The 121,896-nt window shown below is 43.3% G+C and overlaps 4 protein-coding genes, 1 non-coding gene and 1 pseudogene across 10 annotated transcripts; 4 read left to right on the plus strand and 2 right to left on the minus strand.

Annotated features, from left to right (window-relative positions):
• The first annotated feature begins 42,711 nt into the window (after positions 1-42,711).
• Positions 42,712-54,813, plus strand: ZBTB8A (zinc finger and BTB domain containing 8A). Its single transcript, XM_008156995.3, has 4 exons — positions 42,712-42,798; positions 46,537-47,360; positions 52,282-52,451; positions 54,121-54,813. The coding sequence occupies exons 2-4, from the start codon at positions 46,538-46,540 to the stop codon at positions 54,451-54,453; spliced, it is 1,326 nt and encodes a 441-aa protein (XP_008155217.2). The 5' UTR covers positions 42,712-42,798; position 46,537; the 3' UTR covers positions 54,454-54,813.
• Positions 54,814-61,295: 6,482 nt separating this feature from the next.
• ZBTB8OS (zinc finger and BTB domain containing 8 opposite strand) lies at positions 61,296-77,128 on the minus strand. 3 transcript variants are annotated; one of them, XM_008156996.3, is made up of 7 exons: positions 76,609-77,123; positions 70,821-70,845; positions 70,186-70,307; positions 69,883-69,965; positions 68,311-68,363; positions 65,918-65,954; positions 61,296-62,475 (listed from the first exon to the last, which is right to left on the minus strand). In XM_008156996.3, the coding sequence occupies exons 1-7, from the start codon at positions 76,739-76,741 to the stop codon at positions 62,389-62,391; spliced, it is 540 nt and encodes a 179-aa protein (XP_008155218.1). In that variant the 5' UTR covers positions 76,742-77,123; the 3' UTR covers positions 61,296-62,388. The 3 variants fall into 3 exon arrangements, with proteins under 3 accessions (XP_008155218.1, XP_054576557.1, XP_027989165.1); XM_054720582.1 differs by having other exon boundaries at positions 76,605-76,751; XM_028133364.2 differs by lacking the exon at positions 68,311-68,363 and having other exon boundaries at positions 62,301-62,475; positions 76,609-77,128.
• A 227-nt stretch (positions 77,129-77,355) lies between these two features.
• Positions 77,356-105,036, plus strand: RBBP4 (RB binding protein 4, chromatin remodeling factor). 2 transcript variants are annotated; one of them, XM_028133360.2, is made up of 13 exons: positions 77,356-77,519; positions 78,066-78,213; positions 82,079-82,224; positions 90,916-91,089; positions 91,642-91,757; positions 91,871-92,031; positions 92,158-92,284; positions 92,420-92,497; positions 97,395-97,471; positions 97,585-97,642; positions 97,730-97,840; positions 100,488-100,567; positions 104,721-105,036. In XM_028133360.2, exons 1-12 carry the CDS (start codon positions 77,504-77,506, stop codon positions 100,551-100,553), a joined length of 1,278 nt encoding a protein of 425 aa, XP_027989161.1. In that variant the 5' UTR covers positions 77,356-77,503; the 3' UTR covers positions 100,554-100,567; positions 104,721-105,036. The 2 variants fall into 2 exon arrangements, with proteins under 2 accessions (XP_027989161.1, XP_008155213.1); XM_008156991.3 differs by lacking the exon at positions 104,721-105,036 and having other exon boundaries at positions 100,488-101,452.
• On the plus strand, positions 79,023-79,129 carry LOC114228206 (U6 spliceosomal RNA). Its single transcript, XR_003614319.2, has one exon. It is a non-coding gene; the product is annotated as a U6 spliceosomal RNA (small nuclear RNA).
• On the minus strand, positions 101,489-116,278 carry SYNC (syncoilin, intermediate filament protein). Of its 3 annotated transcripts, XM_028133357.2 has the most exons (5): positions 116,189-116,278; positions 110,319-111,651; positions 104,602-104,726; positions 104,355-104,431; positions 102,875-102,938 (listed from the first exon to the last, which is right to left on the minus strand). In XM_028133357.2, exons 1-5 carry the CDS (start codon positions 116,239-116,241, stop codon positions 102,928-102,930), a joined length of 1,599 nt encoding a protein of 532 aa, XP_027989158.2. In that variant the 5' UTR covers positions 116,242-116,278; the 3' UTR covers positions 102,875-102,927. The 3 variants fall into 3 exon arrangements, with proteins under 3 accessions (XP_027989160.2, XP_027989158.2, XP_027989156.2); XM_028133359.2 differs by lacking the exon at positions 104,355-104,431 and having other exon boundaries at positions 101,489-102,938; XM_028133355.2 differs by lacking the exon at positions 102,875-102,938 and having other exon boundaries at positions 104,308-104,431.
• Positions 109,953-110,066, plus strand: LOC114228207 (U6 spliceosomal RNA; annotated as a pseudogene).
• Positions 116,279-121,896: the final 5,618 nt, after the last annotated feature.

Here is a 121,896-nt window from a genome sequence, read left to right on the forward strand (position 1 = left end):
AATATATTTTTAAAAAATCTATAGGATATAGCCCTGGCAGGCCTGCCTCAGTGGTTAGAGCATCAGCCTGGGCAATGAAGGGTCTTGGGTTCGATTTCCAGTCAAAGGCATGTACCTGGGTTGCAGGTTCGCTTCCCGCCCCAGGTTGGGTGCCTGCGGGAGGCAGCCAGCCTATGTATCTTTCTTTCATTGATGTTACTCCCCCTCCTTCCCTTCCTCCCTTTTTCCCTCCCTTCCACTCTCTCTGAAAAGCAATGGAAAAAATATCCTCGGGTGAGGATTAACAGAAAAAGAAAGAAAAAATGGTCTTTTACCACAGATAGTTTCAAAATTATTGTTCTAGATCAAGAGGTGCAAATTGGAACTTATTTAGGACCAGAAACATTTTTTCTTAAACCTAAAATGAAAATATTAGCTGTTGTTTTAATAGAGGGATCTTAGCGAAAGGCAAACCTAAATGGATGTGTAGAAGCTATACTTTGCAAGGAGTTATGTTTGATTGCTTTTCTCTCTCTGTTTAAAGTATTTTTGATATTTTAAAAGACTTTTCTACCTCACAATTTCACTTCTCTGCCTAGTTTATCTGGTAGAGCAAGGAGCCTCTTCAGTGATCCCATGACCTATTCATATTACTGGGTGCAAAGTAAAAAAATTTACATTAGAGATTTCATTGTAAGACAGTGATTCTCACCTGGGGGTGATTTTGCCACCCAGAGGAGATTTGGCGATGTCTGGAGACATTCTTAATTGTTACAACTGGGGCGGGGAGCTGCTAGCATCTAGTGGGTAGAGGAAAGGATGCTGCTAAACATCCTACAACTTATAGGATGGCCTCTTACAACAAAGAATTATCTAGCCCAGCATGTTAAGAGTTCAAGGTTAAGAAACCCCACTAAAAAGTAAGATTTTAAAAAATGACTTTGAATGAGTGAACTTAATTTTGTGTTATATTTTAAGCTACGCTACCTTTGACCTTCTTAATATAAATAGACTCTTCCCTGGCCGGTGTGGCTCAGTTGGTTGGAACATCGTCCTGTACACTGAGAGGTCACGGGTTCAATTGCCCGTTAGGGCACATACCCAGGTTGTGGGTTCAGTCCTCTGTCAGGGTGCGTGTGGGATGCAACCGATTGAGGTTTCTCTCTCTCTTTCCTTTCTGTCTCTAAAACTCAATAAAAACATGTCTTATTGATTTTTTTAGTTTAAAAAATATTAATAAACGCTTATGCTCCCACAAGTTTTGGAAAATAGTGGATTAGCAAAATGTGGAGTGGAGGCCAAATTATTCACAACTTGCCCATAACCTGATTAGGTCTGTGATATGGGAACTTAGAAATTCTGACTGAGATTCATACCCCCAGAATTGCTCTAGGCTTTTGTCATTTTATTAAAATTTAAAGTAGCAGAATCACTGGAAGGAAAGCGGAACATGAAGCTTAATATTTAAGTGACTCTCTTTTTCCATAATATTTTAGATTGTTGCATTCCTGTTTGGCTGTCTAGAGTTTGTGTGTTGACATTCATGGTAACTAAGATCACTGAATCCTGTCACTTTTAAAGGAGATCTTTGTCTGGACTATCAGATCACAAACTGTCTTGTTTTAAATTTATGTTCACATTTGGTGATCAGTATTTATAATCTGCACAGTGTCTTTGAGGTGTAATTTGTGTTGTTGGTGATATTTTTATAATAAGTAAATTCACAGTTGGGTCCAACACAGACTATTTGTGATTTAGGTTGTATTCTGACATCTTTCTGCCCAAGTTCACAAAGGATACTTTTATCCTACATCAGATATATTGCATGATGGGAACAGGATTTTTACTTCGGATGAAATTTAAAAATGGCATCCTTGGAAAGTTTTTCTCTCGGGGGAAGGGGTCAGGCTTTCATAGCAAGGGTTGGGGAGGAATGTAAATAAGACCTATAATTGTAATAAATTAAGAAATGACATAGAGCATCATGACTTCTGGTCATTTGGCAGGAAGATGCCATTCTGGTGTAAATATTTTGGTAGCCGTTAGACTTTGAGTATTCCTTAAGAAAATGACTGACCCTAGTGGCCTGCAGAATGCTGTGGCATTGAGTATTCTGGTGGTTCAGAATGCTGTGATGGTTTTTTGTTATTGTTGTTAATTGATGTTGCGACAAACCCCATAGAAAGGCAACAGGTAAGGCTCCATGTGCTGATTCTGAGGGCACTGGGGGAGACTGGAGCAGCTTTTGGTCAACTGAATTCACACTGCTGCATTTGGACTTCTAGGTTTTTATTGTGTGTCTCTTGTGCATTGACAATGGAGTTATCTCTGTGAGGGGCAAAGGGTTGGGTGGGTGAGAAATCCTATTATACTCTGTTTTGAGTATTACCACTGTACTTCCTGGTGTTGTTCTTTTATAGCTTGTCTTGTGCTTTCACGTGATCACACTATCTTCTAACCCAAAAAAAGGAGCACTTTATTCAGTTGCTTCTGAAGGGCAGTGTTTTTATTCATTTTTATTCAGTATTTCCACAACATACCTTATTACTATGTTCCTCAAACCTGTCATGATAGTGCTGAAAATTTGAATTCTTTTCTTCAAATAATGCTTCTGTAGAGACAAATGGGAAAAAAAATATTTGGCAGGAATAGTTTGGTTGGTTTCTAACATGTCCTAATTTTAAATCACGCCTTTGTGATCACATGATGTAGAACCTTCCTAAGTTAAGGAGGACCTTGAGCAGAGGTAGACTCTCCAGGTAGATACTTTTACTACTGCCAATTCTTCATTGACAACTGTGATTTTTGGGAGCAATTTTTAGGTTCATCACTTGAGTTTTGAACAAGGAGACGACCCACATCAGGCAAGTACGGGAGTTATCCTGGCTAAAAAGCTTCTTAGCCCACGGGAGCAAGTATCTTTTCTAACAACTCCACAGCCATAGCTTCTAGGGGCCCGAAAGACACATGTTTATTCCAAGAATCACTGTTCTTAGGGAAGCCCAGGGCTGTGGCTTCCTATCAGGTACTTATAGTTCTCCCAGTCTGAATGCAATTTACCAGTTAGGGGTCATTTCTACCATAGGTAATGTTCCTAGCAATATAGTTGACATACTACTCTTCAGTAGATTGTCAGGGGAACAGAGCTAGGAAGTTAACCAGAGGTCAAATTCTCACACTGAAGGAGAAAAGGTTCTGTTAATCCTTTACCAAACAGTATGCTAAGCAATTGCACAATAGATAGTCCATCTAGTTCCTATAAAATATAACCAGGGGAATTTCCTATTAAAATATAGCCAACACCGCCCTGCTGGCGTGGCTCAGTGGTTGAGCATTGACCTATGAACCAGGAGGTCACGGTTCCATTCCTAATCAGGGCACTTTCCCGGGTTTCGGGCTTGATCCCCAGTGTGGGGCGTGCAGGAGGCAGCCAATCAATGATTCTCTCTCATCATTGATGTTTATATTGCCCTTTCCCTTCCTCTCTGAAATCAATAAAAATATAAAAATAAAATATAGCCAACACCAACTAACTTTTCCTCTCTTGAAGAGAGTTTATTCTATGTGCTTAGCTGCTTGTGATTAATACACTGTTTGCAAATTTTGCTGAGATATGTGTAAGAGTTGAATAAATAGTCAAAATGTTCCTGTCAAAATGTCATGTATCCTTTGGTGCTACTCCTAGTAGGCAGGTGTAATATGACATAATAAAGGGACATTAAAGGAAATTTCTGGGGATCCCATCAGTCACACTTCGAGGGGAACCGATGTCCACCTCGCAACCATCAAACACTAGGCTCTTGTTAATGGTGCCTCTTATTACCATGTCATGTGGCACTACTTTTGCCTGCTTCTGTTGCTCTTTGACAGGTCGATAAGTGAGGATGGTAGGTTATTTATTCAACAGTTATACAACTATTTATGTAGTCCTTACTATGGGTCAGGCACTAGGGCACATCAATGAACAAGCAAAATCTCTGCCCGAAAAGAACTTGCAGTGAGTAATCAGGAAGACTAGCGATTAAGCAACACAGTTTTGGGCGTGACAATAGGGGCAAGGACAGGGTGCCCCGGGAGTGCTTGGGTGGAGCACCGAGCCCAGTTTTAGGGCCTCAGAGAAGGCTTGCTTACCTAAGCCACTGCTATTGTATCTTTCCCATCCAGGAAACTTCTAGCTTTGGGATATAATTTATAAACAATTTAAGCAGTGGTTTTGAACATTAACAGTGTTTAAGTTACTTGTTTCATTTAGGTATGTAAAACCACTATAAACACTTTAGAATATCCCCGTCTTTAGGAAATATGCATCAGATGCCATGGTTTTCTTATTAAAAAGAAATAAGCAAGCAGCAGCAGCAGATAACTTTGCATTATGTAATCCAATGTAATAAGATAGAACAAAGGCATTGTTACTGTGACAGGCGTGGAGGAACCCCACTGCGTCTGGATTGAGTCTTGACTGGCCAGGTAAACTAGTTAATAGCCAGAAACCAGGATAGATACAGGACAGGGCCATTGAGTGAAGGATTGAGAAATAGAAGGGACAGTAGAGATAGTAGTCCAATTCCATTTTACGGAGAGATGAAATGCCTGGTTCCTAGTTCCCACACCTCTCGCTGGGATCAGACATCAGGTCCTGCCAGGCCAGTGCTGATAACAAACATGTTTGGACAAGCAGCAAAGAGCATCTGTGGATAGCATTTGTTTCCTTGGGATGCCCATCAGACTGAAACCAGAGAAAAGGAAAATGCTGTTTTAGCCGCATGCAGCTTTGTGTGATCATGGCCTGCATTCTTGTAGTGCTTAGACAGGGAGGGCGCAACCACATGTTGAGCAGGAGGGAGTTCATCTGATTTCTTTGCCAATAATATCCACACATATTGGAAGCAACATAAACCACCATCAACACACACACACACACACACACACACACAGCACATCAAAGTCTTTATTGTCTATTTAATACATATCGTGTATTTGATTTTCATATACTCATTTTGTAAAAACTTTCAAAATAAAAAAAATGCACATTATTTTGAAATTACTTTTGCCAACCTCTGTAACTGATTTTTGAAATATAAATGGGGCATGATTCAGGGAAGTTGACAAGGACATTCTTATTTGAAACAAACAAACAAAAAACCCCAACATACATATATTTAAGTCAGTAACCCACATAATATTATGATATTAAGTGAAAATACATTTTAGGTACTTCTTGATTCAGTAAATTTTAATAAATCTGCAAAAGGTAATTTTATGTAAAGGTCTGAGATAATATATAACAGTTATTTGTGAAACAGATTAGCCACTTTATGATCTAAAAATACCTGGAAGCAGTATTACTGGTTGTTAATAAAATATTTATCAAGTTTGGGATTAAAATGAATGCAAATCATCTTTAATTTGGTTAAATAAACCTTGAGGATAGACAGGAACTAGTCTCAAACTAGGTTTTTGTTTTGGTTTATATAAATCGGATCGAGACAGCCTAATGACAAATTTAGTATAGGAACAGCCTCCGCCAGGTTCCAGAAAAGGCTTCTGTTCCTTCATTGCTTGTTTTGTTTTCAGGAACAAATGTAATTTAACTATTTCCTGTACCTTCCAGAATTTTTAAATTGACCTAAATTAGATCATTGCAAATTTTTAATGGCTAAGGTCAAAATGGTTAAAACAGTATCTTTAGAATGAATGAAACAAATTGAGATTTGATCCCCTCACATAGGTGAGTTAATAATTCTTCATAATTTAAATTTAGTTAACTGTTTTCCTCAGTATAATTATTTTACATGAATTTCTAATGAGGAATTTTACAAATAAGATGTTAGTTAAAGAAACAAATAAAAAAGCAAGCTATTAGCCCTAACCGGTTTGGCTCAGTGGATGGAGCATCGGCCTGTGGACTGGAAGGTCCCAGGTTCGATTCCAGTCAAGGGCATGTACCTTGGTTGCGGGCACATCCCCAGTAGGAGGTGTGCAGGAGGCAGCTGATCGATGTTTCTCTCTCATCGATGTTTCTAACTCTCTATCCCTCTCCCTTCCTCTCTGTAAAAAATCAATAAAATATATTTTTAAAAAGAAAGCTATTAAATAGAGCTCCAAACAAAAGAAGCTCCCATCAAACATCTTTTCCCACCTGTCTGTCCAATAGTGCTAGGACCAATTACTTCCTTATAGGAGATGGTTTCTGGGCAGAGTATTCCAAGCCAGAAGGTTTTAGGTTCTATAAAAGAAGACTGACCAATGTTGGATGAATGGACAATCATTCCTGGAATGCAATATAGGCAAAAAACTAATGGCAGACAACACAAAAACGAGAAAAGACACAACCATGTAAACTCTGAGTTCTGTAGTCACACCGTCACACACTTTACAATAACTCTTAGAAGAAATACAGTAACTGACTTTATCTTTGGCTGCCAAGTTTCCAAGTGGATTAGGTCCTCTCACAAAGGCACTTGTCAAAACGGCCATCAAAAAAAGAGATGAGCCTGGCCTGTGCGGCTCAGTGGTTGGGCATGGACTTGTGAACCAGGAGGTCACGGTTCACATGCTGGGGTTGTGGGCTTGGTTCCCAGTCGGGGGGTGGGGGAGGCGGGTGGGGAGCAGCTAATCAATGATTCTCATCATTGATGTTTCTATCTCTCCCTCTCCTTCCTCTCTGAAGTCAATAAAAATATTTAAAAAAAAAACATGAAGTTGGAAGTGATCCTAGGAGACCATTAAATCAATAGCAACTGATAACCTTTTTTAAAGAGTGAGAAACTTTTCCGTTTTTTAGAACTGGGTTGGTCTTTATGCTAAAGTGACTCTGTACCAAATCTGTTTATATGGTTCAATGTTTTCCAGGTTGTATGTTGCTTTGCTATTTTTACTTTTTATATATAAAGAACTGAAAATAAGAGAATAAAGTAATAAATTAGTGGATATAATCTATATATTCTATACCTGACTTCTCATTTCTATTGTCTTGGTATTCCATTTTTAATATAAATCTTTAAGACATGTGTGTGTGTGTGTGTGTGTGTATATATATATATGTATATATATGTATATATTTATATATTTTAAAGAATATATTTTTTTTTAAAGAAGAGTTTATTGATTTTTAGAGAGAGAGGAAGGAAGAGGAGAGAAACATCAATGTGAGAGCATAAACATCAATCAGCTGCCTCCTGCACACCCCCTACCAGGGATCAAGCCCACAACTCAGGCATGTGCCTTGACTGGGAATTGAACCAACAACCTTTCGGTGCATGGGATGACGCCCAACCAACTGAGCCACACTAGCCAGGGCAACACATGTGCATAATAGTTCATGTTTAGCCCAGCCGGCGTGGCTCAGTTGGTTGAGTGTCGACCTATGAACCAGGAGGTCACGGTTAGATTCCCGGTCAGGTCACATGCCCGGGTTGCGGGCTCGATCCCCAGTGGGGGGTATGCAGGAGGCAGCGAATCAATGATTCTCTCTCATCATTGATGTTTCTATCTCTCCCTCTCCCTTCCTCTCTGAAATTAATAAAAATGTATAAAAAAATAGTTTTTGGTTAATTTTTTATTGTTGACAGTACTACAGATGTCTCTCATTTTCTCCCTTTTTGCCCCCCTTGACCCAACCCTCACCCTACCCCAGGCCTTCCCCATACTATTGTCTGTGTCCATGGGTTATGCATATATGTTCTTGGGTTAATCTCTTCCTGCCCCTCTTCCCGCCCCTCCAGATCTGTTATTCTGTTCCATGAATCTATATCCCTCTGGCCCTATTTTGTTCTGTTCATCAGTTTATTTTGTTCATTAGATTCCACAACATATGTGCATATTTTTGTTTCAAAAATTTTTTTGGCTTAAACAACAGTTTCATATATATATATGTATATATATATATATATATATATATATGTACACACACACACACACATATATATATATCTACACACATATATACACATGTGTATATATATAAAAATATATAATTTTTTTTCTTAAGAGAGATGGGAAGGAAGAGAGAGAGAGAGAGAGAGAGAGAGAGAGAGAGAGAGAGACATCAATAGGTTGCTTCCTGTAGGCACTCCAACTGGGGACTGAGCCTGCAATGTGGATATGTGCCCTGACTGGGAATTGAACCTGCTACCTTCCAGTGTACAGGGTGATGCTCCAACCAACTGAGCCACACCAGCCAGGGCTCAAATATTGATCTTTTGAAGACAGGAAGTTGGTTCGGTTTTAGCAATATATTGATATACTTTTACATTTTGAAAAAATGTTGAGGTTGGTTTCATTTAAGATTGGCTGGGCTCACTTCCGGTTCTTGAGAAAAGCATTTATAGCCCATAGACTTTGTTGTTGTTGTTAATCCTCACCCAAGGATAGTTTTTCCATTGAGTTTTAGAGAGTGAAAGGGATGGAGGGAGGGAGGGAGAGAGAGAAACATTGGTATGCGAGAGACACATGGATTGGTTGTCTCTGGCACACACCCCAACCAGAGCCGGGGATCGAACCTGCAACACAGGTACTCGCCTTGGACTGGGAATCGAACCCGAGACCCTTTGGTGCCCAGGCTGATGCTCCAACTACTGAGCCACTCTGGCTGGGCTATAATCTATAGATTTTTAAAAGATTACCTATAATAATATAGAACTGCTAACACTAAACACTAAACACACTTTCATTAACATCATTTATTAAGAGAAAAATAAAAGTACTATCTAAAATAGGTTGGGCCAAATCTTCTTGCTGCCTGTTTTTTGCAATTAAAGTTTTTTGTTTTTGTTTTTAAAATATATTTTATTGATCTTTACAGAGAGGAAGGGAGAGGAATAGAGAGTTAGAAATATCAATGAGAGAGAAACATCGATCAGCTGCCTCTTGCACACCCCCTACTGGGGATGTACCTGCAACCAAGGTACATGCCTTGACTGGAATCGAACCTGGGATCCTTCAGTCCACAGGCAGACGCTCTATCCACTGAGCCAAACCAATTAGGGCACACTTAACGTTTTATTGGAATACAGGCACACCAATTCCTTTTCATATTGTATATGCCAGCTTTTGCACTACAATGTCGTTGTGACAGACACCTTTCCTCTGCAAAGCCCAAAACAGTTACTATTTGCAATAGGTGCTTTCCATAGTTTGCCCACCAGTGATCTACAATGTTGGTGGGGACCAGAGAAGTGTTACTATTTACCTAGGGACGCTGGAGGTGGGATAGGTCGAACCAATTTAAACCAACCTAGCATGTATGGACCAATCTGGGAGCATCACTACAGTTTAAACATGTCTGGTCTGCATGAGGGTCAGTGGAGGGGCAAAGCTGATCTGTACCAGATTTTTAGGAGAACGTTGCTAGATATTTCTGGCCAAGAGAGAGAAAAGATGGTCACTTGGCTCGGCTCCAAATAAACGTGCCTGAGCCTTCACTGTGAGAGCTACGGGCAGACATTAAAGGGACATGATCCAAAATCTCGGTGAGATGCTGGGAGCTCCATGGACATCACTGCTTTGAACACCTGTCGAAAGCACGAAGCGGAGTGGGAGGGCAGGAGCACTGGCGGCCCTGCACTTCAGTCTGCACATCCTCGGTGTATTCCTCGCATGGCTGTCGCTCGGAGGCAGTAGCGAGAGGGGAAATCCAGCTGGATGGGCTCTAATAGTGAGCACTGGAGGCAGGTGGGATTTCAGCTTCTCCAGGCACCACGAACTCAACCGCCAAGCGCCAGTCTTCCTCAGGGCACTTTCAGCATCAAGCTTAAGACAACAGTTCCCACCGTGTGGTCCCAGGACCAGCAGCTTCAAGCATCATCATGGGGGGCGGGGGGGAGGTGAGTGGGGGGGGAGTTGGGGGGGTTCTAATGCAAATAAAGTTTGAGAGCAGTTTTAAAAAGATTTGTTTCAAGATTAAATGAAGTGATTTTTTTTTTTTTTTATGAGGGTCCTAGGAGAGGAAATCAGCACATCTCCCGAAATGAGAACAAATGAGAAGGTAAGGAGTGAGACTGTCCCCTGGCCCTCATGGTCTCTGTCCTTGCCTGGCTCTCTCTCTGCCTGGGTGAAACTCCCCAGTCACTCTCAGAAGCCTGGCTTGTTTCTGCCCATTCATTAGCTGTAAATGGTTGGCCCAGCCTTGATGTGACCACTGCTCTGTCCTTTGGTTAAAAACCTCCAAGAATAGAGTGTTGGCCTGTGGACTGAAAGGTCCTGGGTTTGATTCCGGTCACAAGGGCTCAATCCCCATTAGGGAGTGTGCTGGAGGCAGCAGATCAATGATTCTCTCTCATCACTGATTTTTTTCCCCTCTCTCTCTCTCCCTCTTCCTTCCTCTCAAATATATTAAAACAAACAAACAAAAAATTCCAAGGAAAACACCTCAGTTTTCACTCAGCAAAAACTGGGTTCTCTTGAGTCACATGGTACCTTGGGTCAGGCAGTGAGGGGGCTCTGGATGGTAGGGGTTGGGATATGTCATTTGGAAGTTGGGGCTGGGTGGCCGTAAGGGGAACTGATCCCCTGAGAAGGGGCAGTAGAGAGGGCGGGAATATTGACCTACATGTCTCCTATATCAAGAAAATCAAGGCAGACAGGAACATTTTCAGGTGTTCCCAGAATCAGTGGGGAAAAAACTGCTGATAGTTGTAGGGTTTCCCATTAGTAAGGGAGCAAAAGTCTATTTAGTTATATACCCCAAAGAATTGAAAATGAAAACAGATGTTCAAATAAAAACTTGTATACAAGTGCAAACATGCATAGCAGCATTATTCACAATAGCCAAAAGGTGGAAACACCCAAATGTCCATCATTTTGATGAATGGATAAAACAAAATGTGGTATATGCACACAGTGAAGTATTATTCATTCATTAGAAGGAATGAAGTTCTGATGCTATATGATGATGACCTTTGAAAATATTATGCTAGGTGAGAGGACATCATATTGTATAATTCCATTTATATAACACTAGAGGCCAGGTGCACGAGATTTGTGCACTTGGGGGTGGGGGATCCCTCAGCTTGGCCTGCACCCTCTTGCAGTCTGGGAGTCCTCAGGGGACGACCGAATGACAGCTTAGGCCCGGGAGCAGGCCTAAGCCAGCAGTTGGACATCCTTAGCCCTGCTGCGGAGGGAGGAGAGGCTTCCCGCCATCGCTGCTGAGCTCGTCAGCTGTGAGCCTGGCTTCTGGCTGATGGATGCTCCCCCTGTGGGAGTGCACTGACCCCCTGTGGGAGCTCCTGCACTGAGCGTCTGCCCCCTGGTGGTCAGTGCATGACATAGTGACTGGTTGTTCCACCATTCGGTCAATTTGCATATTAGCGTTTTATTATATAGGCTATCCAGGATACATAAAGCCTTGGAGACACAATAAGGTTGGCAGGGACTGGGCAGGGAGGAGGGATGACTGCTAATGGGTGCAGGTTTCTCTTCCAGGAGATGGAAAAGTTGCAGAACTACATAGTGGTGATGGATGCGCCACACAAGGAAAGTAATACCACCGAATTGTCCTTTACATGGATACATTCTGTTATATGTATTTTAACGCAATTTTTTAAATAATTTTTTTTTCACTCAATCTTGTTTCGGGGATTCCCGTGTGTATTCGCTAGAGGAGCGGAGAGCGAAGGCGCGGGCGGCGGGGGCGCTCGGGGCGCGGTGCCCAGACGTTCCCGGCCGGGCGAGCGGCGGGAGGCGCAGAGGCGAGCGGGCGCCATTTGCAGCCCCGGGCGCGGGGGCGGCGCCGGCTCCGAGGGCCGGAGGCCGCTACAAAGGCGGCGCGGGCAGCCGGCGGCGGAGGACGCGGCCCCGGGGAGAGGCGGGCGGGCCGGGGCGCACTGGCTCCGGACCCCTCGCCCACCCGGCCATCCGGCGCGCCCGGGAGGGGCTGCGAGACAAAGGGCGCGCCGTCGCCGCCCGCCTCGCCTCCCGCCCCCGGCGGCGCGGGTGCAGGCGGGAAGGCGCGCGGAGCCCCCTGGTGGCGGCGGGAGGCGGCGCAGGCTGGTGCCGGGAGCGCCTGGAGCCCACGGGCCTGGCGGGCTCCGGAGGGTTGGGGGCCGGCCGGCTCGGTCTGCGCGGGGAGTGGCGGGCGGCCGGGGGCTGGGCCCGCTCATTGGTACAATCTCCCTCCATTTGGTTTTGTGTTTCTAATCTTGATAAGGTCCAGGTCACGCACTTCAGGCAGACACTCGGGAAGCGAGGCCGCAGTTGCAGCCAGTCAAGGTGTCTCATTGCTGATGTTCCCTCTGAGCCTTGATTAAGGTGCTGTCTGCCACCCTTCCCCACAGTCCGGTTACACTTTTCCTTTTGTAATGATGAAGTATTCGATGGAGGTACTTTAAAACTACATAAACCACCTGCTTCTCAGCAAACCTTTTACGATTTGATTCACGTATGTTTTATGTCATCTGGACTCATAGTCATTGTAATATGTTGCTATCATTTATTGTAATGATCAAATTGTCCCAATTTGGCCAGTGGAAGCTCATTTAAGCCAGCTTTTGAGTCCATTTGACATGCCCCTACGGTCACTTGAATACTTCCTTCCTTTCTTGCACAAGATGTCGCAGGCTCTACTTGTACTTGATCCCTGTGCCAGCCCTGGAATCATACTTCTCCAAGGAGCATTGGTTCTTTTCATTTATTTTATTTTCGTAATCCACACCCGAGGATATGTCTACTGATTTTTAGAGAGAGAGAGAGCGGGACATCTATGTGAGAAAGAAACATTGATCTCTTGCCTCCCATATGGTGCCCCAACCAGGGATAGGACCCCCAATCTACATACGTGCTGTGGCTGAAAAGGGGCCGCATGCTGATCTGACTCGGGGAAGGCCTGCATGGCAGCCTTGCATTCTCAGAGACCTAAAGTAACCACAAAGGATGGTCTGAAATTAAAACTTTTAAAACTAAAAAGCAGTTTACGGTGGGTTGTGATGTCCTAGGTCAGTATCTTCCCTGACAAAGGTCAGTCGTTACCTTAACTGAGCCTGTCTGTTGTCCTTTTGCACCTAGGATAACATATCGTTGGAATGTCAAAGTAATTTTCCTTTATCTGGACCCCCTCAACGCACAGGCACCACTCTACGGAGACCACAAATCAGCTCATTGTTACTGAGTCAATTGTTGACTGTTAACTACCTTTCACCCACTTAAGTAAAAGATGTGTCTATCATTTTACTTCTTTTCCGACCCCAGAGGTTCCTCACCTCCAGCACTTTGCTTCCTCCCACTTCCCTAATCTATCATCAGTGGATTTCATGTAACCCACTTACGTCTCCCCATTTGATTGTAATGTATAAAACAAGGTGCAAAACTGACATCCTCCGGAGCATTATCTCAATCCTTTGAGATTCTGCTTCCCAGCATTTGTTGACAGTTTGGCTCAAATAAACTCACAAAAATTCTTCACAGGTTTGAATGTTTCTTATCTTCACAGTGCCCTGACCAGAAGTTGAAACTGCAGCGTCCGGGACAGGAAGGAGTTCCAACCAACTGAGCAGCTGGTGGGGCAAACCTTGGTTCTTTTTAGTGGAGAGCAGTCATGTAGAAACCAAAATCCGGAAGCGAGGTGTGCTCATTGCTTTTGCGGTGTTGCTGCTTTCATGAACTCTCCATGGACATTGTTCATAGATCGATGGCTATAAGGGTAAATAGAATGGCAGAGTTATATCTAGATACGGACATATAGAAATAACTCCAGGTTCAATCCAATACCACAGGAGTCATTCAAATTTTCCCCCTCTTCATGATTTTTGGTAAATGTGAACACTACCACATTTATTCTTTCAAAATGTTTTTATTTCTATCATTAAAGTAAAATATTACCATCAATAACTTTGGAAACTACCAAAAAGGGAATAACATTGACCATAATCTCAGCACAGCAATACAATTATATATATATATATATATATATATATATATATTTTTTTTTTTTTAAATATATTTTATTGATTTTTTACAGAGAGGAAGAGAGAGGGATAGAGAGTTAGAAACATCGATGAGAGAGAAACATCGATCAGCTGCGTCTTGCACACCCCCTACTGGGATGTGCCCGCAACCAAGGTACATGCACTTGACCGGAATCGAATCTGGGACCCTTCAGTCCGCAGGCCGACGCTCTATCCACTGAGCCAAACCGGTTTCGGCAATACAATTATATTTTATAGATTTAGTTCCAGCCTTTTGTTTACGTGTAGATCTCCTTTTTTTGAGTTATAAAAAATCATGCTGGCCCTGGCTGGTTTGGCTCAGTGTATAGAGCGTCGGCCTGTGGGTTCAAGGGTCCTGGGTTCGATTCCCGTCAAGGGCACATGCCCTGGTTGTGGGCTCGGTCCCTGGTGGGTGGCGTGCAGGAGGCAGCCAATCAATGATTCGTTCTCATCACTGATGTTTCTATCTCTCTCTTCCTCTCCCTTCCTCTCTGAAATCAATAAAAACACATTTAAAAAAAAATCATGCTGTACACATGTTGTAGTGTAAGCCCCATCTTACAAAGGACGCCTCAAAAAAAGTCGAATTATGGAGTCATTTATTAAAGGCCGGCGGCATACGAGGGGCTAAATCTCCAAATCTCGCAGCCCCGAACAGCTTGCCACCTCTGGCTTATATTGGCAGAATATCACAAAGGTATCGATTACATTTTGGGTCTGGAATGAGGAACCTGTTTCGCGAAAAGCATTTTTACAGAAGTGAAACTGAGCAAGTTCGTTATCTAAAGTATCGATGAATCACTGAATCGACAGAAACACATTATCTGGGACCACCTGGACAATTTAGAATAATTGTGCTGTCCAGATTCTGGGATCACTGAGTCAACAGGAATGCACTATCTGTAGCTACTGAGGCAATTTAGGAAAATTGAACTGTCTTGGGTCCCAGGAATGTGCTTCGATGACCAGTGAGATCACAATCAATGGGATATTCAAACCATCATCAATGGAGTATTGAGATAGTATACATAAGTTCAGAAAATCAAAATAACTTTCCATTGTTTTATCAAACAAATAAGTACAGAACCCAAACAGCAGTTTCTACTACCATACTTCACACAATTCAGTACCCCGTTTTCTTCTTCAATTTTGTAGGGGTAGGCCACAGACCAAACTGGGCCTACCGCTAATTTTTGTTCATGAACTAAAGTTGGTTTTTAAATTTTAAATGGTTAAATAAAATCAAAAGGGGAATAATTTTTGGTGATGTGAAAATTATATGAACTTCAAATTTAAGTGTCCATAAATTACATTTCATTGGAACACAGTAATACATATATATATATATATATATATATATATATATGTATATATATAGATATATATACATATATATATACACATATACATATATATAGATATATATATATATATATGTATATATATATATATAGTATATGGCTGTTTTTTGCTAAAACAACAAAGTTGAATAGTTGTAAAAGAAACTGTATTGCCTGCAAAGCATGAGTGCTTTTTGGTCATTTACAGAAAAGGTGTGTCAACCTCTGAAATATTATATCTGAATCACGCTGTTCAATTGGCTGCTAACTCTGTCCTTTGAAATGTTATGGAAGTGACAGCAATAATACTTAGCACATTGTAGGTGCTTAATAAAGGAATTTCTTCCAAATCATTCAGGAAGGGAAGGGGCTAGGAGGGAAAAGAGGAAGAGGGATAGTGATTTTTAGACATGTCTGTTTTCAGGCATCTGCTGAGTTTGTTATTCCCAACCCGTGGAAAAGATGTCTTCTCACCAGTCATTAAGAAGAAAGATGTCTTTCATAAATCTTTCATGGCTAAAACAGCTTCTTAAGTGTCCTTTTAAAAAGTTATTTGGGGCCAAAATAATTTTGTCACTACCAAATTAGCAATACATCTAATTTTAGCTTAGCTTTGCAGAAGCTTTGGTGAATTTTTTAAATGGTTCTATAATAAACATGGGAAGATGGAGGGGGGCGGGGGAGCTGTTGCCCCCCCAGCCCTGTGGGCTAAGCAGGAATAAATGCTGAGACACCTTCTATTTAGATCTCTTTAGCCAAAGAACAGTCATGAGTCTACTATTTTTATGATTTATGTCTGCAGTCTCCCCTAGAGTCTGGGTGGGCTTGTGCTGTGCCCTGTAAATTACTGTGGAGGCGATGTTGTGATGTCTGAGGCTAGGGAAGGCCATGCACCTTCCACTTGGGTTTGCTCCACATGGAACTCAACCACCGTGTGGTGAAGAGCCAAGCACACGGAGCGGCTGTGTCTGTGCTCTGCCGGGCAGTTCCCGTTGAGCCCAGCCCTGGCCTGCGGGGATCGGGCCAAAACCGGCAATCCAATATCTCCCAAGGGGTCCTGGACTGTGAGAGGGCGCAGGCCAGGCTGAGGGACCCCACCAGTGCATGAATCTGTGCACCGGGCCTCTAGTATTTCTATAAATGCATCCAAACTGGCATCAACTGCAAAGGTGACCTTGCCCTCTTACTTGCACCTTCTGGATTACTCTCTAAAAATGCCATTCCCTGCACTAACCAGTTTGGCTCGGTGGATAGAGCGTCGGCCTGCGGACTGAAGGCTCCCAGGTTCGATTCCAGTCAAGGGCATGTACGTTGGTTGCGGGCACATCCCCAGTGGGGAGTGTGCAGGAGGCAGCTGATCGATGTTTCTCTCTCATCAATGTTTCTAACTCTCTATCCCTCTCCCTTCCTCTCTGTAAAAAATCAATAAAATATAGTTTTAAAAAAAATAAAAATGCCATTCCCTTTCATGTTGCATTTTCTTCTGTTTTCTTATCTCTTCCTCACTCTACACACCCATCTACACTTCTCCAACCTGGTGAAAACTTACATTTTTTAAACCCAAATTTCAGTGGACTTCCTTTCCCCAAATCCCTGCTTCTTTTTAAAAATATATATTTTATTGATTTTTTACAGAGAGGAAGGGAGAGGGACAGAGAGCCAGAAACATCGATGAGAGAGAAACACCGACCAGCTGCCTCCTGCACACCCCCCACCGGGTTCGTGCCCACAACCAAGGTACACGCCCCCGACCGGAATCGAACCTGGGACCCCTCAGTCCGCAGACCGACACTCTATCCATTGAGCCAAACCGGTTTCGACCCAAATCCCTGCTTCTTGAGGGCAGGAGCCACACCTTAGGTTTTGCATAGTGGCCCCTCAACACTGTTCTTTCTTCTAATCTTCACTGAGGATCTTTAAGTGCTGGGGATACTGGGGTGAATGAGCCCCGCCCCCGTCTATCTTATGATCTGGTGGGAATGACTGACAAATCAAAGAGGCACGTTAATACAGTTTGCTAAATTTCAAAGCACTGTGCTATGGGGAAGCCAACTTTTCCTGCCCAACCTCTGAGGTAGTCCGTTCCCGTTTTCCTTGCAGAGATCACTGTGGAACTCAGCATATTAGGTCGTGTGCCTACTTAGCCTCCACCAGCCCTGGGTTTGAGTTTTATTGGGGCGTTTAAGTGGAAGTCACTGGGAAAGCGACCACAGAAGTTACACACCACCTCTTCCCCCCTGTACTAGTATGATAATGTGGGTGCCTCTCCAGCAAGCTTGTCACTGGGTGAAAACTCCCCAGCAGGCTCCTCCCTTGGAAACCCCTGCCTGCACCCCTCTAAAGAAACGACTCTCCCACATTAGCAATCCTGGGGGCCTTGTCTGTGGGCCAACAGCCTCATCTGCCAATCTGCTCAAGGCCTGGGCCATGCAACAATGAACACAGAAGGCAGTTGTCTCCAGCTCCGGAGCCCCGGATTTGGCACTTCTAACATTATTCTCAATTTTGCTTTCAGAAGCGGGGAGGAACTATAGGATGAGGCTGTAAGGCTAATTGCATATACTTTATTTCTAACTCCTCAGGATGAAAAGATATTTCTGAAGAAGGGAGGAAGTGGGAAGTGGTGTTGGTGGTTGGCAAGGATTAATCCAGCTCCTCTATCATTTACAGAATGATTGGTGTTTAAACACCTACTCTTTTAAAATGCAAATAAAATTGCAGAAATTTAAAAATCATTCTTAACTTGTTATGAAGCATTATAGCAAACTAATCAGAATGACACCCTGAGTTAGGGAATGAGCGTTTTGATTATGATTGGGAGGAAGGGAAGAAAATTATGGATTGTGGGAGGGCTTGAAAGAGGCAGCAGGATAGGTAAACTATAAAGATAAATTTGTCACCCAGCCAGCATGGCTCAGTGGTTGAGCATCAGCCTATGAACCAGAAGGTCACAGGTTCAATTCCTGGTCAGAGCACATGCCTGGGTTGTGGGCACAATCCCCATTGTGGGATATGCAGGAGGAAGCTGATCAATGAGTCTCATTATTATTATTATTATTATATATTCTTATAATTAAATAAATCTTTATTGTTCAGATTATTACAATTGTTTCTCCTTTTTCCCCCCATATCTCCCCACCACCCGGTTCTCACCCCCCCTCTGTTCTTACCTCCCCCCCTGTCCTTATCCATAGGTGTATGATTTTTGTCCAGTCTCTTCCCATACTCCCCACACAGACACCCCTTTCCCCCTGAGAATTATCAATCCACTCCCATTCTATGCCTCTGATTCTATTATGTTCACCAGTTTATTCTGTTCCTCAGATTTTTAATTCACTTGACTTTTAGATTCACTTGTTGATAGATATGTATTTGTTGTTCATAATTTTTATCTTTACTTTTTTCTTCTTTTTTCTCTTTTTAAAGAATACCTTTCAGCATTTCATATAATACTGGTTTGGTGGTGATGACTCCTTTAGCTTTTTCTTATCTGTGAAGCTCTTTATCTGCCCTTCAATTCTGAATGATAACTTTGCTGGGTAGAGTAGTCTTGGTTGTAGGTTCTTGCTATTCATCACTTTGAATATTTCTTGCCACTCCCGTCTGGCCTGCATAGTTTCTGTTGAGAAATCAGCTGATAATCGTATGGGTGCTCCCTTGTAGGTAACTAACTGTTTTTCTCTTGCTACTTTTAATATCCTCTCTTTGTCTTTTGCTCTTGGCATTTTAATTATGTTGTGTCTTGGTGTGGTCCTCCTTGGATTCCTTTTGTTTGGGGTTCTGTGTGCTTCCTGGACTTGTAAGTCTATTTCTTTCATCAGGTGGGGGAAGTTTTCTGTCATTATTTCTTCAAATAGGTTTTTAGCGTCTTGCTCTCTCTCTTCTTCTGGGACCCCCATAATTCTGATGTTGGTACGCTTGAAGTTGTCCCAGAGGCTTCTTACACTATCTTCAACTTTCTGAATTCTCTTCTCTTCTTGCTTCCCTGGAGGAGTATCCCTTTGCCTCTTTGTATTCCAAATCTTTGAGTTGATTCTTGCATTCCTCTAGTCTGCTGTTGGGTCTCTGTATAATATTTTTTATTTCAGTCAGTGTATGTTTAATTTCTAGTTGGTCCTTTTTCATATCCTCGAGGGTCTCATTAAATTTATCGGCCTTTTCCATGACATTCTTGAAAAACCTTATAACCGTGGTTTTGAACTCTATGTCCATTCATTTGTTCTCCTCCATTTCTTTTGTTTGGGATCTGTTTCCTTGCCTCCTCATTTTCGCTGCTTCCTGAGTTGGTTGGGTAGCTTTGTATACTAGGTGTCCTATTGGTTCAACGGGTCAGCCTCCCAGTTACCTGAGGTGGACACTCTTGGTGTACCCCTTTGTGGACTGTGTGTACAGCCTTGTTGTAGTTAAGTCTTGGTTGTTGTTGGTGTCACTGGGAGGAATTGACCTCCAGGCCAATTGGCTGTGAGGACCCGCTGTGTCTATAATGGAAGAATTGCTGTGCTGGAGACACGTTTATGGGACAGGACTTGTTCCAGTAGGACTTTGGTGCTCACTGAGTCTGCCTCTTGAATGTGTCCCTTATGAGAGTGGTTGAAATCTGGTGTCGTCTCACACCGGCCACTAGATACACTAATGTCTGGATCTCCAATGGGGTGCAGGTCAGCTACTGTCTGAGGCCCCCCAGCAGGAGCTACAGCAAGAACTACAGTTTTCTCCTCTTTGCTTGGGCGGTTTTGGAACAGTCTGACTGGAGCTGCAGTTAATTTGGTTAAGCTGCCACAGAACAGGCCATTTATATGCAAAAGCCACTGTGTGGAGCCTGGGCGGATTTGTAGAATGTGCGGGGCGGGGTGGGGCGGGGTCTCAGGGCATCACTAGGCTAGGGCATGGCAAACGGCGATGGCTGCCGTCAGCCGTCTTTGCCTTTCCATGTTTCCAAGTCCCCGCGTCCCACGCTCCAGCGCAGTAAACAATGATTGCTGGGCGCACCTCTGCAAAAAAGTCACTCTCACTTTCTGACCAGATGGCTGAGAGTCCAGCTTCTCCCCGTAGGCGTCTGGGTCCCCCGCGTGTCCCCAGAAACTGGAGTTCAGAGTGATCGGGAGTTTGTCTCCCTGCGGGTTGAAGAAAAGCTGCGCGCCCAGTCGCCCACCACCAGCCCGATTCACGCGCCTCCGTACCTCAGCTTTACAATGTTTGTGCTCCTTTCTCTTCTTAGTTGTAAATCTTCCACTCAGTCAGCTTTCCCGTGGTTCTGGGTGGTAGACGTTTTGTCTTTTAGTTGTATTTTTGAAATTGTTGTGCGAGGCGGCAGTTTAGTTATTTAACTTTGCCACCATCTTGGTTCCTCTCCGATAAAACTGAATTCAAGTCTCATTATTGATGCTTCTATCTCTCTCCCTCTCCCTTCCTCTCTGAAGTCAATAAAAAATATATTGGGGAAAAAAAAGGATAAATTTGTCTATTTGTGAGTTTTATTTGAATCCTTGCATCAGCTGAATAGATTGTAACTGTGTGTTTTTGTGGGGTTTTTTGTAACTGGTTTTTAAGAATTTAGCCCAGCCTGGCCAGTGTGGCTCAGTGGCCAGTAAGTCAGGGTTGGATTCCCGGTAGGGGGCATGCAGGAGGCAGCCGATCAATGATTCTCTCTCATCATTGATGTTTCTATCTCTCTCTCCCTCTCCCTTCCTCTCTGTAATTAATAAAAATATATATATATATTTTAAAAAGACTTTAATTGTTGACCTACTTGTAGGTGATAAACAAATCTCCTCAGGGAAAAAAAAAAAGACTTTTCCCTCCTCTCAATTCTCATAGTGTTTTAGCTAGCAATATTTTTCCAGTGCCCACTACTTGTCAGATCCTTTGCTAGGTTCTAGAGCTTCTCAATCTTTTGCATTTAGCACATTTCATCTTATAATACGGATGAGTAAAAGTTCATGATTTCATGAATTTAAAAATACCCCACATACATCTACACAATGGAATACTACGCTGCAGTAAAAAAGGAGTTCTTACCATTTGCAACAACATGAATGGAGATGGAGAGCATTATGCTAAGTGAAATAAGCCAGGCAGAGAAAGATAAATATCACATGATCTCACTCATTTGTGGAATATAATGAACAACATAAACTGATGAGCAAAAATAGATCCAGAGACAGAGAAACATCAATCAGAACGTCAAACCTCAGGGAAGGTAGGGGACAGTGGGGGTAAGGAGGAGAGATCAAACAAAGGACTTATATGCATGCATATAAGCCTAATAAATGGATACAGACAACAGGGGGGTGGGGCATGAATGGGAGGTGGGGGGTAATGGGGGAATAAGGACACATATGCAATACCTTAATCAATAAAGAAATTTTAAAAAAAATAAAAATACCCCACAAGTAGTGCTAGCTTTTCTCCCACTGTTTGGGGAGATACCTCTGCAGGGATGGAGTCTTATTTGAACAAAGAAGTTCTTTGAAAATATTCTAAAAAAAAAAAAAAGAAAGAAAGAAGGTATCCCAGTATCTTTGTGTGTGTGTGTGTTTTTTTAAAATCATCACCTGAAGATACGTTTATTTATTCTAAAGAGAGAGGGAGAGAGAAACATTGATGTGGGAGGTAAACATCAATCTGTTGTCTCCAGTACAGTCCCTACTGTTCCCCAGGGTATGGAACCCATAACCTGGATATGCACCCTGACCAGGAATCGAACCGCAACCTTTTAGTATATGGGACGACACTCCAAACATTGCTCCAACCATCTCAGCTAGCTGGCCAGAGCTCCAGTCATCTTCGTAGCACTAGTATCGAGCTAAGTGCCTGGTGTATAAGAGGTGCTTAATGAATGTTTGTTGACTGACTAACAGAGCTCCCCAGGCTCACCACCACAGAGCTGAGAAGGGTGATGAGGCAGACAAGGAGAGATGTGCTACTGAGTTCCCTCTTCTTGAGGGAACTTGCTGACAGCTTCCAACTGTCAGCTGCTTCAGCTTTCTAATAGCCTGGCCAAACCATGGGACTTCTCCATCAGGCAATGCTTGCTCCAGAGATTCCCAACGGGCTGGCAGAAATCTTGTCACCGACCTCTTTTCTCAATCCTGCTTCCTCTCCCTTTTCTTCGTAGGACTTAGTCCCCATTAGTCCTTTTATATTCCCAACTCTATCTCAGCATCTGCTTCATAATAAACCAAACTAGGCAACAGGACAGGGAAATGCACTCTGTCTCCAGAGAGGCATTGAAAATCACATAGCAGTGGGTGGTGATGTATAATCCTCTCAGAGTGAAGGAAGGTAATAGTTGGAAAGGCTAATACAAGCATGTCAAACTCGAGGCCCGAGAGCTGCATGTGGCCCACAAGGAATATTTTTGTGGCCCAGCCAATATAACAGTATGTAAGAAATGTTTTAATAAAAATTTCATAACTTAATTTTTACAATATCCTGTTATACATAACTAGAGGCCTGGTGCATGGATTTGTGAACATTGAAAGGAAATTAATTAGAAGAAATATTTTAGAGGCCAGGGAGGGACCGTGGGAAGTTGGCTCCAGGGCATGTCTGGCCTGTCTGGCCCAGTCCCAATCGGCCGGACCTCAGCAGCAAGCTAACCTACCAGTTGGAGCATCTGCCCCTGGTGGTCAGTGTGCATTATAGTGACTGGTCGAATGGTCAAATGAACGGTCGGACACCTAGCATATTAGGTTTTTATTATATAGGATTATTAATAATGAACTACAACATTCACTAATGACTCATTACTATAACAGTGTTGCATTCATTTCCCTTACGCGCCTTATGTGCAAGCGCACCATTTCTCTCCACTAATACTAGCAGAGGATATTTTAGCAGCCGATTGCCACGTCATTAGTCTTGTCCTGAGTTGTTTGGTGTGCACAACAGAATTTCGCTTTTGGAGAACAAGAAAAATGGTCTATTTGCATTATGCTTACGAATTTGTGTAGTTATTCAGTGTCTGGTAAGTTACTGTTCAAGAAAAAATATTTCCCTAACTGGTTTGGCTCAGTAGATAAAGCGTCGGCCTGTGGACTGAAGGGTCCCAGGTTCAATTCTGGTCAGGGGCATGTACCTTGGTTGCGGGCACATCCCCAGTAGGGGGTGTGCAGGAGGCAGCTGATCAATGTTTCTCTCTCATCAATGTTTCTAACTCTCTATCCCTTTCCCTTCCTCTGTGTAAAAAATCAATAAAATATATTTTTTTAAAAGAAAAAAATATTAATTTTTATTAAAATGTTCTATTATTTTATGTTAACGATTACTCATTTATTTCAGCCCTTTGTATTCAGCATGTCTCTATCGAAATAAACCTACATTTCTTTTTCTTTTGCATATGGTTTCTTTTTTTTAATAAATCTTTATTGTTCAGATTATTACAATTGTTCCTCTTTTTCCCTCCCATAGCTCCCCTCCACCTGGTTCCCACCCCACCCTCTGCCCTTACCCGCCCCCACTGTCCTCATCCATAGGTGTATGATTTTTGTCCAGTCTCTTCCCGCACCCCCACACCCCTTTCCCCTTGAGAATTGTCACTCCACTCCCTTTCTATGCCCCTGATTCTATTATATTCACCAGTTTATTCTGTTCATCAGATTTTTTATTCACTTGATTTTTAGATTCACTTGTTGATAGATATGTATTTGTTGTTCATAATTTTTATCTTTACCTTTTTCTTCTTCTTCCTCTTCTTAAAGAATACCTTTCAGCATTTCATATAATACTGGTTTGGTGGTGATGAACTCCTTTAGCTTTTTCTTATCTGTGAAGTTCTTTATCTGTCCTTCAATTCTGAATGATAGCTTTGCTGGGTAGAGTAATCTTGGTTGTAGATTCTTGCTTTTCATCACTGTGAATATTTCTTGCCACTCCCGTCTGGCCTGCATAGTTTCTGTTGAGAAATCAGCTGACAGTCGTATGAGTGCTCCCTTGTAGGTAACTAACTGTTTTTCTCTTGCTGCTTTTAATATTCTCTCTTTGTCCTTTGCTCTTGGCATTTTAATTCTGATGTGTCTTGGTGTGGTCCTCCTTGGATTCCTTTTGTTTGGGGTTCTGTGTGCTTCCTGGACTTGTAAGTCTATTTCTTTCACCAGGTGGGGGAAGTTTTCTGTCATTATTTCTTCAAATAGGTTTTCAGTATCTTGCTCTCTCTCTTCTTCTGGCACCCTCATAATTCTGATGTTGGTACGCTTGAAGTTGTCCCAGAGGCTCCTTACACTATCTTCATATTTTTGGATTCTTTTTTCTTTATGCTTTTCCTGTTGGGTGTTTTTTGCTTCTTTGTATTTCAAATCTTTGACTTGATTCTTGCGATTCTCTAGTCTGCTGTTGGATCTCTGTATATTATTCTTTATTTCAGTCAGTGTATGCTTAATTTCTAGTTGGTCCTTTTTCATGTCCTCAAGGGTCTCACTAAATTTATAGGCCTTTTCTAGAAAATTCTTGTAAAACCTTATAACCGTGGTTTTGAACTCTATATCCAGTAGTTTGCTTTCCTCCATTTCTTTCATTTGTCACCTATTCCTTTGTCTCCACATTTAGGCTCCTTCCCTGTGTTGATAGAGTGGCTTTGTGTGCTAGGTGTCCTATAGGGCCCAGTGGCTCAGCCTCCCCAGTTACCTGAGGTGGACACTCTTGGTGCACCCCTTTGTGGGCTGTGTGCACAGTCTTGTTGTAGGTAAGCCTTGATTATTGTTGCTATCACTGGGAGGAATTGACCTCCAGGCCAATTGGCTGTGAGGATCAACTGTGTCTATGATGGGAGAACTTCTGTGCTGGAGACACCCTTATGAGACAAGACTTGCTTCAGTGCGGCTTTGGTGCTCACTGAGTCTGCCCCCTGAGTGTATCCCTTATGGATCTGAGGAGTTGTAATCTGAATGGTCCCACTCTGACCCCTGGGTACACTGGCTCTTGGATCTCCAAGGAGGTGCTAATTTAACCTCTGCCTGAGGCCACTCAGCAGGAGCTACAGAGAGATCTGCAGATTCCTCTTCTTTGTTTGGGTTTTGGAGGTGCCCAGATGATGCCCAACTGTGAAGCAATGCAAGCTGCTGTGGGGCCTTGGGCCTTCTTTCTGGGTCTATCGAAAGAAGACGTTCTGGGTCTCTCTGACCCAGTTGCAGTTAGTTAGGTAAGTTTAATTTTCAAAGGACCAGGCCATTCATATGCAAAAGCCTCTGTGCACAGCTTGGATGGTGCGGAGTCTCAGGGTGGAGCAAACAGCAATGGCTTCCTGTCAGCCCTGCCCTAAGAGGCCCCCCGCAGGGCCTCAGTGTCCCGGGTAATCACTGCAAGTACCTCTGAGAGAAAGCCGCCCTCGAGTTTTGCCCGCTGCCAGACAGTCCAGTTTCTCCCCGTATGAGTCTGGGTCCCCAGAGTCTCGCCCGGAACTGGAGTTCAGAGCAGTCAGGAGCTTTTGTCTCCCTCCCGATTGAGAAAGCCAGCCATGTACTCAGTTGCCAGCCCTCTCTGCGTGTGTGCCTCCATACCTCTGCCTTCCACAGCTCCTGTGAGTCTCAGTGTGCTTTTCTCTTTCCTTCTAGTTGTAGAATTTCCACTCAGCCAGCCTTCCTATGGTTCTGGATGATGTCTATTTTGTCTTTTAATTATAGTTTTGAAATTGTTGTGTGAGACAGCAGTTTAGGTGTTTACCTATGCCGCCATCTTGGTTTCTCCACCAAACCTACATTTCTATAAAAATTGAAGCTTTTGTTTTTTTGTGGCCCACATAAACTTAAACCTTGTTTATTTGGCCTGTGTTAGCCTTTGAGTCTGATATGCTTGGGCTAATACAATATACCACCCTGAATCAATACTCTTTCCCAGAATGCATTAGGATGCTACTAGACAAGATGTGGTTCAAGGACTGATTTCCCTGGTCTATGATAAGTACACAAAGTGAAACTAGGCATTTCAGAAGTTTTACACAATAAATAGGCCTGCAACAGATTGGGAACAAAAGCAACCTGTTTTTTCACCAGTTTGAGAAATACTGTATTCAGACAGAGTAGCCAATACCTCAGGGAACACGAGTTCATGGGCCAAATACAACCGACATGAGAAAAACAATAAACTAAATTACACACACACACACACACACACACACACACACACCACTTACATATATAATTTAAGAATTATTGGAATAGAAGGATCAAAAATTTAAAATAAGAATGATAAATATACTTAGAGGAAAGATTATCCTATCTAATAAAGAGGGAATATGCAAATTGACCACCACACTGTCACAAAGATGGCAGTACCCACAGCAGAGGTGAGGTTTCCATAACACAAGATGGCTGCATCCACAGGGGAGGCCGAGTTCCCTAACAAGCCTTAACGAGCAATCAGCAGGGACCTGAGGCTGTGAGGCGCCAGGCTGGGGGACCTCAGGCTGCGCCCTCTGCCCAGCAGGGCTTGACGGGGGACCTCTGGCCATGCCCCCACCCAGCAGGGCTTGACGGGGGACCTCAGGCCACGCCCCTCGCCCCAGTGCCGGGCCAGGGTACCTGAGGCCACGCCAGGGTACCTGAGGCCATGCCCCCCACCACAGCACCAGGCCGGGGGACCTGAGGGTGCGCTGGGGGACCTGAGGCTGCACCCCCCACCCAGCGTGTGCCGGGGGACCTGAGGCTGCACACCCCCCGGCACCCAGTGGGGCTTGATGGAGGACCTGAGGATGCACCTCCTGCCCAGCAGGGCTTGACGGAGTTGGGGCTGGCCGGGTCTGGATCTCTCCCAATGAGGGTGGGGCAGGCCGGGTCTGGGTCTTGCGTGATTTCAAGGCACGCGTGGATGGGTGAGGACTTGACTCTGGGTCCCATGGCACACCCCAGACTCTGACAGGAGGAAGGTTTTCATATACATTTTACTAATTTTCTTTCACCTCTGACATTTCTATTATAGAGAAAGGGCAAGTAGCAATATTAAAATATTTCCTCTAATTAATTCCCTTTCTTTATTGATTTTTTTTTTTTTTTTTTACAGAGAGGAAGGGAGAGTTAGAAACATCGATGAGATAAACATTGATCAGCTGCCTCCTGCACACCCCCTTACTGGGGATGTGCCTGCAACCAAGGTACATGCCCTTGACCAGAATCAAACCTGGGACCCTTCAGTCCACAGGCCAATGCTCTATCCACTGAGCCAAACGGGTTATGTAATTCCCTTTTAATGTGCACAAATTTTGTGCACCAGGCCACTAGTCTATAATAATAAAAGCATAATATGCAAATCGACCAAACTGAACAGCAGAATGACTGTCTGGACGACCTTCTGGATGACCTTCCGGATGCACTGGTGCCAGGCCAGCCAAGGCGAGTGTGATGCGATTGGTCAGGGGGCCTCGCCATCACCCCACAATTGCCCCGCAGAGGGAGTCCCAGGCCACCCTCTGCAAGGCGATCAATGGGGGGGCTCTGCGATTGATCGCCTCAAAGAGGGAGGCCCAGGCCACCCTCTGTGTGGGGATTGATTGTGGAGACCCAGCTGGGTGGCGTGGCCTCCCTCTGCGGGAGATCGATTGGAACTCAGAGCCCTGGGATCGATCGCCCCATAGAGAGAGGCCCAGGCCACCTGGCTGGCAGTGCTGCGGCAGGTGGGCATGGCCTCCATTTGTGGGGCAATCAATCTGGGGCCCCATAATTGATTGCCCCACAGAAGGAGGCCCAGGCCACCGGCCAGCGACGCTGTAGTGGATGTGCGGGGCAGGCCAGATCGCCCCTCAGAGGGAGGCCCAGGTCAGCCAAGCAATGGCACCCCACTCCTGTCGCCTGCAGAGGGAGGCAACCTGTGGCGGGAGTGGGGAGAGGCAGTGCAGCACAGACGGCAAGCAGTGGCAGGGGCAGGGGCGGGGCTAGCTGCCAGAGCAGGGGGTGGGGTGGGGGGGAAAGCCCTGATAGGCCCTAATTGCCAGCCAGGCCTAGGAGGGGTCCCAGATTGCGAGAGGGCACAGGCCAGGCTGAGGGCCACCCCCTCAGTGCATGAATTTTGTGCACTGAGCCTCTAGTACTAATAATATGAGACAATGAGAAATCACTTAAAGAAAAAGCCATGAAGAAATATTAGACTTGAAAATGTAATAGTTTCCGTGCACGGGACGACTCCCAACCAGCTGAGCCACCCTGGCCAGGGCTAAGTTATCTATTTCTGTGTAACAAATTACCCCACAAAATAATGGCTTAAAACAAAAAACATTCATTACTTCTCAAGATTTCTGAGGGTCAGGAGGAATTTGGGAGCATCTAGCTGGTTGATTCTGGCTTGGGGTTTCTCCTAAGATTTCAGTCAAGCTGTTAGCTGGGGGATGCAGTCAGCTGAAGGCTTGTCTTGGGCTGGAATATACATTTCAAGATGGCTCACTCACCTGGCTGCTGGCAGAAAGCCTCAGTTCATCTCTTCAGGGCTGTCTGAGTGTCTCCCAGAACAACTGATCCAAGACAGAGAGAGAACAAGCAGGAAGCTGCTGTGCCTTTTTATCACCAAGACTCTGAAATCACATACTATCATTTCTGCTTTTAATATGTGTATATATTAAAAGCAGAAATTATATATATATATATATATATATATATATATATATATATATATGATTTATATATATATAAAAATATATTGTTTTATTGATTTCAGATCCCCTATTGGGGATCGAGCCCGCAACCTGGGCATGTGCCCTTGACCAGAATCAAACCCGGGACCCTTCAGTCCACAGGTTGGTGTTCTATCTACTGAACCAAACCAGCGAGAGCTTTATTCTATTCTTAAAAGTAAGTCACCAAGTCCAACTCACACTCATTAGGATCAACCTCTTAAAGGGAGCAGAGTCAAAGAATATGTAGGCATTTAACCCCCCCAAAAAAACTATTCAGGGTCTTCTCTTTGCCCTCCAGTTTCAATGGGGACAATTATCACTTTTCCTACCTGATGACTGTTGCTCTATTTGAGATTTTAATCTCCTCCCTGAATTTATAAAAACTCAGCCATTATTAATTATTCCTCCTTTATACTAGTATTCAGTATCTCTCATCTTTATGCTCTCCCTCAGCATTTAAACATTTTTCCTGTAGTAGTTTTAAAACTTGACCCCAGCCCTAACCGTTTGGCTCGGTGGATAGAGCGTCGGCCTGCGGACTCAAGGGTCCCGGGTTCGATTCTGGTCAAGGGCATATACCTTGGTTGCGGGCACATACCCAGTAGGGGGTGTGCAGGAGGCAGCTGATTGATGTTTCTCTCTCATGGATGTTTCTAACTCTTTATCCCTCTCCCTTCCTCTCTGTAAAAAATCAATAAAAACAAACAAACAAACAAACAAAAAAAAACTTGACCCCAAATTCTCTGACATTCTTTCCATTAAAAGGTAGCAGCTATGTCCCCTTCTGCTTGAATCTTGGTAGGCTTGTGATTACTTTACACAATGGAGTATGGCAAATGAGGCAGTGCAACTTCTGTGGAGGGGTACAAAAGATCATGCAGCTCCTTCCCAGTTCTCTTGAAATACCACCTCTTGCAGACACTCCCTCCTCAGAATCCAGCTACCATACTACAAGAAACCCAAGCCACATGGAGAGGCCATGTGTAGGTGCTCCAGGTGACAGTCACAGCTGAGCCCATTTTTCAAGTGACCCCACCCTTGGTATCAGATCTGAGAGTGAAGAAGCCGGTAGATGATCCCAGTTCTCAGCAGTTCGAGCCACTCCCCAGCCATTTGAGTCTTTCCAGACATTGTGGAACAGAGATCAGTCCTCCCTGCTGTGGCTTGTCAAATTCTTGACCCTTGGGATCCATGAGCAAAATAAAATAGTTTTTGTGTTATGCCATTAAGATTGGGTAGGTTTGTTACCCAACAGTAATGGAAACATCCCCTTTACAACCAAATCTCTCAAAAGAGTTATCTGTTCTCATCATTTCTATTTCTTCATCCTCCACTTATTCCTCGAATCTGAACTTTGCTCCCTTCTCTCAGGCTTAATAACGGTCTGTGAAATAAATGATCTCCAAGTTTCTAAATCTAATAGACATTTTTCTATTAGACTGCTAAGAGAATGATTTAACACTATTGTCCAATTCTTCCTTCTTTTTTAAAAAATGTATTTTTATTGATTTTAGAGAGGAAGGGAGAGGGAGAGAGAGATAGAAACATCAATGATGAGAGAGAATAATTGATTGGCTGCCTCCTGCACGCCCCCTACTGGGGATCAAGCCTCAACCCCGGTATGTGCCCTTGACGGGGAGATTGAATGCGGGACCCTTCAGTCCACAGGCCCATGCTCTATCCACTGAGCCAAACCTGCTAGGGCCAATTCTTCCTTCTTGAATACTCTCTTCTAGTTTCTACAACACCCCACTGTCCCAGGTCTTTTCCTCTGTCTCTAACCACTTCTCAGTCTTATTTCCAATTTCACCTTCCTCTTTCCAGCCACTAGATGATGAAGTTGCTCAAGGTTGGGTCCAAGCCTTCTCTTCTCACTTTATATTCTCTCTCTCCATATCCATGGTTTTAATTCTCATTTATACGACATTGATGGCAACATTTTATCTCAAACAATTTGATCTATTAAGCTATAGGCCATAAGAAGTTCAGGTGCCTTCTTAACATTTTGTACCATTCAGGGCTCTTGGCTGAATAGGGACTGGCCTTGGCTGATTTAAGCAGAAATGGATGAATTAAACGTTCACAGAATCACAGCAAGAGCAGCGCACAGGGGTTAGAGCCTACGCTAAGCAGGCAGAGACAATAGCCAAGTCATGCCACAGAACTGGCCTGGTGAGGACACCAACACTGCTCTCCGCACACAGACATGGCGGCTGGCACCACTGCCAGCACTAGCACTGGACAGTGAATGCTGTCACTAGCAGCGGCACTGCCACTACAGCACCTAAAGATACTATCTTGCTGCAACCATCACCACTGCCAGAAAAGATTCTTTGGGGTTCCTGCTTCTTGGTGTCTTAGCGCTCTCTTCAAAGTCCCTGGTGGGTACATCTGATTATCAAATGTAGACCTTGCCCTAGCCGGTTTGGGTCAGTGGATAGAGTGTTGATCTGCAGACTGATGAGTCGCAGGTTCGATTCCGGTCAAGGGCACATGCCTGGGTTACGGGCTCAATTCCCTGTGGGGGTGTGCAGGAGGCAGGCCGATCAATGATTCTCTCTCATCATTGATGTTTCTATCTCTCTCCCACTCCCTTCCTCTCTGAAATCAATAAAATCAATAAAATATATTTTAAAAAATGTAGATCTTGACTATACTCCTAACTTAGCAAGAGATTCTAGGAAAGCAAGTCACTGACATTCCCGGTTCTTTGCGGAAGGCAGATTCTACCTCCTGCCAATTAATCCTAACGGAAGAAATTCTCCAAATGTATCAATGAGTTTCAGAAGCTGGGACTGGGAAGGTGAGGAAAAAACCCTCCACTATTTCCTCCTGGCAACAAAAAGTTTATCACTGATCTTAAGTGCTCTCTTGAGGAACAAATTTGTAGAACTCTTTTGCATGTTTTAAATAACAAAGGCTAAGATAAAACCTTTTGCTATAACAATGGCCAGGTCTTTCTGGGAGAATTCTCAATGCTGATGCTGGCAGAGTAACTTGAGGACATCCAACACTCCTGATACCTCGTGATTTTCAAACCTGTTCCCATTTACCTTCCTGGTTTTCTTCGTTTCTTTTGTTGTTTTTCTTTTCTCTTTATCTTTCTGAATGTGAGGAAATGCGACTACATAGCAAAACACCCTTACAGTAATACAGAAGGAATATTTAGAAATATTCTGGCCTGCCTTAGCTGGTGTGGCTCAGCCGACTGAAGAGTCCCAGGTTCGATTCCGGTTGCGGGCCCGATCCCCAGTGGGGGGCGTGCAGGAGGCAGCCAATCAATGATTCTCTCTCATCATTGATGTTTCTATCTCTCTCTCCCTTTCTCTTCCTCTCTAAAATCAATTAAAAAATAAATTTCTGACCCTGACCAGTTTGGCTCAGTGGACAGAGTGTCGGCTTGCAGACTGTAAGGGTCCCTGGTTCGATTCCGGTTAAGGGCACATGCCCAGGTTGCGGGCTCGATCCCTGGTGGGGAGCGTGCCGGAGGCAGCCATTGATGTTTCTCTCATCATCGATATTTCTATCTCTCTCTCCCTCTCTGAAATCAGTAAAAATATATTAAAAAAAAAGAAATATTCAGAATATTTGGATTATCATAGAGCAGTATGATCCTCAAAGTACATAACTAATGGTTGATGAAACCAAAGGAATAAACTTTGTCCAACAGGACAATGTATGACACTGGACAGGAATCTATAAAAACACACACAACTAAATGTTTTAAAAATGTGAGTCTTCTTTTCACGTTTACTACATCACAGTACTTTTCAGTACCTGACCCCAGCATAGAGAACTAGAAAACTAATTTATAGAACTAATGTTTCTGTAGCAATAGTGAAAATTTACTGATTTAAGATTTTAGCAAATATATAACCTGTTTGTACCTCTAAATTTTAGGGACATAAATATGTCAGAAGAAAGACTTGATGTACAATGAATTTTTGTATTTGAAAACACAAAACCTACTATTTTTCCTATTTTTTTCTGAATTTAACCAAGAATTACTTTCTCTTCCCTCAGCCTGTCTGGGTTTTTCCTCTTTGAATAAATCGCTTGTGATCTGTAGAGGTTTAGAAAAGGTTTTCCTCGACTAAAACAAGTGCTTCAATAAAGGAAGAATTCTGTGGAAATCGCTTACAGTTGACATTGCTAAACTTAAGTACAATCATGTCACATGTACTTACACAGTAATTGTGGACACGCCTAAGTCCCTCCCACTTTCCTAAACCAAATTCCCCAGATCCTAGAAATCCAGCCCTTCTGCCCTCCGGAGGCGCCTTTCCCCACGTAAAATACAATTTTAAATTTCAGCTCCTGACTAAAGGATGATTCGTAGCCAACTGCTAGGGAACCTGGGCACCCCAGTGCCTCTGGAGGGTGCGCGGGGCGTAGGCCAGGGTAGGGGGAGTGGGCGAAGCTGCTGGTTGGTGCCTGAAATCTGTGCGTTGCCCCTTTAATTGTGTCCTTAGCCCTCGGGCGTTTCTGTCCAACGCCCACGTCAGCAAATACCTTTTGTTTCTCTCACGTTGGGGCTACATGTTTCAGGGCGCCAAGGAACGGCTTCGAAAGGGGGCATTTCCCCTGCGGAGGACCAGCAATCTGCCCCCAGCCCGCGCGCACGGCCCGCCGGTGCGCCGCGGCCCGCGGTAAGAGGCTGCGGGCGGCGCGGGCGGCGGGCGGGCGGGGCGTCGGGGCTCCCGGGACCGGCTCGCGAGCATCGTACGGGCGGAGACGCGGGCGGCGGCGCTGCGGGCTCCGACCACCCGGGCGGCGGCGGCCGGGGCGGCCCGGAGCGCGGTGCCCAGACGTCCCCGGGCGGGCGAGCGGCGGGAGGCGCAGAGGCGAGCGGGCGCCATTTGCAGCCCCGGGCGCAGCGGCGGCGGCGCGCCGGCTCCGAGGGGCTGGAGACGGTCACAAAGGCGGCGCGGGCAGCCGGCGGCGGAGGACGCGGCCGCGGGGCGGTGGCCCGCGGGGAGAGGCGGGCGGCGCCGGGGCGCACCGGCTCCCGGACCCCGCGCCCGCCCGGCCTCGCCCGCCTCGCCCGGCCAGCCCATCCTGCGCGCCCGGGAGGGGCTGCGGGACAATGGCCGCGCCGTCGCCGCCCGCGCCCGCTTCACCGCCCCCGCGGAACGCAGGGTTCGCCTCGCCTCGGGCCGGTGGCGGCGCGGTAAAGGCGGGAAGGCGCGCGGAGCCTCCTGGCGGCGGCGGAAAGGCGGCGCGGGGACGATGCCGGGCGTGTCTGGAGCCGTCGGGCGCCGCGGGCTCCCGGAGGTTCGGGGCCGGCCGGGCTCGTGCCGGTCGCCGGGTGACGGGCGGGCGGCGTGGAGCCCGGGCTTCCCCGGGGCCCCGCGCACTTGCTTCCCCAGGAAGGCGGCAAGCTGGGCAGTAGCCCGAGCTCTTCCGTGCATCCTCCATCCTTTGGTTTTTACGTCCTGCGACAGATCCAGGCTCGGAACCGCAGGCGCCGAACAAATACTGGGTTCTGGTCCTTGTTTTCTGACGGGACCGCACACACGCACCTTCTGCTGCCACTTTCGTAAGCGAGCGCTTTAGCCTCAGCTCCTTCAGATGTCCTCGTGCCAGTAGCCAAAGGCCACCTCTCTCAAAAGGCGGAGTTTTAAAAAATGAGATGATAATGGATCTGTAGCATGGTAATAGTTGACGTTTATGGATCAAGTTGTGTTTGGAAGCGGTAGGTTGTTACTTCTGTTCTTAAGAAACGTTTATACTCGCTGAACCGGAGTGAAACGCGGAGCTTCCCCTCCAAGCCAGGCGGTGACCGACGGCAGCCTCGCGGCGCCCTTTGCTCCCGTTCTTGCCCTTCCTTTCCTCCTAACGCCACCTCCAGCCTTCCTTCTGGAAAGACAGTCAGCCACAGCGCTCTCCTCTCCGGTCTAAAAACCTTAGCCGATCCTTATCAGAAAAAAAAGTTCAAAATCCTCCGCGGGAGAAACAATTGCCAAATTTTCTCTCCAGTCCCATCTCAGAGCCTCAGTTATGGGGGGGTTTGTGGGACCCCAAGAGCTCAAGAGCCCTTCCCTGATAACGAGGGATCTCCTCTCTTTATTCCTGGGAAACTGCTGGGCCTCACCTATGGTAAAAGGGAAGTGAGACTCTCACCCGCCACCCTGTCCAAATGGGCGCATGTGGATCAGGCTGTGTCACTGGGCGGCATCATGAGCTCTGGGCTCCTCCTCGGTTATGTCAGCTTCAGGCGCCAAGAAAGAGGGCACCCTGTCAGATCTCATCTCCTGGACTTGAAATCACCAGCCCTTCTGATGGTAATGACTTGGGGCCGGCAAAGAAACTTTGTAAGATAGGGTAACACTTAGTCATTTTAGATCATTTACATTGTGTTTTCAAGATGCAGAATTTCCCTCTAAATAGGCTTAACCCTTTCAGTGACATAATTTTATGTGTAGAATAAAAGATTTTATCTAAGTGTATTTGATTCCCCTTGAGGGGATTTTTTGACACTTTTTTTGTTCAAAATCGGTCAGTGGCTCCTCATTTTACTCAGATTAAAAGTCGAAGCCCCACCCTGGCCAGTGTGGCTCAGGTGGTTGAGTGTCCTCAGGTGCCTCAAAAGGTCGATGGTTGAATTCCTGGTCAAGGCACATGCCCAGGTTTTGGGTTTGATCCCCCACATGGGGTTCCTGCGGGATGCTACCAATCCATGTTTCTCTCTCACACTGATGTTTCTCTTTCTCTCTCTAAAATCATTAAAAACATATTTTTAAAAAAGTCAAAGCCCTGCCCTAGCCGGTTTGGCTCAGTGGATAGAGTGTTGGCCTATGGACCAAAGAGTCCCCGGTTCGATTCCAGTCAAAGGCATGTACCTTGCCGAAACCGGTTTGGCTCAGTGGATAGAGCATCGGCCTGCGGACTCAAGGGTCCCAGGTTCGATTCCGGTCAGGGGCCTGTACCTTGGTTGCGGGCACATCCCCAGTAGGGGGTGTGCAAGGAGGCAGCTGATCGATGTTTCTCTCTCATCGATGTTTCTAACTCTCTATCCCTCTCTCTTCCTCTCTGTAAAAAATCAATAAAATATATTAAAAAAAAAAAAAGGCATGTACCTTGTTGCAGGCTCCTCCCCATAACCAAGGGCCCAGGTCAGGGTTCCTGCAGGAGGCAGCCAGTCTATGTGTTTCTCTCACATTGATGTTTCTCTCTCTTCCACTCTCCCTAAAAAAATCAATGGAAAAATATCCTCTGGTGAGGATTAACAAAACAAACAAACAAAGTCACAGTCCCCCAGATCTTTGAGAAGGCCCTCCAGGAACTCCTGCCTGCCTCCCAGTCTGCCCTTCCTTTTTCTGACTCAGTCTCTCACTGCTCTCCACAGCCCTCCTTGTCTGCTCCGCCCAGAGCCTCTGTACTTGCTATTCCATCTGCCTGGAGTACTTGCCCCCTAGATACCTACATACTCTCACTTTTTTTGGAATTAACTTAAATGCCATTGTATCAATGAAACTTTCTCAACTATGGTTTTGATTCCTTTTTTCCCCCTTGAAATATGTTTTTATTGATTTCAGAGAGAGGAAGGGAGAAGGATAGAAACATCAATGATGAGAATCATCCATCCCCTGCCTCCTGCATGCCCCCCACTGGGGATCAAGCCCGAAACCCCCGCATGTGCCCTGACTGGGAATCGAACCCTGACCTCCTGGTTCATGGGTCGACACTAAACCACAGAGCCACACACCAGCCAGGTGCTGTTTCAACTTTTATTGTCTATCTACTGAATTAAGAAAAATTTAAATTTATTACCAATTTCTCTGATTTAATCACATATTTGAAAATAAACCTCTCGATAACTTATGGCCCTGGCTGGTATGGCTTGGTTGGTTGGCGTGTTATCCTGTGGTGCACCAATGGGTCTGGGTTCAATTTCCAGTCGGGGCACGTAACCAGGTTTTGGGGTTCGATCCCTGGGCGTGTGTGGGAGGCAGCTGATATGTTTGTCTCTTGTATTTGTTTCTCTCTCTCCCTCTCCCTTCCTCTCTCTCTAGAATAAATAAAAAACAACATATCCTCCGATGAGGATTAGGGAAAGGAAAAAGAAAGAGTACTATTCTGAACGCAGTTTGTGTTAATGCCCTATAGATGTAAATGTTGTCAAGTTATAACTGATCCCAATTTATAGGACAATTACTATTTTCTTGGAAAGCTTCCTGTTTCTTCTCCTTCTTTGTCTCCACTGTCTTAGTTCAGTGCTTCACCATTTCTTGCTTTGATATTTGCATTTAGCCTTTAAATTGGCCTCCCTGGCTCTTCCTCTCTATCATTTTTCTTGCTCCATGCTATCTCAAGTTTTCTTAGGGGTATGTAAATTGAATCATAATAACAATAGTATCTACTTTTTTTTTTTAAAGGAGTGACTTTTAAAATATATATATTTTTTATTGATTTCACAGAGGAAGGGAAAAGGAGAGAGAGAGAGAAACATCAATGATGCGAGAGAGTCGTTGATGGGCTGCCTTCTGCATGCTCCCCACTGGGGATCGAGCCCACAGCCCAGGCATGTGCTTTTGACCGGAATTGAACCTGGGACCCTTTAGTCCGCAGGCCAACGCTCTATCCCCTGAGCCAAACCAGCTAGGGCGCCAATTCTGTTCTTTACTGTACTTTGTATTGTGTGTTCACCACCCCAAGTCAAGCTTACAACACCATTTATCCTCCTATACCCTCTTCTGCCTCCCCCACTCCCCTTTCCCTCTGGTAATCACCATACTGTTGTCTGTGTATATGAGGGTATTTTTTTAAAAACATATTTTATTGATTTTTTACAGAGAGGAAGAGAGAGGGATAGAGAGTTAGAAACATAGATGAGAGAGAAACATCGATCAGCTCTATCCAATGAGCCAAACCGGTTTCGGCTGAGGGTATTTTTTTAAAAACATATTTTGATAGTTTAAAAACAACAACAACACATTTTATTGATTTTTTACAGAGAGGAAGAGAGAGGGATAGAGAGTTAGAAACATAGATGAGAGAGAAACATCGATCAGCTCTATCCAATGAGCCAAACCGGTTTCGGCTGAGGGTATTTTTTTAAAAACATATTTTGATAGTTTAAAAAACAACAACACATTTTATTGATTTTTTACAGAGAGGAAGGGAGAGGGATAGAGAGTTAGAAACAGATGAGAGAGAAACATCAATCAACTGCCTTCTGCACACTCCCTACTGGATATGTGCCTGCAACCAAGGTACATGCCCTTGACCGGACTCGAACCTGGGACCCTTGAGTCCGCAGGCTGATGCTCTATCCACCGAGCCAAACCAGCTAGGGCTATATGAGGGTATTTTTGTTTTTATTTTCTTTTTTATTAACCCTCACCTGAGGATATTTTTCCATTGATTTTTTTAGGGAGAGTGGAAGAGAGAGGGAAAGACAGAGAGAAACATCGATGTGAGAGAAACACATTGATTGGTTGCCTCTTGCATGAGCCCCAACCAGGGCCCTGGCTCGGGAGGAGCCTGCAACCCAGGTACTTGCCCTTGCACAGGAGCTGGTCTGTGAGGCCGGCCGGGACCCTTTGGTCCACAGGCTGACGCTCTACCTACTGAGCAAAACCAGCTAGGGCGAGGTTATTTATTTGTTTATCCTCCTATATAATAAAAGCCTAATATGCAAATTGTCCCTTCGGGTGGTCGTTTGACCGGGAGTTCGACCGCTTGCTATGACGTGCGCTGACCACCAGGGGACGGCACGGAACATGGTGGGCATCGGCAACACGGTGCTGGCAGCGGGTGGCAGTGGAGGCGGTGCTGCCGGCCCCAATGGGCCCCGTGGCAGGATGGTGGACCAGGTGAGCAGGCGGCGCCAGGTCAAGGCGGGTGTGAGCGGGGGCCCGATTGCCCTGCCGATCGCCCTGCAGATGGTGACCAGCAGCTGGTAGGCCCTGATCACCTGGATCAGGGCTGGACCCTGGGCTGGGACAGGGAACTGGGGGTGGGTGGCAGTGACCAACCTCCCGTGGTGTCTGGGCGGGGGCTGCGACCTCTCACCGGCTACCTGAGGGCAGGGGTGACAGGGACAGAGGTGCGGTGAGAATGCGGTGTGTCCGCTGAGCTCGCTCTCACTCCCCCTGCTACCCTCCCCTGGGACACCAGGGCTCCTGTGCCGGGGAAGCCTCTGTGCTCAGGTGCCGGGTGCCCGTGAGGAGCCCGCCCCGCACCTGCGTGGCCTCTTCCAGGTGAGCCGGGCCGCAGCCGCCAGGACTGGTCAGGGTCCCTGTGGGTTTGCACAGGAGCCGGTCTGTGAGGCCGGCCGGGAGAGAGTGCACTGCCCGCTTGGCTTCCGTGTGGCGCTGCTGGGTGGCCCAGAGGCTCATGCTGCACCCTGGCCCGTGGCGTCTGGCCATGCTCACGGCATATGCCCTGACCAGGAATGGAACTGTGACCTCCTGGTTCATAGGTTGACATTCAACCACTGAGCCATGCTGGCTGGGCAGTAATTTTAGTTTTTAGAGAGTTTTTATGAGTTTTTTTGAGCCAAACATGACGTATGCCAGGGATCAAGATCTCAGATGCTCCAAAGAATAACAGTTTTGCAGCTTCTTTTATGCATTTGAAATTAAGGAGGTAGGAAAAAGTATGGCAGGGATTGGATTACCACAAGTTTTTTTTTTGTGTGTGTGTTTTTTTTTAATTTCAGAGGAAGGGAGAGAGAGAAGCATCAATGATGAGAGAGAATCATTGATCAGCTGCCTCCTGCGTGTCCCCTACTGGGGATCAAGCCCACACCTGGGAATGTGTCCTGACCAGGAATTGAACCCTGACCTCCTGGTTCATGGGTCAACACTCAACCACTGAGCCACACAGGCCAGGCAGGGTTTTTTTCCCCAGTTAAAAAATATTTTTTTAATTGATTTTAGAGAGGAAGAGAGAGAGAGAGAACATCAATGATGAGAGAGAATAATTGATCGGCTGCCTCCTATATGCCCCCCACTGGGGATTGAGCCTACAACCCAGGCATGTGCCCTGACCAGGAATCCTGGTTCATAGGTGGACCCTCAAGCACTGAGCCGCACCAGCCGGGCTCCATTTTTAATTTTCTGAGGTTACTCCATATGGCTTTCCACAGTGGCTGCACCAATCTGCATTCTTACCAACAGTGCACGGGGGTTCCCTTTTCTCCACACCCTTGCCAACACTTGTTTGTTTATTGATGAAAGCCATTCTAAAAGGTGTGAGGTGATATCTCATTGTGGTTTTAATTTGTATTTCCCTGGTGATTAGTGACGTTGAGCGTCTTTTCATGTATCTATTGGCCATCTGTATGTTTTCTTCGCAGAAGTGTCTATTCTGGTCCTTTGCCCATTTTTTGATTGGTTTGTTTGATTTTCTGGTGTTGAATTTTGTAAGTTCTTTATAAATTTTAGATATTAATCCTTTATCATATGTATCATTGGCACATATGTTCTCCCATTCAGTAGGTTACCTTTTCATTTAAAAAATATATATTTTATTGATTTTTTTACAGAGAGGAAGGGAGAGGGATAGAGAGTTAGAACTATCGATGAGAGAGAAACATCGATCAGCTGCCTCCTGCACATCCCCTATTGGGGATGTGCCTGCAACCAAGGCACATGCCCTTCAGTCTGCAGGCCAATGGTCTATTCACTGAGCCAAACTGGTTAGGGCTACCTTTTCATTTTGTTGATGGTTTCCTTTGCTGTGAAAAAACCTTTTTAGTTGATGTATCAAAAATTTTTTATAAACCTCTAGGTCAGCAGTGTTTTGAATGGTTTAAGTTGCCAGAATTCAGACCTCCTCAAGAGTGGGTAGTTGATGCATATGTTTTCTTCATCTTCTTTTTTAAAATATTTTTATTGATTTCAGAGAGGAAGGGAGAGAGAAAGAGAGAGAGAAACATCAATGATGAGAGAGAATCATTGATTGGATGCCTCCTGTACCGCCCCCTACTCAGGATTGAGCCTGCAACCCAGGCATGTGCCCTTGACAGGAATCAAACCTGGGACCCTACAGTTCACAGGCTGACACTCTACCCACTGAGCCAAACCAGGTCGGGCTTCTTCTTTTTTTTTAAATATGTTTTTATTGATGTTTAAAGAGCGTGGAAAGGAGAGGGATAGAGAGATAAAAACATCGACGAGAGAGAAACATCATCAATCAGCTACCTCCTGCACGCCCCCACTGGGGATTGAGCTCACAACCTGGGCTCATGCCAGACCGGGAAGTGAACCAGCGGCCTCTTTAAAAAAAAAAAAAAAAATAAAATATAAATATATATATATATATATATATTTTTTCTTATTGATTTTAGAGAGGAAGGGAGAGTATGATAGAAACATCAATGGTGAGAGAGAATCATTGCTAGGCTGCCTCCTGCATGCCCCCTACTGGGGATTGAGTCCGAAACCCAGGCATGTGCCCTGACCTCCTGGTTCATAGGTCGATGCTCAACCACTGAGCCATCCCACCAGGCAGTCAAAATTATTTTGGTGGTAATTCTTAGCTTAATTGATTAGTTTAAAAAGCATAAAATTCATTTTCCCACTGTCTATGGACATAAGCCTTAACACTCTATATTAACAAAATTAATGGTCAATGAAAATAGTGGGATAGATTTTGTTGTTGGTGGTAATTAAAAAGGTTTGGAATATAGTAGAAAACTGAAGTTTTTTATAGCAAGACTTGTTGCAGCTGCTGATAAAAATTGTGGTATATTATATGCCCTAGCCGGTTTGGCTCAGTGGATAGAGTGTTGGTCTGCAGACTAAAGGGTCCCCGGGTTTGATTCTGATCAAGGGCATATACTTCGGTTGCGGGCTCCATCCCCAGTAGGGGGCGTGCAGGAGGCAGCCAATCAATGGTTCTCTCTCATCATTGACTTTCTATTTCTCTCTCCCTCTCCCTTCCTCTCGGAAATCAATAAAAAAATATTTTTTAAAAAACATACTTTAACTCTTAAAAAAATTGTGGTATACGCTGGTGGAATCTGGCAAGTCAGATTAAGATTTATGAAAGATTTGGGTGACTGCAGTGGGGCTTTCTGAACATATGTAGTAGGATTCTTTCCCCCACTTCTCTCTTAACCTTACAGTTTTTAAGTAATGTTGAATTTTTCAAGTTGAGTCTTGAATGCTATTCTGTTTGTCTTTTTTGCAAATCATATGGCTGCCACTTGTAGGAAAGGCATAATAGGACATATGTTGCTGTCTTGGTATCTCATCTGCTGGCCTGTCTTTTTTTTTTTTAATGTATTTTATTGATTTTTCACAGAGAGGAAGGGAGAGGAATAGAGAGTTAGAAACATCGATGAGAGAGAAACATCGATCAGCTGCCTCCTGCACACCCCCCACTGGAGATGTGCCCGCAACCAAGGTACATGCCCTTGACTGGACTCAAACCTGGGACCCTTCAGTCCACAGGCCGACACTCTATCCGCTGAGCCAAACCATTCAGGGCTGGCCTGTCTTTGACTAGCTGTTGTCTTAAGTTTATTTTATTGTCAAAGTTAAAAAGTATGTTTGCTTTCAATTTACCATAATATATTTTTAATATTGGAAATCTCTTCTTACAGATTTAAATACTAAGGTTCAGGTAATAAGTTATTTCTTTATTTATTTTTCAATTTTTTTTATTAAGGTATTATATGTGTACATATCTTACCATTGCCACCCCCCACCCCAAGTTATTTCTTTATTTATACATTTCCACTCACGAATAATCTGTGCCAGATTATCTGTTTTTACATGCAAAAAATGATAACTGATAAATGCTTACATGTAATTTATTTAAATAAATATTTATTATGTATCCTAGCAGATGTTTATGTCTTTTATTACAAAAATACATTATAAATAATCATTTTCTCTCTACAGGATAATCCTTCCTTCACACACACTGTGACTTGGAACCTTCCCATTTTTACTCTGCTCAGTTGACGTAGCAGGGTTTTAGAGCAGCATTTATAAATTTCCAGGTATGAAAAATTTTGATATTATACCTAACTTAAATACATAGATTAAAAAGTATAACTTTGTAATTGTAGATTTTATGTATCCGAAAGGGGATTTATTGCTTGAAAATTCACTGTATAAAACATTCAACATTTGGATCTTCTTGGCCAGTTCTCCCTGTTCACCTATTGCTTAAATTTTAATTCATTGCCTCTGTTGTATCTTCTGTTCCATCTTAATCAAAGACTCATATTACATAGGGCCAGAGATTATCTAGACCAATCCCCTCAATTTGCAGAGAAGGAAATTAAGCCTAGAAAGGTAAAGTTACTTCTCATGACATATAGCTAATGCAGTGATAGAACTATTGTCAGCACTCTGATCTCCCAGCACCCCCTTTCCACCTCACCCCCCACCCCCCAGTGCCGCAGTGGTATAGTTCAGTAGTTACAGGCTGCAACTTTGGAGTCACTGTCTGGGTTAATACCCTTTTCTGTAAAATGGGGATAGTCACCCACTTAATACCTAGTTTGTGTGGGGACTAGAGGAGACAATACCTATTGATACTGTTATTGCCTGTGGCCCTTTTATTTTTCCTCGTTTTGACCCCTTCACTGCTTCTTGAGACTCCCCACCGTGGGCAAGGTGTTACAGTGTTCTGATTCTCCCTGCAGTGCTATCTGTAACACTGGCTTCTTCCCCATCCTGCTCTGCAGTCACGGGCAGTCCACCAGGTTCTCATCTCTGCCCGTGTTTCCTCTGAGCCCCTTCATCTCTATTTGCAGACATCTCCTACATCTCTATCTTCAAGTCTGGCTTCTCCTCTGGACTTCAGCATTTTCGGGCCATCTTTACCTGATTTTCCACTCTCCTCAAACACAGTGTACTTACAGCCAAGGTCATTGCCTCTTAACCCGTTTTCCCCTCTTGACTTTCTGATTTCTGTTAGTGATACAACCAAAGACCTAGGCTTTAAAAATCACTGTGTCTCTCTAGCCTTCCACAGCCAGTCAGCCATTAAGACCTATAGATTTACTAGTAGCCCGTTTGCACGAAGATTCGTGCAATAGACCTTCATTCACCTGGCTGCCTGCACCAGTTTTCTGCCGGCACCAGGGACCCAGGCCTTGGCTGTGGCCACCGCCTTCTACCTTCTTTCAGGGTCCCGGTGCTGGCAGAAAACTGGTGCAGGTGAAAACTGCACCCCAGCGTCCCTGTGACCCGATCGCAGGAGCGAGCCGACCCCCCAGGTCGGCTCGCTCCTGCGATCAGAGCACGCACCCGGCTGGCGCCCAAGGCCCAGAAAGCCCCGGGCGGCTTCCCGGGCCTTGGGCCCCGCCCGCACCCCAGCATCCCTGCAACCCGATCGCAGGAGCGGGTTCGGCTGGCTCCTGTGATAGGAGCAGGTGCTTCCCTTCAACGGTTTCCTGGTGGGCGTGGTTGATGGGCGTGACTTGGTTGGTGGGCGTGGCTTGGGCGTAGTGAAGGTGCGGTCAATTTGCATATTTGTCTATTATAAGGTAAGATTTCCCATTCAAGTCTTTCGCAACTTTTCCTTCCTTTCCATTCCTGCTGTCACAGTCAGTTCTGGATCTGCCAAGGAAGTGCCACTTCTATCAGAGACGGAAAGTCCAAAGGGTGGGAAGGCTACTGCAGTCCAGAATCACCCCAGCCCTGCAGCCACTACACCAACAGCCAGCAGTTGCTGCATTTCCACTGCCTGAAGCAGGACATTTCTTTTCCTTTTACTAATTTTCTATCAGTTCCTTCTATTGATAGAATCTCACAGGAAGCCAGCTGCAAGGAAGGAAGCCTGGGAAATATTGTTTGCAGAATTCCAATAGTAGTGAGTAGAGTAGAGCATGAAGGATGTAGAGCTGAGAGACAGCAGGCAAATGACCAACATAGTCCACCATTTTGGCTACTTGGCATCCATACACCGCTCTTCCCATATTTAAAATTCTAAACAAGTTGACTAGTTTGCCTTACAGTATGCAGCTTTCCTTCATACAAAGACTCATGCTCTTCCCAAAATGGATGATATTAATTCTTCTTTTAGGTCAGTCACAATCTAACTTAATGGAACCATGCAGTGTTTCCCTGGTGCAGGCGTTCCCATCTTGGGAGCTCCTAGTAAGACCTCAGCAGGGAGAGGAAGCAAAAATTCTGTAAGTGGGTTATTAAAGGTAAAAGTGAAAGGAGGAACCACCACTTTTTTTTTCTAGAAGTGAGTATTCTATCTATGGGAGATATAGCATCATATTACGATGGTGTTTAGAAGCACCAGTGGTACATTAGTAACACTTCATCCATTTGGATAGCACCTCAGTCTCTCACGGTGTCACCTGCCAGATGGGGCCAGGATGGAATTTTCAGTTGGTTATTCCACCATTTTATCAGGCAAGCTGCTTCTGGGTGATGGAGTACGTGGCAAGCTCCATGGTGACTAGGGAAAGAGGCCAGCCCGCATCCACAGCACAGGTCTTCTTGTCTGCCTGGTTTCTGAGAGCTCCTCAGCAGCTAGTACCCTTTATTCAGCATTCACACAAGACACTAAAACCTCTTACCCTGTGCCCATTCCAACAGGTATATCCATCTACCTTTTCTTCATATGCCTTTCAGTGACTGATGCTTATATATGGTTCTTTCTAAATCCTTGAGCATTTGATCAACTGGTTAGGCATTGTCCATGAATCAGGATAAAATCCATACCTGTGTCTATCTCTTTGTCCAGGCCAAGTGGACAACCAGATGCCCAATGGGGATATTTCCCTTCCCATTGCCTTTCAGGGACATTCCTGATTGGAGTCATGATGTTTCAGCCATCCACTTCCAGCTGGTGCCAGCATACTGTGCAGAACCTCTACATGAGGCCTTAACTCTTTCTTCCTCAGTCAGCTAGTTGTAGGGAACTCACCATGGGGCCATATGTGTGAGTTGAGGAAGTACTGGGAGTACTAGTAGGTGTGTGGAAACTGTGCCAGCTGCTCACAAACTTATTTGTGAATTAAGGACCTGTCCAGTCTAATGTTGTACATAACACTTCCTCTTGATGATGGAGTGCTGCTGCACGTGCCCACATGTATAATTTGGTACATTAGTAACACTCATGTTAGGCAACTCAGGCATGGCCACTTGGTGTTCCATGGTCAGCATCAAGCTCTAAGAGAGCCTGGTAGTGTTGGAAAAGCTCTTTTTCAAAAGGGCAATAGCTGGAGGGGTGTGGTGATTAATTTTTTGTGACAACTCAACTGGCCTGCAGTGTATAGGGGAGCTGGAATTGCAAATCAAGCTACCTGGCTCTATTGTCCATGCTTATAACTATAAGCTTGTCTATATCAACTTTTATCTCTTTGACTATTTAAAAAATTTTCTTTTTAATTGATTTCAAAGAGGAAGGGAGAGGGAGAGAGAGAGAGAGAGAAACATCAATGATGAGAGAGAATCACTGATCGGCTGCCTCGTGCACACCCCATACTGGGGATCGAACTTGCAACCCGGGCATCCGGGAATCAAACCATGACCTCCTGGTTCGTAGGTCTATGCTCAACCACTGAGCCACACGGGCCGGGCATCTTTGACCATTTTTAACATGCAGTGTAGTCTGAAACCTATATTCTTTGTGTCTGGAGATTGGATTCTTTAAGAAGGAAGTGGTTTTCATGGAAAAAAGATAGGGGTTTCTGATTGTAATTTTAGTTGACTCTTAGAAAAACAATGTGATTTTGTGTTTGTTAACCACATGTGTCTTCTCTCTTCAGAATGGAGATCTCCTCCCATCAGTCTCAACTCTTGCAACAACTGAATGAGCAGCGCCGGCAGGACGTGTTTTGTGATTGCAGTATTCTCGTAGAAGGGAAGGTCTTCAAAGCACATCGAAATGTGTTATTTGCTAGTAGTGGCTACTTTAAAATGCTTCTTTCTCAGAATTCAAAGGAGACAAGCCAGCCGACCACAGCCACGTTCCAGGCTTTCTCCCCTGACACTTTTACAGTTATCCTAGACTTCGTCTATTCCGGCAAACTCTCTCTGACTGGTCAGAATGTCATAGAAGTGATGTCGGCTGCCAGCTTCCTTCAGATGACTGATGTCATTAGTGTATGTAAGACCTTTATTAAATCTTCGTTAGACATTAGTGAGAAAGAAAAAGATCGCTATTTCAGTCTCTCCGATAAAGATGCCAATTCTAATGGTGTAGAACGTTCCTCTTTTTATAGTGGTGGCTGGCAAGAAGGAAGCAGCTCTCCACGTTCTCACCTAAGCCCAGATCAAGGAACAGGTGTGATAAGCGGGAAACCTTGGAATAAGTATAATTACCATCCAACTTCCCAAAGGAATACTCAGCAACCTTTGGCCAAGCATGAACCAAGGAAAGATTCCATTAAAAAGCCCAGACATTTGAGATTGTCACAGCCTTCTGAAATTGCTCATTATAAGTCAAGCAAGCGAGAAGCACGAACATCTGATTCTTCCAGCCACATTTCCCAATCTGAAGAGCAAGCACAAATTGATGCTGAAATGGACTCTCCTGCTGTTGGCTATCAGTACGGTCAAGGCTCTGATGTCACATCAAGAAGTTTCCCAGGTACCCAAAAAGAGAATCGGTCCCCTCACTCAGGTTCCAATTCTATAAAAATCAAGCCTATCGCAACATACTCTTTCTTTTAGGTGTTATAGGCAGTTGAACTAAGTGAATTTTAAAATACATATATTTTTATTGATCTCAGAGAGGAAGGGAGAGAGAGAGAGAAACATCAATAATGCGAGAGAACCATTGATTGGCTGCCTCCTGCATTCCCCTACTGGGGATCGCTGAGGCACGCTGGCCAGGCTACCCCTAACCTCTCTTTATTATTTTTAAGCAAATCTCAGACATCATATGTTTTAATCTGTAAATATTTCAGAATGTAATCCTAAAATATAGAATAAAAAAACCCCACATTCCAGTACCAATATTATACCTAAACAAAGTTAACCAATTCTTTTTTTTTTTTAAAATATATTTCATTGATTTTTTACAGAGAGGAAGGGAGAGGGATAGAGAGTTAGAAACATCGATGGGAGAGAAACATTGATCAGCTGTCTCCTACACACCTCCTACTGGGGATGTGCTCGCAACCAAGGTACATGCCCCCGACCGGAATCGAACCTGGGACCCTTTAGTCCGCAGGCCGACGCTCTTTCCACTCAGCCAAACTGGTTAGGGCAGATAATATATTTTTAAATAAAAGCAACATGGTTGATTTTTACTAATCACATTTTCCTGTAGGACTCTAACAGGAAAATGTATGAAATTGTATTATCATATTGCAGAGCTTACTGAAAATCCTGCTGAGTTCTAACCATTGACCAAGGCAAGCAAATAGCACAGGAAAATAGGAAATCTTGTATTTTTGAAACAGCAATAGAGTCCCCTTGGCCAGGTAGCTAGTTGGTTAGAACATTATCCGGATATGTAAGGTTGGGGGTTTGATCCCAGGTCAGGGCACATACAAGAATCAGCCAATGAATACATAAATAATGGAACAAGCCGGTGTTTTACTCTCTCTCAAATCATTAAATAATAAATAAATAAATACATAAATAAATAAATAAATAAATAAAACAGCCATAAAGCCATGCTTTTTTTTTTTTTTCTCCTTACCCAAGGATATTTTTACATTGATTTTTAGAGAGTGGAAGAGAGAGGGAAAGATAGAAATATTGATGTGAGAGAAACATATCAATTGGTTGCCTCCTACATGTGCCCTGACCAGGGCCCCGGCCAAGGAGGAGCCTGCAACCCATCTAAAGTACGACGTGCCCTTGACCAGAATCAAACCCTGGATTCTTTGGTCCGCAGATGATGCTTTATCCACTGAGCCAAACTGGCTAGGGCAGTGGTCGGCCAACTGCGGCTCAAGAGCCACATGCGGCTCTTTGGCCCCTTGAGTGTGGCTCTTCCACAAAATATCACGGCCTGGGCGAGTCTATTTTGAAGAAGTGGCGTTAGAAGAAGTTTAAGTTTAAAAAATTTGGCTCTCGAGGAATTTCAATCGTGTACTGTTGATATTTGGCTCTGTTGACTAATGAGTTTGCCGACCACTGGGCTAGGGCAAGCCATGCTTTCTTTATTTGGGCTCAGCCCTTTTATAATTCTAGGTTATTTAAATCTAACTTCAGTAAAGAACAGTTGAATTAATAGCTATTAAGTTGAGGTTTGCTTCTTGTCAGAACTAACATGTTGAATACATGACATTTAAAATAAAAAATTAGCCTGGCCAGCATGGCTCAGTGGTTGAACATTGACCTATGAACCAGGAGGTCACAGTTCGATTCCAGGTCAGGGCCCATGTCCAGATTGCAGGCTCAATCCCCAGTGTGGGGCGTGCAGGATGCAGCTGATAAATCATTCTCTCTCTCTCATCGTTCATGTTTCTATCTCTCTCTTCCTCTCTGAAATCAATAAAAACATTTTTTTTTTTTTAAAAAAAGGACAAGATAGAGAACAGTTCCATAACCACAGGATCACTCATGCTGCCTTTAAAAAAACACACAAAAAACAGCCCTCACCGGTTTGGCTCAGTGGATAGGGCATCGGCCTGTGGACTGAGGGGACCCTGGTTTGATTCCAGTCAAGAGCACGTGCCTGGGTTGTAGGCTCGATTCCCAATAGGGTGTGTGCAGGAGGCAGCCGATCAATGATTAGTGATTCTCATCATTGATGTTTCTATCTCCCTTCCTCTCTGAAATCAATAAAAGTATATTATAAAAATAAACAAAAACATAGCCCTGAGTGAGGATTCAAAAATAATAATAATAGCCCTGGTCGGTTTGGCTCACTGGACAGAATGTTGGCCTGTGGACTGAAGGGGCCCTGGTTTGATTCCAGGCAAGACACGTACCTCGGTTGCAGTCTCCATCTCTGGCCCTGATCAGGCCATATGGGAGGCACCCAATTGATGTATCTCCCTACAGTGTTTCTCTCTGTCTCTCCCCTTCCTTTCACTCTCTCTGAAAATCATTGGAAAAATATCCTTGGTTAAGGATTAACAATAATAATAATAAAAAAATAAGAGAGTTTTATGGTACATTCCAGAATTCAAAACAAAGATCATGAAAGTTTTTCAACTTTATTTTATTACTATTTTTTTAATCTTTATTGTTCAGATTATTACAATTGTTCCTCTTTTCGCCCCCCCATAGCTCCCCTCCACCCGGTTCCCACCCCACCCTCTCCCACCCTCTGCCCTTATCCCCCCGCCACTGTCCTTATCCGTAGGTATATGATTTTTGTCCAGTCTCTTCCTGCACCCCCACACCCTTTTCCCCCCAAGAATTGTCAGTCCACTCCCTTTCTATGCCCCTGATTCTATTATATTCGCCAGTTTATTCTGTTCATCAGATTTTTTATTCACTTGATTTTTAGATTCACTTGTTGATAGATAAGTATTTGTTGTTCATAATTTTTATCTTTACCTTTTTCTTCTTCCTCTTCTTAAAGAATACCTTTCAGCATTTCATATAATACTGGTTTGGCGGTGATGAATTCCTTTAGCTTTTTCTTATCTGTGAAGCTCTTTATCTTCCCTTCAATTCTGAATGATAGCTTTGCTGGGTAGAGTAATCTTGGTTGTAGGTTCTTGTTATTCATCACTTTGAATATTTCTTGCCACTCTCTTCTGGCCTGCATAGTTTCTGTTGAGAAATCAGCTGACAATCATATGGGTGCTCCCTTGTAGGTAATTAACTGTTTTTCTCTTGCTGCTTTTAATATTCTCTCTTGTCTTTTGCTCTTGGCATTTTAATTCTGATGTGTCTTGGTGAGGTCCTCTTTGGATTCCTTTTGTTTGGGTTTTCTGTGCTTCCTGGACTTGTAAGTCTATTTCTTTCACCAGGTGGGGGAAGTTTTCAGTCATTATTTCTTCAAATAGGTTTTCAGTATCTTGCTCTCTCTCTTCTTCTGGCACCCCCATAATTCAGATGTTGGTACGCTTGAAGTTGTCCCAGAGGCTCCTTACACTATCTTCATATTTTTGGATTCTTTTTTCTTTTTGCTTTTCCTGTTGGGTGTTTTTTGCTTCTTTGTATTTCAAATCTTTGACTTGATTCTTGTGATCCTCTAGTCTGCTGTTGGATCTCTGTATATTATTTTTTATTTCAGTCAGTGTATGCTTAATTTCTAGTTGGTCCTTTTTCATATCCTCAAGGGTCTCACTAAATTTATCGGCCTTTTCTAGAAAATTCTTGAAAAACCTTATAACTGTGGTTTTGAACTCTATATCCAGTCGTTTGCTTTCCTCCATTTCTTTCATTTGTGATCTGTTTCTTTGTCTCCGCATTTAGGCTGCTTCCCTGAGTTGATAGAGTGGCTTTGTGTGCTAGGTGTCCTATAGGGCCCAGTGGCTCAGCCTCCCCAGTTACCTGAGGTGGACACTCTTGGTGCACCCCTTTGTTGGCTGTGTGCACAGTCTTGTGGTAGTTAAGCCTTGATTGTTGTTGGTATCACTGGGAGGAATTGACCTCCAGGCCAGTTGGAGGATTAGCTGTGTCTATGCTGGGAGAACTTCTGTGCTGGAGACACCCTTATGAGACAGGACTTGCAAAAGCCTCTGTGCTCAGCTTGGATGGGGCGGAGTCTCAGGGCAGAGCAGACAGCCTTGGTTTCCCATCAGCCCTGCCCTAATAGGCCCCTGTGTCTCAGTGTCCCACGGTAATCGCTGCAAGCACCTCTGAGAGAAAGCCACCCTCGAGTTCCGCCCGTTGCCATACAGTCCAGTTTCTTCCCTTATGAGTCTGGGTCCCCAGAGTCTCGCTTGGAACTAGAGTTCAGAGCAGTCGGGAGCTTGTGTCTCCCTGCGGCTTTAAAAAGACAGCCGCATACTCAGTTGCCAGCCCTCTCTGCACGTACCTCCGTACCTTTGCCTTTACTTCCGCAGCTCCTCTGAGTCTCAGTGTGCTTTTCTCTTTCCTTCTAGCTGTAGAATTCCCACTCAGCCAGCCTTCCTGTGGTTCTGGATGATGTCCGTTTTGTCTTTTAGTTGTAGTTTTGAAGTTATTGTGCGAGGCATCAGTTCAGGTGTTTACCTATGCCGCCATCTTGATTTCTCTCCAGTTTTTCAACTTTAAAAGTTCTACAAGTGTATGAAAAATAAAGGCAAGGGGAATAAAAAATTGTAAGTAAAACAAGTTACTTAAAAGCTTCAATATTAAATATTTTTACTTTTGGATTATATCTACAGTTTTAAAATCCAGTACTATCTTTGTACATTCAATAGCTATTGACTCTATGACATTTAATAAGAAGGTAAGTGTGACAGTCTAAATTTACCAGACTGTAAATATATCAAATACTGAATACTGAAGTTATAGTTCTGTACTTATTGTTACATCAACAATCAAGTCTTCATTTCTTTCTCTTTCTACTTTTTCAAGATTGGACTCACTAAGTCTTTCTGGATATTTTTGTGTGATTAGAATTGTTATTATGAACTTTCCAATGATTTAATCAAACTGTCCCCTGACAGATGATTTGCCCAGGATGAGATTCAAGTGCCCATACTGCACACACGTGGTGAAGCGGAAAGCCGACCTAAAGCGCCACCTTCGTTGTCATACAGGAGAACGGCCCTACCCATGTCAAGCTTGTGGGAAGAGATTTAGCAGGCTAGACCACCTCAGTAGCCATTTTCGAACAGTATGTATTTGATTTTTCATTCAAATTTTACTTCTTAAATACATGCAATTAGGATAATCTAATTTATGATGGAAATCTTTTCTCACAACTCTACCATATTAAAAATTTTTCTAACTTAATGTTTTTACTTTGCACATAATGCATAATTCAATTTTTATGTATTTTTTTTTATTCTTCAAGACCTTGAAGTCAGTGATATTCTTTTGAATATTCACTTTAATGTATTTAAAATCTAACAGGTTTTTATAGACTGGTCTTTTAGGAGCCAATGTAAACTGGAAAAACGTTTTAAATGTCTGGGTCAGAATCACTAGTTCAGATCCTCAGCATCTACTGGTGACTCTTGAATCCTTATCTGGTAGAATTTCTAGTTTCACCTGTTGGATATCTCTGCATGACACCCCCTTTCTAGTGTCCCTCTAGTTTTTTTCTTTCTTTCTTTCTTTTTTTTTATAGACATAGTTTTCTATTTTTTTTTAAATGTATTTTTATTGATTTCAGAGAGGAAGGGAGAAGGATAGAAACATCAATGATGAGAAAGAATCATTTATCAGCTGCCTCCTGCATGCCCCGCACTGGGGATCGAGCCCACAATACAGGCATGTGCCCTTGGCTGGAATTGAACCCGGGACCCTTCAGTCTGCATTCTGACGCTCTATCCACTGTGCCAAATCGGCCAGGGCCCCTCTAGTTTCTTTATAGTATTCTCAGGGAAGGCAGCAAGGTGGGTAATAGAACCACTCCCAATCAAGGACTGGATTGTCAGAGTCAGAAAAATCTCAGGGAATTTGCTGGTCAGTGCTCTAGTGGTTTAATACTGTAGAAACATTGGAACATTGTTCTGCTGATCATCTTGCAATAAGATTTTTCCCCAAAATCTGTTCTATTACTTGTACTTAAATTCCATTGATAAGAGATCCTTTTAATTTTAAAGGACACTGGGTCCCTTAAAGTAATTTCTTCATGCATTGCTTTATAGTTATTTATTCAACAAATATAACAGCACCTACTACATGTCAGACCCTTTTCTAAATGCTAGGTATACAGCAGTGAGCAAAACAGACAAAATGTCTGCCTTTATTAATCTCATGAAGCTAACCCCTGAACTAAGTAAGATATGTGATATCACTAGAGTAGTACATGGCATATATTAAGTGTTTACAATTATTATTATTCTGAAAAGGTGTCCTGTATTACCTCAGATATCAAAATACTATTGGATTAATACTATTAGCCATTATTTAGAGAAAATTGGTGTGTAATATTTCAGTGACATCAATTTATCACCAAAATCTTTATCTTTTTCTAATAACTAGATGCTAATTTTTTTTTTAATTTAAAGGTCATTGAGATTTAACCCTTTTTTTAAGTACATTTTTTTATTGATTTTAGAGAGGAAGGAAGAGGGAGAGAGAGATAGAAACATCAATGATGAGAGAGAATCATTGATCGGCTGCCTCCTGCACACCCTCCACTGGGGATCGAGCCTGCAACCCGGTCATGTGCCCTTGACCTGAATCGAATCCAGACTTTTCAGTTTGCAGGTTGACACACTAGATGCTAACTTAATAGGCTTTGAACGTCTTAAGTTTATGAACTGGTACCTAGAATATCAAATTGTCCTGCTTTTAAAAAATCCTTTTTTATCACTATTTAAATTTCTACACAGATTCACCAGGCATGCAAACTAATCTGCAGAAAATGCAAACGCCATGTGACTGATCTAACAGGTCAAGTGGTCCAGGAAGGAACCCGGCGCTATAGACTCTGTAATGAGTGCCTTGCTGAAGTTGGCATAGACAGCCTCCCCATTGATCTGGAAGCTGAACAGCATCTTATGTCCCCATCAGATGGCGATAAGGACTCCAGGTGGCACTTGACTGAAGATGAGAATAGATCGTATGTGGAGATTGTAGAGGATGGGTCTGCTGATCTGGTCATACAACAAGTTGATGATAGTGAAGAAGAAGAAGAAAAGGAAATAAAGCCCAACATTAGGTAGCTGTAATGTGAACCAACAGAGCTGGCATGTCTGCAATTTACATCGACTTCCTATATCTCTCTTTTCCATGGTCAGAGACTGGTTAACATATTGTCAGACTGACTTAAAAGTAATGGCCTACTATAACTTGCATGCTTTCTGAACAGGCCATTGTATCCATTCTGAACTTTTTTGCCCTAAAACATGTTGCTGCACTGGAAAGAAAGACTTAGCTTGAGTTGGCATGATCGATGAACAGTTAATCGTCTTACTTTTTTATCGCCTTTTTTCTTTTAATATTGGAAGATCTACTTAGCAAACCTTTTTCAAATAAAATATTTCGTAAATATTTTTATTGATTTCAGAGAGGAAGGGAGAGGGAGAGAGAGATAGAAACATCAATGATGCGAGATAATTACTTATCAGCTGCCTCCTTGCACGCCCCACACTGGGGACCAAGCCTGCAACCTGGGCATGTGCCTTGACCGGGAATTGAACCGTGATCTCCTGGTCATAGGTCAACGCTTACCCACTGAGCCATGCTGGCTGGGCTCAAAGAAAATATTTTAAATAAATTCACCACAACCAAACTTCATGTAAGGTAGTTTTAAGGTGTTTCAAAAACAAACTATTGAGTTTTCATAGGGAACCAAGTAAAGCACATTTAAGAGTCAGGCACCCAAACCTGACTGAACTAATGTTATTCTATCAACTTAAGGTCCACACCAACCTATCATTCCGATATCCTCAATGTTTTAGGATTATGGCAGAAGACAAATCTAAAATGTTTGAAATCGTTCATATTTGAACTTTTAAAAAAAATATTTTATTGATTTTTACAGAGAGGAAGGGAGAGGGATAGAGAGCTAGAAACATTGATGAGAGAGAAACATCGATTAGCTGCCTCCTGCACACCCCCTACTGGGGTTGTGCCCACAACCAAGGTACATGCCCTTGACCAGAATCGAACCTGGGACCCTTGAGTCCGCAGGCCAACGCTCTATCCACTGAGCCAAACTGATTAGGGCCATATTTGAACTTTTTGCCATTAAGTTAAAAAATTACTCAGGCAGTTAGTAGTATTAAGAAAAGCAAAAACAGTACATAAAGTAGAGGCTGACCAGAGATTATATACAGATATCATTTTCTTAAAGCAGGAAACTAATGATGCCTAAAAGTCAAGGTAGTTTGTGAAGATCTGTCAATATAGTTCTCTTCCTCTCTAAAGAAAAAAAACAAGAAAACTGGAGGTTCCTACCAGTTCTTAAGAGCAGTTTCTAACATTTATGTACTGCTTGCTACATTTTGCTATCTCACATATTTGCTCACCTAATGAGCAAGATAAATATTGTCTTTGATTTACAAATGAGGAAATTAAGGTCAGAAAGTTTAAGTGGTAGGACTGGTGACTGGATGGGTTTTGATTTTAAACAGTTCTCGTTCAACCTTTTCTCCTCATAGTGTCCCCTGAAATGGTGAAGAATTGAAGTTGCACTTCACCAATCTGCTGTAGTTATAAAAGAAGCCTACCAGAATTAGAAAGTATGAAAAAAGAGGAATTTAATCATCTTCAACATATAGTATTCTGAACTAGTTATTCATATAGTGCTAAGTAATGTCCCTACAATATCTATTGACGTTTTTATGCCGTTATTTATATGTAAATTTTATATATAAAACAATTTGAGCAAGTTATCTTAAACACTTTAAGCATTTTTGCTTATCCTGTGTATATAATTTTTCAGAACAAACTTTTCTTATAGGATAGTTAATTTTAAACTCTTCCCCTGTGTGACTTATGAAACATTCCAAAATTACTTAAATTGAAGAAGCATTATTTTACTTTACTTCTAAAGATAAAATTTATATACCAGAAGTAAAGAACTGACCTTTGCAAGTTATCACAATAAAGCTTGATATAACTGAATTTTGATAGAGGCTCCATGTATTATAGTGTATTTTTATTTTAATTCTCACCTGAGGACATGTTTAGAGAGAGGAAGGAGGTGGGGGGGAGGGAGGGAGGGAGGGAGAGAGAAACATCGATGTAAGAGAGAAACATTGATCAGTTGCCTTCTGTACATGGCCTAACCAGGGATCAAAGCTGTGACCCAGGTATGTGCCCTGACTGGGAATCGAACCGGCAACCTTTCAGTGCACAGGACGATGCTCAACCACCTGAGCCACTCCGACTGGGCTATTACACTGTATTTTTAAATACAGCCCGACATACCTCAAGATGATACTTTTTGTTGTTCTTTTTTCTTATTTAATTAATGATTGTCCTTGATGCCAATTTGTGGGCTAGAATGATTAATTTCTAAAAAAATTTTATAAGTAGATGAATAACCATTTTGTTTTATGGTACTTAATTCTGAGACTTTCAAGATTCCTCTGATGGTAAATTTCTAGTTGCTTCAAGACTGGATAGTGTGCATTGAGTTCATTGCTCTCCCAACAGTACTGTTCCTGACTCAGGAGTCATCATTATCCCAGTGAGGGAGGGAACAGTTGTCACTCACCAGATGGTGGTAACAGCTTTCCAAATTATAATCTGACTTTTTAGTCATTGGAGCCAATAGGAAAAATTACTGATTTGAGCTTTATTCATAGAAATGAAGTAGTGCTTGCATGTGTATACTCTGATGCACTTTATGACCTAAATGCCCTTTTATGCTATTGTCTTCTGCATGCAAACTTTACATACCGCAGCATGACTGTCAGCAAGGTCCACTGAACAGTGCCACCAGCACTTGTAGAGCCTTATCAGAAATAATGCTCTCTTGCAGTTGTTTATAATAAGCATCAATCCTAACAAAACAGCTACCAAATTCACCTAACTACACAGCTTATCTGTTCTATCATCTTAGTATCATACAAGAACGTTCCTGACATGTTTGCAAGTTGTAAATAATATTCCAGTTATATGTCTCTAAGACTTTAGAGACCAATTCTTTTCTAGAGTGAAACTATTTATTGGTTTCTGAGAAAACTAAGTTCTTAGGCTTTTAAATGTGGGGAGATGTTACATAATGGTATAATCTGTTAATATAAGCTTTATTTATGCCGATGACTTTTTTTAATATTTGGAAAATGGGAATTGTTTAGACCAGTTTGCTCTTGCAGGAGTGCTGTTTATCAGCTTCTGAACATCCTAACTCTATGGTGCTTACGAGTGTCTTGTTGACGGGATGAAGTTTTGCAAAAATAAAGCACCACTGCAGTCGTGCCTACTGTCCGGAGGAAGCAAAACAGACTAGCCAGGGGTCCTCAAACTTTTTAAACAGGGGGCCAGTTCACTGTCCCTCAGACCGTTGGAGGGCCGGACTATAGTTTAAAAAAAACTGAACAAATTCCTATGCACACTGCACATATCTTATTTTGAAGTAAAAAAACAAAACGGCAAAAACACCCGCATGTGGCCTGCAGGCCATAGTTTGAGGACGCCTGGCACTAGACCAATGTTTTAAAAGGTTTTTTTTTTTTCATCCAAGGAAACTATTTCTTCTCATGAATTGTTTCATAGAGAAGGCAACATTTAAGGTAGAAACTCTAAAATCAGAGCTGCTCTGGTTAAAGTCTCCTACATGCCTTTCCCTAGGCACCTTGGTAGCTCTCAGGAGTACAGTATTGAAAACCGTGGAGCTAGATAACTCTTCTTTTCTCTTTAGGCATTAGTCTCACTTTATTATTCCTATTACTCACTGCACTTATACGCTGGCAACCAGAGGTTCTCTTATAGCAGCAAATCATCCTTATTATACAGAACTCAATTCATTAAAGTTATTTTGCCAAGTCATGCTAAGATATCTTGACATTTCCACTCATAGTATATATATTTTTTTGAGTCCTAAAATTAATGCTGTGGAAAATAACTAAAAACAGTACAGCAGAAGTAGATGTATTTAACTGGGAAGGGTAATAATAGGTACTGGAGGACCAAAATTTAGATTATAAATGGAAAGTTCTGTTATTTTATATTAGAGTGAATCAGTATTACTATTTATCATTTATATAGCATTTTATATTTGCAAAGTATTTAATAATTTGTTATTCTTTACATATCTATGAAATAGGACAGTTATCTCACATGAAAAGTAAAGAAATTAAGGCAAAGAAATTAAGCAGCCAGTGAAACAGGCAAAAATAGGAACTAGAATGATCCAATTTTTTGAATCCTGGAATATCAGCTTAATTCAGAAATGTGTTGTTCATTACTCTATTTTATAAGATGACTTTATACAAATAGCCAATTGTTTTAAAGCTGACATCGTTGTATGTGGATAAATCCTATACAGAATAAATATTATGTAAAGTATGTGACTTTAGCTACAAGAGTTTTATTTTTAATTTATTTATTGAGAGATGAAGGGAGAAACACTGATTTGTTTTTCTACTTATTTATGCATTCACTGGTTGATTCTTGTATGTGCCCTGGTTGGGGATTGAACCCGAAACCTTGGTGCATCGGTACGCTGCTCCAACCAACTGGGGAGGGCACTTACAAGAGTTTTAATGATAAAATTCAGGGTATCACAGAAATGATACTGTTTAGCCAGCTTCTTTATATCTTGTGTAAAATTATAATTAATACCTTATTTTGATACAGGAGTTTATTCATACAAATGAAGCCACAAATATACTAAGAAAAATGGAAAACTTCATTTTCTAACATGTCAGTCTTCTCCCTACAGAACTTGTATTAATGCCAACAAAAAGTCAATTATGTTAATAAGCAATAAACCACACACAAAAGCAAGGGAAGGTTCAAAGAAGGTACATAAAATAACCAGAAGCCTGTTCCTTTTCTGTTTAAGGTGCTTGCTACTTAAAAGTTGTGAGTGCAACATGTACTCACTAAGAAATCCTGTGCAGCAATGTATCCATAAATTTAAAATTCTAAGTATTTCACAGAGAGGATCCAGTATAGTAGGGATCAAGCAAGTGGGATAAGTCCAAATAGCTTCCAAGAAGTGAGTTTCCAGTTATGTTGAAAAAGGACAAGGTCACCAGGTGAGAATCTGGGTAAGACAGTAGACTAGTGGTTGCCCCCTAGTTTGGAGGGATGGGAGAGATGACTGCTTATAGTGGGCTTCTTTTTAGAAGAAAAAATGTTCTAAAATTGATTGTGGTGATGGTTGTATAACCAATACTAAAAACCACCAAATTGTACTTTAAATGGGATAATCATATGGTATGTGAATTATATCAATAAAGTTGTTATAAAAACGAGAAAGAATCTGAGCAAAAATTCAAAGGTAGGAACTGATGAGTTACAAGATCTTTGCTGGTGCACGTGGGTGGGCTGCACTGGTAGAGATCAGGAGAGGTCAGGGGGACAATGATAAAGGCAGAAACAAAGCTGCCCAATAATTTGTTCATATTTCTTCTCAATCTGATACAGCCCCTGAATGTTTCGTACCATGGGTTACATGGAATCAGTTAGGGACAATAAATGGAAGGGCAATTGGTTTGCATAAGGGGATGGGCAGAGCTTTTGAAAATAGATGCTCAACTTGGATGTTAAAAAGAAAACGATTAACACAGGAGACTTGGAGTAGAGAAGAGGGAGTGGCTGTTTGCCCTTCTAAATAAAGGGAGACCAGAATGGCACTGGCCACACCCCCTAAGCAAGCACTGTGGGCTTTTTTAAAATTAAGGAGAAAAAGGGGCTGTCAGCATTTATGCTTGCCTCAATAACAGTAATGAATACTAGCCCGAGTTTACTGAGCATTTACACATAGGCACTGTCATAAGAGCTTTATGTATAAACATTTATTTAATCCTCTCAACAACCCTGCAAGTACTATCATCACTACCTAAAATGAGGAAATTAAGGAAGAGAGATTAAGCAACATGCCCAAAGTGGAGTTACTAAAGTGGTGGAACCAGGACTTGAACCCATGATCTGGCTCGTTTGTGCTATTAATCACTACAACCCTAAAATAACATCAGCACAGTCGTGTTTAAACTCCACAGTTCCAAGTATCAGTCCAAGATGACGCCCTCCCTCTTCATTTACAAAACGATTCTTAACTATCCTAGGAAAGCTGGGGGTACTTGTATGCCAACTATAGTTTGATAAAATATTAATTTAAAAAAATGTGGTGAGGGGAGGAACCTAACTTCATATGTAAAGGGTAACATTCATTTTCCTTCTATGCAGTATCTTCATTTTAGCATATTTTAAAACAAACTAATTTTTTAAATAGTAATAAATTATTACTATTATACATTAAAAAGATATAATTTATATTGCATAATTACACCTTTTTACTGAGTCCCATTATCTAGCACTGTGGAAAGAGAAATGGCTGTGCTTTTTCTCCTAGTCAAGTTTGTAGCCTCCTTGGCTTACTACATCCCGAGAGGCCTTGCTCTAGATGTGGCTCTCCCACTGCCCTCATGGTATCCCCTTATTCATTTTCACAATCAACCCAAGTAGCCCAGGATGTACAAAAGGGTCCATGGAAAAAAGAGCTCCACCTCAGTCTGGAAACTCATTCTAACAAAGGAAAAGAGATTCCACACATTTTTTTTTGCTTGGAGATCCACAATCCAAATTTGAAAAATGTGTTTCATGGTTAAGAAGCACTACCCCAGTGATCCTGCTAGATATTAATTTGAAGAGCTTGCTTAGCCTTCCAATACCCAGGGAAAATAATGCAGTGCTCAAAGAGAACACTTAGAAAACTCACAATCTCTTCCTCTTAGGTCAAGTTCAACCTACTATAATGATATATGGCACCACGCAAATATCTTTTCTCATGTAAGTGTGAATAAATAACAACTTTGCAAACACCTGCATCACAGGAAAGAATACCTCAATTAACAGAATAATGTTGCAAATAAAACCAAAGCAGTTCCACTTTTTAGAAGTAATCTACTTTGAGAAGTTCAGATAATTTTATTTTACATTTTAAATATACTTTTATTGATTTCAGAGAGGGAGAGGTAGATAGAAACATCAATGATGAGAAATTACTGATTGGCTGCCTCCTGCACACCCCCTACTGGGGACTTAGCAGGCAACCCGGGCATGTGCCCCCACTGGTATCGAACCGTGACCTCCTGGTTCATAGGCTGATGCTCAACCACTGAGCCACCTTGGCTGGACAAAAGTTCAGATCAAAAAAAAAAAGTTCAGATCATTTTAAAGTTGTTTTCCTGGCCTCCTGTCTTCTCAGAAATGAAGAGCTTAAATAATTTTTAAAAACAAACAAAAAAATTAAAAATTTTCCCATTCTTCTCGAACTATAAATATACTGGCTTTAATATAAAATTACATGATAGAAGGGCCCATTTTTAAGGGCATTAAATTTTTCTTGTGGAGAAACAAGAAAATGTCAGTATATCAGTGTTTTAAAAAAAGTGAGATAGAAAATCAGGGCTCTTTCTAGAGAAGTCTCCCAATTGTTCAATTACAATTATTTCTTATAAGATATCCAACTGGAATACAGGATGGCTCTGTCCTACAACAATCTGAAATACAACCTCTTAATATACAAATAGAAAATATATGTCTTAACCAATTTGGAGGGAAAGCAAAATCTTGATTGTAAAATTATCATTTTTTATCCCAAAGTGGATCCGATAAGAGTGTGGAGGCTTGAGTCTCTCGGGCTGATGTTTACATCAATGATCCCCTTTGGGACCAGGCTGGAGGGCTGGCATTCCATTGGAAGGGTGTGAGGGACCTCCTGCTACAGAAGGAATTAATAAATAAGGAACCATACCTGCCACCTGAAGAATTCTTGAACATTTGAATATCTAGTTAGTACAGAACAAGACTATGCCTTGATTTTCCATTTGTGGGAAAGTCATACTTTAAGTCAAAAATTTCTGTTCTGCAAACCCAAACCATCATATATTGTCAGAGACTGTAGAATTTATATTATGGTATCTTCTCGAAAGGACGAGAAAAAAACAGTTCTGCATAGGAGTTTTTTCTTTGTCTTAAATGTCAATGATCACAAACACTTCTGGCTTCTCTTCAGTATAGACCTGCATGGCTGAATACGTTATTGCCTTGACTTCAGTTCCCTAAAGTTGGGGTTAGAGAAAAAACAAATAAGAAACAAAGGACAATGAAATCAGAATCATTAATTCTAACAACAATTGGCAGAAAGTCAAAATTTTATTATTATTATGGAAAAGTAAAAACAGTATCAAATTGGTTTAATATTATACATTGATCCAATAAAAAGAACAAGTACACAGTAGACAGAGCACTGAACTGGGGTTAAGAGATGGAACTCTAATCCTGGCTTTGATTCCACCTGGATATGGAAGCTGTCTGACCTCTTTGGGCATCAGCTTTTTTTATTTATCAAACTGGTTGAATCAAACAACACAAGTCTTCCTACTGTTTGCTCACGGCTCCTTAAAACTCCTCCTTGCAGTCTAACCCGGGCCCTAGGAACTCGGCTTATACTCTTCTCAGCTGCCAATACGCACTCTACATGGTAGGGTCCTTCTCTCTCCACATGTTTCTGACACATGACAACACACTGCCCCAGTTTAGAGCCACAGGATTTGATATTCTCTTAGTTCCTTCTAAAATAATTCTTAAAAAAAAAAAAAAAAGGAATAGTTTTGAACATTTTTTATTTATTGATTTTTGAGAGAGAGAAACATCAATGGTTGTTTCACTCATTTATGCATTCATTGGTTGATTGTTATATGTGCCCTGACCAGGGATTGAACCCAAAACTTTGGCATATCAGTATGATGCTCTAATCAACTGAGCTACCCGGCCAGGGCCCTCTACAATAATTCTGTGCATATCTAAATGTATCAGAGAATAGGGAACTGGCATTTGCTAGCTCTATGGCATCAAAGAAATTTGAAGATTTCAATGGATTTGAGTGGCACCCGAACCTCTGCTTTCCCCGCCCGCTCTGTCATAATCCCCTCAGGAAACAACTCAATCAAATTCAACTTTCTGCCTGTGGAAGCATCCACCATGCTGAATGGTCTCACCCTTAAAGTCTGTCCACAATTCTCAAAAGGCTACTCGGCACTGACCAGTAATCCTACTTTCTCACTCTGAAGCAACAGAAACTTCACATTCTTCACCTCTAGCCTCCCTCCTTTATTCTTATTCTCTCTCAATTATGCTTTCTAGAGAAAACAAGAGCAATCAATAAGAACTGACTCATCTTCCCCACATCAAAACTACCATCCAACTGTGTCTGTACTCCCACCAGCCTTTCCTCCTGTTATAATGGCCAGTCCCTGCTCCTATTAGGAGGCCAACTTCACTTCAACACTATCCCATACTCCCCCACTCCCCGCCCTTACCAAGTTAAGGTCTTTGCTCTGAAATCATTCTCTCCCTCTCCAGCATGATCAATTTTCCTCAATATACTAGATCATTTCCACTTAGCATGCAATGATGCTACAAAACCTCCTGGTTAACACAAGATGAGGCACAAAACTTCCTTACTAGCCACATCCCCCTCTAGTTAGTACTGTTCTATCCTTTTGTTTCTCCTTTCTGCAAACTTCAAAATAACTTTCTCAATATACTGCATCCATTTTCTCACCTCTCATTCCTTCTATGACCCACCCCAAATATTTATGCAAATATTCGGTGATAGTTAATCTATGGTCAATCCACAATCCTTACCTTACTCAACCTTTGCGCAGCCTCAAGAGCATTAGATACCTGGTTTCTAGGGCAGCCCTGTTCTCTTGCTCCCTCTCAGAAGGCTCTTCTCCTCCCTCATTTCCTTTTTGGCTCTTTCTCTTCCAAACTCAGTGCCTAGGGCTCAGTCTTCTCTCTTACTCCCTTTTTGGTAATTTTTTTCCTAGTCCTATGGCTATAAGTATTATCTATTCAATGATGATTCCTAAATCTGTATCTCTAGACACATCCATCTCCTGAAAAAGTCATTCTATAGGCAAAGCCTATTATCTGATATCTCCATTTGGATGTCTAATAAACATCTCCTTTATAACATGTTCCCAAAAATCCACTGTGCCACTATGTTTGTATTATAAACATAATGTTTTCAACTCACACACTCCCCTCTGCTGGTTTTTCATTTTATGCTACTCTCTCCTGAGGCTCCTGCACCAGGCTTCATTCCATTACATTATGGTTGAAGAAATGAGACTAGATTTCCTAGTCACCTCCAACTAATTTAGAACTCCTTGATCTAAACACAGGGTCAGCAAACCAAAAATCACAGGCCAAATCGACCTACCACATGTTTTTTGTACAGACCCATGAACTAAAAATGGCTTTTACATTTCTAAATGATTGGGGGGAAAAACAAAAGGAGTATTTCACAACATTTGAAAATGATGTGAAATTCAAGTTTCAATTCATTCATTTATGTTTTGTCAGTGCTGCTGCAGTGTTAAAATAGAAGAGGTGAAGAGTGGTTCTTCCAATGTTCTCCGCCCACAAAGCTTAAAACATCTGGCCCTTTACAGGAAAATTTTGCCTGCCCTATTCCAATAGACTTAACTAATACAGAGTGAAGCCACACAGATTGGCAAATACAGAATCTAGAGAAGCAGAGGTAGAAAGTCCTTTAGAGAACATCTAGTCCAAAACCTTCTTTACAGAGGAAGAAGTCAAAGCTTGAAAAGGCAAAGGGACTTACTTTTTTTTGGTTTATTTGTTAATCCTCACCCAAAGATATTTTTCTATTGATTTTAGAGGGAGTGGAAGGGGGGAGGGATAGAAGGAGAGAGAGAAAAACATCCTGTGAAAAAGACACATCGATTGGTGCCTCCTGACGTGCCTCAACCAGCGCTGGGGGTCAAACCTGCAACCCAGGTATGTGCCCTCAACTGGGAATGGAACCTATGATCCTTCAGTGCGCAGGCAGATGCTCTAACCACTGAGCACACTGGCCAGGGTGGGACTTAAAACTTTTAACCTTTTGCACTCGGATGTCGAGTGTGACTCGACACGGTTAGCATCGGTAGCAGCTCGAGAAAAAAGCAAGCGAGTGCAAACGGTTAAGTCCCACAATAATCAATAACAAACCTGCCCCTAGAACCCAAGTGCTGACTTTTTTTTTTTGTTAATCCTCACCTGAAGATACTTTTTTCCATTGATTTTTAGAGAGTGGAAGGGAGCGAGGGAGGGAAGAAGGAGGAGGAGGAGGAGGAGGAAGAGGAGGAAGGAAGAGAGAAACATTGACATGAGAGATAGAGCAATTGGTTGCCTCCCGCACAGCCCGACATGTGCCCTTGACCAGGAATCAAACTCGAGACCTTTGGTATGGGCCAACACTCTAACCATTAAGCTTCACTGGCCAGGGCACAAGTGCTAATTCTAAATCCATCAAATCAGATCTGTGAAATCAGTGTTTTAACATAATATGTCCAGATAGGTCAAAGACAGCTGAGAAAAACTTATCACTTTACACCAATTTATTAGAATTCATTGAAGTTTACTATCACATACACCAAATTTTATGGTTAGAAAGTATAAAATGTTTTAGTGGCTGGATTAAAAACATACCTGAGGATGCTTGGACAATGAGAATTCTTCTCCCCACCTTGAAAAGGAAAATTAAAACATGATTAAAATTACCCAAATTTAGTATTTGTTCTCTCTTTACATATTTTAAAACAATCCTTACAAATATAGTTAAGATACTAGAAAGCCAAGAGATGGAAGGAGTATTAATTTGTTTGACTGCTAGCAGATACAGCTACTGAGGGACTTATGTGCAACAGCCATTTCAACAAAGTTGATAGTTAAACTAAAAAACAGTGCCCTAGTATAGTGTACATAAGTAGACTCTCAACAAACACTCTGTAGTTAATCCAAAATTTTCACTGTACTCAAGGCTAAAAACTAATTAAATATCACCTCCCCCTTGGGAAAGCAAAATATAGTAGATTCTTTAAGACAGTCTGAATTTGGTTTGCATTTTGTAATTTTCAAAAAAATATCCATGGTCTGTAGATAGAAGGCCCTACAAAGGTACTCACTCTCCTAGAACTTGGCTGGAAGTATTCTCTCTCCCTTCTACACTAATGCTGAAGATCACAGTTACAGAAGCAGTAGCAGTAGTAGAAAGAGTTAAGTTTTAAAACTCTGTTCAACTATTTATTAGCTAAGTACCCTGGACAAGTCTATTCCCTCACCCTAAAAAAAGAGGTATTAAGTCCACTTGGTGTGGCTCAGTGGTTGAGTGTCGACCCATGAGCCAAAAGGTCATTGGTTCAATTCCGTCAGGGCACATGCCCGGGTTGCAGATTAGATCCCCAAGAAGGGGTGTGCAGAGGCAGCTGATTGATGTTTTTCTCTTTCATTGATGTTTCTATCGCTCTATCCCTCTCCCTTCCTCTCTAAAATCAATAAATTTCTAAAAAGAGGAGTTAATAAAAGACTTCACTTTACAAAAAGAAACATAAAAATAAAATTCAACATGAAATGGAAAAGATAGGCTTTACATAAAAATAATACAAAAGATATTGAGTGACTGAAGAAACTTGGGAAATACCAAGGCAATTAAAGTGACCTAATCAAGAGTTCACAAAATCTGGAGGAAAAGAATCCTATCTAATAAAGAGGAAATATGCTAATTGACCCTCACACCATCACAAATATGGCAATGAGGGAATATGCTAATTGACTGTCCCGCCCTCAAAGATGGTGGTACCCACAGCCAATAAGGAGGGAATATGTTAATTGACTGCCCCACCCTCTAAGATGGCGGCGCCCACAGCCACAAGATGGTGGCGCCCAGTCCCCTTACCCCCGTTGGGGCGCCTGCCTCCGGAGTTCCCAAGTCCACTCAGCCCCCCAGCTGCCCAGGGCTGGCCCGAGGCGCAGGTAACCAGGGCTGGCCGAGGCTTGTGCTGTGGCAGTAACAGCAGCAGAGGTGTGATGGGGCATTGCCTTCCCCTGATCGCCGGGTCGCCTCCTGCCCCTGAGGGCTCCCGGACTGTGAGAAGGGGCAGGTTGGGCTGAGGGACCGCCCCCCCCCTCCAGTGCATGAATTTTCATGCACCAGGCCTCTAGTAATTTAATAGAAGAAACTGGTTTGAATGGAGTACAGGTGTGAGGATCTGAGAAAAGACAAATCAGTTTCCCATCACCAAGCTAGGCTTTATGCAAATATCTGTGCCAACTAGCAATTATGTATTTTTCATGCTAAAAATCAACAAATTGGCCCAGCCAGTGTGACTCAGTGATTGAGTGTCAACCCATGAACCAGGTTCAGTTCCTGGTCAGGGCATATGTCGGGGCTGCAAGCTCGATCCCCAGTAGGGGGTGTGCAGGAGGCAGCCGATCAATGATTCTCTGTCATCCTTGATGTTTCTATCCTTCTCTCCCTCTCCATTTCTCTCTGAAATCAATTAACAAATGATAATTTAAAAATAAAATAATTATAAAATAAAGGTCACATGCAGGGGATTAAAGATTTTTAAAAAACCAACAAATTGGACCCAGCCCAAGTGGCTCAGGTGGTTGAGCATTGTCCTGTGCATTGAAAGGTTGCTGGTTCGATACTCAGGGCAAAGACCTGGTTTGGGGGTTTGATCCCTGGTTGGGGAGCATACAGAAGGCAATGGAAGGATGTTTTTCTCTCACTTTGCTGTTTCTCTCTCTCTCTCTCCTTCCCTCCTCCCTTACCTCTCCCTAAGCATGTCCTTGGGTGAGGATTAAAAAAAAATCAACAAATTGGGAATCAGGCTTAAATTAAACCAAGTTTGTTCTGACAAGTTTCGGCCTCCAAAGTTCTCCCTCCTAAGTCTCTAACAAAGCTTAACTAATTGAAAAGCCCCTACCTACTAGGATGCAATTGGTCCTCTGACTTTTCTATCTTCCTGTCTGGTAAGTTCAGTGAAGAATATAAGTTAACATCTTTCATGACTTGCTAGTTAGATTTTCAAACTTACCCAATTGACCGTAATTTGAAATTTACTTGATCAAGACTAAGTACTTTCACTTCCTAAAGAGAAGAAAAAAAAAATTACTTTAATGTTTTAAAATGATCATTACAGACCATCTGCCAAACACACTTCTAGGTTATCACCTCTTCTACATAAAACAGCATACAACTTCTATGATGCAAAGAAAATCAAAACGTTAACAAATATAGAATTATAAACTAAAATATATTTCATGGAGATAATGTTTTATTTGTACACTAGAGGCCCGATGCACGAAAATTCATGCAAGAGTAGGCCTTCCTTCCCCCGGCTGCTGGCACCGGCTTCCCTTTGGCACCTGGGACCCGGGCTGCTTCGCTCCGGCCCTGGCTTTTTCCGGAAGGACATTTGGTCTAATTAGCATATTACCCTTTTATTATTATAGCTATTCAAGGGGGTACTCTTGAAAATGTACAATCTAAACAATTGAGTCAAAAGAATTCTTCTGTAAGATAGAGGATGACATAAGATTTTAATCACTCTCAGTCTATTTTTTTTCAATTTTATTGAGATATAATTGAAGAACTCTCAGCCTATTTTTATGTAATATTGTAGGCATCTGAACTCTGTAAGATGAATGACCCAGATGGAAGGGTATAAGCTGGTAAGGGAGAGGATGAAGGAATTATGGAAGCAAGATAACAATGATGTGCGCTAGATAACAACGATGCTGGCGAGGTGTTCCCTTCTAGAGATTGATGGCTACAAGCAATTTCCATCTGGCCTTTCCTTTTTCACATTAAGGAAAACTAAAAGCACCAATTTTTAAACTTAGGCCAACAGGGCAGAGCTGCTAAATTTCAAATGGGGCAAAAAGAACATAGAAATGGACATAAATATAGCTCAAACTTGGGAGACATAAAAAGTGTCAATAAAGACAGTAGGTACTTTTTTTTTATTATTATTGATTTTTTACAGAGAGGAAGGGAGAGGGATAGAGAGGTAGAAACATCGATGAGAGAGAAACATCGATCAGCTGCCTCCTGCACATCCTCCATAGGAGATGTGCCCGCAACCAAGGTACATGCCCTTGACCGGAATCGAACCCGGGACCCTTCAGTCTGCAGGCCGAGGCTCTATCCCCTGAGCCAAACCAGTAGGTACATTCTTATCACATAATCCTGATTAGTGACATATATAATAAGAGATCAGCCCAGCTGCTGTGACTCAGTGGTTGAGCATCCACCCATGAATCAAGAGTCAGGGCACATGCCTGGATTGCGGGTGTGATCCCCAGTAGGGGGTGTGTAGGAGGCAGCCAATCAATGCTTTCTACCTCTTTCTCCCTAAAAAACCAATAAAAACATTTATAAATAAATAAATAAATAAATACAAATGGCATATACATAGGCAAACTCAGGTTAACCAAGAAGAGCCTATGGCCATTATAATCATTATAATCTCTGCAAATCAATATCATCATTACATATCTATATGGCATGGTTTACATCACAAGTTCTACTTTAAATCACTTGTTCTATTTTAAAACATGAACTAAGAACCCATTTGCTCAGTTAAAAATGAAAACTCCTTGCTTACCCGGGGTATGAAGAATTCATCAGCACTGAACTTATAAAGCCACTCATCCAAAAAGTGAAACAGAAGAGACTGCAAATCATCTCCTACACAGAATCAAAGAGAAATATAATAATACGATGCTTAATAATTCTCATCTCCAATAACTTGTTCGAATTTAAAAGTGCAATGAATTTCTTAGGCAAACTGAGAGAGGAAGAACAAGCTCATAATCAATTTGTTGTTCTCAGTGTGAACATATTCTGAAATTATGCAGAATACTGCACACTTGTATAACAATTTCTTCCTTGTAAACAAACTGGTTACCTTGTGTTTCTACTTCTATTGCTTGGAGGGGCTCCACTGTGTCAATATCTGTCATGTAACCAAACATGGCCATTGCACATTGCTCGAAAGCTTCCTCCAGAGTATCTCCCCATGCATGTAACCTAAAGAAATACATTCATGCCCTGAGTAACATAATCCACTGCAAGAGAGAAAACCTGACAGCAAAGTCAAAATAATATCAATATGAAAAATACAAAAACCAAAGGCCTCAAATCAACTTGACAGCACTGAAACTGGGTGCTAGTAAACCACCATTTTCACTTTCAAAAGTAACCAAAACAAGAGAAAAATTAAAACTGGGGACAAGATTAAAACATCAGCCTTCTTGCCCTGGCCGGTTGCACAACAGTTAGAGCGTCAAGCATCAGCCTGCAGACTGAAAGGTCGCGGGGTCAAGGGCATGTAACTTGGTTGCAGATTCTCCAGCCCCAGTAGGGGCACTTACTGCAGGCAACCAATCAATGTGTCTCCCTCATGTTGATGTTCCTCTCCCTCCCTCCCACTCTTTCTAGAAATCAATAGAAAAAATATCCTTTGGTGAGGATTAAAAACAAAACATCAGCTTTCTTGTGTAAGTACATGGTTTTAAAAGCATAAACTCCAGCTATACTCACTGGACATCCGCTGTATGGTCCAAATCTGAGGAAGAGAATGAAAAACACTTGTAAATAACTAAACTTGACCTGCTAATCACAAGAAAAGAACCCTAATTCATTATTAAGTACATCAACCTTAAAAAGAGAGAAAATGTGGGCAGATCACACCTTTTGCTATCCATTTACATAAAAGTTAATTGCTTTAATAAGGGTTATTTTTAAAATTTCTTCTAAGCATTTACAGTTGTTATTCTGTTAATATGAATTAAATAAATAGCTAAAGAACTAATAGCAAGCTCCCACTGGATTTGTTATCTCAACATTTCAGTCTATTCTTCATTCATATTATGACTTCCATCAATTCTTTCCACTTAGGATCACAGAATATTTGGGGTAGAAGAAGTCTTGGAGATCATTTAATATATAATTCCTTCACTTACAAGAAAAACCCTGAAATATAGAGATTGTGTGACTTTTTCAGGACTACACTGTTGATTAGAGGTAGAGTTGGGACTAGAATTGAGATTTTTCAACTTCCAATTTAGTGCTGTGTAAACCATAACACCATCTTCCAGTGGCACTCAAGGTTCAAACTCATCTCTAATTCACTCAGATACATTACTGAGGACTTAATATGTTTCAGGCACCAAGGAGCTCATGACCAGCAAAGACGACAGTTTAAAATAAAATGACTAGTGTTAACTCTAGAGAAATGAAGCATATATTCACAAAACGACATGAGAATATTCACAGCAATTTTATTCCCCCAAATTAAAAACCCAATGTCTGTCAAGAGAACAAATAACACAAACTGAGGAATACAAAGCAGTACTCCTCAGCAATAAAAAAGTGTGGCCCTAGCCGGTTTGGCTCAGTGGATAGTGTTGGCCCTCAGACTGAAGGGTCCTGGGTTCGATTCCAGTCAAGGGCATGTACCTTGGTTGCAGGTTCCCCGGCCCTAGCTGGGTGCGTGCAGGAGGCAACCAATCAATGTGTTTCTCTCACATCAATGTTTCTCCTTGTCTCTCCCTCTCCCTTCAAATCAATGGAAAAATATCCTCGGGTGAGAATTAAAAACAACAAAAAGTGTGAACTACTAATACTATATTATTAACAGGAACCTCAAAAATGTTAAGTAGCCGAAACCGGTTTGGCTCATGGATAGAGCGTCGGCCTGTGGGCTGAAAGGTCCCAGGTTCGATTCCGGTCAAGGGCATGTACCTGCAGGGGTTGTGCAAGAGGCAGCTGATCGATGTTTCTCTAATCGATGTTTCTAACTCTCTATCTCTCTCTTCCTCTCTGTGAAAAATCAATAAAAAATGTTAAGTAAAAATTGCAGAACTCTCAGAACCTAACAACTCCATCTACACTCTGCACTAAGAGACATGGCCAAACTTGAGTATGGCTTCTAGCAGCATAAAGTCACCCAACTACCTAGAATTATACACGTCACCCCTACCCATGCCCCCCCATTACAATGTCTGCTTGAGAAAGTGAAAGACAGTCTGAAGAATTTACTGTTCATTCTAGCCAACACCTGACCATAGGCCCTTGAACTCCATTGCTTAGAGCATTTACTAAAATGGGCTTATGTTATGAATATTTATCTCTTACAGCTCAGAAGTGTCTTTCTCAAGGACTCCACAGTCATTCCTTTGAAATGTAATCACCAGGAAGGACTCTCTCTGTGGGAGGATAGAATCCTCACTTTGACAACTGCCAGCAAGCAAACACTGCTGGCCTAATTGAATTTACACTGACCCAACCTTTTGTAATTTTTCACTTCTCAGTCTCTACTCAGCTCTCCCCTCTTCCTCCTCCCTTGTTCTCCCTTTAAAAGGCCCAATCAACTCTGCACAAATCAGAATGGAGCTCAGGTCTTTCTCCTACTGCCAGTAGTTACTAAATAGTATCCATTCATCACTTTAACGTCTGGCTTTGTTTATCTTTAATACTGAGTGAATAAGCCAGATATTAAAGAATCTATACTGTGATTCCACTTATATGAGACTCTAAAACAAGCAATAGTAAGCTACGACAGATATCAGAACAGTGTCTACATCAAGGTACAGAAGAAGGGCCTGGGGCAGTGATGGGCAACCTTTTGAGCTTGGTGTGTCAAACTTCGCCAAAAAACTGAGCATAACTCGGGTAGTGTGTCACTTTGAGGAAAAAACTAACTCCAAGACTCTAGTCGCAAATGTTTCATCCTCAGGAGCAGCAAATGTTTCATCCTTGGCATGCGGCCGTGTGTCATCAGAAATTGCTACGCGTGTCAGTGCTGACACGCGTGTCATAGGTTCGCCATCACTGGCCTAGGGCACTCACTGGAAAGGAGCAAAAGGGAACTTTCTAGAGTGATGGAAATGTTCTAGCCTTTTGCACTCGGATGTCGAGTGTGACTCGACACGGTTAGCATTAGAATAAAGGAATCGAGAAAAAAGCAAGCGAGTGCAAAGGGTTAAAGCTTGATTGGGATGTTGGTTACACAGTGTATCTGAGTATCAAAATTCAATGGGCTTTATTTTACACTTCAGATCTCAGTATCTTTATTATATGTAAAGTATACCTCAATTAAAAAACAAACATTTTAAACAGATAGATTGCTATAGGGCAGTGGTTCTCAAATTTTTTGGTCTTAGGACCCTTTAATGATTGAGGACCCCAAAAAGCTTTTTTTAATGAGTTGTACCTGGCAATATTAACCACACTAGAAATTTTAACTGAAGAAAATTTTAAATACTTATTAATTTAAAAATAACAGTAAGCAGACAGCTCTGGAAGCAGAGAGCACAGAGTGAAGGTCACTCTGTGGAGCAGACAGGTGATGTTCGGGAATGTGGCCACGGAATTCACTAAGGAGCAGAGAGAATGCCTGCATCAGCTCAGAGGGACTTGCACAGGGATGTGATGTTGGGAAAATCACATCCCTGCTCTCCCTGGATGAGGAGCTCCTAGGCACAGAGTCCAATAACCATTCCAACTCACATCCCCCTAAGTGACATTATCAGACACAGAACCTGTTTTCTAGCTGCAAAGACAAGCCTCTTAACCATGATGCTATATGAACAAAGGTATTCAGTTTCATACTTAAGTCTTCAACATCTGTACTTATCGTTGCTGATGTCCTTTGCCATTTTAAATGGTTTTATCCTCATAATTAATTGTGACTGTGGCAATTCATAATTATGTCTATAAATTTATTTTATATGCCAATATTACCTATGACTAAATACTTAAGAGATGCAAATAAGATGAAAATGCACTGACTACCATACAATTATGTAAGAAAGATTATCCAAGACTAAGTGTTGCGTTTATAGGGGCCAGAATGGCTCAATATTCTGATGATCACAGAAGATGCATTTGTCCTCACCCCAGGAACAAGTGTACAATAGTAGTAAACACCGAAATCTTTGTACCATAATATGGTGGACTAATCTTTGAGTTTTGAATTATGTATGAGAGACAAAACACTGTAAGCTAGAGGCTAAATTATTGATTATCCTATATAATAAAAGACTAATACTCAAATTGTCCCCTCGACCGGGAGTTCAACTGGGAGTTTGACCAGGGGGCGGGGTGGCTGGCCAACCGCCCAAGGCCCCTCCCCCCTGCCCTGCTGCCATCCTGGCCCAATTGGCCCCTGGGATGGGCCGGTCAGACCCCACCCAGGCCTCTAGTATCTATATATATTTAAAAGGCTAAGCGACCATCTCATCCGAAACAACTGAATGGACAACCGAACAGGCTGTGTGCGATGACCAGGCCGGCAGGGGGGTTAGTGAGGGGCGACTAATCGACTGAGCAGCAGGCTGCATGGGGCAACCAGGCCAGCAGGGGGGGCAGTTGGGGGCAACCAGACCGGCAGGGGGCAGCAGTGAGGGGTGACCAGGCCAGCAGAGGGGGGCAGTGAGGGGCGACCAGGTTGGCGGGGGGGCGGTGGGAGGGGACGGACGGACAGTTGGGAGCGATTAGGTAGGCAGAGGTGGGCCGTTGGGGGTGATCAGGCAGGCAAGCAAGCAGTTAGGAGCCAGTGGTCCTGGATTGTGAGAGGGATGTCCGACAAAGAGTCCCGGATTGGAGAGGGTGCAGGCTGGGCTGAGGGGGACACCTCCTCCCTGCACGAATTTCGTGCACTGGGCCTCTAGTATGATATAATTGATTAACAATGAAGGATTATGTGACAAAAAATAAAAAAAAATATGTGTATTCTATTTAACATTAATTGCATATTTTATGAAAAATAAAACTATTTTGAAAATACTTAGAAAAGTATCACTAATTAGCATTTTTGCAAATATTTTAATGACTGACTTTCAATGTGTTGATTTAGGTGGAGAACACAAAACCCAACCTCACAGATATGCAGAAATAAAGGGAGGAATATTTTAATAGCTTTTCAAAAAACTCTATGTAGTCTCCCTTAATGTTACATCAAAACTAGAAAAGGCCCAGCCTGTGTGACTCAGTGTTTGAGTCTCCACCCATGAATCAGGAAGTCACAGTTCAATTCTGGGTCAGGGCACTGCCTGGGTTGCAGGATACCCTGTAGGGGGCGTGCAGGAGGAAGCCCACTGATGATTCTCATCTTGATGTTTCTCTCTCTCCTTTCCTCTCTCTGAAGTCAATAAAAATAATTAAAAAATAAAAGAAACTAGAAACGTGGTAGTTTTTTAAAGGTTGGTTAACAATGTCAAATCCGAGGCTGTAACAATGAACTCACTCTATCTTGTGTTTTAATAAAGTCTGTAGCTACTGGGAAACTGATGGCAGATACAAGTTTTCCACATTTTAATTTCACTTGCAAGCTTGAATTTTACCAATGCCAACAAACATTGTGTAATTTTCCTTGATGGAATGAATCACTTTATTTTCAAGAAAACATCTGCCCAAATACTCATGTCTGAATAACAATGGTATTGATGGGGAAAATAAGACATTTTTTTTTTTTGGGGGGGGGACGCTAGCAATCTGAATCTGTGCCAGTAACCTAATGTACATTCTTGACAGCCTATAATTAAGTCACTGCCCCTTTCTCCACAATCTGGTCTAGCAAGACCAGTTTTCCTAATTACTCCCAATTTACAAAGGGGCCACAAACAAAGAATGTAACAGCTTAGCTACAGGAGAGGTCACTGACACCACCCAGACCAGGCATTTAGATACAATCTAACTTCCCCTCTAACTGCCTCGAGGGGCTGTGGGGGCGCCCCCCACCACAAAAGCCTGGTAGTTAGGAAACAGAAAACAAAGAAACCAAAGGGTATAAAGAGAAAGCTTCCTCCATACTGGCTTACTCAGGATTTGGAGAACTGACCCCCTGAGTCACTGTACCAGTACATGTGAAACATCTGAAAATAAATGGGTTTATCCTGGACGTCCAAGTACTCCTGTGTATTTTTCGGTCGCCTGGTAAATTCTGTAACAGTATGTCTTTCAGTTACTCTTTTGAGAAAAAATGTTGTTCTGTGAAAAAAAGTTCTCGGAGTCCTCTAACCTAGCCACACTCTAGCCCACTGTTGGGATCTACAAGGGGGCGACAAATCCACGCAATCGCCTGAAAATACGGTTATCTTTAGAATACACTAGAATTCCCACAAGACAAATGTGATTAGGCATATGTAGAAAAAGTTCAGGAGATTGTCAAAGTGGGAGCCCCGCTTTCCCGACTCTGCCTCCCCGAACAAGTACCAATGAGACTACAACCCGGGGCGAAATGGGATCGCGCCTGAAGCACCGAACGCAGAAAAGTGTAAGCGAGGCCAGAAGGCAAGGAGATGAAAGGAGCGAGCCACATACTCACACTCGTACTTCCGACTGACTGGAGGATACTTGGCCTTGGTCGCCTTCTGCTTCTCATTCAAATTGTAGTCCCGAATGTCTTCCTCTTCCTGCGCCATGACTGCAGCCTGGGACGTGCCACTTCCGCCTTTCATCAGGAGGACTTCGGTCCTGATTTATAACTTCCGCTCTAGACTCCGCCCCTTGGCGTGCACCCTTAAAGCACCAGGACGTCTCAGGGACTTACTTTATCCTAAGGCTTCCGATTTAGGCCTCCTCCTTTGAAGCACATCTTTAAAAAGTCAGGGCCCCATTTTCTGGGCTTGCGCCATCAGTGGTTCTAAGGGCTAAGGAAACAACTAAAGGGGAGGATCTGCGGAGTAAGGGACACTTGAATTAGACACTTCTAGGTCTCAGCGATAGAAGCCTTTTGTGGTACCTCGGTTGATAACTACTAGACTGGAAAGAACCCAAGGCTTCTCATCTGAGTACTTTGAAGGGGTCGTTAGCGGAACAGCTTTTAAGAAAATGGCTGCCCCCGGGAGAGTGCGGACTAAACCGCTCACGTGACCCTGATGGGAGGGGGGGGGGGCGCACGCCCACCAGCCCTGCGCGCGCGCAATCGAAGGAAGTCGGCTCCCGGCCGGGAGGGGGGAGGGTAGGAGCGAAGCGTGCGCCTCCGCTCCGCGGAGAGCGACTCCGCGCGTCTGGATAGGCTGCGAACGCGATTGCCCGCCCACCTGGCCGCTCGATGCGCTCCGATTGGTCGGTGTTGGCGCGAAGGTCCGCGAAGCAGCCCTCACGCAGGGACAGCAGGAAACAATAGAGGCCGCGCGCGGAGAGCGAGCGTTCCGTAGCTTCCCCGCCCCTCCCGCAAAACGGTAGACCTCGGGATCCCCCTGGCTTTCCTGCACGCCATGGCCGACAAGGAAGGTGAGGGTGCCGGAGTCACCCCAGGAGGCGGAGGGGTGCCGGAATGGCGCTGCGGCCTTTACACGGCCTAACAGCGAGAGCAGGCCCGACTCTGCTGAGTGCGGTCCACACCATCGGAGGCTTGAGGCGAAATAGCCCCGCGAGGCGGGCTAACGGCGCGCAGCTGGCGGTGGGGCCCCGGCGGGTGTTTGGTCCCTCCTTGCGCTTCTTGTCGGTGTACACGCCTCTCTCCCGGCCTGCCCTGCACCGCTCCCTACACCCCGGGCTCGGTACTCGGGCCTCCTCACAGGTCCCGTAGACTTGGGCGTAGGGTAGCGTGCTTGCGCGGCCGGGCGCCGTTACCCGAACGGCTAACGGAGTGTCTGGCCGGGTGACGCGAGAGGAGTTCCAACCCGCGGAGGTGGAGGGGATGTTGGCGCCTCCGCGAAGGGGAAATGTGGACGGACCTGCTCTGTCTCAGGACTCAGGAGCCATACCGGTGGCTTTGGAAGTGTTTACGCGGTTTCTGTTGTGTTCGCTAATTTAAATTTATTTTTAATTTTTTAGCAGCCTTTGATGACGCAGTAGAAGAACGCGTGATCAACGAAGAGTACAAAATATGGAAAAAGAACACCCCTTTTCTTTACGATTTGGTGATGACCCATGCTCTGGAGTGGCCCAGCTTAACTGCACAGTGGCTTCCAGATGTAACCAGGTGATGCGAATCTCTTGAACATGGTTTTGGTGTGTCCTCAGTGTAGGTTTGGCACCTTGATTTTTCCCTATTTTTTCTCTCCAGTCACCCTTACAGGGCATATGATCAAAACTTGTTGGTGACATCTTTTTCTAGACCAAAAAGTGGGCAAAATGTCAAATTACTTTATTTTCACTGATAAGAGAAAACATGCTGTTCTTTTTCTGATACTGGGTTGAATAGCCATATAACTTGTCATCTTACAAGAAGTGTTATGATGTGTCCAGTTTTTTTAATCTCACAGTCTTTGGTTGTAGCTGGTTAATACAAAGATGAATACAACATGGTACCTGCCTGCAAGGAGCACAGTCTAGTTGAAAAAGCTCGTGTAACTAGTAGTTACAGTTGTATGTTCTCAGAGCACTTTTAGAAAGATGCTTAGAATTAACACCTGAAGGTGGGATGTTTTGCATATGAGGAATTATGCATGGTGAGAGATTAATCGCATATATTTCTTACTCATGTACGTCTAATAGAGGAGATAAAATACTTAATTTGGCTTATGTTTATTGAGGGTCTAGGTGCCACTTATCAAGGCATACAAATTTAAATAAGATCCTTCCCTGCCTTGACTTCGCCTGTATAACCCATAACATTAAATTATCATGAGAGTGGCAAAGATAAAATGATAAGAGGAAGGAAAAATTACCTCAACAGGGTATGAGGAAAGGCTCAAGTTTTAGTAAAACCAGTGTGCCAGTTGGAATAATGGGTTTTCTATTATAAAACTCTTCTAGTTTTGGAACAACATTTAAAAATTATATTTTATGGTGCTCGCTTCGGCAGCACATATACTAAAATTGGAACAATACAGAGAAGATTATCATGGCCCCTGCGCAAGGTTGACATGCAAATTCGTGAAGCGTTCCATATTTTTTTAAAAATTATATTTTATGTATACTAAAAAATAAATTCTATCTTAGGTCATTAGAAGTCTATGCTTCACTCAACAAGTAATAGAAAATTGATAAAGATTTTTAAAAGTTTATATAGATTTTATTAATAAGTTAAGAACGAGGTTGTTACCTTTGCAATAGCATTTTAAAAATGGGAAATTCTGTCCTAAGGTTGTTAAACAAAACCATAATAAATACCTAGGAATTTAAGAGTTGGGAGCTTTATCGTTACCAGGAGTTCCCATATTCAACTGATCATCAGAATCAGCCATAAAAAAGAATGAAATCTTGCCATCTGCAACAATATGCAGGGACTTAGAGGGTATTGTGCTGAGTGAAATAGTTAAGAGAAAAACAAGTACCATATGACTTCACTTATGTGGAATCAAAACAAGCAGAACAGAAACAGACTCGGATACAGAGAACATTTTGACAGTTGCCAGATGGGAGGGTGGTTGGGGAGCTGGGTGAAAAAGGTGAAGTAATTAAGAAGTACAAATTGGTAGTTACAGAAGAGTCAAGTGGATACAAACTACAGCACAGGGAATATAGTCAGTAATGTAGTAACTATGTATGGTGTCAGGGTATTAGACTTATCAGGGTGATCACTTCATGTTATATAATGTCTAATCACTGTGTTGTGCATCTGAAACTAACAATATTGTTAAATAAAAAATCCTACCCTATATAATAAAAGGCCAATGTGCAAATCGACCGAACGGTGGAACTACTGGTCGCTATGACATGCACTGACCACCAGGAGGCAGATGCTCAATTCAGGAGCTGCCCCCTGGTGGTCAGTGCACTCCCACAGGGGGAGTGCCACTTAGCCAGAAGCTGGGCTCACAGCTGGTGAGCGCAGTGGTGGTGGCAGGAGCCTCTCCCGCCTCTGGGGCAGTGCTGCGACTGCGGGCTTACAGGGAGCAGGCCTAAGCCTTCAGTTGGACATCCCCCGAGGGCGCCCAGACTGGGAGAGGGTGCAGGCCAGGCTGAGGGACCTCCCCTCCCCCCAGATTTCGTGTACCGGGCCTCTAGTTGAAAAATAAATTATTCAAATGTTTAGAAAAATTACTTGAGTTCAGCAGAAGTAGAGTTCTTTCTGTCAGGGGTTCTCATATAGAACTTGAACCTATAACAAGTTCAAAGCATTCAGGAACTTGTTGCAGAATACTTGATGAGAAATGGTTGGTGACTCCAGATTTACCAGTCACGTGCCAAATTATAGTGAACCAGTGGGTCCCAAATATTGGTCACCCCATACCTACTAAATCATTCTGGAATCCCAAAGCCTCCCATACAGTGTAGTGATTAGCTAGGTTTGCAAAGCAGTGAATTAGAATAAATTCTTAAAGGCTAAAATCTGTGCTATCATCTTAGTTGCTTTCTACTCTAGCAGATAGATAAACCTTTCTGTAATATTTGACATTGATCCAAATACCCTACCCTTTTCCTTCCCTTTTTTGTATTATTCTCATATAACAACGTTCTGTTGTTGTTTTAGTAATGGTGAGGATTACTTATAAGCAAGCATCTCTAATGCCAAGTGTTTAGATTTTTTGTGTATATGTTTTGAATTTGATGTTTATTCGCATCCTTTAAAAAAAAATAATTGTAGCTCTATAAAATTCCTTCTTCCCTCACTTCCTCTGATTCTTTTAACTTTCTAACCACAGGCATTCCCAATTTTCTGTTGACAGTCCTCTTTTCTTTCCTATACTTTTTCTATTTAATATATAGATGTCCATTACCTCTTTGCAGAGGAATTCATATTGGTTATCTTAGACCTAACTTCTGGCTCTTGGTGGATTTTCAGCTGCCTAGAGTCTAAATTTAATCTGTTTCTTAGCCTTCTCTCCCACTGTGCTTTCCCATACCTAGAGTCAGATTTGGACTTGTCCTACTTCTGTTACTTAGTAGTTGTGTGATCTAAGGCAAGCTGTTTAATCTTTGTAGTGTTATGGTATTTCAATGATAAAAATTATATTCAATGCCTAACATGGTGTCTGGCACTTGGTAGACCTTCCCCTTTGCTTAGTTCCCTTTTTTTTGGACTACCTGCTTATCTTCCAGCTGTATTCCTGTGTACCTTTCATGTGGTGTATATTGACTTGTGTTTTAGTCATTTGTGTACATGACTGCCTAATTGTCCCGGGTTTTTTGAGGACAGGAATCATGTCTTAATCATTATGCATCCATTATTTTTGGAGCAGTGTGTCCAAGCAGTTAGGAAATATTTGAGCAATTAATTTACTAATGTTATTTCCTTTCCTTTTTGATGAGGTTAACCTAAAGAAGTAACCTAAAATGTTAGTGTACCCAACAATTTTTTCTTTATATCCAACCAGTGTGTAATAGATGAGTAATTCCCATTTTATCTTGTTAGACTTTTCCCCTAAAACAATTGTAAATTTTTGATCAAGTTAAATACAGCTGGTCCTTGAATAATGTTTTGTTCATTCTCAAGCTGATGAGATGCCATAGGAACTTAACTTTTGTTTATATACTTTAGCGTGTGGTAAAATTGGCTTTATTGTATATGTAATTTTGCTGAAAGTCACAGAACCTATCCATGTTAACTGAGGATTTACTGTACTTAAAAAATTTAGGGCTATGTAATCTTCCTTGTACTTGGCTCTATGGAAGTTACATTAAAAGTAGAAAATGACCCTGGCTGGTGTAGATCAGTTGGTTGAGTGTCATCCCATTCCTGTCCTGGGTTGCGGGTTCGATTCCCAGTAGGAGGCATGCAGGAGGCAGGCAATCAATGTTTCTCTCCTCCCTTTCTCTCTCTCTCTCTAATAAAATCAATAAAAACATTTCTTTTTTAAAGTAGAAAATGATTTCCTCTTCCCAAGACCTTGTTGTAATAGTGCTTTTGCATAGATGTATTTGTTACTAATTTGAATGGTGACCATATATTGCTATTACAGACCAGAAGGGAAAGATTTCAGCATTCATCGACTTGTCCTGGGGACACACACATCGGATGAACAAAACCACCTTGTGATAGCCAGTGTGCAACTCCCTAATGATGATGCTCAGTTTGATGCTTCACACTACGACAGTGAGAAAGGAGGTAGGAATCTTAAAAGTGAAAGAAGGAGTCTATAAGATATATTTTTCATATCTTTGAATTGTCATAAAAAGAATGTTCAGTATATGATAAAGGAGTCTCAAGATAGAAACAAGATGTTAAGCTTTGGAAAGCCTGACTTTGCAGTAGAGTTATTAGCTGTCAGAATACATACTTAACACAAAGTTGGTTCTGTGCCTTTTCTATAAACCTTCCTCTACTAAATTTAGTGCTGGGGGTATTTCTAGAATTGAAAGAAGCAAAAACCCACCATATATTATTGCTGTTCATGCACACATTTTCAATGTGGGACATACTGCCCCAAGGGGGTGAAAATTGGTTTTGGGGGAAAGGTGTGGTTGAAAACAACCTTATTCTTTGAATGTATAAAGCACAGATATACAGAGCATATGTAAATAGATAATACAGTATATCTGGTATTAAAATTTCATCATGGGTGTCAAGAAAATGTCTTATAAGGTTTCTTAGAGGGGCAATAATGGAAAAAAGATTTGGAAACACTGGCTTAAATTACCCTTTCTAGGTTTGAAGTGGTAAAAATGACAACTATGGCCCTCGCTACATACATAAAAATTAAGTGAGCCATTAATTATATCCTAATTTTAGGAGATAGGGGTTTAACTTTTCATGAAATACTTTTTCTCTTAGAAGAGGTACAGTGAGTGAGTTTCCTTTATTGTCTTTGAACTCAAATTATTACTGAGAAGTAGAAGATAGCCTCTAAGATTTGTGCTCTAATAAATAGATGTTTAATTTTTATTATTTTAGATTTCTTCTGATTAGCAGAATCCATTCTTTTATCTAAGTTATTTTGGGCTCCAGTTATTTTCCAGTATTGTAATGTGCAGTTGATCTTTTGAGCATTCCATATTTAGCTTAGGATGATGCAGAATGCAAAATAACTTCTTAGGATAAAGGTCAGCAAATATTTGTGTCACTGACCCAAGTGTATAGCTGTAAGATAAGATTACTGAAAAGTTATTTTCTGGGTAGGCATTAGTAATTGGGGGGAGGGGGCACCCTGAATTTAGACTTGGGCTGGAGACCTGGATATGCCACTCATTAGTTAACTCTTTTAGCCTTTTATTAGATAAAGATAAATTTTCTTTAGGATTTTTGGTTACTATTTAGGGACAAAATGTAATAAGTTGTTTTTAAATATCAAAGCAAATATAAAACGATGTGGGAACCCCCATAAACCTGTCCCCTTTAGATAACTTAAATTGATACATAGTTTTCGGAATGATTTATCCCATTTATTGAATTACTCGTTCATAAGATGTGTTAAGTACTTATTGTAGGTCAGGCATGTTTCTTGGTACTGGGGATACAGCATAGAATATTCTTTTCTGGTATGATGTATCTTGGACGATTTCTGTGTAAGCATATAGAAACCTACCTCTTTTTTTTTTTTTATCCTCACCTGAGGATATTTTTTCATTGGTTTTTCAGAGAGAGTGTAAGGGAGGGTGAGGGAGAGAGAAACATCAATGTGAGAGAGGCACATTGACTGGTTGCCTCTAACACGTGACCCTGACTGGGGTCAGGATCGAATCTATAACCCAGGTTCATGCCCTTTATCAGTAATTGAACCGAGACCCTTTGGTCTGTGGGCCTACATTCTAACCATTGAGCAATACCAGCCAGGGCAAAAACCTACCTCTTTTTGATGGCTGTATACTATACCATAATTAACATCCTTATTTATGGACATTTAAGTGGTTTCCAATCTTTTGGCTTCAAAAACAATTGTGCACACAACTTAGGTAGTTTTGCTGTAGAATAATTTTGAGTGTAATGTTTATCATAGAGCAAGAACATTCTCAAGTATAATTGATACTGCTAAATTGCTTACCAATAGCAGAAGTATTTGTGTTTCTCTATGCCCTCGCCAACATTGAAGTTAATACTATAGTCTTATTTCATTTTGCTTTTTAAGTTATTCATGATATTGAACTTGTTTTAAAATATTTGTCTTTGTCTGTCTTGATCTGCCTATTTATGTTTTTTGCTCTTTTTTCTATTATCTATGTACTAGAGGCCTGGTGCACGAATTTGTGCACCAGTGGGGTCCCTCAGCCTGGCCTGTGGGATTAGGCTGGAACTGACTCTCCAATATCCCCCAGGAGTCCTGGATTGTGAGAAGGCGCAGGCCAGGCCAAGGGACCCCACCGGTGCACAATCAGGGCCGAGGAGGAACGCGGGAGGTTGGCCAGCTGGGGAGGGACCACGGGAGAGTTCTAGGGCGTGTCCGGCCCATCTTGCTCAGTGCCGATCAGCTAGACCCCAGCAGCAAGCTAACCTACCAGTCAGAGCATCTGCCCCCTGATGGTCAGTGCACATCATAGTGAGCGGTTGAGCGGCCTTAGCATATCATTAGCATATTACACTTTGATTGGTTGAACAGACAGCCAGACACTTAGCATATTGGGCTTTTATTATATAGAAGGATAAAGTAGGTTATCCCGAATAAATAGGTTGTGGATTAATTTTATAATCTTAAAGGCTTGTCTAGAAGCAATGTGTTTTTAATTGTCCAACATTGTTCTGATATCCTTCAGATTTTGAAAGACCTTATTCCAAGGTTTTTTAAAATAGTTAGCTGTTGTTTTCTGGTACTTTTAAGTTTTGACCATTAAAACTTTAATCTTTCTGGTGTTAGTTATAGAATTAGGGATTCAAGTGTTTTTCTCCGTGGTTAGCGATTTTTTAAATGCCATTTGCTGGCTAATCCATTTTCTCTGCTAGTTTTTGAAAATGGCATCTTTTAACCTGTATACTCAAGTATTTTTCTGGTAACTGAGTTATTTGAGTGACATCAAACCAATTCACTTATATGTTCCAATGATACATTTAGCTCTCTTACTAATGCTTATTAGTAAAAGAACAATGAAAAAAAAGTAATGTGTATGATATATTTGTATGATTATACAGTATAAATCACCGTAATTAATCCTCAAGGAAGCTGATACTCAGATGTTTTGTAACTTGCCCAAAGGTTACACAACATATCATCACCCATTCCTTTCTCTTCTCTTCTTTTTACTTCTCTTCTCCCCTCCCCCCTCTTCACCCCCAAAATCTTTAGATCACTGGATAGCCTTGGTGCTTAAAGTGTGTGTTGGGGAAGGGGGTCCTATCTCCATATGGTCTCAACAGTGGTAGAAGTAGATATAACCTAATGTCTACTAGATAGCTTCCTAGTGTCTCTCCTTGGCCAGATAAAACGTCCTTGTCTCTTACTTAGCTTGAACTATTGTAATTGATTATGAGCTAATTGCTCCTATTTGATTTGAGGTAATTGATGGCAGATAGCTTCAAAATATCGTTGAACTTTCAAAGTGAAAGAAGTAAAAACTGGCTTAGTCTTGTTTTGACATTAGAAAGTATATTTTTAACAACTTATTTGGGGAATTAGCTTTGTGTATGTGTTGTTTTTAAGATAGCTTTAAACTTCTGTCTCAATTATATATAATAAACTATTATTAAATTCTGATAAGATAATTAAATATTTGACTGAGGATGTTAGAACTTATTCTTCTTAGTTTCAAAATGCTTACGGGCTCAAAAAGTGACTTGGTATAGTAGAAATCAGAATGCTGGTTATCTAAGTTTGTAGAGGGAGGAGCTTGGTTGGGAAGGACATGACAGTGCCTGCTAGGGGGCTGTATGTTCTATATTTGATGGGTGGTGGTTCCCTTGATGTATTATACTTGTGTAAAAATTTGTCAAGCTAGACATTTAACTGTATTATGTTACACCTCAAATTTTTAAAATGTTTTATATAGAGAGCAACAAGATAGGGATACAGTTAAATCTTGATAGTTTTCATTTTACTATTCAGTCATGCTCCACATGACATTTTGGTAATGATGAACCACATATACGACAGTGTTCCCATAAGATTATAATGGAGTTGAATTTCCTTGAAGAAATGGAAGGATATATGGTTCAGGAATTTTTTCCTCTGTGACAGGTACAATATCTGTGGGGGTTGGCAGTAGATTCCCTCTCAGAGCACCTCAGTTTTGAGTGTGCAGATTACATCCCAATCAGTTAACCACTGACTGTTGTGGCACAGAAGAGGCTGTCCTCCCAGCGCTATATATACAGAGGACATTTACCTCCCTTCCAGTTCTAGTTTGAATGGTCTTCAGAGTACATTGCTGTACATTTCTTTGTTGAGGACCTAAGATCCTGTACAAGCACACAGGTCCACAGGATCTGCCTTAACAAGTATTAAGTGCCACTGCCACTTTAGTAAAAGCTTCCTGTAGTAGTATGAAGCCATCTGGTCCCTGTACTTTGGAAATATTTTCAGGTTATGATAAGTTTTATTTCTTCATCAATTTAATGCCAGAGAGAGTCCTTTGTGCCAGATAAGTTTAATGAAGCCAAAAACAAATTTCCAAAGTCAAAATATTGAGCCCTGGCCCAGTGGGTCAGTTGGTTGGATTGTTGTCCTGTACACCAAAAAAGGTTGGGGTTCGATCCCTGTTCCGGGTCAGGGCACGTATGGGAGACAACCGATGGAGTTTTCTCTCTTATATCAATGTCTCTGTCTCTCTCTGTGTGTGTCTCTCTCTGTATTTGTGTCTCTCCCCCTTCCTTTTCTCCCTTCTCTCCCATCTTTCTCTCTCTCTAAAAATCAATAGAAACATATCCGTGGGTGCCCCTCGCTGGTTTGGCTTAGTGTAAAGAGTATGGGCCTGCGGGCTGAAGGGTCTGGGATTTGATTCTGGTCAAGGGCACAGGCCTGGGTTGCAGCTCGATCCCCAGTTGGGGTGTGCAGGGCCTGCTGGAGGCAGCCAATCAATGATTCTCTCTCATCATTGATGTCTCTGTCTCTCTCCCTCTCCCTTCCTCTCTGAAATCAATAAAAATATTTAAAAAAAAAAAAACTTTAAAAAAAAGGAGACATATCCTCAAGTGAAGATTAATAAAATTGAGTCTGTAGTTCTACACTCTCCATATTAACCACTTTTTCTTTTTATGAGTACCACAAAGTTCCTTAATCTAACCACTGTTTATGCAAGAGCCAAAACCACATTGCTAAGACAATCTTCAGTGTTCTTTTATCTTTCCATCTTGATTTTTTATTCCTGCTAATCTTTAGGCCTCCTGACAGTCACTGTTAATGGTCATCTACACTTTACCTAGCCAGTTTCTCCTCTGTATTTCCAATCCAGCCCACATCCCTGTTCACAGAGCTGCATTGACAGCTTTGATGTTCTGTTTCTGACCCTGTCAAGACAGCAGGGGCAGATCTCGTGGGACAGTGTTATAAAGTCTGTGGTAGTGTACAGTAATATACTAGGCATTCACTCACCAGCTCACACAGAGCAACTTCCAGTCCTGCAAGTTCCGTTTATGATAAATGCCTCATTCGGGTCTACCATTCTTTATCCTTTGTACTGTATTTTTACCGTATCTTCTCTCTGTTTAGATACACAAGTACTATTGTGTTACAGTTGCCTGCAGTGTTCAGTACAGTGACATGCTATACGTACAGGTTTGTAGCTTAGGAGCAGTAGGCTATACCATATAACTAGCCTAGGTGTGTAGTGGGCTAGATATTCTAGGGTTGTGTAAGTGCACTCTATGATGTTCACACAATGATGAAGTTACCTAACACATTTGTTAGAATGTTTCCCAGTTGTTAAGTGACCCATGACTACGTTAGGACCACAGTCTTTCTACTTCAAGTTTGGCCTTTGACAGATCAGCTTCAACTTGAACTTCTAATTATTATTATTATTATTTTATCTTTATTGTTGAAAATCCCCTTTTTCCCCCCTCATTGACCCTTTCCACCCAAAAATAGGGTGGAAAGGCCCCGCCCCCTCACCCCAGGCCTTTCCACCCTATTTTTTGTGTCCATGGGTTATGCATATATGCATACAACTTCTTTGGTTGATCTCTACCCACCCAATCTCCCTCCCTTGCCTTCCCTTTGAGATTCCACAGTCTGTTCTGTGCTTCTATGTTTCTGGATCTATTTTGTTCATCAGTTTATTTTGTTCGTTATATTCCACATATTCTAATTATTTTTTAATAGATAAGTCCTCATCTTTATAAAACCTCAATTATCTATGCTGATTTTGTTGTTGTTGTTATTTTTTTCATTGATTTTTAAAAAGTGGAAGGGAGCCCTAACTGGTTTGACTCAGTGGATAGAGCGTCAGCCTGCGGACTGAAAGGTCCCAGGTTTGATTCCGGTCAGGGGCATGTACCTTGGTTGCGGGCACATCCCCAGTAGGAGGTGTGCAGGAGGTAGCTGATTGATGTTTCTCTCTCATCAGTGTTTCTGACTCTCTATCCTCCCTTCCTCTCTGTAAAAAATCAATTAAAAAAAAAGTGGAAGGGAGAGGGAGAAACATTGATATGAGAGACACATCAGTTGGTTGCCTCATGCCTGCTCCCCAACCAGGACTGGGGATCGAGCCTACAATCCAGGTATATGCCCTAGTCTTAAATTGAACCCTTGACCCTCACTCTGAGGGCTGACGCTCTAACCATTGAGCCAAACGGCTAGGCCTATACTGATTTCTTATAGTTAGGGAAGCCCTCTGTTTAGTATATACCCAGTACTGAAATAACCCATATTTTGTAATGATCACTTACTGCTCTTCCCTTGTTATTGGTATCTCTTTTCTGACTGTTAAGCTTTTTTCATCTGTAGTTATGTCCCCATGTTTGTTTGTTTGTTTTGTTGTATATGTGTGTGTGTGTTGTTAATCCTCACCTGAGAATATTTTTCCATTGATTTTTAGAGAGAGTGTAAGAGAGAGGGAAAGACAGAGAGAAACATTGGTGTGAGAGAAACACATTGAATGGTTGCTTCCTGACCTGGGCCCAGGCCCGGGCCGGGGAGGAGCCTGCAACCAAGTTCCGTGCCCTTAACTGGAATCAAACCCAGGACCCTTTGGTCCACAAGCTGACACTCTATCCCAGTGGTTGCCATCCTTTCGAACCTCGCGGACCACCAGTGGTCCACAGACCACCGGTTGGCAACCGCTGTTCCAAAGATTTCCTTAAACCTGGGGTTGCCCACCTTTCGGACCTCACGGACCACCAGTGGTCTGTGGACCGCCAGTTGGCGACCGCTGCTCTATCCAGCTAGGGCTGTGTCCCCATGTTAGGACAAAAAGTTCCTTGAAATCATGCATCATATGCCTTCTTTTTTTAAATTGTAGGTGTTCCATGATCTATAGGTCTTTAAAAAAAACTTGTTTAATGTGGGTTTTTCTCTTTTAGAGTCTATTTTGAACTTCTATTTTTAGGTTTTTAACTTCTTTGAAAATTTTGGTTTTCAACTTGTAAAAGTTATTTTAAAGTTGAAAGTTATCTAATCTGCTAGCCATATTACTCATCTATGTCTTTGCTTTTTGAAAAGATTTTTATCCTTCAGAGTATAATACTTGTATAACAGTGCTGTTGATAGCATTTTCATTTACTCCCAGAACTTGCTTTTTGGATAAGGTATTTGGGGCTTAGAAATTGAAGGCCTTCCCCAAAACTCCAAGCTAGTAAGCGGCAGAGTCAGTTAGGCTAAGGTGTGACTCTTACTTAGGTACCTTATCATGCTGTCTTGTATAATTCTTTTGACTAATCATTGACTGCTTTTGTTTATATTATGTTTGCCAAGATTTACATAATCACAAATAATGTTGTGTTTTACATTTTATAATGGTACTTGGGAGAACTCTAAGGGCATGTAATAGTCAAATATGAATTTTAAAAATGCTTTTGTCTAGTCCTTGCCTACCTGGTTTATTTCAACCAGGGACTATGGTTGCCAAGTATAAGTGGGGGATTGGAAAAATGAAAGAGCTCTTGTGGCTCTGTTTTTCCTCACCGGACTAAGAGAAACTGTGTAGGAAGAAGATACGGTGTGATATTTCAGAAAGATTACCCCAAACTGGAGCTTTAAAAATAGTATAAGAGGGACTCTTTAGTACCAAGCACATTGTGTACTCATATTCATTAAAATAGTAACTTGGGTTTTATTTACTCAGCACACTTTTTGGTACTTTAAATGAGATTTGAAAACTGCTTATTGAGAACCTACTTTTGAAGTGGAGTCCATAGTGTTCCTTAATTTTATTTATTTATTTAATATATATTTTTAATTTATTTAAGAGAGGAAGGGACAGGGAGAGAGAGATAGAAACATCAATGATGAGAGAGACATGGATAGGCTGCCTCCTGCACACCTACTGGGGATAGACCTGCAACCCAGGCATGTGCCCTGATTGGCAATCAAACCATAACCTTCAATTTCATAAGTTGATACTCAACCACTGAGCCACAAGGCCAGGCTGTTTCTTAATTTTAGATAGTAATATATACTCTTATTAGGTACATAACTACGAGAGCTGAAAGTGTACTAGGCTCAGAATCAGAAAAATAGGAATTCAGTTTATGTTCTGCCATAGTCATGTCACCCTTCTGTGTAAAATTTTTGGAGATAATAACTATCTTCCCTACTCTGTAGGGTTGTGGTAATCAAAATAAAGGATGTGAAAGCACTTTATGGTGCTAACAAATGTCTAGATTACTTCGAGTATTATGCCAACTCTCTGATAAAAAGCCTTGTCTGTAATGCTTTGAATGATATATAGAGAGTAGTTCTTGTTTTGTCTTCATTTGCAATTAATTTCTTATTTACAGAATTTGGAGGTTTTGGCTCTGTTAGTGGAAAAATTGAAATAGAAATCAAGATCAACCATGAAGGGGAAGTAAACAGGGCACGTTATATGCCACAGAACCCATGCATCATTGCAACAAAGACTCCATCCAGTGATGTTCTTGTTTTTGACTATACAAAACATCCTTCTAAACCAGGTACCTGCTCTCTTCAATTCAAATACAAATGAGTCACTGTGGAATACATTGCTCCACTCAGTCTTTTAGTTGCTTTTGTTATTCCTTGCATAACTTAATATCTTGTCATTTATATTGATATGTGTGGATATTCTTCAACTTTAAGTGAAAAAATGCTTCTTTACAACAGAATGATGGTGCAGCTTAAGCATTGTATATTTGGTCATAATAGGTCTGTATTGCTTATAATATTAAGAGCTTTAGAGCTCTTTTTTAAAAATATATATTATTGATTTCAGAGGGGAAGGGACAGGGAGAGAGAGATAGAAACATTAGTGATGAGAGAGAATCATTGATCGGCTGCCTCCTGCACGGCCCACACTGGGGATCAAGCCGACAACCTGGGCATGTGCTGTGAATCGAACTGTGAACTGCTGGTTCATAGATTGATGCTCAACCACTGAGCCAAGCTGGCTGGGCAAGAGCTTTAGACCTCTTGATAAAATTTTCATTATGCTCAGTAGATCCATAGAGGCAGTGAAATGGATAAGCTTGATGTGTCTTACTTTGCAGATCCTTCTGGCGAGTGCAACCCAGACTTGCGTCTCCGTGGACATCAGAAGGAAGGCTATGGGCTTTCTTGGAACCCAAATCTGAGTGGGCATTTACTTAGTGCTTCAGATGACCATGTGTGTATCCTTTCAATTTTGAAGCAAATCTGGGCTTGTTACCAGTTTCTTTTCTGGGGTATGTGGGGAAGTGAGAATCTTCCTTTTCTATAATAGTTAATTTTGCATTTAAGACCATCTGCCTATGGGACATCAGTGCTGTTCCAAAGGAAGGAAAAGTTGTGGATGCGAAGACCATCTTTACAGGACATACAGCAGTAGTAGAAGATGTTTCCTGGCATCTGCTCCATGAGTCTCTGTTTGGGTCCGTTGCAGATGATCAGAAACTTATGATGTGAGTAGAATCCATTTTTAAATTTTTTCTTCATAAATTATCTAAGTTTTATATTTAGTTGCCCATTTCAACATTTTTTTCCTGTTTTTGTTGTTGTTGTTGTTGTTGTTGTTTTTTGTACTAAAGCTGGGATACTCGTTCAAACAATACTTCCAAACCAAGCCACTCAGTTGATGCTCACACTGCTGAAGTGAACTGCCTTTCTTTTAATCCTTATAGTGAATTCATTCTTGCCACAGGATCAGCTGATAAGGTTAGTTTGGTTTATTTTAAAAGAAAGCAGGGTGAATTTCTCTGGCTTCTTTTGAATGCAGAGATCTTTTACTTAGGGGTTTGTTTTTTTCTCATAAAAAAAATTGATTACTCTTTCTTTTCATTCTTTACATAGACTGTTGCCTTGTGGGATCTGAGAAATCTGAAACTTAAGTTGCATTCCTTTGAATCACATAAGGATGAAATATTCCAGGTAAGAGAAGCTAAAGCTTCCCTGACGGTTTTGTTCAGTAGTTACAGCGTTGGCCCACCAACCAAAGGATCGCTGGTTCGATTCCTGCCCAAGGTCACATACCTCAATTGTGGTGTGAGCGGGAGGCAATCAGTTGATATGTCTCTCTCACAATGATATTTCTCTCTTTTCCCCCCTCTCCCTTCCAATCTCTCTTAAAAAAAAAAAAAAAGGAAAAAATAGCTTCAGATGAGGATTTTTTTAAGAAAGAAGCAGCAGTTAAGGCTATAATTTATTTTTTAAATTTTTTTATTTTATTGATTTCAGGGAGGAAGGAAAAGGGAGAGATAGAAACATCAATGATGAGAGAGAATCATTGATCGGCTGCCTCCTACACACCCTGTACTGGGGATCGAGCCTGCAACTCGGGCATGTATGTGCCGTTGACCAGAATCGAACCCAGGCCCTTCAGTCCGCAGGCTGACACTCTATCCACTGAGCTAACCATCTAGGGCAAGGCTATAATTTTTTTAAGCAGAAGACCTTGATGTACAACTAGGCATGGTTTATTCCATTGCTATATTAGTAGAAATGTTCTATGTGCCTATGCTAATCTCTAGGAATTGGGGTTGTTTTTCCTCTATTCTATACTGGCTCCATATTTTCTGCCTCAGCTTAAGTTTTTTTTTTTTTTTTTAATATATTTTATTGATTTTTTACATAGAGGAAGGGAAAAGGATAGAGAGTTAGAAACCTCAATGAGAGAGAAACATCGATCAGCTGCCTCCTGCACACCCTCTACTGGGGATGTGCCCGCAACCAAGGTACATGCCCTTGACCAGAATCGAACCTGGGATCCTTCAGTCAGCAGGCCGATGCTCTATCCACTGAGCCAAACCGGTTAGGGCAAGCTTTTCTTTTTTAAATGTATTTTTAGAGAGAAAAAGAGAAACATTGCACATTGCTGGGTTTCCTCCAATGACTGGGAATTGAACAGGCGACCTTTTGGTGCACAGGGCATCACTCAGCCAACTGAGCCACACTGGCTAGGGCTAAAGCTCCTTTCTTTTTCTTTTTTTTAATCCTAACCCAAGGATATGTTTTCTGTTGATTTCTAGAGAGAGTGGAAAGGATGGGGAGAGAGAAACATCGATGTGAAAAAGACACATCGATTAGTTGCCTCCCACATGTGCCTAGGCTGGGCCTTAGGGATTGAGCCTGTAACAGAGGTATGTGCCCTTGACTGGAATCAAACCTGAGACCCTTCAGTTCACAGGCTGACGCCCTAACCACAGAGCCAAACTGGCTAGGGCTAAGCTCCTTTCTTAGCATGCAAAGCTCTCTAGCTCAATTCAAGAAATAATCTTTATATTCAAAGCTTATAGCAAGGGTACTGTGAGAAATGTTACAGTCTTTGCTTTCAAAGAATTTAAAATGTTATAGTGAAGAAAGGCTCGTTTTGTATCACTGTAGTAAAACATTGGCCCTGGCCAGTATGGCTCAGTTGGTGGAACATAGTCCCGTGCACCAGAAGGTGGCAGGTTCAATTCCCAGTCAGGCCACGTGCCCAGGTTTTGGACTTGATCCCCAGTAGAGGGCCTAAAGGAGGCAGCCAGTCCATGTTTCTATCGCACATTGATGTTTCTCTATCTCTCCCTCTTCTGTCCCCTCTAAAATCAATTAAAAAAAAAACCCACACATTTTAGAAAAGAAACATTGTTTTGTTGAGTGTTAAGACCCTAAGAGTCGTCAGAATTAATTTTGGTGTGTGAATATGGCATCCAAACTTGGCTCTGTGTGAGCCATACTCTTAACACACTTAGTCTCAACCTTATTTTCTACTCTTCAGTTTGCTCCAAGGAACATTTTGTCTTCACCCTATCTCTCTCTCTTTTGTTGTTGTTTTAAATATACATTTTTATTGATTTCAGAGAGGAAGGGAGAGGGAGAGAGAAACATCAGTGATGAGAGAGAATCATTGATTGGCTGCCTCCTGCATGCCCCCCACTGGGGATTGAGCCTGCAACCTGGGCATGTGCCCTTGACCAGAATTAAACCTGGGACCCTTTAGTCCGTAGGCCGACGCTCTATCCACTGAGGCAAACCTGCTAGGGCCTCACCCTATCTCTTTGTCCTTGTTTATAATGGTGGTGTTGCCTGGAGGGTATCCAAATTCTTCCTTAAATACTGGTTGCTAATGCCCTCTTATCTGTACCATGAAGCTAGGACTTTCTTACCAAACAGTTTATTATTATTATTATTACTACTACTATTAGAGGCCCGGTGCACGAAATTCGTGCACGGGGGGCCAGGGAGGGTCCCCTCAGCCCAGCCTGCACCCTCTCCAATCTGGGACCCCTGCGGGGGATGTCCAACTCACAATCCTGGACCGCTGACTCCTAATCGCTTGCCTGCCTGCCTGCCCCCCTGCCATCCTGGTCACCCCTAACTGCCCCCCCTGCTGGCCGGTACACCCCTAACTACCTCTGCCTGCTGGCCTGGTCGCCCCCAACTGTCCCCCCTGCCGGCCTGGTCGCCCCACGCAGCCTGTTTGGTCGTTCATTCGTTTGCGATGGTCGCTTAGGCTTTATATAGATAATATACTAGAGGCCCGATGCACAAAATTTGTGCACGGGGCGGGGTGTGGGGTGTCCCTTAGCCCAGCCTGTGACCTCTTGCAATCCGGGACCCCTCGGGGAATGTCCAACTGCCGGTTTAGAGGTTAGAAAAAAACCTTTTGAGAGAAAAAAACAAAACAGGCCACTCCAGTGGGTGGGTTTGAGGAGCTAGGGTTAACTTTCTGCGTGAAGATTTGCCAAGCCAGGGAAGAGGGGAGGAAGGAGTGAGAGAGAGAGACAACCCCTCCCAAAGACTCCAGACTCTTTTGTTCTAAAGCACAAAACTTTGCTTTCCCCATGTTTATCACATGTCTAAACACAAACCATCATGTACTTCAAGCAACGTGTATTAGGGAAGGAGAATGCAGCCTTAAAGCAAAGGGTGGGGGTGTCAGAAGTGAGTAATTCCTCTCGTACCCCCAGCTGAAGCTCCTCGGGAGCCTGCCTGTTTGTGAATTCACATTTATCTCGGCACGTGGGAGGTTAGGGAACACGGCATTTATCCTTGGAGGGGAAGGTTGCGGGGACTGCACCCGTGGTACTCGCCCCACGTTTCATTTCCTCACCCTCCCGGGTCGCTTTCTACCCCACCACTGATCCAGTTAATGGGGTCGGAGGTCTGCAACTGGACACCTCCAGGCGGAGAGCACGCTGGGGGTCAGGTGGTCCAGCTTCAAGGCCCCTGTGTCCATGCCCGACCCCTGCCAGCTTCCCGCCTGCGGGCAGTGGCTCGGGGTGGTCCTCCCTGCCATGCCAGACTCAATCCGACTGGGTGTGGGGAGGGATTGGGCAGCTCTGTGGCGGGCAGCTCCATGGCAGGCGGCTCTGCGGCTAGCGCCTTTGAATTGTGCGCTGCTGGAGGGAAAAGGAAAGCCTCCCCAGAAAGAGGTTTTTCAAAAGCCTTCAGGGACCAGAAGGTTGGCCAGCCTGGGCCTTCTTCCCCCAGCAGTTGGTCCCGCTCCCCACCCACAGCCACCTTGGCCTGGCGCCACCCGTGTCTTCCCCCATCCACCCCCCATTCCCGTTCCCCATCGGGCAGGCAGTCAGCACCCACTGGCCAGGGTAGGGACCAGGAGGTTGGCCGGCAGGCCCTGATCAGGCAATCAGGGTGGTCAGTGCGTGTCATAGTGACTGGTTGTTCTGGTGGTTCCACTGTAAAGGTCGCTTGGGCTTTTATATAGATAGATAGATTACTAGAGGCCCGGTGCACAAAATTTGTGCGCGGGTAGGGTCCCTAGACCTGGTTGGCAATCAGGGCCAATTGTGGCCTCCCTGCTGCTGGCTGGGACCTTCCTTCATTCCACGCTGCCCCCTGGTGGTCGGCGTACATAGCAAGCAATCAAACTCCTGAGGGGACAATTGGCATATTAGCCTTTTAGATAGGTAGGTAGGTAGGTAGGTAGGTAGATAATTTTATTTCATTATTTTAATCCTCACCTGAGGATATTTTTCCATTGATTTTTGAGAGTTGAAGGTTGAGGGAGAGATAGAAAGAAACATCAATGTAAGAGAGACACATCGATTGGTTGCCTCCTGAACACACACTGACCAGGGCAAGGGACCTGTAACCAAGGTATGTGCCCTTGACCAGAATGGAACCTGGGACCCTTCACTCTATTCACTGAGCCAAACCAGCTAGGGCTTACCAAACAGTTTTCACAATTATGTGAGTTGTCTATGTAGTAGCTAACTTTATTTTAATAAAATAATTGTAATGAGTAATTTTTAATCTTATGTACAACACTGAATTCATAATAAGTACTTGGGAAATAGTGTGTGTGATCTGTACTATAGTTCTTAGGTCAGAATTTGATTACATTTGGCTAGAGGCCAGAATAAATAAAAAGGTCTTCAAAAATATAAGATCAAATAGAGTAAAAGCTGATATCCTAGGTCTAATGGGTTATTTTCATACCAAAAATTATCTTGTCTGTCAGTTTTAACTTTATGTCTAAAATACTTGGAGGCCCTGGCAAGGTAGTTTTCAGTTGGTGAGAGCATCATCCCAATACGCCAAGGTTGCAAGTTTGATCTCTGGTCAAGGCACATACAAAAAGGAACCAGTGAATGCATAATTAAGTGGAACATCAAATCTCTCTTTCTCTCTGTCTCTCCCCCTTCTTTTCTCCCTCTCCCCCCCCCTTTCACCTCTTCCTCTCTTTTTCTGTATAAATCAATTTTTTTAAAGTACTTTGAATTCTTCCTTTTTATTTACAAAAATGTAAATTGTTAAATATAATTTTAGGTGCTTTTCACTCAGTTTTGTAGTTGAAAACTTCTGTTTCCTTCATTCTCTGTAGGTTCAGTGGTCACCTCACAACGAGACTATTTTGGCTTCCAGTGGTACTGATCGCAGACTGAATGTCTGGGATTTAAGGTAAGTCTTGTATTAGTTACTTTTTTGTGGAATTATTTCCTTTTATTTACACTTTGCAAAATTAGGTACTCGGGAAAAATTCGTTTTAACTTTTGAAAATCTTTTTGTGCTAGTAAAATTGGAGAGGAACAATCCCCCGAAGATGCAGAAGATGGGCCACCAGAGTTGTTGGTATGTACAAACATTGAGCAATTGAAATAATCTGTAATTTAATATCCTCTATCTGCTTTTTATATCTTGTTTTCCTCCCTTCTTCAGTTTATTCATGGTGGTCACACTGCTAAGATATCTGATTTCTCTTGGAATCCCAATGAACCTTGGGTGATCTGTTCTGTGTCAGAAGACAATATCATGCAAGTGTGGCAGATGGTGAGTATTTAGTCATTTTGGGGAAGTTAAATAAAAGAGGTGTACTATCACTTCATATTTATATACTTAATGAATACAACTGGCATTTCTCTTCAGTGTGCTCCTTAGTGTGACTTTAGTGCTTGTCTGTACATTATCATATCATTTTCAACTACCTGCTCTTTATCTTCATCTCGTTATCCCACTGGTATCTCAGACTCAACTAAACTGAACTTTGCTTCTTTCCCCATTCTCCCTACTCCCCTTTCCTTCTGACTTGACTGTTTTCCATATGGCTTTAGGGTTTCCCCATCTCACCACACTTGAAAATTGAAGTTCTCCTCCACTATCTATTCCCCTTTAGGTTAGTTCACTTACCAGACTTTATGTTGTCTATCTCTGCAGTGTTTTTCCAGTCTATACTCATCTTACAAATACATCCATTCCCAACTTTCCTGTCTATTCCACACCCTAGTTTTTGCTCAGGTTCTCATTACCACTTGCTGGACTATTGAAGTAACCTCCTGTTTGTTGGCTTGCCTCTTGTTTCTCCCTCTTAGCTAGCAATTGAATATCTATTGCTATTTATAAGGAGTCCCTTTGGGACACACCTTAGTTTAGGGTAAGGAGGTGACTTAAGGGGCCCCTAGATATAGCCTCAGGATAAGGCTGGTCTCCAGAAAGACCAAACACTTTATTAGAGTTAGAACTTTAAGTTCCACTAACCCGCAGATAGGGGATTGAGCTCTATAAAAGTCTTGGAAAAACCTATAAAAAGCTCTTGATCTGATGAACTTCCAGGTTGATGAACATATTGATGCCACCCAGAGATGACATGGAAGCTCTGTCTCCCTCCTCACCTTGCCCTATGCATTTCTTCCATTTGTTCTGAGTTCTAGCCTTTATAGTAAACCAGTAATCTATATATATAAAAGCCTAATATGCTGTCTGACTGTTCAGTAGCTATGGTGCGCACTGACCACTAGGGGGCAGACGCTCAATGCACAGGCATGGAAACATGGAACAGACTGATGAATCTCAGAGGGAAGAGATTAACCAAAGACCTTATATGCATATTAGAGGCCTGGTGCATGATGCACGGATTCATGCACCGGTGGGGTCCCTTGGCCTGGCCTGCAGGGATCGGGCCAAAACCAGCAGTCTGACATCCTCCAAGGGGTCCTGGATTGCAAGAGGGCGCAGGCCAGACCCAGGCACCCACTGGTGCACAAATCTGCACCGGGCCTCTAGTAGTAAATAAAGCACTTACCTGAATTTAATGAAGTCATTCCAGCATAGTATCAAACCTGAGTAGCCAACAAATTTATTTATAAGGGACTCCTTATAAGTAACAAGTAGCCTGGGTACTCAGAGCACTCATTATCACTGGTGCCCAGATGAGGATAGTCTTGTGGCACTGAGCCCTTAGTCACATCCCTTAAACCTGTGGAGTCTGGCACTACCTCTAATTAGTTAATGTCAGGATTGAAGTGACTTGTTGGATGCCCAGTTGGCATTAGAGAATTGATGTCAGGGAAAAGACATTATACATTCATTGTCAGGAAACATAACACAATTGTATACGTTTCCCTGCGGTCAGAACACAAGCTCTTCGAAAACAAGTCTATCCCATACTTGTAGCACCTAGCCTGGTGGTTTATGCATAGTAGGTACTAAACTAAGAACAAATTTTTTCTAAATGAAAGTGTTGTCTTTAACATTATGCCTTTATATACAGATGTTTCATCAAGAAATAGAGGTAGAGTTTATTTTATGCAAGAGCAATTTTCATTTTAAAAAATTAAATTAAGATTTGGAACATACAGTGTTGGTGGGGTGGCGTTTGTTTTTTTTTTTTTCTTTTTTTTTTTTTTACATAATTCAGTGATTTTTGTATATATACTGAATTATGCAACCAGTAGCCCAGTCAGTTAGGCTTCAAAAAGAAGCCAAATAACCACCCATATCCATTAGCCATCACTCCCCATTTTCCTCCAGTCCACCTAGCACTAGGCAACCACCAATCTACTTTCTCTGTGGATTTGCCTATTCTGAACATTTAATATAAATAAAATCACAATATGTGACTGGGTTTTTTGTTTTTGTGACTGGTTTTATTATCAAAAATTTATTCATTAGTCTGTGAACATTTGTGTTTTTACTTTATTTTTTTATATTTATTTTTAGTGATTTTAGAGGGAGAGGGAAAGAGAAAAATGTCCATTGCCTACTGGGGATCGAGCCTGCAACCAAGGGTTGACCCAGAATCAATTTCTGGTGCACTTCTCAGTGCACAGGATGATACTCAACCTATTGGGCCACACCAGCCAGGGCTTTTTACTATGATGAATGATGTCTGACTGAAGGACTCAAGAAGGTTGATTATCAAGACATTCAGTAACCATACTTAAGTTTTGTGGGAATGTCCTAATCCAGGGTGTTGGCCTGTGGGCCAGCTGTCTACTTGTATTGGAGCACATACATACCCATTCATTTGCAGATTGTCTAGGCTACTGTCATCCAAGAACTGCAGAGTTGAATAGTTGCAACAGAGACTATATGACCCATAACCTTTTACCTGACCTAATCTATTTTTGAAACCTTAACTTCAAGAACTTGCCTTCATGTTTACTAAATACCCTTTTCTCTTTTTCTTGTTTTTGGACAGGCAGAGAATATTTATAATGATGAAGACCCTGAAGGAAGTGTGGATCCAGAAGGACAGGGGTCTTAGATTCATCTGCACTTGTAATTTTAGACTGCCCTTTTTTTCCTCTCAACCCTGATAGTGATTTAACACTGGTTTTGAGACACAGATTTTGTTCAGCTATCCCTCTATAATAGGTACCATCAACAATGCTATTAACCCAAACCAAGGGGTTTTCTAAATATTAACTGAGGGGCTTGATTCAGCAAAGCCACAGACTTATATTTAAATTTTTTTCAGGAATTTTCTAGTATCAAAGATCTAAAGTAGCCACTGAATGGGGAATATTGTGTGTGGTTATTTTTCTCTGTATGCCATATCCCCATGTTTTTCAGGCTCATTTAAGTAAAGGCTAGAAGTTAATAAGGAATAGAGCCAAGAGAGGTAGGTGTGTGAGCCATGAAGTGTAAGTACTGCAAGATGTTTTTATTCAGGAATTAGGGGAGATTCGAGTCATAAATTCCTACTCTAAAATGTTCACACCTGACTTTTCCAGGATGCACATTTCCTACGTAGACTAGTCTCCTCTCAGTTTCTTAAGTCAAAAGTACGTGTTCCTGTTTTCCATATATTTTTGCTTGTTAGTGTATTTCTTGAGCTAATTTCATATTATTTCTTTCCTTTCTGTGAAATGGTTTTTTTAAAAAACTTGGGACCACCAAGTTGTAAAGATGTATGTTTTTACCTGACAGTTATACCACAGGTAGACTGTCCAGCTAAGTTGAGAAGAGTGAATCTATAGCTTGTATTTGTTTTTAAAATTAAATTAATCCTGGATAAGAGTTGCTTTTTTTTTAGGAGTTAGTCCTTGACCACTAGTTTGATACCATCTCTGTTTTGGGTGACCTGTTTCACTAACAGGCCTGTTATTCTCTATGACTAACTGTGTAAGTGCTTATAATGAAATAAATTGCTTTTCTACATAACCCCATGCTGATGGGCTTTATTTAGTATATAATATCAAACACCAGTCTCTGGCTTCTAGAAGAATTCTTCAGATGACAATTATTTTCTGTGGTTTTTGACTATTAAGAGCAGAATCCTATCTAATAAAGAGTGGATATGCTAATTGACCCTCACACTGTCGCAAAGATGGTAGTGCCCACAGCCAATAAGGAGGGGATATGCTAATTACTGTCACGCCCTCAAAGATGGCGACACAGTCCTCTCAGCCCCCCAGCTGCCCAGGGCTGGCCGAGGCGCTGTATGCAGTGGCAGCAGCAGAGGTGTGATGGGGCGTTGCCTTCCCCTGGTGGCCAGGTCGCCTCCCGTCCCTGAGGGCTCCTGGACTGTGAGAAGGGGCAGGCTGGGCTGAGGGACCCACCCCCCCTCCATTGAATGAATTTTCATGCACCGGGCCTCTAGTTAATTATAATAGACCCAGAGCTATAGAAAACAGTTTTACTCCTTCCCAGGGAAAGTGAAAGACATAAAACATTGAATCATAGGTGTACAGATTAATCTTTGATAAAATAACATCTTTTTGAAGTCTATCCATAGAGAACTACATGGACTTTCAAGCATGTCAAAGGCAGTGTGGCAGCAAGATTTTAAGGCAAAATTTAAATTTGGAAAAGGTGTTGGAACCTTTTCTCATAGAGAGGTTGAATCTCCCCAGTATGTTTTTCACTGGGGCCTGTTCGTAGAAGTGAGAAATAAAGGCTGAAAGCCTTTATAGCCAAGTGCCATAACCAGGTAAAATGCCTGGTTCTTTGCAATCACTCAGTTTAAGTAGATTACTCTGTCCAAAAATCATTTTCATGAGGCATGATCTTTAGGGAAATCTGAATATCCTTAACCTTCAGATTCAAATTTAGTTCCTTTTTTTCAGGAACTTAAGTTCTTTTAGAGTATAGTGAAAATTAATCTTGACACAAGTAAACTGTGTGCGTCAGCATAAAAAGTAAACTTTGTAAAAGGATTCATTTAAAGTCCCAACACTCATGGCACAAAAGAATTCAAATTATAAACCCATATGATGAAAATTGGCTGCCTTTTGACCCCACCTGTGCTCCAAAAAAATGTTTTTGGTTTAGGTCAACACAAGGCAAGTTTCATTCTGCACAAGACTGCAAGGGTGCATAGATTCATCTTTTGCTGCTGGTGGACAGGAGGGACAGGAGGCTCTTTTTTGCCGTTCCTCCGTGCATTGAAATCATTACCAGCAGCCTGTGAAATAGAATCCAACTAAGAGCTGGCTGGTGTGTTCTGCCTCCAGCCAGCCTAGAATCTTTTTAAACAGGTCAGCCAGTATTTGTATCTTCCCCAGGGTGAATTGCTTGCCAAGTTCCTGGCACACTCTTCTCTGTTTGGAAAAAAGTATGTCCAAAGGATACTTAAGTGATCCTTTGTTAGGAAGCTTTTTTGGTTGTTTCTGGGTTACAGATTCGGCCATACATTTCTAAACAGCTCCTGTAAGATTGAAAGAAAAAAAGAATAAATTTATTATTTCTGCAACTTGAAATAATCCTATATAATAAAAGGCTAATATGTAAATAGACTGAACTGCAGAATGACCGGTCACTATGATGTGCACTGACCACCAGAGGGCAGACACTCAACACAGGAGCTGTCCCTGGTGGTCAGTGCGCTCCCATAGGGGGTAGCACTGCTCAGCCAGAAGCTGGGCTCACGGCTGGCGAGTGCAGCGGTGGTGGCGGGAGCCTCTCCCGCCTCCACGGCAGCACTAAGGTTGTCCGACTGCCGGATCCTGGACTGTGAGAGGGTGCAGGCCAGGCTGAGGGACCCCCAAAGTGCATGAATTTTGTGCACCAGGTCTCTAATACAGTATAAAGTTTATAACTGAACTTCTGAAATTTATTGTAAGTTTTGTTGGGGAGAGAGATTGCTAGACTGACTCATATGATCAGGGTTGACTTTCCCCTATGACATATTTGGGTGATTCTTATTTGCAAAGTAATGAGTGTTAATCTATGTGATGGTGATGGGAGGGGCTAGCTAAAATTTTTCTCTGTCCAGGTTAAATTTACACAGGTATTACAGTGCCTGAAATTCTGTAGTTTTGTTTCTTTGAATTAATCGTTGCTTTTTCCCTATTGTACTTTTAATCTGATCCACACAAAGGTGTTTAGCAGATCATTTTCCTCAATTACGAGATTCTAGTAATCTCCCAAACAATAAGCGTAATCTGTTATGCCTGGAAAAAACACAGTAAAAGAAAATCCTAGTGAGTTAGGAAAAGCATTAGTTACAGTAGTCATTTGTGAGTCTGTATCCAAGCTGTAAGATGAACTAGGAAGTTGAGAATAAAATTTATGGGCATGTAACTAGTATATACTTCACAGAGACCTTTTTTATTCTTAGTTTCTTTGTCCAAGAGAATCTAAAAGGTGAAAAATGAGAACATACTGGTATATAGAGAAAATAATGGATAGGAGTGTTGCTTGTTTCACATACTAAGCAATAATCCCATTCCTCCGCTTATAAACAACACCCTCTTCCGCTTTTCTATACAGATTAATTTTGCTGCCTGGGCCTCTTTTGTCATAGTTTGAATTTAGGTAGCATAACTACCTTCTGCTATTCTAAGGAAACTATTTATGAATAGCAGGTGGGGTAAGGTGGGAGAATGCAGAGCTTAGATGTTTTATCCTGTTACAGAATTCCTGGTGATAATTAGGGCATATTTTTTTAGTCCTATCAGAAACAAGCATTCCAAATGAACCCTGAATGCTTGAGCCAAGCAGTTTGGAGGTACATGTTATCCCTACATGATTTGTCATTAGACACACACTTAAGTTCTTTTAAGGCATTAGTATTGTTAAGAAAGTAAAATGCAAACTCCACTCTTGTATCTACAAGGATCACCTTGAGACTGTGTCTCGATTCCACCTGCCTGAGAAGTGGGAGTATTAGCCTGTTCCAGGCTCTTGGGTAGCATAGCCCTTAAAAAAAAAGAGAGAGCCATTTTCCATCTGTTCATGGATGAAAAAATTTCCCAAATCATTTGTCTCCCACTGTTGAGTAAAATTTCCCTTGAGCAACATCTGCCCTCCCCACCATCCATCCCTTCAGCCAGTGTTAGTTGAGATTTGGATAAGCAGCAAAAACTGACTTGTAAGTTGAAAGCTCTTCAGCAAGGCTGATCCTTAGCTGCTCCATCTCTTTGTTCTTCTGTTGCTGGAGTTGCACCCCACTTCTTAACTGTGTCTGTTGTTCTTCCATTTTCTCCAGCTGTTCCTGCATAAGAGGGCCAAGAACATATCTGATGAGCCAAATACTAAAAGTCTTACATTGTCCGTTATAGTTTACAAAGCACTTTCTTGTACATTGTTTAATCTTCATAGAAGTATTAAGGTTGAAACAGATTAAAGAGGTGTTTTGACAAAGTGATACTCCATTTGCAAATGGTGAAGAAAGGAGTCTTGTCTGTTAACCACCAACTTAATGTAATCCTGTGACAGTAGTACTCAGAGGGACTTTTAGTTTCACAATTTTACGAAGTGTTGGACAAATATGTGACACCTTAATAAAGAAAAAAAAAAAAGAAGTGTTGGGGAGGATTTTGGTCCTCTTGGTGAGCTAGGAATTTTATACACCTCTTGCTTGCTCTATGTGCAAGTTTGTTTCCATTAAGACTGAATTTGTTCAAAAATGTTAAGTTGGAAAAATATGCTAGCCCTAGCAGGTTTGGCTCTGGATAGAGTGTCGGCCTGTGGACTGAAGGGTCCCAAGTTCGATTCCAGTCAAGGGCACATGCCCAGGTTGTGGGCTTGATCCCCAGTAGGGGGTGTGCAGGAGGCAGCCAATCAATGATTCTGTCATCATTGATGTTTCTATCTCTCCCTGTCTGAAATCAATAAAAAAATATATATTTTTAAAGAATAAGAGAATTTCTTTAAAAAAAAAAAAAAGATGCTATGCCCTGTGGGCCCTCTGGAGCTTTCAGATAACTTTCCCATTCTGCCAACAGGCAGGGTGCATTCTGTAAATTGTCTCTGCTGAGGTTTAATGCCTGAGGAATGAGGTAAGGAAGATGTCAGCAAATCAGTCTGGTGTTTGTTCTTAGCTGGCATGGATCCTTAGGAAGTGTGAGGGAGTTGGGAAAGCGTTAAAAGTTTAAAGGCATATTTTAAAGGGGCAGTGACTTCTCAAATTTTGAAGAATAGTAAGATAGGAATCCAGCCCTAGCTGGTTTGGCTCAGTGGATAGAGCTACGGACTGAAGGGTCCCAGGTTCAATTTCTGCCAAGGGCACATGCCTGGGTTGCAGGCTCAACCCCCAGTAGGGGGCGTGCAGGAGGCAGCCAATCCATTCTCATCATTGATGTTTCCCTTTCCCTCTCTGAAATCAATAAAAATATATTTTAAAAACAGGAATCCAGTTTGGATACATGCTATTAGAAGTATCTAAATTTGTTCTCTGAGTCATCCTTGATATACCTGTGACACATCAATCTGCAATGGTTTATACTCTGGCTGAATCTCAATTTACATAAACCATTACCAAAAGGCCTTTTTTAGTGCTTAGTCATGCTTTACACCACACAGAAATGAGGCCTTACTCTCTAAGTGAGTCAGCCGAAGGGAAGTATTTGCATACCTCTACCCCGATTTCCCAAATTCCACTAGCAAACCTGTTATTTTGACAAGGCACAAAAGTACATGCTTAAGAAGGCAGTCTACCATCAGTGCTCTGACAGGAAGAAACCGTGAAGGATATATTGCTACAATGACTGGAGTTAAGGACAGTCTCCAGTCTTAATCTGATGTAGCACCAATAGTAACTTTCTAAAAACTGCTCTATCTCAGTCTTCCAAAGGCTTCCCACTTCCTTTAACCTTTTGCACTCGGATGTCGAGTGTGACTCGACACAGCATCGGTAGCAGCTCGTATGTCGAGCCACACTCGACACGTAGTTTCACCGCGGGGGGAAGGGGGATTTTTGTCTATTTTTCCAGTATCTTTTCTTGTTTTCATTAGCATGAAAGGACAAGTAAAATGTAAATGCCATCTCAACTGATGCCACCACCTAAGCTTCACTAATGGCATCTTCAAAGGCTATTTGTTTCTAAGGCACATCAGTCACGTGAAAACGGTTAGACCAGTACACTAACTTCCAGGGGTAGATTATTATCCACTAACTTAGAGCAACGTTTAGATGGAAAGCTCCATATAATCACACCTCACCCTAACAAAAAACACAAAGATTGTGTTGTTTGTTCTAACAGAAAAATCAAAGGAGGAAGAAGAGAGATGATTTATATTTGCGAAACATGTGAATGTAAACCAGGTCTTCATGTGGGTGAATGTTTCAAAAAATATCACACCATGAAAAATTATAGAGATTAAAATTACTCTTTGAATGTATCAATAATTTGAAATATAAAAAAATCCAAATAAGTTTGTATGAAAAGAAACTCCAGTTTTTTATTCTACTGCCGCGCTTTGTAAAATCTGGGGTATTTAAAAAATTAAATCCCGAGTAGAATAAAGGAATCGAGAAAAAAGCAAGCGAGTGCAAAGGGTTAATCTAGACGCCCTCCAGTTTTACCCCTACCTCTAACTAGAACCTCCATTACTCTTTCAATATGAACATTTTCCCCTATCTTGCACTATCCGGTATGCAAGTCACTAGCCATGTGGGGCTAGTGAGTACTTGAAATATGGCTCGTCCAAATTGAGATGTCTGTAAGTGTAAGATAGGTTTCTAAGACTTGGCATAAAATGAAATACCTCAAAATTTGATATTGACTACATGTAGAAATTATGTTTTTATATGCTGGGTTACATTAACCTTTTGCACTCAGATGTCAAGTGTGACTCGACACGGTTAGCATTAGAATAAAGGAATCGAGAAAAAAGCAAGCGAGTGCAAAGGGTTAAATATTTCACCTATTTTTTTTAAGTGTCACTAGAAATTTTACATGGCATCCGTGTCTTGCATGAGACTTGGGTTGGACAGTGCTGCTCAAGCCTGACCAACTCGGATCTCTATGCCTTTACTTCTGTCACATAGATAGCATCTGCTGTTGTATTGCTAGTTATCTTTTAAATTCATGTCGAACTCCCAGATTGTAGGTTCCTGGGAGTACACATAATGCTTGTTGATGTGAAACTTGCAGATAGTAAGCATATTCCATGTTTCAGCATTAGCAACCTACCAATTTCCAGTTAAAAACATCATTCTCAGCAAATTTCTCACTCCACCAACTTAGCCAGTCACCAAGTCCTACCCATTTTATCCTACATATCTCACATCTCTCATAAAGTTTTGTTTCAGGCTTTTTCAATCCACCCACCATTTTAAAAGTACAGCCCTTACTGGTTTGGCTCAGTGGATAGAGCGTTGGCCTGTGGACTGAAAGGTCCCGGGTTCGATTCCGGTCAAGGGCATGTACCTTGGTTGTGGGCACATCCCCAGTGTGCAGGAGGCAGCTGATCAATGTTTCTCTCGCATCGATGTTTCTAACTCTCTCTTTCCCTTCCTCTCTGTAATAAAATATATATTTTTTAAGAAAGAGTACATACCTATGGGCCAGGCACCATTGCACATGCTTTACAAACATTAACTAGTTCATTCCTTGCAAAAGCCCTTTGATGTGTATTACATGTGAGGGAGCAGAGCCATGTGGATTAATTAATTGTCCAATGTTCCCCCCAGTTAGAAAGTGGTAGAGCCAGGACTTGTGCAAGTCTGTTTCCATTAAGACAAACTTGCACGAGCTCATATTCTTAAGGCTCGTTAGTGATCTTCAAACTTTACCATGAAACCCAGAAAAAAGCCAAAATGAAGTGCCCTTGCCACTAATTTGTAGGTCCACTTTTGCCTGTTTTATATATTGGCATTTCATCTAAAATTCTATTTTGTGGAAAGGGCCTGGCTTTGAAGGAATCATTTTTGCATAAAGCCCTTTACATTCTGATCCCCATCTACCTCTCCAGCCTCATCACTCCGCTCACATTCCTTATGATCCAGCCACCCTCACTTCCTATAACATGTCTTTGCGTTTTCATGCTTTTGTGTAGGCTGTTCCCTCTGCTTGGAAAGCCTTTCCCTTGTCTACCCCATGAATTCATTTATACAAACACATTGTGGTTGACTGGGCTGGAGCTAGATTGCTCAGGGTTATTATATGCATCACGTCTAGATGCATAACCTTGGACAAATGACTTGTTTCTCACCTGTTTTCTCATTTTTCAAATGATGACAGTAGTTCATACCTAACTTAGGTAAGAATTAAATGAATTACTACATATAAAGAACTTCAACTACATGCCATCTATTAACCAATCCTCATAAAATTTCTAGGCGGGGGTAATTGTACATGCTTCAACAGTACATGCCTTATTCCTATAACTATTACAGTGTTTATCACATTGAAGTCTTGTATTTCATTGATTCTAAGGCTTTGACATTTTAACATCAGAGTGCATCTTAAAATCAGGTGTCTTAGGTTTTATGTAATACGTTCATTTTATCTGGTATCCTTCCTAGACTGTAAACTGTGGAGAGCAGGAACTCCTCCCCCTCCCCATTTCTGATTTCTTTTGTCAGCACACAGTTCACTCCCTGGCACCTAGTAAGTAGATAATATCTGTTGACTATTTGGAAGAGGCAGTGTTTACAATTTTAAGAGTGAAGTGTACCTTTGAAAAAAGTAATCAGGTGCCATAAGCCACCTTTGACAATTTAGGAAGATTTCAGAAAGAATTGGCTCCTTCAGACCTTGATTCCTTTAATTATGGTAAAGCTATGAAAGACACTCATCGAGAGGGTTTTACCCCAGTTGGAGTGGCTCAGTGATTGAATGTCGGCCCATGAACCAGAAGATCACAGTTTGATTCCCAGTCAGGGCACATGCCCGGGGTTGTAAGCTTGATCCCAAGTGGGGGGCATGCAGGAGGCAGCCAATTGATGATGGTCTCTCATTGATGTTTCTATCCCTCCCTCTCTGAAAACAAAACATTTTACAAAAAATTACTCTGGCTCACTGAGCCTGTTTCCTCAATAATAATAATAATAATGGCTCTGGTCAGTTTTTCTCAGTGGTTAGAGCATCGGACTGAAGGGTCACAGGTTTGATTCCTGGTCAAGGGCACATACCTTGGTTGCAGTTCAATCCCCAGCCCCAGTTAGGGTGCCTGAGGGAGGCAACCAGTTGATGTGTCACTCGCATCGATGTTTTTCTCTCTCTCCCACCTCCTACCTTCCACTTTCTAAAAATCAATGGGAAAAATATCTGTGGGTCCGACTGGCATGGCTCAGTGGTTGCGCATAGACCTATGAACCAGGAGGTCACAGTTCGGTTCCGATAGGGCACGTGCCCTGGTTGTAGGCTGGATCCCCAGTGTGGGGCGTGCAGGAGGCAGCCGATCAATGATTCCCTCTCATCATTGATGTTTTATCTCTCTCCCTTCCTCTCTGAAATCAATAAAAAAATATTTTTAAAGAAAAAAAATATTCGTGCTCGCTTCAGCAACATATAACACATATTCTAAAATTGGAACGATACAGAGAAGATTAGCACAGCCCCTGCGCAAGGATGACACGCAAATTCGTGAAGCGTTCCATATTTAAAAAAAAAAATTCTCGGGTAAGGATTTAAAAAATAATAAAGGATTTGGGGGATTAATAAGAGGATCAAATGAGATAATTGGTATAAAAGGGTTTAAATTAAGAGTGCAAGTCATTTTCAGCCTCTACCACAGACCTCAAAGAAGTTCCTACATATGACAGTGAGTGTCCTTCAGCCCAAAAGGTATTTGACCCCTTTCCTCCCCCTTCCCCAAGCTAAGAGACCGAAATTCCTCTCATGCCCAATGGGCCTACCCTGTACTGCTGCACTTCCTCGTCGCGTTTTTGCCTCACAAGTGTGATCTGGTCCTCCAGGTTCCTGTTCAGCAGGTGGAGCTGCTGGGCCTCTGCTTGCAGGGGCCTCAGAGCCTCCTTCATCTGCTGGATCTCTGCCTGGGTTTTCTGCAGGGCTTTGGCAGCGGCTTCTTTCCTCTCTAGGAGCCGCAGCAGCTGAGGCTCATACTCCTCCTCCAGGCCCTGGCGGCTCTCTGCCATGAGGTTCTCAAACTGGGCAGAGAGCCGCCGGCTCTCCTGCAGGAATTGTCCGTCCCCATGGCTTGGAGGTGCTTCTATTTGTTGCCGTAGCTGCTCCTTCTGCTTCTGATAGGCATCCCGGAGCTGGGCCAGTTCCTCTGAGAGCTGGGCTGCCCGTGCCGTCAGCACTTCCCGGAAATCAGCAAACTGGGCCACGTCCTGCTGGCGGCACTCCAGCTGGTATTGGTAGGCCACGCATTCCTTGGTCACCTTGAACAGCTTCTGCTTGACCAGCTGGATCTCCTCCCTTAGCCCATCCCTCTCCAGCTCTGCTTGAGCATGCAGTTTGTAGGCATCCAGGATGTCCTGATGGACTTGTTGCACCTCCTGGAGAGCTGGTTCCCGGAGCAACACAAGCTCATGGATGAGCTGATCCCTCTCCTCTTCCAGCTGGGACACAGCTTGGACACATTCCTGGAAACGCCCCTCGAGCAATTCTAGGTCCTCTATGCTCAGGCTCTCCTCTGTGCCGGGACTAGACCCGGCTCCAAGGCTCTCGGGGTTAGGCTTCTCTTCGTTTGTGACCGTCTCTCCCCCATAAGCCATCTGCTCTGGGCTTGTCTCCTCCGGCTTCACAGGCTCCTCCACACACAGTGTGTCCTCTGGCTTCACAGGCTCCTCCACACACAGTGTGTCCTCTGGTTTCAAAGGCTCCTCCACACACAGTGTGTCCTCCGGCTTCACAGGCTCCTCCACACACAGTGTGTCCTCCGGCTTCACAGGCTCCTCCACACACAGTGTGTCCTCCGGCTTCACAGGCTCCTCCACACACAGTGTGTCCTCCGGTTTCAAAGGCTCCTCCACACATAGTGTGTCCTCTGACTTCACAGCTTCCTCCACACACACGGCCTCATCTGGCTGCCTGTTATCCTCAATGTACAGTGTCTCCTCAGGCTTCTCAGTCTCTTCCAGATACAGTGTGTCATCAAAGTCACCTGTGTCCCCCAGGAAGAGAATGTCCTCTAAATTCAAGATCCCCTCCAAAGGCAAAGTGTCATCCAGGCATTCAGAGTGCCCCTCCTCTTGAAAAGAAGTGGCCTGTGCTCTTGTTTCCCTGCAAAAGAAATGACTTAACGTGAGAGGGCAGCCACAATCCCAGGATGGTTGGTGGCTGGAGCCATTAGGCCATAGACCTTAATGATATCAGGTTCTCACACCTCAGCACTGGTCTGCCCCCTTCCCTCCACTGACTTATCCCCACACAGCCCAGTGCTTAGATCCCCTGACAACATACCCATGATGTCAATGTCTAGTCTGCTACATACCTTTAAGGACAGGAAACTAACACCAGAGCCACCACTATTTGTTTCACTATCATAAAGTTCTAGTGTTGAGGTAAAACCTCTTTTACTTGGACTTGATTCTTCTTTCTAGAATCAGAGAAGTCTAACTCCTTTCCCATATAAGTTCTCTAAACACTTAACAAGAACTAACTTGTCTTTCAATTCCATGCATGCCAAGTTTTCCAGTGCCTTCCTCATTTGGGTCACTTCTTTCCGACCAGGCTCCAAATTGTCACTGTCCCTTGGGGTTGGGTATTGGAGCAATACCCAGGTGTGTTCTAAGCTGTCAATCTCTGGACACTACTGATGCAATCAAGATTCCCTTAGCATATAGAGCTGGCCATCATGTTCTTGACAAATGCTGAGTTTAACTAAAATCTTAAGACTTTTTCACAGCAAGTGAAACCACATCTCTTGTTCCTGTAAGATGTCAATCATCCTTCTAGCCTGTAAAGGCTCTTAGATTCTGTGATTCTAACAAATGAGCCCGATAACCCAGCTGCCCATCGCCTGCTAGCTCAATCAGTTCCCGCCAAGGAATGCTCCCCTGTTTCTTTGGCCCTTGAGTGGCTTTGTCTTTCCTGTTTCAAATGCATCTTACCTACCTTGGATCTCTAAGCAATTCTTTGAAAATATAAAATACCATGGAAATAATAATTATTACAGAGGTCTTATGCGTGCCAGGCCCTGTTTTAAATGCTTTATGTATATCAACTTGTTTAATCCTCATAATTCTATGAGGTAGTTACATTTATCCCCATTTTACAGATCAGGAAACTGAGGTTAAAAATGATTAAGTACTGCCCTAACCGCTCAGTGGATAGTGTGTCGGCCTGTGGACTCAAGGGTCCCACGTTCGATTCCAGTCAAGGGCATGTACCTTGGTTGCGGGCACATCCCCAGTAGGGGGTGTGCAGGAGGCAGCTGATCGATGTTTCTCTCTCATCGATGTTTCTAACTCTCTATCCCTCTCTCTTCCTCTCTGTAAAAAATCAATAAAATATATTAAAAGAAAGAAAGAAAGAAAGAAACATCGATGTTTCTAACTCTCTATCCCTCTCTCTTCCTCTCTGTAAAAAATCAATAAAATATATTAAAAAAAAGAAAGAAAGAAAGAAACATCGATGAGAGAGAAACATCGATCAGCTGCCTCCTGCACACCCCCTACTGGGGATGTGCCCGCAACCAAGGTACATGCCCTTGACCTGAATCGAACCTAGGACCCTTGAGTCCGCAGGCCGACGCTCTATCCACTGAGCCAAACCGGTTTCGGCTCTCATCGATCTTTCTAACTCTCTATCCCTCTCCCTTCCCATCTGTAAAAAATCAATAAAATATATATTTTTAAAAATGATTAAGTACTTTACTCAAAGAAACTTATATTTAATGTATACCATTTATAAAACAAACTAAATTTGACTATAGCTTTCAAGAAACATTTTTTCAGACATAAAGTATAAGTAAAAGTAAAAAGTTCCACATATCAAAGATTTTGATTGCTCTGTTTTGAAAAGGCCTACTTGTGTCCAGGTTTTAAGCTCTATATCTTAATTCCAAGTTCCCAAAGAAGATTATTTTTACTCTAAATCATCCTGTGCTCTGTCCTCTCCAACACCCAGGAGTCCCTGGATTCCCTTTGTTTTCTCATGTTGGCCCTCTGGGAACTATAAAAGTATGGTTTCATCAGGCCCCCAACATCACTGGCCGCCTTCAACCCAGCACCCACACCAAAACCTAAAGTTCCAAGACAACCTCGACAGTCACCTAGTCTAGTGGTCGGCAAACTGCGGCTCGCAAGCCACATGCGGCTCGCGAGCCGCCGTTTGCCACTCTGTTGACTAATGAGTTTGCCGACCACTGACCTAGTCCATTCACACCACTTTGCCAGAGAGAAAGTGCTTCTTAGATATCTTTACCAGATGTTACTTTGCACCTCAAACTCAACTGCCCCAAATTCTTCTTCTCCTTGAGCTTGCTGCACCTGTATTCTCCAGCTCAGTGAAACGTATCACCAGCTTGATGAGACAAGAAATCTTTAGACACCTCTTCCCTCCCATATACAGCCAACTTACCGAGAACTAACCCTTCTATCTCCGGGAGTCTGCAGTCCCCACCCCCCTCTCCATCCACTGCCAGGGCCCTAGTCCAAGTCATCATCTCTCACCTGCAAATCTGTGACAGCCTTCCGACAGGCCTTCTCATCCTCGTCTACAGCGCCACAACTTGCTATAACATAAAGCAAACCATGTCGCCCTACTTCACCCATAAATAACCAACTGCTTAGCGGAGATTCAAGGCCCTTAAAGATGTAGCCCCATCGTATCTTTTCAGCCGCATCTCACTCCCCAGGAGCCCACCCAATGCTTGACAATCTGGAACATGCATTAACTTTTTATACCTTCTACCCCTAGCCCACAATGGCTAAAGGATCCAGCTGAGAAAACACTGCTCTTTGTATACCACCCGACTAGAGAACAGTTCTGGAAAGGCAGAGCATCCAGTGCCCAGGACGGATGCACCTGCTCAGCCCGCCAGAACCCACCCTGATCCTCAGCAGCGAGCAGGCAGACCCGAGATCACCCTCCTGCGGAGTCCTCCGCCCTGGAATGACGTAACAGTGTCATTCATGGCAGTATTCTACGCATGTTACATGAATACTCATTGATATGATGCTCATCTATTATCTCCCTTTTATAGATGAGGAAACCAAAGCATAAACAGAGTAAAGAATTCACTCAAGGTTCCATTCCAGAGCCAGAGCTGTTTTTGTTTTTATTTACTTTTGTGTTTTATCCGGACCTCCTCTTGACCACGCAGCTCTTAGAATAGGCACGAGGTCTAAAAGAGGGGACACAGTGAGGGCAGGTACTCTAGAGCTTGGCCCACAGCATTCAAAATGTATTTGTGTACATGCGCCTAACTAATTTCTACTCACCATTCAAGCCCTGCTCGAGTCCACCTCTGTGAAGTGTTTCCCCGACCACCCCAAAGTGCCTTGCATTCCCCAGGCACTTGGTATGCCGCTCATCTCTGCACTTAGTGCTCTGTGCTATAAGAAGTGCACGCGTCTGTCTCCTGTGACACTCCATTTTCTAAGGACAAGTGAGCTCTCATTCTCTCTGTATCCCAGGGTGGGGCTCTGTGGAAGGAAGGCAGGCAGAAACCGACTGAGGTCCAAGGAGGAAACTTGCCCAAGGTCGAATAGCAAATCTGGAAGTAGGACCCAGGCCTCCTGACTTCCAGGTGCTGCTGTTACCATACACCACGCTGTCTTAGTCACCCGCCCACAGTGCCAGGCCGAGGCTAGCGGCTGCCCTCACACAGCGGCCTCTCTGTAAGGACGAGGGGGAAAGTAGATTCGGGGAGGCCCAGGGGCAAGGGAGCCAGTTCAGCTGGGGCCGCTGACCTCAGGCTTCCTTGGCCGCAAACAGCCTGCCTCTGCCACTCTGTCCCTATCCCCAGCGGACTCCGGCCGCACCCACTCTGTCCATTAGGGCTGTGGCTGTACGTGTTGGTGATACTGTGCAGGCAGGATTGGTGTGTGCCTGACTCTGTGTACCTGCATGTGTGTATGGCAGTACTGGTGAGGGTACGTGTGAGACTGTTCAGCTTTGTGCTGTGTGTGACAGTGAGGGGTGTCGGGGGTGTGCATTTGCACCTCCACCTCTTGGTACCGTGGGAAGTCCAGGACTACAGTCTGACCCGGGGCAGAAACAGCCCCTGTTCTCCCGGTTCCTCAGCCACAGGTCCCTGCGCTCTAACCAGCTGACAGTGCGGATGGGTGCAGGAGGGCCTCCACTCCAGGGCCCTCCTGCTGGTCTGGGATAGTAGACCCTGCACCCCCTTTCCAGGCCCCAGACAGCTGGGGACAAGCTGCCTGAACAGACTTAACTCCAAGCTGGCAGATGCCCAGCCTTGCACCAAGAGTCTTCCGCGCAGCGAAGGCAGGAGGCCCCCACCTCCAGCTGTGTTTGGGGTGAGGATGGACAGAAACAAGTAACTTCTTTGGCCACTGCGGGCCCAATGGCCTTTGGCGGTTGAAAGGGTTAATTCTCACCTGGCCCGAGGAAGGGGAGGGGAGGGGGTATTATAAAAAGCCGCTGACGAACGGAGGTGCCAGGACCCTGAGCGGGACCCCTCCCGGGGACCCCTCCCGGGGACCCCTCCCCCCCCCATCTCCCTTCGCTCGTGGCTCCGCCCCGCGCCGCGCCGCACCCCGCTGGTCCCCTACCCCCGCTCGGCAGAGGGTGCTGGTAGGTGGGGGAAGGGAACCCGTCCAGCCTCCCCTCCCCACGGGGACGGTCCTACCTCGCGGCCGGGGCGGCGCCGTCCCCGCTGCGCCGGGGCTCCGAGCTGGCCATGGCTGCGCGACCCCGCCGGGCAGCCGCGTTATTAATAGGCGGCCCCGCCGGCCGCCCGCTCCGCGCCCGCCGCACTGACAGCTGCAGCCGACACCGGATCCCGGCGAGGGCGCGCCCACTTGGCCGGACTCCTGCCCGCGGGAGGAGGGAGCCGGCCGCGCCTCCGGAGGGTGGGGAGGGGCCGCCCCTCCTGGGACCAGCCTGCGGGGGCCTGGGGGTGGGGATGGGGGTGGTCATCCGGGTCCACAAAACCAGCCAGCCTGGACATCTTCCGGAACCTTCTTCCTCTCCACCCTTCCCCGCCCAGGGTCCCCGATGCGGGGAATCGGGAGAGGAGGTGGCTCTGCAGGTCCAGAGGAGCCCTTTCCCGGCCTGGCCAGGGGGGGGTGGGGGGGGGGGAGACGGGCAGGGTTTGGGGTGGAGGACTAAGAGGGACCCAACACCCCCGCTCATTTGGGGACGTCGGCCACAGCTGGGCACCTTGCTGTCCTGAAGGGCTCGAGGAGGAAGGCCAACAAGCCACACCGTATGAGTTTGGGGGCAGTGGGGAGCCTGGGAGCCTGTGGCTGGGGTTAGGGAAGGACTGTGTAGTTGGGGGGGGGGGGTCAGCCTGTAAGGTTGAGGTCCATATTGAACACAGCTTCCAGCGGCCCCCACCCCCACCCCCGCGCTGCGAGGTTTCCTGGGGTCTCTCGGCTTGCTCCACCTGTCACATACCACCACCCCACCCCACCCCCCACCCTGCTTCTGTCCATTCCATGGCATGTCCCCTACCCCAAGTCCTTAGCCCACCAGTATCAGGGTCAAACTTCCAACCCCGAAGTCTTTCTCCCCAAGAGAGAAGCTGCCCCTCCCTTCCCAGACCTGGGCCTCGGGCATTCCGATGCCTTTTTTCCACTTAGCCCCTCTGTGTGGGGAGGTCTTTGACTTAATCGCAGAAGAATGCTGTGCACGGTCACAAGCCGAGGTTCTGGATGTGTGTTTCCTCAGAGAGGCCTTGAGTGGGGTGTGGAGGTGGGGTAATGGTGTGACGGTGTTGAACGTGTGTGAATTGTTGGTTGTATCCATGTGCCCCACTGCTGGCTGTATGAACACCACCTGGCTGTGTGTGTGGTGTGCAGAGCAGGAGATGGTGGGATTGTGTGCCCCAGAGTAGTTGTGATGACTGTGGGGTACATGTCTGTGTGTGGGTATGTTGATGTGGGATTGTATACATCCAGGGGAAGTGACTATGGGTTGTGGAGTGTTTATGTGTGCAGCCAACTGTTGTGACTGTGCGGCATGCATGTAGTCCTGTGTGTGTGTGTGATTGTGTGCCCGAGTGCCTGGGGGCTGAGGCGGGTGAGTGGATGGGTGTGAGGAGTGTCTTCTGTGTGTGAGGGAGGCCTGCGTCTGTGTTCATTAATTCCCGTATCTGAGTGTGCTGCCTGTGGCTGTGTATTTATATCTCTCTGTCTAATGCAAGGGGGTGGGAGATTAACACCCAGGGCAGCCAAATACACCCTTGTAAGGTATGATGCACAAGAAAAGTTGGGTTTTGGAGGCAGCTGGTCACTTTCTGACTTAGCCCTGAAGTATGCCAGGGGAGGAGGTTGGCAAAGCCTCAGCTGCTGGTCATTTGACAGCTGCTGCCAGTCAGAGGGGAGCCCAGGGAGGGGGGTGAGGCCTGCCAGCGGCACTGTTTGCTGTGGGTGCTAGGCAACAGGCAGCAAGGGTGGCACTAAAAAGGTCATCCCTTCCCCTCCAAACCCCTAGCCCAGGAGCTGGCCCTGAGCAGTCCCCAAGATTGAACTCCTTAGCGCCTCCCAACCTCCCCACTCAGGCCCTCCTTTAGGCTGAAACACTGAATCGCCCAGGGTCCCAGAAACTCCTCCACCTCCAGGCCTCTGTTCTTGCTGTTCCCTCACCTACAACACCCTTCCCAGCTCTTCACATCCCAGTTTCTACTCTTCTTCAGGTCTCCGCTTCCATGTCACCTCCTCAGAAAGGCCTCTCCTGGTATGTCCCCTCCCCCCACATGAAGGTCCACCCACTTACTGGGATCATCACCTTGTTTATTTCCTGTGCAGACTTATTACAACCGGCAATATTATTGCTTCTTTTCAATTCCCTCTCTGCTTCCCCCACTAGAATGGAAGCCCCTGACTTTGTGTGTCTTATTTACTGCTATGTCCCCAGGGCCTAGCAAGGGCTTTAGCATATCGTAGGATCTAAAAAAAAAAAAAAAAAAAAAAAAAGGTGAAGGAAAGCAGGATGGCCCTACCTAGGCCAATTCAGGCAGCATTGGATGCTTGCTCTGTGCCAGGCCCGGGCCTCTCACCATCAAGAAGCCCCAGTGTACTCAGGGAAACAGACATATGCATGTGCCCAGATTGTGTATACCAAGGCAGAGTGAGGTGGTGAGGCTGTAGGATTCAGTTCACTTGGCAGACATTGGCACTTGGCCTGTGCCAGGCCCTGTCTCAGAGCAAATAGCTTTATTTGGCCCAGACCCCTGCCTGCAAAGAGCTCACAGGATAGAGGATGCTAGAACTGTCTCCTGGGGAAACGAACCCATGCAGAGAATAATGCCAAAGGGCTGAGCTGAGTGATGTGATAGGCTCGAGAACCAGGGATGGCACAGCCTCCTGGACAAACCTGGGCCTGAGGAATAGCATGACAATGGATGCTCTGCAACAGGCACAGATGCTTTGAAAACAAGCAGAGCCACTGTCTCTCAGCCCCTCCACAAAGCAGAGTCCAGGAAGAGAAGAGCTCTGGGCTCGCTACTCTCCGTGCTCCAAGCTTCTCAGCGCTGCTGTCTGCCCTGGGGCTGACTCCTGCTGACAGTCTCACCTGGGCCCCCTGCCTTATGGTTTCAGGCAGAGTTTGGCCAAAGGAGACACTGGCCGGAGATCGGAGGGAGGGAGGAGAGTGAGATCAGGGTATTTATAATACCTCCTTCCCCTGTGATTTTGTCACCTCCACCACGAAGTTCCTGTTGGCTGGCCTGCACCCATGGATACATCTCTCTCCAGGTTCATTAACAAGGCTCCCTCCCTTCGTTCCTTCGGGCCTGTGGGGAGTGACTCCATTCCACGGTTGTGACCCCCAGGGTGCTTCACCATTCCTGCCCACATCTCTGTGAATAGTCCCTTCATTAAACCCTCTTCTGGCAAATACTTTGAGTGTTCCCCTGTTTCCTGCCGAGACCCCTGAGGTAAGAACTACCCCCAGGGAAAATGAGCCCTTGGCAGAGAATTTGGGGGAGACCCTCTTTCTAAAACACCACCAAAAACCAACCAGAATCAGGAAAGTTGTGAACAGATCAAAATCCCATCCTGGGTGACTAGTGACCTCCTGCTACCCCTCCAGGCAGGGTCCCAAGAGGTCCCGCTTAGCTCACCTTATTCAGGTTTAGGCCTATGGGGACCCTGGCCGGAACAGGTCAGGGAGGGGGCTATGAGAGTGGGGAGGGATGGGGGTGGTGACTGGCAGAGGGTGAGCTTGGACATAGCGAGGCACCAGAGGGCAGCAGTTTCCGCCACACCCCAGAGCCTGCCCCACATGACCTTTTGAACCCAGCCTTCCTGAACCTCAGTTCCCAGCCTGTGAAATAGGCAAATTAATACTCTCTTCACAGGGGTGTTGTGAAACAGTCAAATGTGAGGCTCAGCACGCGCGCGAGTGGAAGTGAACTTGTTCCGAAAGAAAGCTGAGAGTAGAACATTCCCCATTGTTACTGGTGCAGGTGGAGGCCATTCTGCTGAGCTTCTGTGTGCCCAGAGCTCTCGCCAGCCATCCCGAGGTGGGAGGAGGCTGGCGGCGGAAGATGCCCCAGCAGGGCCCTCCAGCCCGCTGCTTCAAGGGAGCACGGGTTCAAGCCCAAGCTTTAGGGGCAGCAGGCCCAAGCCTAAAGCCTGCCCTGCACTTACTTTGGTTTATTTTTTTTTTTGTTTTTGTTTTTTTTTAAATATATTTTATTGATTTTTTACAGAGAGGAAGAGAGAGGGATAGAGAGCCAGAAACATCGATGAGAGAGAAACATCGATGAGAGAGAAACATCGATCAGCTGCCTCTTGCACACCCCCTACAGGGGATGTGCCCGCAACCAAGGTACATGCCTTGACCGGAATCGAACCCGGGACCCTTGAGTCCACAGGCCGACGCTCTATCCACTGAGCCAAACCGGTTTCGGCTATATTTTTGTTTTTAAAAAAATATATTTTATTGATTTTTTACAGAGAGGAAGGGAGCGGGATAGAGCGTTAGAAACATCGATGAGAGAGAAGATGAGAGAGAAACATCGATCAGCTGCCTCCTGCACACCCCCCACTGGGAATGTGCCCACAACCAAGGTACATGCCCTTGACCGGAATCGAACCTGGGACCCTTCAGTCCGCAGGCCGACGCTCTATCCACTGAGCCAAACCGGTTTCGGCCCTGCACTTACTTTGTGACCTTAGGAAAGTCACTCTACCTCTCAGAGCTGGTGTTTTTCTCTGTGAAATCAGGTAACACTTCACCCTTATGGGTTTGCTGTGAGCATGAACTGAGAATACAAAAAGCATTTAGTCGAGTACTGATACATTGGGAGTGCCCCCAAAATATTAGCTATTATTTGTGTGTGTGTTTTTAGGTTTTCTCAATTATTTTTTTTTGTATTTTTGTTCCAGCTATTATTTTTTAAAAGCCCCTTTTCTCCCTCTTACTGCAGTACATCTGTCTATTTATTCCCTCATTTGCTTCTTTATGCATTCATTTCAACATTTATTAAGCCAGCAATGCACTAGATCCTAGGAACACAGAAACTAGGAAATCATCAAAGCAAGAACAATATCTGTACTTCTTCCTGCTGTATCCCTAGATCCTAGGTTTTCAATAAATAGTGTCTGAGTGAGTAAATCATATTGGCTGTTTTCTTGAGAACTTCTACATGCCAGGCGCTAAGCTAAGCACTGTGTCTGCGTGATTCCACTGAATCCTCAGAACACCGATAGCCCTCTGACAGAAGACTTTAAGGAAGCTCACTCACTGCCGTGGCTGTTACGGCTCGGTTGGTCGGAGCGACATCCCGTGCAGAAGGTGGCAGGTTTGATTCCCAGTCAGGGCACACACCCAGGTGGCATGTTTGATCTTCAGTAGGGACACATGTGCAGGAGGCAACTGATGGATGCTTCACATGGGAAAACAAAACAAAACTTTTTTTTTTTTTTAAAGCTCACTGACTGTCCTAACTGGTTTGGCTCAGTGGATGGAGCATCGGCCTGAGGACTGAAAGGTCCCAGGTTCGATTCCGGTCAAGGGCATGTGCCTTGGTTGCGGGCACATCCCCAGTAGGAGATGTGCAGGAGGCAGCTGATCGATGTTTCTCTCCCATCGATGTTTCTGACTCTCTATTCCTCTCCCTTCCTCTCTGTAAAAAATCAATAAAATATATGTTTTTAAAAAAAGCTCACTGACTGATGGTAAAATTGAGACTCAGAGAGGTGAAGTAACTTAGTTGACCAAAGACACACATGCAGGAAATAGTGACGCTCAAATTCGGTACACTGCCTCCACCAGTGACTGAATTATTATTTTTTTAAACATTTTTAAAAATATATAGTTTAGCCGAAACCGGTTTGGCTCAGTGGATAGAGCGTCGGCCTGAGGACTGAAGGGTCCCAGGTTCGA

Source organism: Eptesicus fuscus, chromosome 9, assembly GCF_027574615.1.
Source record: "Eptesicus fuscus isolate TK198812 chromosome 9, DD_ASM_mEF_20220401, whole genome shotgun sequence".
NCBI classification, from domain to species: Eukaryota; Metazoa; Chordata; class Mammalia; order Chiroptera; family Vespertilionidae; genus Eptesicus; species Eptesicus fuscus.

What these genes read in the sequence shown, in the direction of transcription:
- RBBP4 (XM_028133360.2), top strand. An exon ending in TTAGTGCTTCAGATGACCAT is followed by an intron (nt 91,758 to 91,870) that starts GTGTGTATCCTT and finishes TTTGCATTTAAG; the next exon opens with ACCATCTGCCTATGGGACAT. An exon ending in GATGATCAGAAACTTATGAT is followed by an intron (nt 92,032 to 92,157) that starts GTGAGTAGAATC and finishes TTTGTACTAAAG; the next exon opens with CTGGGATACTCGTTCAAACA.
- ZBTB8A (XM_008156995.3), top strand. Translation starts at nt 46,538, where the DNA reads ATGGAGATCTCCTCCCATCAGTCTCAACTCTTGCAACAACTGAATGAG. An exon ending in CACATCAAGAAGTTTCCCAG is followed by an intron (nt 47,361 to 52,281) that starts GTACCCAAAAAG and finishes GTCCCCTGACAG; the next exon opens with ATGATTTGCCCAGGATGAGA. An exon ending in TCAGTAGCCATTTTCGAACA is followed by an intron (nt 52,452 to 54,120) that starts GTATGTATTTGA and finishes ATTTCTACACAG; the next exon opens with ATTCACCAGGCATGCAAACT.
- ZBTB8OS (XM_008156996.3), bottom strand. Translation starts at nt 76,741, where the DNA reads ATGAAAGGCGGAAGTGGCACGTCCCAGGCTGCAGTCATGGCGCAGGAA. An exon ending in AATAGAAGTAGAAACACAAG is followed by an intron (nt 69,966 to 70,185) that starts GTAACCAGTTTG and finishes GATTCTGTGTAG; the next exon opens with GAGATGATTTGCAGTCTCTT. An exon ending in CATTGTCCAAGCATCCTCAG is followed by an intron (nt 62,476 to 65,917) that starts GTATGTTTTTAA and finishes CCCCAACTTTAG; the next exon opens with GGAACTGAAGTCAAGGCAAT.
- SYNC (XM_028133355.2), bottom strand. Translation starts at nt 116,241, where the DNA reads ATGGCCAGCTCGGAGCCCCGGCGCAGCGGGGACGGCGCCGCCCCGGCC. An exon ending in GGCGCCGCCCCGGCCGCGAG is followed by an intron (nt 111,652 to 116,188) that starts GTAGGACCGTCC and finishes TTTCTTTTGCAG; the next exon opens with GGAAACAAGAGCACAGGCCA. An exon ending in GAAGAGCTTTCAACTTACAA is followed by an intron (nt 104,432 to 104,601) that starts GTCAGTTTTTGC and finishes TTTTTTTTTAAG; the next exon opens with GGCTATGCTACCCAAGAGCC.